Source organism: Erithacus rubecula (assembly GCF_903797595.1).
Source record: "Erithacus rubecula genome assembly, chromosome: 16".
NCBI classification, from domain to species: domain Eukaryota; kingdom Metazoa; phylum Chordata; class Aves; order Passeriformes; family Muscicapidae; genus Erithacus; species Erithacus rubecula.
This window is the reverse complement of record NC_136668.1, coordinates 10,422,303-10,566,481: the sequence shown is the minus strand read 5'-3', so window position 1 is coordinate 10,566,481 and position 144,179 is coordinate 10,422,303. Positions and strand designations below refer to the sequence as shown.

The 144,179-nt window shown below is 43.4% G+C and overlaps 1 protein-coding gene across 5 annotated transcripts; it reads left to right on the top strand.

Annotated features, from left to right (window-relative positions):
- Positions 1–72,235: 72,235 nt before the first annotated feature.
- Positions 72,236–143,503, top strand: RASGEF1C (RasGEF domain family member 1C). Of its 5 annotated transcripts, XR_013776158.1 has the most exons (15): positions 72,249–72,452; positions 112,028–112,210; positions 113,802–113,924; positions 116,368–116,505; positions 120,995–121,207; positions 123,244–123,318; positions 126,678–126,773; positions 127,836–127,938; positions 128,039–128,118; positions 128,749–128,844; positions 133,134–133,229; positions 133,379–133,502; positions 135,483–135,555; positions 135,951–139,372; positions 139,637–143,503. XR_013776158.1 is itself a non-coding variant. In XM_079320204.1 (14 exons), the coding sequence occupies exons 2-14, from the start codon at positions 112,034–112,036 to the stop codon at positions 135,973–135,975; spliced, it is 1,419 nt and encodes a 472-aa protein (XP_079176330.1). In that variant the 5' UTR covers positions 72,236–72,452; positions 112,028–112,033; the 3' UTR covers positions 135,976–143,503. The 5 variants fall into 5 exon arrangements, 4 of the variants coding, with proteins under 4 accessions (XP_079176330.1, XP_079176327.1, XP_079176328.1 ...); XM_079320204.1 differs by having other exon boundaries at positions 72,236–72,452; positions 135,951–143,503; XM_079320201.1 differs by lacking the exons at positions 72,249–72,452; positions 139,637–143,503 and adding an exon at positions 72,712–72,821 and having other exon boundaries at positions 135,951–136,547.
- The last annotated feature ends 676 nt before the right edge of the window (positions 143,504–144,179 follow it).

Sequence of the window (144,179 nt, the reverse complement as noted above, 5' to 3'; positions counted from 1 at the left end):
TTAAATTCAGAAACAAACGTTTTTGAGTGTGGGTTGAAGCATTGCAAAGCTCCAATCCCACGGGGACAGCCATGGTTCTGTCCCATTACTCCTCACTAACACCCACCACAGCAGCTGGCTTGGCTCTACTTAGTTATTTTTCCTCCAGACAAGGACTGTGACCTTTGATAGTGACAGAGGGAAACTCTCCCAGCAATATTAGTGCTTTAGAAATGAGAGAAAAGGAACCCAAGCCCTGAGTCTGTTACAACAGAAACAAAATCCTTAATCCACCAGGGCTGGATGGTTCAGGAATGCTGGCTGGAGCTTCCAGCAGAAAAGCAGGTGAGGGGGTTAAAGACAAAGCTGGTACTTGTTCCTCCATGGCATTATCTGTATGATTGCTTTTCATATCTTGTTTATTGTGGTTAGCAGAGCAGCTATAATATAGAGTGCTAGATGCAATAAATCTTGTCATTGCAAACAGCACACTTTTCATCAGAGCTCGAGGAATTGCAAGGTAAGCATTCAAAGGCAATCTATAGATTTAATTATATAGAAAGCCTAACCCGTGTGTAGGTCTTAATGCAGTCTTCACAGTTATAATTTATTTTATGTTCAGTTTTATTTGTATTACGTGTGTTATCCTGTTTTAGTTGTTATGAGGACATGGGGAATGGCATTGCCAGCACAGAGTCTTCTGTGGTTTTGTATCAGCACTGAACAGCCAAGGGTGCTGGTGATTTAAGGGATGAGAGTTTTTCAGCCTTTCTGACAGCTATGTCTATAAATTTACACTCCTGAGTTTTAAAATCTCCTCAGATGTTAATTGTAGCATCAAGAAATCCCATGGGTTGAGGAAATCATCTCTGATTTTTACTGAAAGAAGGCCTGTGAGCACAAAGCAAAGCACAAAGTGACAGGTCCTGATCTCCATCCACACTGGGCTCTTGGCATGGGCTGGTCCCAGCCTGTCCCACCCAAGGGACACCCTGCATGTCCCCTGCCTGGGGCAGGAGTGAGGAGCTAAAAACCCCCACCTGAGTCCTGGGTGCTGGAATTACAGCAGTTTCAACAACTTTCATTTTTTCCTGGCTCGTAGAACCCCCAGCTTGGTGGTGCTGATGTCTGGGCCCATGCAGGTTCCTTGGCCTGTGCTGTGGCATCTAAATGTGGGACTTTCCTCCCCCAGCACAAAGTTTGTGAAGGTGCAGGAGTGTGAGGGGTGATGTGGGAGGGTTCTGCTGAGACTGGTGCTCTTGGGAGATGCCAGTTCAGTGAATTCAATCTCCTGAGCTGCTCTGTGTTGGGTGAGGTGCTGGTTTCCCCAGTGGTGTTTCCCCAGCTGAGGGGAGCTGCTCTCCCTGGGAGCAGCAGAAATGGGACTGTAGGAAATGGAGAGATGGGTTTGGCATTGCCCATCGGCCCAGGCTGGGTGAGAACAATCAGCTCGGTGGCAAACAAAGAGCAGGCATGAGCCCTGGCTGGCAGAGCCTGCTCTGCCCTTCCCCTCAGGAGCAGGGCTGCCATCTCCTGCTGGATGGGAGGTGTCACTGAAGTGCTGGACACAGCACTGCTGCTTTTGGAGCACTCCACAGACCATGAGTCAGGAGAAAGTTGCCCAACCTCCCCTCAAGGGTGAGTGTTGCTCAGGCAGGTTTGTCCAGGAAGGAGCACCAAAACAATTCCTGCTGGAAAGAGGCAGAGCAGGCAGTGCTTTTGCTGCAAATTCTCCACACCTTTCTCATCAGCAGCCTGAGCAGGACTGAAAGGTGTTTGTGCCCATTTCACTGACTCACTGGTCACCCTGGACTTATGGTGGGGAAATGGGGTTCACAGCTCTGCATATGAAAACTGTAAAATTGCTACCAGTTTATTTCATTATCTTGGGCTGTAAAGTGTGACTCAGGAGCTGCTTCACAAGGGATTTTGCTATTGGTGGAATGGTGCCAGGCAGGAATGGAGGGGTCCCCACAGCACCAAAACCAAAATAGGACTAAGTTTTGGTTCTAGCTCTGTTTTTCACTCATGGCAGTGCCTGAAGTCCCCTGGCTCTGCAAACTGCTGAGTTTTTCCAGTGCTTCCATTCATCATCCTTTGTTGAACACAAAGATTTCCTATTTCAGAGTGAGGGCTGGAAGAGAAAGGATTGGTAACTGTAAGGGGCTCTGTTAAATGGTAAGAACAGTGTAAATATGACATAAAATCTAAAAAGAGCATTTTCTTCCATATCACTTTGCTGAAGTAAAACACATCTGACTAGAAAATGTAGTCTAAAATCAATAGCAGCTAAGCCTCAACAACAAAATACATGTACTTAATTAGCACAAAAGCACAAACTTATTTCCATTCATAAGCAAGATGCTGAGGTTTCACTCCTGCCTCATTGTCAGCAGTATCACTCTCCTTGTGCCCCCCTTGCCAAATCCCCTGAGCTCTGGGGACAGCAGCATTTTTGGTTTAACACAGTTAAGATGCTGTATGTGGTGAATTTAAAATATAATAATTGTCTGCAACTATGCCAGTGTAAAACTTTGAGTAGCTATTTTCAGCTGTGTGCTGGAGTGATGGGATAGGCAGAGCAGGCTCAGTCCCCTCCATGGCAGGAGCAGGGCGAGGTCACTGCCTGATCTCAGGGTGAGCAAGGGACCCTCTCAGTGGGAACTTCTGCAGCCCAGCTCTCTCCTTCCCTTGCTGTGCTTTAACTTCAGGGATTAGCTTTTTCAGCCATATTAGTGTACATTTGAGCAGTGGCACAATCCCAGAAAGAAGCTCTTTTGTTCATACACACAGCAGGAGCAGAGATGTATAATTTGTTTGTGTGGACTGGGGAAATCCTGTCCCATGTTGTTTTTAATGAGATGTTCTTAAAGCTGGGTTTTGTGCTGAAGACAAACCTGTGATCAGGGCTGATGACAGCAGCTGTGCACACAAGGATTTTGTCTTATTAATTCAACCCAGGCTTGTGATCATGAAGAAAAGTCCTTTCCCAAAACTCTCCCAGGGCCTGTCTGTACCCACCTCATAAACCTCTGCAACTCCTTTTACCTCTCCTGTTCTGGTGGGAAAAGCAAAGCATCTGCTATGACCTTCCACCTGTCCTGGATTTTGGCAGAGCAGGAAAATCTCTCCCCTGCAGCTGTGATACAGATCTGGGTGGTTTCTGCTGTGCAGGTTTGATAGCACTCTGAAGCTGGGGGTTGAGCTATACCCTGTTGCTTGCACAAACCTACATTCTTTAGGTCTGTAGAGGAAATCCCAGTCCTCATTCATCCATAGCTGCAGTGGTGCTGAGCTACTCTAATCTCACTGTTAATTTTCCAGGGGCTTCTCCTGGGTCTTAGTTCAGGATTAGACCCTGGGGACTGGCAGTGTCCCTGCTCCCCCTCTGAGCAGGCATTGGGTTGGTGACAAATGGGCACAATTGTGGCACGTGTCTTGCTTTCAGCATGCAGAGCTGGTTTGTAAATGGAGTGTTTTGCTAATGCAAGAGGAAATGGATGGATATTAATTGCTCTCTGGCACTTTGTCATTTTTCCTCTTGGTTATTGATGAAATAGCAGTGGCCTGAGGGAAGACAGCAGAAGAGACACAAACATTAGGAACTACCTGAAGTCAGAGGAAAAACCCTATATTGACTGGAAGCAGAAGTAGGCTGCATTTTAAACTGAACTTTTTCCAGTAGATTTACCAATATCCAAGTATTTCATCAATTCTTGGCCTCACCGTGCTGCTGCCTCATACCACTGCAGGAATAAAACTTCTGAAGGTCAAAGCATTCTTTCAATATTTCAAAGTGAGCCATTTTGACTATTCTTTCAATAAATTTTCATTCCTTTTATTATGAAAGTCACAAATTTTGGGGGGAAGAAACCCCCAAACTCTAAATCTCATTCAGCCCCAGATTGAGAGCAGCAATATAACTTTAGTTTAAATAGAGAAGAGTGTTGTGTTGGATTACTGAAAGTTTTGCAATTTCTCTTTTTTGTCTTTTTCTTTTAGCACATCTGCTTTCTTTTGGGGGATTGCAGACAAACAAAATAATAATAACCTTGCAATTATTTTCTCTGCTGTGTGTGTATTCCTGTGTTGCAGTGGAAATGGTGGGTTTATAGATGTTGGACCTAGCAGACCCTGGAGTGGACAGAGCTTAGATGAAAAATGCTGGCACTTTGGTGTGTGCTGAATCCAACCAAACATCATTATCATTATCTTGGGCCAGCTCTGGGGAGGGAAATCTTAATTACACATACTAAATTTTCATTTATCAACTCCTTCAATTTAGCATAATAACCAGAAGAGGCAATGTTCCTTTGCCAGCAGTGGCACTCTCTGCTACTCCTGGTTCAGAGGGGATCAATGAGCAGGCACAAATATTCAATGAAATTTATTAATTTCCTATAAACAGCAGGAGGAACCAAATTATTTTGCCCTTTATATATAGAGTTAGAGCTTCTTTAAAGATGCAGAGCTACAGCATCCTTTGGTTGGGGTGAAGTCCAGGGGAGAACAGAGTGCATTTGAATTGCTTTTGCTGTGACTGTGTGGAAAACCTGGACCAAAAAGGGAATATTAATGCTTTGCTCTGTCTGTCTGCATGCTGCATTGCTCAGTGATGCTGCCTAACTCTCAGCATGCTATTTCATTTATACATGCATTTCTGAAAATCCTCATTCTGTGCTTCAGCCTCTTTTCCATTTTTCATTTTTCCCTCCCAGTCCCCACATTCCTGGCAGTTGGAGTAGGTTGGGCTGTCCAAGAGCTGGTAGACAAAACACCACCATGTTCTCATCCTCTTAAACACAGGAAAGATAAAGGCTTGGAGAAAAGGCTTTGCTGTTCTGCATTAAGTAACATTTGAGTTTCACATCCCAAAAATGAGATTCTATCCTTCTCCCTGAAAGCAAGGCTGGGAAAAACTCTAAATAGACATAAACAGCCATTGAAATGCATCACTTTTTCTTTCTTTTTTTTTTTTTTTTTTTTTTTTTTTTTTTTTTTTTTTTTTTTCACTGCTTCCCTACCCCCCACCTCTGATGTAAGCTATTATTTGGCTGACACCTGGTGCCTGCCACCTACATCCTATGTGCCATTAACATCCTTTGTACCCACAGGGCCCCTTATCACAGGAGGGGTGGCTGCATTATGTGTCCCAGCTATAACTGTGTTCCTGGGCAAGGGGAAATTCAGATTCCCCAAAACCCAGACTATGAGGGATAAATGGGTTGCATGGGGCTGGTTTTACACAACCTCAAACTGAAAGTATTCATTGCAGCCAGGATTTTGTGCAGATGCTGAGACATGGGGTGTTTGTAGGTGATGAAGAAATGCTGGAAAATCTGGGGGATTTTTTTTTAATTATATACTTGTGTGGGAAAACTCTTGGAAAGAGTGGCTTGGCATGTGTGGTGTGATGCCATTAAAGAAAGCCAAGCTTAGCTGGGCTTCTGGCTAGGGGTGATGGCAGTTGCTTTTCAAACAGGGACAGACAAACACCAAAGTGACCACACAAGTGATGTCCTCTCCTTTTGGGGTGTCCTGAGGCAACCCCAGCTCAGCTTTCATGCCCCAAAGCAGCTGGAGTTTAGGATCTGCCCTGCTGTTTCTGCAAACAATCCAGAAAAGCAGTTCAGAGGGATCTCTCCCAGCCCCTGGAGTGGGACCACGAGTCTGGATGTCACTGTCACAGGTGAGAGGCACAGCACAGCCTCAGGAAGGGACCCTGTGCACAGCATCTGAGCAGCTCCTGCCTCCAGCATGTCCCTGACTTCAAAGGCAGGAGCTGAGAGGTTTCTCAGAGCCTCAGCTTTGTTGTTCATCTTCTCCAATGCTCATAAATTATCAACAAACAACCTCAGCTATCAAGTCAGTGAGGAGGACTGGGTAATTATGTTTGTGGTTCAAAATGAGGGTTGTCAATTTTAATTAGGGAAATCTGAGGACACAGGGAATTTTTAATGTTACTACCTGAACTCTCGAGTGCTGCACAGAAAATAATTGTAAATGAAAAATTAATCAGGGCTTGATAGGGAGTGCAAGGAGTGCTCCTTTTCCTCCTATTTTCTAGTTTTGCTTTCTTTGAATCAAATTTGGATTTCATGATACAACTTCCATGAAGTTTGATTTTAATTCCAATAATGAAAAGGTATAGACACATGCTTAAGGGTGATTTCAAGGGGAAATAGGTTTTTAGAACCCAACAATCACTAATATTTGAATATATTTCTCAGGTATGAGTTTCAGAACAAATCCACTACCTGAAGGGTGCCTCTCTTTGGGGTTCTGGTATCAGCAAGATACTTCTGAGCTGGTTCTTATGGCCCTGGCCCTTCCTGCAGGTTCCCCTTGCCCTGATGCTCTGCCCTGGTCAGGCAGGGTTTGGGCTTTGCACCCTTCCTGGGCAGGGCTCAGCAGTGTGCATGGAGGAATCTTAGGATTAAATATTGGTGCGTGTTGCTCCCACCATCCCTGTTCCTCCTAAAATCTGAGGAGTTTCATCCTTTAATGTCACCAGCAGCCAGAGGGGCTGTGTCTCTGACTGCAGTATGTAAAGAGCAGACAAATGTCAGCTGGTGGTGGGGAGTGTGTGCTGAGTTTAATCAGCAGGCCAGTGTCTTCTCCTAATTTATTTTCTTTCATTTAGACAGGATTTTCTGTATTGCACATGATGCTGTGAATATTTATGATGAGAATTCTTTTTCTCTTACTGCTGCTGTGATTAACTAATTTGGTACTTCCCAAGGATGAGCACAGTGAAGGTTAAACTGATCAGTACCAATCCTTACCTGGCGTCGTCCTTTGAGTATCAGCAGAATTTTAAGGTGTGATTTTGGCACTAAGGGTTGTTTTTCTCAGCCAGATAACCCTGTCTTTGCTACAACTGCGCTTGGTACCAGCAGAGCTGTGCCCTAAAGAGTCTCAAGACAGCAGAAAGATGTTTTAGAGGGCTTAGATCAGCCCAAAGGGTTTCCAGGTGCCTGCCACATAGGAGGTCACAAATTAAAGGAGGAAAGGAGGGGAGCTTGTGTTCACAAACCCCCTGGTGCTCAGACATCTCTGGGGCACTTGGATCCTCACTGTGATAATGAAAACTGGGAAGTGTCTGTGGTCTGGGAGAAAAACTTTTTGCCAGTCTGGATGACCCAAACATCACTGATGTATCACCCCAAATCATGCTCTGGAGGCAGCTGCCTTGCTGCCTTTCATTAATTTTGACTTCTCTTGCTGCAATTACTGATTTGCAACCAGGCTTGAGGAATATTTATATCAAGGAAAGCTGCAGCCATGTGAATTTGTTCTCATGCCACTGTACCCACAGTCAGCTCTTTAACTGTTAGATACTTCAGCATTTGGAGGAAAAATATAAACAACAGAAATACATTCCTAGGAGCCTCCACATTTGGGGTGATTTCTGCAAATTGAAGCTGATGATGTTTCAGGTTTTGCTGTGATTTGGGGCTGAGACATCAAAGTCTGGCAACAAAACAATTTGGTCCAAAGATTTTGAGACTTGGGGACATGATTAAGACACTGTTATTTGGTTCCTATTTATTATCCTTGCTCAATACAGCTCTGTATCTGAAGATCTGGCCTATTTATGGGTTTCTTATGTCATGAAGAGACAAGCTGGGGGATGCTGTCCTGTAAATTGTTTGGTGCCCTCAATTATTTCTGTCCAGGAGCCTTCTTTGTTCAGCTGCTTCCTGGGTGAGTGCCTGGCATTGTCTGGAGGGCAAAAAGTGCCATCGTTCATCTGCACCAGGGTGGAAAAGTTGTAAACTGTCTGGCTGAAATGGGATAGAGGGTGGTAATTAAAATGTGCTCTCAGAACACATAAGGAGGTTGCAGACAAGTATTTATCTTCTCCCAGGCCTTCAACAGAATCGTACAACATCAGAGCACATTTAAAACAGCAGATTAATTAAATGATACTACAGTCTTAATCTTGCCTGGCAAAATCATTGGTTTATTTCCTATAAACTGTGCTTTTAGAGAAAGGGAAGGACAAGAATATGCACAGTCAAAAACTTGCTTGTCAAAAATGCCTAAAAATGTAGAGAAGGGATAGAGCATTATGGCTGGGCTTTAGGACAATGATCCTGGTTCTGCTGATGGCAGCTTCTCCAGGTCCTTCCTGCTCCCTTCACTCTGCCCATGCAGTGACAAATCTGTTTTGCAAAGAGCAGAGCTGCAGCAGACAGCTGACACTGCCCTCAGCCCACCTGGACAGCCCTGCCTGTGCCTAGAGGCTGTGGGAGGGGTTGGTCTAAAATGGGCATTATGAGGAATAAATGGCAGGGGAGTGAGGCTGAGCCTACAGTAAAACGGAGGAGGGGACATGGTGCTGCAGTCACAGGCTGGTGCCACCCTGTCCTCCCCACAGTCATGCCAGGTACAACTCAAATTGTTAAACCAATGTGCAATCACTGCTCTCCTCAGCCCTCCAGACACAGGTGACAGAGGGATAACACAGCTTTATCAGCTAGGTTTGAGAAATGCTAATGAGCTCAAATTGAGCCTGGCTTTTCTCTCTGTGCCCAGAAATACTTCTGTTTCTCTGAGTGCTGTTCACTGGGCTGCTCTGCAGAACATCACCTTTGAGCAGGGAGCTCTGGTAAACAAGTGAAGGGTCTGATCCCATCTCCTGCAGTCTGATGTGGTTTATTTTTGGAGTCTCACATGAGTGTGGCAGTGGGGTCTGGAGCAGAGCCTGTGGATGTGCAAGGAGAGTGTGCTGGCCACAAGTGATGCCCAGATATGAGTACTCCAGAAAGAGCCAGCTCTCTGTGCCTGGGTGCAGTGCTCTGAGGGGTTTTGGTGCTTGTTACAAAGCTAATCTCAAAGATGACTGCAAAGAACCGCAAGCACCTTCCTCCCTGTCTGTTTGCATTTGTGGGATCTGACCTACTTCTTATTTGTAACACAAAAAAACCTCCCTTGCTTTCTGACTTGCAGTGAGCTTCTGCAGGAGTACTCAGTGCCTGAGAGTCCCAGCAGCTCCAGCAGAGCCCCAGTGTCTTGCAGTGTAATGAGCTTCACCTCAGAAAAGCCCCCAGGGGAAGGAAGGTGGTTTTATGGGAAGCTGAGTTAACTGCACATGTGCCAGGACATGTCCCCAGCCTGGCATCTCTGTCCTGCCTCTCCTTGCACCTGAGCTCAGAGCCAGCCCTCCCACGGTCAGGGCTGTCAGGGTGTGGGGGGTTGTTGCCTTTCTGCTCCTAAAACCAAAAGTGAAAACCCCCAGCAATAAATCCTGCAAAATCACACTTTGTGTGGCCACAGCCTCTCCCTGTTTCTGCAGGGACAGGGATGGTTAAACCCCCTTGGGGAGGGGGAGTTTTTCAGTCCCTGTGCAGCATTACTTGGCAAGGCAACATTGCCAAGAGAAGAGGAGAAAGTGGAAGGGCAGGAGCAGCTCCCATGGCTGTGCCTCAGTGCAGGGCAGCAGCACACACTGCTCCTCCTGATCTGCAGCATCCCATGGCTGTGTGTCCGTGTTTCTCCATGGGGAGAGCAGATTTTTTTTCTGAGCACGTACATTTTGTCTTCCCTGCTGCCCATCCTCCAGCACTCCCTGACTGCCCTCTCCCTGGGGCAGAAGCTGATATGAGCCAGGGAGGAGGCACACAGGATGCACTGTGGATTTTAGAACTAAGCTGAACAGCAAGGAAACATTAATATATGCTCTCTCCCCTCGTAAATATTTCTTCAAAAGACACTGCAGCTATCTGGGATGCTCCTACACAACAGCAAGTCATAAATGATGGTTTTCTTCAAGGAAAGTAGACTGGAAGTTCAGTTAAATACATCAAATTAACTGTCAAAATAATCTTTCAGGAGTTGATGAGCCCAAAGATTAAATGGCATGTTATTTCTTCTCTCTGCTTTTTTTATCTTAGCAAAAGGGATTTGCAGTATATTTCAGAACCCATACTTTAAATGAATTGCAAATAGTTTCTAGTAGACTTGGCCTATATGAAAATATTATTACCCAAAACAACCCCTCTGTCAGGAGGAATGTAGGTTAAAGAAAAACAGGAATGTAAATAATTGTAAAGTCTTTACAGTGAATTCTGCAGGGAGCATGTTTACTTTCTCTTGAATCCTCAAGACTGGCTTCCTATGCAATTAAAGTCCCTAGTTCTTCATTGCAAAACATACCAGCACTTTTTTGTGTGTGTGTCATCAGCAAATATTTGGGCTGAAACTGTTTAAACATAAGCTTTCAATAATCTCTATTTTACTTTTTCCCCCTGTTCACTGGCTGAGTCTTGGTTTGAATCTCCATAGACCAAAAATACATTAATTTATTGGAAGAGCTTAGGCATCTTGTTCGTTTTGCTGTTTAGCTATTACCAGGAAAGTAATTAAAGCTATTACCTCTGACTGATGTTCAGCCTCATGTAGTCAAACGGGGATACAGGATGTGCAGCAGGGTTGTTATTTTGAACCACAGTCTTCAGATACCTGAGCCCACTGCTGACATCACTCATATCACATACCAAATGGTGTGGCCCTAACAAAACCTCCTGCCACAGGCTGGGAGCAAAAATGGTAACAAATAGATGCAAAAAGGTGATAAAAGCCAGAAATGGCACAGGGTATGAGGAAGCACAGGGCGAAGAGAGACTGGGAGCAGTCAGTCCTGATTTCCAAGATAACAGCCTGGCTGAGGCACCATTCCCACATTGTTCCTGTGTGAGCACTGACAGGGAAGGATGGCATGTGCCCCACCCATGGCTTCAGTCTTAGTTGTGATGCTTATCTATGGGTTTATCTGGAGCTCTGAATTTCATCTCCCCTTCTAGGATGTTTTATAGGCAACAGCTACTGATTTCTTTAATTTATTGAAAGTCCTGTAGGGTAAGTAAGCAGGGAGAAGAAAAGAAATCTGAAGCTGTTGGAGGATTTCCCCATTTATTTTGCTCCTGGATGTTCACGTCCAAGTTTAGAAGTAACATTAATTACAGGCATCTAGAAAGGGCCATAATCATCTGTCATTCATGGTGACAGAATGACATCTCCTGTTTGGCTGTTTCAGCATTACCATTCCCAAGCTCAAGAGCCCAGGCTGTGATGATAACTGTTTCTGACAAGCTTGGGAGAGGAGTTGGGCATTTTGGATGTGTGAGTGCATGCAGAAGAGGTGGTGTGGCAGCACAGGTGTGTGCTAGGGCTTTCCACAGATGAAGAGCAAACAGGTATTTTCATTATGAGCACATTTTAGTTTGCATAAAGGGGGAAATAAACACAGAAGAAAGAAAGCACTGAGGATGGGGTACCTTAGGGCTTCTATTGCAGATTCACCACCATAGCCTATTAAGCCAGATGCTGTACCACCCAATGACATTAAACTCTTCCAAGCAGCCAACACACAAAGTCTGATAAGTTGTTAAAATTTGGCAGCTCAGTTGTGCATTTTATTCCTGCTCAATTTCCACATTTATCTGGGAGCACACATGAAAACAAAGGCTCTCTTTTCCATGGACCAGGGTCACAGGCTGCTCACTGGCTCAGTGACCTAGCTAGAAGGGACCTCTGTGGAGCTTAACTTCATCCTTTGCTTCTGGAAATCTCATGGATTTTCTTGCTTGCAGTATGAGTTCCAGGAGAAATGCTTGCTTGTAAAAATAAACAAACACTAGTAGCTATTAAGAGTTAGTCTGTTTATTCCTCCATCTATGGTGTTATGATTGCAGCTGTCATCAAAATCTTGCTTGTGAGTGCCTAAGTTGAGTAAATGGGACTGGAGAGCAGCAGGGTCAGGAATGCCAGACCCAAATAATGGGTTCAGCATGCTGAGCCTCCCCAGTTCAGGACTGGTAGGCACCCATGTGCAGATGAACAGATGGCCAGGATCACATCTCTGCAGAGCAGGGCCTCAGAATGGCAGGTCTTTTTTTGTCTGGGTGGGTATTTTCCCTCCTGTCAGATATCAATCTCTTGGAGAGCTGACATCTCACATATCCTTCCTGGTTTTGGCTTCTCTGTGTGTCTGTATAAAGTGGGTCTGCTGGCTCCTGCTCACTTCAGAGGGTGTAGGAATTAGGAGACCCTGCCTGCATTGCTACCTGTCCCACAAAATGTCCCTGCCTGCCCCACAAATTGTTCCTGTGTGCCCTGGTGGCCCGTGTGCTGCTGTGGCTCATCCCTGCAGTGCACTGCAGGTAGCTCACAAGCCTGGGGTTGGTCACGTAGCTCAAGTGTGTGAGGGATGCAGCATCTTCATCACTCTTGATTAATAATGTGTCAAGAGAGACAACAGTCACTTACCTGTGAAAATCACTAATGATGTGTTGTATTAATAACAGCACAAATGAAGAATAAAGAACAAAACAAACAAAAAGAAAATCACCATCCAACCCCAAATCCAAGTTAAATAATGTAAGGAGTGTCTCCTGTGATCATCTCACTGTAGATTAGATCAATAACAACCTCTGAATAAAGCCAGGAGAGTGGCTCTGAGCCCAGAGCTCTGCAGCTCTGGCAGTATTCTCAACCTTTATCTTGGTTTACTACAGAAATGTTTTCCCTCTGCATCACACATCCCTGGCTGGGTAATATACAGCCATTGTTGAAATAAATATTTCGTTAATTTTTTCTTGTTGGAGGAGAGATCAAGCAGTAATTCTTCGCTGCCACCTGGAAAGAATACACAAAGCCAGTTCTTCAAAATGTCAGACTCACACCAGACACTGAATACAGAGAGAAAATTAAATCTGTTCTCATTCTCCCTTTTGGGTGGATGCTTGACATCACAAAGTTTGCTGTGCAGAGTGTTTTTTTATACTTACAGAATAAAGTTTTTAACCTAAACTCCTGAGAAAGCTTGCAAGGATCTCTTCTGGATCTTGACATGGCATTTCTTACTAACATGATGGATGCCTTTGTTTGCTGTGTTTATTTTCCTCCCTCAACTGAACCAGTCTCATAGTGTTTATTGTGTAGTTCATTATTTATACCGCAGCATTCAGCTGCCCCCATCGGATCAGCTCCCTCTGTGCAAACACACAGTGGGAAAGTCCCTTTTCTAAAGAGCTTTAGCCATCGGTGCTAATTAGAAGACAAAGGTGCCTGCTGCTCTCCCGGACTTTGTTCTGGCTCACCAGAACAGGCAGTTTGTTTTCGCTGCTGTCCCAGGACACGATGGGATCGTACCTCCCGCGGGTCTTTAGCCCAGAGTCAGCGCCCCGAGGGTGCAGGTTCAGCCGATTCACCCATCCCCTCAACAGAGCGGGGTCTGCAACGCACTCCTCGCCTGTGCCATGACGAAGTTCTGGCATGTCTTTTTTTAACGTGAAATAAATATCCCAGCCGTGGGAGGTTGTCATTCAGGTGCCTTGCTGTTAGGCAACTAAAAAACCCTGGGTTTTCCTGACAGGAATGTGGCAGGAGGTGAGGCCATGGTAGCACCCTCCAAACACTCTACTTCGTTTCAAGAGCTCAACTTCTTCTCCCATCTTGCTTTATCTTCAGCATTTCCAGTCTCTGTTTGGGAAGATATGAAGAAATGGTTTCCCACGTTTCTGATTATTACACAAGGGGACTGCAACATACAATGAGAGTTAAAATGATTTATAATGTAGAATGCTCGAAAGGATACACAACACAGAGAATGAGAGAAGTGCTGGAACACAATCTTCTGGCAGTGCATGAAAGCCCAATAATGATCTTGGAAACTTATTGATTTAGGGATTAGCATGAAAGGCATCCAGTTAGGATGCTTTGTTCTGTTTTGGGTGGCATCACTGGAGACCTTGAGGAAGGTCAGCAGATCGCACTGACTCTCAGTCATTCCAGCTGGAAGTTGGGCAAGAAGCAAAGACCTCATGGAGGACCAGATGCTGTATCCACACTCACTGTTCCAGGATAAATAAAAGAAGAAAATGCTTTTCATTTGTTTGAGCAGCTGTTGTTCTACAGTGAATGTTCCTCTCCATCGTTTTCAAATGCAAATTGTCTAACTGTACATATTTCAAATGACAAAGATAAAGAATAATTTAAATATATAATTCTGCTGCCACTGAAATGGCATCAACCACAGTTTGATACTGCAGTCAGAAGGGTTGCAAGTGTAGTGATACAGAAAAAGCCAGTTGTGCTAGCCAGGCATGTCTCCTGACTGCATTACAAAAGGATTTTGAGAGAGGACAGAAAAGTAACACCATGAAATAAGACCTGGAGGATCTGAAATGGTTTTAGTTTTAAAGTACAGCTGCTGTGTCATTTGCATCCCCATCTCCCTCCCAGCTATTTCTGCAGTGGTGGCCATTAGATGTGGCCAGAAATGCAGACTTGGCAGCATAGATTGGGTGCAAAGAATCCTCTGTATCTTAGAGGAAGATAAAGCCATGTCAAGCAAGAAGCAGAAAGCTGATCCATTGCAGTGTAATTCTCTTCCGAGCCCTGCAGAGCCCCAGGGTGGGATGGGTGATGCTGAGATCCAGTCCCGTGGGCAGCCCTGGACAGGTCATTCCTCCCTGGCACAGCCCTGGACAGGACACCCCTCCCTGGCACAGCCCTGGACAGGACATCCCTGCCCTGGCACAGCCCTGGACAGGACACCCCTCCCTGGCACAGCCCTGGACAGGTCATTCCTCCCTGGCACAGCCCTGGACAGGACATCCCTGCCCTGGCACAGCCCTGGACAGGTCATTCCTCCCTGGCACAGCCCTGGACAGGACACCCCTGCCTGGCACAGCCCTGGACAGGACACCCCTCCCTGGCACAGCCCTGGCCTCACCCCAAGCTGCTCTGAGCTCAGGCTCCTGCACCTGGAGCACAAGGAGCTGCACATCCACCACTGCTCACCTGGGGACAGCCCTGTGGGGGCTCCTCTGCAACTGGAGCAGCTCAGTCACTGATTTTAAGGCAGTTTTCACAAAACACAAAGTCTGACTGCAAACTGTACAGCTCCTTAATTAATGACTTGCTGGCTTCCTTCCCAACTCACGGCTTCTCCATTTAGACTATTCCAGTCACATACACTCTCAAAGCAGCTTTGGCTTTTACAAAGGCCATCCAACAGATGAATAAATAACAATAAGCTCCAGCTGAATACATTTAGGAAACTTTTGAGAGGAACTAATTTATTTTACTTTATTATTTAGCAAGCCAATATATAAAATTATCACAACAGCAGATGAGCTGATGCACTATATTTCCTTATAGCTTTTGGTTGCTGCTATTGAAAGGTTCAAGTATATTTTTGCAATGAAGTTATGTAAGAAAGAGGTTTTTTAACAAGACAAGATAGTTTCAGGGTTTCCTGACTGCTGAAATAGCCCTGCATCATCAAGCCTTTGAAGTATCTAAGCTTCATCTTGAAAAGCTTACACCCTCGACTTGTTTTAAGGAAGACATCACTGAAAACCCTTCCATAAAGATTACAGCTGACACCCCCTGTCCTCAGGCACAGTCAAACATCCCACCACATGGGTGAAGTGTTCCCAGGGGATGGCTGTGCCCCCAGGAATGGAGTACCAGCTTAGATCTCCCTGCCCCCAGCTCTGGAAGCAGAGCCCGTTGCACTGACTCAGCTCCTGTAACATTAAAAAGGGAGCAGCACACACAGCAAGAGCAAAACCTCAAATTAAATACTACAAAAGCAAAATATTCTTTGCACATACAGTCTTTCACTTGAGAAGATAATAGTGTGTGCATTATCTGTGCTAGCTGTGCTATCCTTGAAGGGCACTGGTGTTCCAGGCAGTTTCTGGGCTTCTCCCTCCTGCCAGAGGCTGCAGCATCCTGCTGAGGTTTGTGTGATGGAAAAACTCATCACAGGCATGTGGGTAATCCTAGAATGCAGGGGGACTAAAATGTATCTCCAGTAGTTTGGCTGTCCATGCACCACACTGACTCTGCTCTGACCACACAGTGTGGACAGACTCCCTGGAGTCAGAGGAAACCAGACAGGGCAGCAGAAAGAGCAGCCAGATATATTCCCCTGGCTGTAAATAGCCACTACTACATAAAACATTTTGGTGGATATGGTGAGTTTGTATTCCTGAAAAATAGTTATAGTGGTAAGGGTGAAGACTGAAAGAACAGGGAAATCATTGGTTTTGGATCCCCAAGATGTCCCATAAAGGAAAGCAAACCTTCAGTAATTCCAAAAGTGGTGAAGGTTTTTTTCCATCTTTAGACTTTTTCTATTGAATTCTGACCTCTCTGCTAGACAAAAGAAACAGCTTGAAATACTTAGGCCCCATTCCTGAAAATGAGAATCAGCAAAAGTCCTCAGCACCTGAAAAATAGTGTAAGTCTTTGCAAGAGGCATAACTATATTTCTCTTGAAAAATCTTGTTTTGAAAGAAAAAAAAAACCTGAGCATGGGTAACTCTGAAAATTTTATGGTGGGTCCAGACAGTAAAGAATTATTAATGGAAATCTGTCTGTGGCATACCAGGAGATACTGAAAGTTGAGTGTGTCACACGCTTGAGCTGCTTTATTTGTACAGTCATTTATTCAGCAGTCATCCTGGTAGTTTTTCTACCCCTTCAACTTTGTGAAAATGTAGAACATGACACAGTTTCTTCACAAAGCTTTGTGTGGTTATATAGAAATTAAACTCATCATTACTTTAAAAGGCCACAATATGCAAGGAATATGTTGGTATGTTTAAGAATTGGAATGATATTCTGTTCCACTTTAGAACATTTATCAAGTCATTCATCAAGAGATGTGTCTAAAAAGTCAATAACCTGAAGCTGAGGGTTTGGTAAGCAAAGGCAAATATACAGTTCTTGGAAAGAAAATAAATTAAGAAGCCAAGAGCTTAGTAAAAGAAATCCATAATTGTGTATTTTCTTCTAATGGATTTAAGAAGGCACTTAAAGGGCTAAAACTGGCCAATGTGTAAAAAAGAAAGTACTCAGATATCGACAAGTCAATTTTCAGACAGGGTAGGTTACCTGACTTTGAGTACTAACAATGTCCCCAGGGTTCAAGAGGATAAAAATTGGAGAGAAGCATATTCAAAGTAAATAGAATATTGAGTGTACTAGGAAGAGCTACCACAAATTAATTTCTGGGGTTAATGGTAATGCAGAGCAGTGTGATATATGTCTGGGAGAATCTGTGGAAGAGGAGAATGCCTGGCAGGGAAGGGCAGTGGAGAAAAAATTCTCCTCCTCTGTTGCCATCAAATGCTTGTCCATCTTTCCACATCCTTTCTAGTTCCCAAAGGCACAAATGCCAAGCTGTGCCTGGCTGTCAAACTGCCTGAGTAACCAAGCAACTCCAAATATAAATATATTATATATTAAATGTCTTCCTTTCCCTCCCATGTATATATATAGGCAACAGTACCCTGCCTCGGATTCTTAAACTGGTTTCCCATTTCTATGATTCCCTCCCTGAACACAAGCTGGATTTTTAAATTTTTTTTTTTTTTTTTTTTTTTTTTTGTCGTCAGTGGCCAAAAAAATATTTTGCTACCTTTTGTGAACAACCTTCTGTGTATTTTACTTCTGGCCCTTATCACCATGAACCCCCCACAAGCCCTTCTTTCCACCCCAGCAAAGCCAGGCTGTAGCTGAGGTGGTGCCTCCTGTTCTGCAGCACAGCATATGCACTTGAAGTGATAATTCCCAAGACAATTTCGCTGTGCTTTGAGGAATTAGTTAAACCTCCAGCTCTACCTAGAGCTGAGGAGTTTGTGGGGGTGGGGATGCTGCATGAAAAGTAGGCAGCATGAGACAAATATAGAAGCTGTCAAGGGAAGCTTATTTCAAGCCTGTCCCCCCAAACCCACCAGTCTATTATTCCAACCATAAATTTGTCCTTCAATGTTTGTTTTTCTTGTCTTAAAGTCTGAAAGGCCTATTTCTAACATTGTGAAGCCTCAGCTGTCATATCTGCTTTCCTCTTATTGCAAGCTATGCACTGAAGCACCGTGCCCTTTCATATCAAATACATCATTAAAATAGAGCCTTTTTCCCATCAGAAGGAAGCTCTGGGTACAGCTATTCAAGCATTTTCTCGTGCAGCCGAGCCAATCTAAGACATCCCCACCTTCCTGACCTTTTTCTGCCCACATGCACAGTTTCCATCCCCTCACGTGTACCTTGGGGGGGTCCCCATGAATGTGATCCCTGTGGATTAAACCCAGTGCTCTGAAAACACATCTCAGCACATCACAGGGGGGCACTGACCCCTGCCATGGAGACGGGGAGAGTGTCCTTGGAACCACATCTTCAGACACAGCTAAAGGCTGTTTCTGCTGCTTACAGGCACTTCCCAAAACAAAGCCTGCAAGCAGTGAAAAACCTGACCTGAAACCTTTATACAATTCCCCAGCAGCCAGCTAGAGACTGGAACCCTTTATTTATCTTTAATGGCACTCTCTTTAGGCATTTCCCCAAACAAAATTAACACCCTTAAATCCTCAAATCAATTCATCTTCCACATTTTGCTATGATTGAACAGCATGCTGTTACTTATTTAATCCTCTTTGGAAACAGTGGAGTTGCTGTGAAAAGAGCCATATTTAATTTTAGGCATTTTAAATTCATTACAACCTTGTACTCGCAGATACATGTGAAGATTTATAGCTAAAACACAATCCTGGGTGAATCCCCAAAGCTGCACTGCAGTCTCGTATTCTTCTTGCAAACACAAACCTCCCAAAAGACTACAGCCCCCAGCATGCACCTAATCCAATGGAATTTCTGAAGCAGGGTGACAGCTTGCATGAAGAAACAATTAACCTGCCTTGGCAAAACAGAGGGGAGTGGGAAGAATCATGGCCACAGCTGCTACGTATTCCTGAAAATTCAGTGCAGCTGCCAGCTTGCAAGACAACCCTGCACTTTCAGCTAGTGAAAATTTGCAAGCTGTTTGATGTGCTGGTTGTCAGGAGGAAGTGAGATGCTAAAAATGACTGGTGGAGGGCTCAGTAAATGCTGTGACATCCCAGGAAGGTATTTAAATGCAAAAAAAAAACACCTCTGTGAGCAAATGCTAGTGGGGTGTGCTTGCTTTGGAGAAAATGCTTTAAGTTAAACTTGCAGAGAAGCAGAATAAAAACTGAAATGTGTCACAATGGGTGTTCGCATCCAAAGCGCACTAATGAGCTGTTCCACCTAATGAATGAACCCGTGTTGGATGTTTTGGGGACAATGCCAACAAGCTGCAGCTCTGTGACACACGTGCTGACCCCCCCAAAGGGGCTTTGTGCTGCTGCCAAGCCCAGGGCCAGCCTTGCCAGCCAGCTGCCAGCACAGGGCACAGCAGAGCAGCACCATGCCCAGCATTTCCACACTGGTGTGGGGCTGGGTGCTATTGAAATGTGTGTGAAAGTTCAGCTCTTTGCAAACCTGAGAGTTTGGGAAGATATGATGGTTTCAAAGGCAAAACAGTGAGAGACTCTAAGTCAGAAATACAATTTAATGGAAAAAAAAACCAAAAACACATGCAATAGTACAAAAGAAAAAACACTGACACCCCGCTAGTTAGCATGGTGGAAGCAGTCCAGATGAAGCGTTCTTCTTGAAGCAGTGATCCTGTAGAAATCCTGGCAGCTCTTGTCCTCTAGAAACCAGTGAGTAAGGGCAGTTTTGATGTTCCAAATCTCAGATTTTATCTAGGTAAGAAATGTTTGGCTCCTCCCCCTGGGTGGAGCATCTCCCAGTGGGATGATGTAATTTTATCAGTCATGCACTGGGACTCAATGGCCCATTAACAGCAGGTATCTCCTGGAGGGAGGATGGGTCATGGGAAAGATAATGAACATTGCCCCACCTGGTTTTAACAGCTGGCCCATTAACAGAGGATATCTCCACAGAGATAAGGATCACTGCCCCACCTGGTTTAACAGATGGTGATAGAATACAGACTTTTGGGCACATCTTTACATTGTAACCTAGGACAGAAGAGAAACAGCCTTGACAGTGCCCATCCCCTTAGCAGAGGAAGTGCTGGGTTAATTAGATTTGCATCACCAGTTGCATCTACTAAATCAATTCTCTTCAAGTCATTCCTGTTCTTTTCCCTGGGGTGAAGATGCTGGAAGAGAGGCAACTTAACTGGAGAAAATAAGTGCTCTTTATTATCACTTTTTTTGCTAAATCTTAAAAATAGAAGTACCCATTTGTTGCTGGGGTTTTTTTGTTTGTTTGTTTGATTTTTTGGTTTTTTTTCTCTAGTCCTGTCAAAGAGCTGAGGATTTGGGTACTTGTACAAGATGTACGTGTACATCTATAAAAATCTTCACCTCCTCTTCTTCTCCCCCACACATACGGACTCACTGCAGCACTTGAAATTCTTCAGTTGCTTGCTAAAAAAATACTCTGAAGAGTGATCAAAGGTTAATGAAAAGTTCAGCCAAGGAGCAGCCCCCAGCAGAGACAGCAGTTCTTTAAAGCTTTCAAACAGCTGACAAGAAACCATCAATAAGTATTTGTGGTCAGGGATAAAGAGAAACATCTTTTTGAACATATCCAAGCATGAAACCTCCATGGTAGTTACCTTATAATATTATCCCTACATGTCAACCATGTCATTTTTATGAAGGAGACTGATTTATATATGACAGCAGCAACTTTTTACAGCCCTCAGGGGCTGTGACTTCAATAGCTAAGATCCAAGAAGTAGTAGAACTGCAGTCTACTACTCCCATACCAAATGGCAGTAGGAGGAAGATGATTGTCGTGTTTTCAATCCTGTTACCAGACTTCAAGAAGTATTGCCTGCAAGTATAGTCAATTTGCTTTCAGGGCTCAATGAAAATGACTTTGTAGAACAGTGCTTTTTTTATTATTATTTTTAGTTTTGTTTTCTTCTGTTTTTCATGTTTTAAAATAGAACTGTCTTGAAAGTAAGTTTTTGCTTAGATGCCTGGGAAATTTTTAAGGACATTTATTTATGTTTTGCAAATGTTCATGTTATAAAATGAGTGTACTTGTGTTATTCACGTTCTTTGAGCACTGGGAGCTCCACTCACGTGCACTGGGGTACCTCAGTGTTCTCAATAGCAAGTCACAAGGAAGAATCATCACCTCAAGTGGGCTCTGGTTTGTGTTGTAAAACCATGGTCAGGGTGGGAGCTCATGATAGGGGGAAGATCTTGGAGAATGTGTTCAGGAGGAAAAGATTGATTCACATTCTCTGAGATTAATGATATGGTGGATGCTGATGGACTGGACAGAGACCTTAATATCTGTAAGGTATTTTAATGGAAGTTTATCATTATACCTATCCTGTTATTGATTGAAATGGTAGTGACAAGACACCCGGGTCCTACTGATTAATTTAGATGTGTTAATTGAATGAGTGTTTTAAACAGGGTTTGATGCACTTGTGCACTTTTTCCCTGACTTAATTTTCCTGTCGCCATGGTGCTGTGTATGTAAACATGCCTTCTTTAAAAATACCAAATATGAAAGCAGATTTAAAGCATTTTAGAATGTAAGTGCTGGGATCAGAAAAACGTGTGGTGTTTTGACATGAGCTGAAAATATATCCAAAGGCTCCTTTCCAGCTTGCTGACAAAATATATAAATTAGCCTGGCAAAGGTCTGGCTCCCACCAGAGCCCTGATCCAGCAGAGCAGCCAAAGCCACAGGTACATGGTGAATAATCATTTTTCTAGCAAAGATTGTACCTGTGGTTGCCACAATAAGGACTCCAGGGAAGGCAGCAGCTCGCTGTCCCTACATTTAGTGATAAATTAGGATTGCTCTGTGCCTGGCTGCTGCAGTGGTGGCTGAGAAACCCCCACACTGGCCTTGGCTATTCCACCAGGGGGAAGAGAAGGAACAGTGTCACCCCTCAGAGAGGAGCAGGGAAAGACAGCACTACCTAAGGAGGAGCCCTGAGCACCACATCTCATATGCAGCAGCACTTCCCTCTTAAGGAATCATTCAGTGTTTCTAATTTTAGGCCAGCTTTACCAGCACTGAGAACCCTGGCCCCAATTACACCAAAGTCACACAAATACCACAAGAAGGAAGTTAACATTAGGAGTGTAATTCCTTTTAGAGCATTACAGATTCTGTAGTTTACACTGCTAATTCCTACAGATGCTCTGGAAAAGGCCACTTAAAGTGTTTCTCAAGCATGCTAGGACTGCTGGTGGAAAGTTCAAATTCAAAGCATAAATATTATTGCTGAGCTATTGCACCTAAAATACAAAGGGATCATGTGGTCTTTATAAGTCATTTGAAAAATGAAATATTTCCCTAGAGAGATCAGCTTGTTTCTCCCAGGAATTCTCTGCTCCCAGACAGACATGTAGTATTGATGGGACACTCATTCACGTTCACATCTTGTCTGTTCTGATAGAAGCTGAAGGAAAATCTCCCAAGAGAATGTGTGTGGCTGCTCTAGTTCTTGTATTTCATCACTGCATTTCACCTGTGCTGTCCTGCAGCTCAGGCTGGTGCACTGCTGGCAATAAAATACCAAAGATCAAGCTGGAAATCAGGTCAGCCACAGTGTCTCAGTTTCAACTGTTCTAATTGCAGTATAGGACAGCCAGGCACAGAGACCCCAAGAGACTCACCTTTACCTTTGCAGTGAACCCCTGAACCCCCCTCTCCACTCTGCTGGATCTAAAGAGGGATTACATTTTGCTTCTCAGAGCTATTAATTGGTAAATTAATCCCTCACCTGGGTCACTCCATCCCCCTCTCAGCAGCTGGGGGTGGAGGGGGAACATCTTTCAGCTGATGAGGAGCCCTGATTCTTTATAGCTTCACTGGCCTTGCAGTTAAGGGGGTGCAGCTGCTCTAATGTGTGTCTGAGGGGGATTCCTCCCCTTTATTACTGCACTGTGCACTTTCTGGAACTCTCTTACAGCACATGTGGCTCTTCATACATGGGTAAGCAGCAGTTCTTGGGTTAATTTGGTTCTGAGAGCTTTCACTTAATGTTTCACTTCTGAGTTTTGAAGTGGGTGAGATCAAGTGGGTAGTTTTCCCACAGTGTGCTCCTATGCTCATGTGAGTTCTCTGTGACCATCTGCCAGGGAAGCATATTTGTGCCCCAGGAAAGGTAAAAATGAGATGAAGTTCCTCTGTTCTTCATGGACAGCCGAAAACCATGAGACTTGTGTCTGCTTTTTGTTATGATTGCACAGCATCTTCTGTAAAACTAAACACAGTTACTGTTTGTGGGTTACTTGGGCATGCAATAAAACTTAGTGACATATGGTCAAATTAATTCATGTATTACTGGAATTTTCTTTGTCATGCTTTTACTGGCTTCTTGCCCGCAATAATTGTATTTGAACTTTGATACAGTGCCTATAAAATAACGATCGCTTGGGAAGTGGGTGAAGTTATGAAAGTACTGAGCAGGTACCTGGTGATTTTCCAGAAGTGCTCAACTTGCACTGTACTGACAGCTCTGAAAATACAAAAAAGTTTAGCAGATGAAGAAAGATGTTTGATCCTGAGGTAGGGAAGTACTTGACCTTTTGTGCCTGCTGCACCCTCCTGTCACTCTGGGCTGTCTCTCACTGCTCTGGGATATGTGACACATTTACCAAGGACCTGTTAAAATCTAAAATAAGAAAAAGGGTTTTTGTGGCTTCTTTCCTAATATTCTGAACTTCTAAGCTATTCAGGTCTTTGGTTTATTTGTAAATTTTCTCTTGATGGACTCCATGGCAATTTGTGGTAGTTTTTACTTGTAAAAGAACAGACAATTATATAGGACCAGGACTCTGGGGGAATAAAAAAGATTTGGAGAAGTAATAAATCTTCACCTAGTTTGCTGTGACACGAAGTTTCTTGTGGGATTAGGGTGGGGTGCACGGAATTGGCAATGAAGTGTTTCTTGGCCTATAACTAGTGACTGAAGGGTGACCTGAATATTTGCTGTAACTCTCCTTGCCTTGTTGAGGACCTCTGGCTCACAGCACAGTTTCTCCAAGCCCCAGGACAAAGGGCTCAGGGTCTCATTGCACAGAAATTACTTTCTTCCCAGGGTCTCATCTACATATTTCAGGTGTGTGGCAGCCAGGCAGGGGCTGCCTGGGCTCTGTGTCCTGTAACCCTTGCAAAGGTTGGGGACTGTCACATAACTAACTTTAATGAAATTATATCAGAGAGTAAAAATGGAGGTCTTTGCCTAGAACCTCAAAGTTCCTTGTTTTGATGCTAGGAATGGACCTCACATGAGATGTTCAGGCAATTCCTCTACTTAGGACAGCAGAAATCTGTATTTGAGCAAAAAAGCAATATGTGATAAGCACTGAAATTACTGGCTGGCAAAACATGAATAAATCCATCAGAATCAGGTACTTTGTGAGAATTCTGGACCTTGGTTAGGCAAGTGCATGTCAAAATTCCAGCTGGCTGGCAAGGACTGTGGGAGCATCCAAAAAGTTGAAACAATGGCTTTATGTCAGCCCAGTCTTGAAACATTTGCTTTATATCAGCCTAATCTCTCTGGACAGTAAATGTCTGGTGTATTCTCTGCTCTCATAATCAGGTTGCTTTACCTTGATGAAACTGAGACAACAATCCTACCTTTGTTGCTGATGGTTACTTTCCATAAAAGATCATATATCTCCAGCAAAACCTATTATATTCTTCCATGTTACATTTCCAGTAATTTCACAGTTGTCTTTTGTACCACGTAAATGGAGCAGAAAGTAGTAAGTCCCAATCCTGGTAAAGTCAGTCCTGTTTCAGTATATTATGGTTGATTTGCAGTGTTTCTTGCTGTTACTATACATTCCTGTCAAGAAGGAGGAGGTGGATGCTGTACTGCCAACTACAGCCATTACACAGGTTTGGCACTGTAGTTTCCACTGATATCAAATGTTGCAGTTAGGGATGCAAAATGGCTTCCATTATAAACTTCTAACTGTGTTCTCATTGTTAGCCTTGGGATGAAAGTCATCTCCAAACAGAATGAAAGCAATAAGGAAACAAATTATTTGCCCTACCACATTCCTTTTATTGTGAAATTTGCTTCCTCTTCCCAGTTATTGCAACCTTTTCCTAGACATGGTGAACTGCAACAAGATACTCTGCAAGTAGCAGAACTAATATAGAACAGCTACTCACCAGTGATCAGGAGTTACTGAGCTGCTCTGTGAGGCCATCAGTATTGTCATATTCCAACTATGTTGTACCTCTGCTAGTGAGCCCTGGCAGATTCAGGCTGGCTCCACATCTGGGCTGTGACTGTCCTGGGGGCCCATAAGGCACCCAGCACAGCAGTGTTGATAGCACTGTATGGCAGCTACAGCAGCACATACAGGGTTAGGAACATGGAAGAGATGTGACTGAGCAGGGTGTACGTGAAAAACAGATCTCTGGCACAGATTAACTTCCCTGGGTCCTGGGCTTCTTGATAAGATCAGAGCTTACTATGAATGGAGCATTCCCATTCACTGTTCCCTTCATAAATAAGAAAGGAGCCAATTTTGATGCCCAGGGCTTCCAGGTCCCACTGGAATTTGCCCTGTTGAGCTGGTTGTGGGTAGTGGAAGAAGCAGTTGGATGCTTCCACACTGCTTGGTTGATGTGCCAGCTTTCATTCCTTTTCTAGGGTAGCTTCCTTCACATCAGGATGTTGCTGTCACTACAACAACCCAGAGATCAGTGCTGTCTTCCCAAAGTCAAGGATAGTTCAAAGGTAACTGGAGCAAGAAGGAGATAACTCTTTAGCAGGGGTTAGAGGGCAATGAGAGGATGAGTGTGGTCTCTGCAATAGCAGGGACCAGGGTCTGGGCCTGTTCCTATCCTCACTGACCTACTCTGACTCTGGGAAACTCAAGCTGCTTCAGTCCCCATTAGGAGGGGGAAACACTTCCTCCTCTTCACCAGTGTAGCAAGTATAATGGCCCTTATCTAAGGGATTTGCTTCAATACCATGATGCTTCTTATCCTCTTTCCCCTCAGCTCTGGCTGCACAGGCAGGCTTAAAGGAGGGAGGGGATCATCCTTTCTCCCCTTCTCCCTCTTAGTGCCCTTACCAAAGAGAAGGAGCACTTCCATGAAGGCAAGGAACTGCTGTACTGCTCTGAACGTGCTTGATCCAGAAGAGGCTTTGTTAGCTGACTCAGCTTCAGCAGCACTGAAATGAAATTAGCAGGTGTTAAGCCTGTTTTGAAATGCTGCATCACTATGACCCGATCAATAACAGCCTAACTCTTTTAAGCTGCCTCTTTGGCCTTCTATGATTAAAATTTTGCCAATACATCATGTTGTCCCCTTGGTTTCTCTTGTGCCAAAATGCAATTCACTTTATTGCATTAGCTTTGGTGGCTGGAGGATGCTTGCTGTTGAAGGCAGTCAGAAATCTCTTGTCCTGTTCCTGCAGAGAGCAGAGTGTGTGCAGCTCCTCATGGTGCTCCATGGTACCAGCCAGGGCTGCCTCACACCAAGGATGTGCAGAGCTGTGCCTTACCCATGGCAGCTTCTGACCACTGCTAGAAAATTACTTTATCTGGATTGTTTTGTTTGAGACTCCAGACTTTAAGCTTGTGGTACTTTCCTGACCTGTTAAAACTCATCCTGTTGGGAAATAATGTGCTCTGCTTGCCTCTTGTGCCTTCTATCTGGCTATGGAGGTACAGAGAAACCCAAATGCTCTGCTGATTCCTGTTGTGGTAAATAGCAAACTGCATTTTTTTTTATTTTGCTTTTAATGCTTAGAGTGCAAACTTCTTATGTGTTCCTCACGTAGTCAGTGTGATACAGATTTTGTGCATTTCTTGCAGCAGAAGCTGTTGGTAAAGCAGCTTTTGAGGAACCTTTCTCAGAAGATGAGAATGGTATCACTCCTCTTGTAACCTTCACCTTCCTGGGCTCCTACTTTCCTGCTTCAATTAGTTTATTTAGCCTATATGTTTCCAGGGCAGGGCATGGCTTGTTTCTTCCAAGCTGTGTTCAGCATAGCCCTGATCCTCTGATAAAGCAGCAATAAATCTCCTGGAGAGTTTCCTGACTTGACAATTGCTTGCTGAGTCTCATCTTCAGACATTCAGGAACCCAACAGACTCAGGTATCTTGAATGTAACCAGCAAGACAAGAATAAAAACCAGGTCAGCTTTTTGAGAACTAGTGTTTTGATACTCTGTCATCCACCAATTACAGAAAATGAGAACCAAATCTTCAGTGTCTAATGCACTGATATCTGCTGATAATCTGCCTGTTGCTTTTGATGACTGAGGGCTGACTCTCCAGGTGCTGTTCCTACTTGACTTCTGAGCTTGACTCCAGCACCTGATGTCAACAGAGATGGCATTCATCCATCTGCAGGAGGCCTGAATGTCACCAAAACTGAGTTTTAATATGGTGACTGAACTTAACTCATTACTGCTATCTGCTTATCCACACATACCTCTGAAAAATGCTATGAATCCCCTGGATGATTGAGTTATTGAAATGACACATCTTTTCTCCTTCCCAGCACAGCTGGTCAGTGCAGTGTTTGCACCCACAAACATGAGGAAGGTTCAGCTCTTGGCTCTGCCATACCCAGTGTGAGGGCTTGCTCTGTTAGACTCAAACTGACCTAATTCCATTAAAACCCCCAAGCTGTGCAAGTTCAGACAGCCTAGCTCTCTGCTCTGAGTTCCTGAGTACATCTCCTGAACACAGGAGAAAAACAGGCAGCTTATTCCTTGCTGACTTAAAGCACACACTATGATGAAACTAAAACTGCACTGCTTCTAGAAGTGTTTGTGAAGAGATTTTTTGGTTTTTTTTAGTAAAGAATTTCTTTGGCTTGCTGTGATTTCCTTAGTTTGTGCTATTTTCATGCAGATACAATGATTTGTTTTATAAGCAGTGTTTGCACGTGTCCTGTATTTTGATACAAATTGTCTAGCACCAGAGTTATCCTAAATGGTCATCACAGTAAACAAAGACCAGTCAGTGTGTGCTGGGTGAAAGGAGCAGATTTGCAGTAGAGCAGCTGACAGGAGAAGAGACAGTGTGAGACTGCAGCCCTGAATCATGTCACTGACTTCAGGCAATGCAGATCAGCAGGAGACAGGACTGCAGCAGATGGTCTGAGTTTGATTAATCAAATGTCCTGAATTAAAGCCTGATTGTTTTCCTTTTTTAAAAAAATAGGTTAAAAAATAAAAGCAAGCTGAATGCAAATGCATGCACTGTCTATTGCTGTTATTAACTTCAAATAACTGAAGGCTGAAGGAATCATTGTTTTCTTTACAGATCTCAGCACATGGAGCATTAGAGTGTTTAAAGAGATTTAAAACATTGTGGGGATCTAGCATAGGTACAGTAAATTCTGCATCCTCTGGAAAGGTTGAGCATGATGGGCTGGGAACCTGGTGAAGGACAGGCAGGGCTGTGTAAAATACAGAGCCCCACCAGTCTTGGGAGCTGCTCTGGGCCACAAAACCCTGTTCAACCCCAGACTTTCACCACACTGTGCTTGAATTCAATGTAGTTGAGGGGCTGAGCCTTCCAGTGTGAATTCCAAAGAAAGAAACCCCAGACCTCAGCTCTCCGTGGCTGAGATTGCATGTTTATTTTTTGCTTCTAAATAATGCACATTTCATTATAATTAATCATTCTAACCCAAGAAATGGGGAGAAATTACAGAAGTGGTGAAAAGAATATTCAGCTCTGATTTTCTGTCTCTAAAGAGCAAAAGCTACCCAACATTTTAGGAGTGCAGAATTGAATTAAAACTATAGATTGATCATAAGTCCTCTTGGCTCCAAGCCAAGAGTGGAGCTATTAATTTGACGCAAATTAATCTATGCAAATTTGCACACTGATTTAATGAAGAGACAGACATGCAATCATTTCATTACTTCTCAGATTTTCAATTAGATTGAATTCAGTAGCTGGCCACCATCATAGTCGCAGAGTTTTGCTAAAAGGTTATTTGATGAATATTTATGAATTTGTGACTGCTACAGCTGGGCTTAATAGCAAGTATCATACTTTCTGAGTACATGCAAATGATTCTTCAAATATCCTAATGCAGTGATTGATTTACCTTTTTTTTGTCTTGACTGCTCTATCTTTAATCCTGGTTATTACTCTGGTGTTCTGGTTGGAGACAAATGACTTGCTTAGGGGTAAGTGACTGTTTTAAATTATTACAAACACTGTCTTGTTTCATGGCCATTTCAGTGAGAGACGTGATGTTCTGAACAGCTGGAAACGTGACAAATCTCACTCAGAGTGCAAACAGATAAAAATTGAGACAACCCATAATACTGCCCTGGGCAAAAAAGGTGCCATTAGAGGGATGGATTCCCTTCTCATGGAGTTCTATAATGATATTCAGCTTGCAATCACACCTAAGGATGTGTTCAGCTGGAAGTCTGGGGCTTCCCCTCTCCAGTGAAGCCAGTACCTGCTTAAGCATTGTCCCAGTTTGAACTGGTGCTTCTGAACCTTATCCAGTTTTGCTGAAATTAAAGGAGCTGGGTAAAAAAATCTGTGACTGGGAATAGGAGCCAGTCCAACACGTCCTACTCCTGCTTTTCATTGTTTCAAGTTCTCAGTTGTTGTAAGGATCCAGATTAAAAAGTGAATGCACAATGCACTCATGTACTGCTGGACCATTTTTGAGCTAGCTGGTGTTTGGGGAGCAAACCAGGTGAGGAAGTTAAAGCTTTAATATACACACGTTACTCCCTCAAGAATTCAGAAATGTTCTTCTCTGGACTCATTTAAGGCCACAGATGATCTCAAGCCTGAAATCTGAAGGTTCAGCCACTCTAGTTCCTTCAAGCAGCTACTTTTATTTTTTATAGACTTTGGGTTGTTTTTTTTTTCTTTCCATCTTTCAACCTGTCTGTTCAGAAGATATTAGCTTGGAGTTGGACCAGATCTCTTCAGCAAAACCTATCCAAAATACTGGCTGCCCTGAGGTGGCTTTTACACCCCAAACTATAGACAGAATGTCAGAAAGTTAGAGTAGAAAATATTTCATTTGGTGACAAGTGAAACAGGGACATGAGGAAAAAGTGATCACATTTTGAGAACTCTGAATCTTCATTTTTCTGGTTTTCCATGTAGACTCTTACAAAAGCTCCAACAACAGTGTCAGAGCATCTTCCTGTAACCATAGGAGTGGTGTTTAGCATCTGGCATGAGGGACTCAGTGTGTCTCTGCATCTCTTCTCAGCTTTGCTACAAATGGGACTGGCTTTGGCTGTTCCTGAAGTCAGCCTGGAGAATACACAGCTGGTAGTTTGGATAGGAGACTGGGGGGTTGTGATGCTCTTTAGTTCCCAAAGAAAGCAATTCTGATGTCTGGGGTCAGCATCTTTCTGTCTGTCACAAACATCAAACTTTGCCTGGGACTTTAGCCCTTTAGTGATGCCATGCAAGTGAAAGCACAGGTAAATGTGACAAGAAAATGGCTGTAATTTGTGAGCTTTATAAAATGAGATCTTCAACTGTACAAGGCAACATGGAAATAAGCCCTATATTTTATCCATTCAGAACTGGAAAGAGCTGGCTAGCAAGAGTGAAAACATACAGATGTCTTAGTAAACTGTAATGGAGGTGACAATGGTAACTTCACAACTAAGCCAAAACTGGTGTCACTTGCACCTTCTGCCAGACTCCATGGTGTGCCAGTTAAACCAGTTCTGTTGCCCTTGGGTTGACACCCACGTATATTACAATTGCTCCCACTACAAAACGGGCTCATTTTACCTAAGCAAGAGTATTTTCTATATGAAGAGCCAGAATAGCAGGATTTATCTCAAAAAACAAGAAGTGGTGATAAGGAAGTGTTGACTAAAGGAGTCTGCACCTCCTTTTAGATTTCACTCTCTGCTGGAGCCAAGGTGTTAAGTTTATTCCTACTGTAATATACACCATGTTGTATCTTTCCACTGACCTTTGAAATATCCAGGGTATGAATTAAATCTTCTTTGTGTTGGAGGAGTTTAGCTGGGAAAATGGGAGAGCAGCAGACTTCAGAGTGTTAGGAGGTTACCAGGATAAGGAAGGCATGTTCCCATTCTGCTGAGAGGGAGTCCTATTCTCTTTTGAGGAGATTGGTCACTATTCACTAATAGCTCCCGAAATAAAGAATATTTATAAATTTTTGCAATCTCTTTACTCAACAAGGTCAAAAGGGTGCTGCTTTCATTGCAGCCTGTTTCCTGCACTACATAAACACCTGCAGGTTATGTCAGCTCTGTGAGGAAATGCTGCAGGATTTCAACACTGGCCTGGACTGCCTGGGGAGAAAGCTCATTCAGTATAAGCTTTGGGAAAGTTTATAACAAGTGTCATTGGCAGGGTTTGTCTATCAGTTATGTAAATTGGACTATGTAGAAAAGAGGATTATCAAACTGGCAAAGCAATACCATCACCAGGATGTGACCCAAGGCTAACCATTGCAGGGAGGCTGGGCTGAGGTGATGCTGCAAAATTTGACTCTATTAAGGGATTTCTGATTTCCACACCAATTGATTTGCATGATATCTGTGAGTGTCTAATCCTCTTCTGCTTATTTATGTTTTTTCCTGCTCTGGAGAATATCCTCCCTGAGCTTTTTCTTTAATGTAACAAAAGGATGTTTCATCACTAGCCAGAGATGTGGCCACACAACTTGGAGAGGTGTTGCTGCTTTTACAGCTCTATTATTTGACAGTGTGTGATGTTTCCACACTTAACTGGAGAGCTTGTCAAATGCCTCATTGCCCTCCTGAAAATCGCCTTTCTTCTGAGCAGTGGCAACAAATGACCATCACAGGGCCCTCAGAGCAAGAGGGAAACTGTAAAACTCAGTAGAAATTAATTTCCTGAAGCAACAGACTGAACCCCACATTTGCAGAATGCAATTTCAGCCCCTGGCAGAATTTCTGCCTCCCTGTGGGAGCGGTTGAAGTGTGTCCCCTGTGCTGACCTTGGAGATGATTTTCTTGGCTTTAGTGGCTCACTGAAAGTGCATGGCATGTCCATCTCAGCACAGTGAGGTGCCTCTTCCAAACCCTTCCTCCAGGACTGAGCAAACAACAAACACCACAATCCCATTTTCTCTTTAAAAAGCCTGGATGGACAAGAAACAGAACCACGCAGTCTAAGGGACTGGGAAAGTTTTGTCCCTGCCCTTGTTACTGGCCCAAGCTGGTGTTCCTGGCATGTCCTTGTCCTTTCCTTTGAACTGGCAGGAGACATTCTGGGAGCTGAGATTGATGTGAGAGAGGAACACAGGAGACCTGTGTGTCCTCATGGGTAAATTACCCCGGCTTTACGTGAGGTAACTCCCCTAATGCCATTTGTGGTCAGGCTCATTATTATTACCAGAACTACCTTTAGGAAGAAGGCACTTTTGCACTCCTGAGTAAAGGAAAACAGAGATAAGGAACATTAAAAAGACACTTTTCCTGCTCAGAGCACAGTGCTGAGGGGCAGTCTCTGGGGCACTATCCCTGTCTGTCCCCTCTGCCTGGGGGCAGGACAAGACCCCTCCCTGTCTTTGGATACTGCTGGGAACCAGGGAAAAAGCAGCCTTGAAGCCTTGTGTTTCTCAGGATGTTCAAGGACAAGAAATTATAACAGTGATTAAACACTTGCTGGGTGCATGAGAGACATGATATTTTGCAGAAAGCATGTTTTCAAAGAGGTGTTGCCTTCTTGGACCAATTAACCTTTTCTATTCTGTTTTGCATGAACTACCCTATATAAGTGCAGTGCTTTTTAAAATAAAGCTCTCTTTTACTTCTCCATTACATGAAGAACTATGTTGCATTATCCTTTTTGCCTCAAATTCAGCACCTCCCCTGTGGCAGCCCCTTGGGCAGGGTTTAATGCCCTGTCCTGCCCTTGTTCCCCACTGTGCTTTCAGCAGCCCTGGCTGAGCTCTGAGCAGGGCTGGCTGGGCCTGGAGAAGCTCTTCCCATGAGGCAAACATAACAAGGGAAATTCTTGTTTAAAAAAAAAAATCACCTTGTTTCCTGTGGTGTGTAGCCCATTGTGCATGGAGGGGCTTCTACTGCAGGGTCTAATCTTCTGCTGCTCCTGGAACTTGTCTGGATTTTGGGAGTGTTTCTCTCATGCCTTGGCAGCAGGTAGCACTGTGCTTTGTTGTGCTTCACTTGCACCCACGTAACCCTCTCCAGACTGCCCCTGAGTAGGGAGATGGCTCAATTTATTGTCTTGTAATATTAGGTCTCTCAGCCATACTGCAAATAAACCTCAGAGAAATCAATATATCCCACCCTTAGCACATTGATTTATACCACCTTTCCAATGATGGCTCTTGTAACAAATGCAAAAGGTCTTTTAAAGACTTATCTGAATGCAAATGTCTTCCATGTGCAAAACACAGCAGTGTGGGGTGGTGAGGAATGTGTGGTCCTGAAACAACTTGCACAGGGTCATGCAGGCTCATGCAGGGCTGACTTCTGTGCATGTGAGTGCATGTTTGAGAGATGCAGCCCACAGTCTGGGAACAAGCAGTAAAACAGTGGGATGCTGCCTCAGCATGTGGGCTATAATGGAACTAGGATGGTGACAATAAAAAAAAAAAATATATATAAAAGCAGCCACAAGTTTTGAACCTTGTAGCAGTTTGTGTCAAGAGAAGAGCAGAGCTGAACACAAAGAAGCAGCACTTGCCATGTTGTTCCTTTGAATTGTATTTTCGTGCCAGGCAGCTGAGTGCCTCAAATTTTTGTGTGTGAGAGCCTCAGTCAGATGGTCACAATGCCAAAATATTGGCCTTCTAGCTAACAGGGTTGCAGTGAAACTCCCTGTTCTGGGTCAGGCAAGGCAAGGGGAGAGGCTTCAGACATAGCTGGGATTGATTAGGGGCTGCAGAGGTGGGTCCTGTCAGTATCACAGCAATGTTCTCCATATTTGCTCAAACCCAAAAATCCTTCAGTGATCTGAAAGCCACCCAGATTGTGTTTCTGCCTGTTATTTCAACTTGCTGTATAGAAAATGTAATTTGTATTGTTACTTGGTGTGTGAAATCCAGGCATTTCTTAGTCACAGCAAGCCTTTGTGTTGAGCTGCATTTTGGGGAAATTCAGCAGCATCAGTCCCTGATGTTTCCTTTCATATGGCAAAGCACCCACCACATTCACCAGCTGAATTCACCACTCAGAAGAGTTGTAGGGGCTTCACAAGGTGCTGTTCTGTGCCCTGGAAGAGCAGCATCAGATTGTCTGTGTAAGAAGCCAGAGACAAACATTGGCAGCACAGCCTTGAGAAAATGCTGAATGCAGCTTTTTGCTGGCTAAAAAAGGACTTGGAGCTCTCTCCTGCTGCTGCTTTCCTGGGGTGTGAAGTGAAACAAGGCTTTGTATATAATTTGAAAGCAAACAGGATGGTGTCAAAGATTGCAGATTTTACTATTAATTATTTCTGCAGACTGGAATGACCCATGGGAGTCAGATATTTTAGCCAGCTCCTCTGAGCAGGCAGATAATACCATGAAGTGTTCTTATCTGATGGAAGTGGGCATCACCCCCTGAATGGTACACTGATACACTCCAGCAAAGGAGCTGGCAAAAATAAAAATAAATTCTATTAGATTTGAATCTGAGCAGCACATGAATTTCAATAGCTACTTTCATTTGGTTACTTGGAATATTAAGCACATAATTTTCCTGCTCCATTACTCCATTGTAAAACAATCACTAATGAAGATGGAATTAAGAGTTTGAAAGAAATGCTTTTAAATATTTTGCAGTTTTGACTCAAAGTGGTTTCTTGTCTAAGGATCTGATAGTTCATACAGCTGCAGGTATTGCTGATATGCACTATACAGTTGTTTTAAATGTGTCAGCATTTCAGACCTGTTGGGCTGTACATCTGCATTGCTGCAGCCTGTGAGCTCCCATTAGGGCAGCTTTCAGTATTTTACAAGCTTCATCTCCAGTAAAATTGCAGGTGCTTGGGGAAGAAGGCACAGAGGAGGATAATTTCTTCTGTGTTTATAAAGTATCTACCACAACAGGACTCCAATCCTAACTGAACTCTTTGGGTACTGCCACAGTACAAACAATCTTCTAAATGAGAAGTCTTCCAAATGCTGTTTAAGGGTCCTTTAGGAGGCTGTGTAGCATGTCTGAATCCTACTGCACTAGGTAGGATCCCTGGACCAGGGATTTACTGTTGATAATTTCATAGGATGAGTGTTTGGCTCACAGTAAGAGCTGAGCATCTGGCAGTGTTGTCTTCCTCTTGAAGTCCTCAGACTCAACCAGAGATGCAAAACCTAAACACAAACTTTATCATCCTTCAGCTCTAAGGCTGCATTGGTTTGTGTGACCTTGTTGGGTCCTCAGAAATGTGACCTGCTGTGGTCAGAGCATCTCCTTGGGTCCAGCAGGAGCAGAGGGTTGTGCTGGCTCAGGACCTCATTCAGACTCACCAATGCATTTTAATGCTGTTGCTTCAATATGTAGAAAACTTGTTTCTTGAAGGAAAAAAAAATCTTTAGGAAAGAGAATTTATAATAATTATTCATAATCCGGATTAAATTGGCCCCTTTCACTTGAATGACCCTCTGTACAAAGATTATTTCACTCACTGAACATCATGATTTCCCACAATACCCAGAAAAAGCACTGCTCAATCCAGGCACCTCTGCCTGCATGGCAGAACAGTGCTGCAGCAGTGGTACTTTGCATGGTCAGTGAGCTGTGTTTATGGTGCACAATTGATGTTCCAGCCACAGTCCCATATCATACATAAAACAACATGGATTTTCCCAGCAAGCAGCTCTGCTGTGCACAGATCTTCTGTGCAGCTGCCTCTGTCCTCCAGCTCAGATCTCAGTCCCAGCAACAGCTCAGAAAGTGCAATACTTTAAATAGAATGGTTGTATGTGCATCAGCCCAGACTGGTTGTATTCATAAGTTGCCACTGCTCTGGGCATGTACAAGGACAGGCATGGCACCAAAAGGTGGAACAAAAAGCCATAGAGACTTTTTCCAAGTACTTTGGCTGTAACTTGGACATTGGGAAATGTACTTCATAGTACAATGCATGACCTCTGCACTGAGACCCATTTGCATGATTTTTCTCTTCTGTATTCATTAACACCCCTCTCATTCTGGCTATTTTTCACATTTATTTTATTTCTAATTACAGTGATTTATTATTGAGTTTTAATTAACTTCTCTTGTCTGGATCCTACCTATATACTTAATTGAGCCTTGCAATCTGGGCTTCACAGGGTGGAAGTTGTACATGGAAATAGAAGCCACTACTGCCTTGTAGCCACTAGCTTTAAATTAATCTAAGACTAGATTCTGGAATGGAGCAGCTACTGAAGATGATCTCAGCTTTTGTGTTACAGAGGAAATGAATAACTTGTTCAAGGTCTTTTCTGAGCCCTGCTATCTCAGCCCCAAGTTCATGCTCAGTGGTTCTCACACTCCCATTCCATGAGTCGAGTGCACTGTGGATGCATCCTGCTGTCCTGGAAGGATGGCTTTGTGGATGCTGTCTTTCAGCAGCTCTGGTGAGACCTCAGCTGTGACTTTGGAGGGTGCTGGGACCTGCAGCAGAGACAGGGGCTCAGCAGGCTGCCAAAAATGCTGTGCTGTCAATTCCCTGTGAGCTGTGCTCCAGTCCCAGAGAGCCCCTTGCAGTGCAGCCCTGGCTGCAGGGACACAGTGCCACCAGACAACTCTGATGTGACATCAGACTTTCAGTTTAGTATGACAGCCCTTCAATTTTCTAATAAATTTGGGTCAATGTTGGTCTTTTGTGGGATAATTAAGGTTGATCCATTCTGCAGGGCAAGCAGGAAGAAAATTCATTACTGCATGAAGAGGTCAGAGAGGGCCAAGGTGGAGAATATCTGTGTTCCAGGCACTGCTGTTTAGTGCTGCATCCTAATTGATCAGTGAACTATGTAAATGCTGAACAGGTCAGGCTCTGCATTTTATAAAGTGTCAGAACTTTTGAGGCTTGGTTTGAAAAGTTGCCTTGCTGTGCTGCATGCTGTCGAGAGAATAGGAAAATGGGATCTTCAACAATTGTTCATTTTTAATTCATGGCAAGTTCATCTTATGATCTTTACACTGTGCTTGGCCTGCTGAGCGTAGTGATTGACTCTGTAAACAAAATACAACACAAATACAGCAAACATCCTCCATCCCTTCTCAGCTCTTCTCCCCTCATGCTGGGTGCTGTGCAAAGCAATGGCACAGCAGCAATGGTTTCCTGTGCAAACCACCAAGCTGCTTTGCAATAAGATCTGTTAGTTGGTCTTGGGGACAGGCAAATTCTGGGGCTAAAATCAAAGCCCATTGAGGCCACTGTTTCACATTGCCTTGGGTGTGGGCTTTCTTTCCTTGTTTTTTAAGAACAGAAACCTGATCCCAAGCACAGTCTCCATCTCACTTCTGCCTGGGCTCCAGGGTTCTGGGTAGAATGTTGCATGAACACACTGCCCTGCACAGTAGGGAACAGGAGCATCTCACAGCAGAGCTGGGTCCTTGTATGGCACTTCTAAGCTGGAATTCCAACACTGGGAGGAGGAGATTTGCTATAAATACAGGGCTTTGTTTGCAGAGCTTTGACTTGCAGGATTGTGCTCAAGTCCCATAGCCTGAGCACTCTGCTAGAACAAATTGCTCTGAGAGATCTCAATGTTTTCCATTTTACTATGATTGGAGGAATGCCAAGTTCTTTTCATTCACTTGTAGCAAAGAAACTTACCTGACCTCAGGGCTTTACAAAGTGCAATGAGTTAGAATCATCCAGGAATGAGAACTTTCTACGAAGCAAGCTGCATATTCATTTTTACAAGTGGTTCAGGAACAGAATTCCTACTTGTTTCATTAATCACTTTTGTGACAGGCCCTTCACCACTCCTTCCTATCAATGCTAAAGCTGGGAAACATTGTTTTTCACAATGAGAGAGGCAAGAAGTGGATCCCTAATTATGAATACTATTACAGAGAAGAAGCAAATCACTCAAGGCTGTTTTAAGTATCATGCAATGGAAATCATCACTCAGGCTCAGACAACACGCATCTGTTACTGATATTAGAATTGTTAATGTGAGTATGTCATGGTTTTCCTTTGTGATAAAACTGGGCAAATAAAACAAAAAAAAATAATTTCAGAGGGTGCTTGAAGTTCTGGTTCCTTCAGGCAGAATTCCTCTGGTGGGCTGCTCACTGTTTGAAAGAGCAGAGTGGAGAACTTTCATCCCAGTCTGGGACAGGTATGCTGTGAGTGATGCTCTTGTTATGAAGAACAAGGAATTTCTAATCCTGAGAGAAGGAGGTTGAGGCTCTCAGAGGAGAAACAGCTTGGCTTTTACTGCTTTGTGAAGTGAGAGCTGAAGAGAGAATGTGATTGTTGACTATAAATTCCAGAGGAATAGATAGCAGGAAGGAGAAGAACTCTTTTGTTGGCCAGTGTATTGTCAGTTGGCCCAGTGCTTTCCCATTGTATGAATGGATTATTGAGGATATTAATTTTTGAAGAATTTGGTTTTCTTCTAGTCTTGGGCCATAGCAGCTGTGGTGCTTCTATCTTGGCACTAGAGTGGAACATTTACAATCAAGTTGAGATAAATTTAGTTTCAGTGTGAGGAGGATTCCAAATACAGGAGCTGCTGGCATCTGGGAAAGGCTCACAGTATTCAGGCAAAGCACCTGAAATAGCCATAAATTGGCTTTTGATTGGTATCTGAAAGATTTCATGACATGGGAGCATGTGATAGCTGAATTGTGATGGCTCAAAATCCTCTGCAGTCCTAAGGGAATGTGAGCTGAAATAAAGAGAATGTGTAACATCAGTGAAGTGGGGGAAAATCTACATGAGGAACATCAGCAGACTTACTAGCCAATGGTTTCTATTTAATAATTGATAGTAATCCAAGTACTTCTTCCTCTGTCTTGCACTATTTTACAGTGTTTTCCTGTGTGTATTGAATGTCTGATTTACTAAGGAACTATATGCCTCAGAGTTGTGTAAGAACAATGTATTCATCAGCTTTCATATAAAGCAGCTGTAAGATCTCACTGAGGAGGGCTTTGCAAAGACAGGCTGGGTGATGAAGGGAAATGTAATAGAATTATACATAAGATTGGCACATCCATCTAATGTGCTACCTGGGCTGTGTCATAAGGTTGGTTGTTTAGTTCTCCCTCTGTGCTTGGAACTTACAAAGCATTTCAGAAATTCAGCATTAATATCTATGGTAAGATTTTAGGTCCCATTTAGGCCCTGCACAAAGCAGCCAGAGTCTCAAATGGAGAGCTGTGCTCAGCAATTTCTCCTTGGCTCTTCAGTACAACTGGTATGGGATGGCACAAACCAGGATAACTTTACATGAAAAAAAATTCTGGAATGAATTGCCAAATTTTTGTCAGGGGAACATCAGTTGGTTTCTGTAAATTAACCTCTCTGCCAGTGGACTCCATGAAAGTACCAGGAAAAGCCCTCATCCTTCCTCTGTACTGCAATATATCCTTGCTTTGTATTGGTAAGATGGAGATTTCCTCATCTGAAGCCTTAATAGTTCATTATGCTACAAAAGACCCCATGCACAGGTTTAACTGAAAGGAGGTTGCAGTGAGAGGGGGCTGGTCTCTTCTCCCATGGAACAAGTGATAGAATAAGAGGAAATAGCTTCAAGTTGTGCCAGAGGAGGTTTAGATTGGATATTAAGAAAAATTTCTTCACTGAAAGTGCGGTCAGGCATTGGAACAGGATGTCCAGGGAAGTGGTGAAATCCATGTCTCTGGAAGTGTTCAAGAAATGTGTAGATGTAGAGACATGGGGCAGTGCTGTCCTTGGCAGTGCTGGGTTAATGAATGGATTTGGTAATATCAGAGGTCTTTTCCAACCTTAATGATTCTATGATATTATAAAATTGCCTGTCTAGATTGCTCTTTGATATTCCACTGGAAGGGGTAGCCCATGATGGAGGGCTGATAAAAATAGGACGGAAAACCTCAGTGGGCCTCCAGGGAGTGTGTGGGCTCAGGAGAACAAGTTAAAACACTTCTCACATCCTGTCTGGGCCTGCACTCTGAACTTGGGCTGCTCTTCTTGACAGCTTGAGCAGGTTTGGATCAACCCAAATGGGAATGTATTCCCAGAAATTAGACAGCAACACTCTCCTGGTACACTACTCACCAGGATGGGTTGGGAGCCATTGCCAACAACTGGCTGCACACAGGATGATGTTTTACACTGTCCTCAGCTATCATCCCTCTCCTGCTGTAAATGCATCTGAAGGGCATGATTCCCATTTAGAGTACATTATAGAACCAGGTCAAACATGAGGAATTTGGTTTTTTACCTGCCTGCTAACCTGACAGACCACATAGCTTGATCTTTGTGAAATTATCTGACTAGACATGGCACTCTTCAAAAGAAAAGGATTGGGAACTATTTAGAAAAAGGAGAAGACAGGTTTATTAAAACAGTGATAAAAGTTGCTTACCCTAGATTTACAGCAAAAATTAAAGAGAAAACTGTTACTTATTTGACACTGAATGTGGGAATTATTGGGGAAGTGTTATTTATTTGACTGTGAATGTGGGAATTATTACTAATTACAAGAGTAATTTCTTGAAAATGATGTTGTAATGATTCTTTCTATTACGAGTGGTAATGGTGTCATTACTACATTACTCAAATCCATGGGGGAAGCTCTGTAGGGTGAGCAGTGACTGAATGTTCCACACTGAAATAACTATACTCAGTCTTAAATTTAGAATATGTGATTTATATCTAATGTTCTCTAGATTTCTGAAGGTTCCTCCTCCACAAAGATGCTTCTCTTATCCTCACTGTGGACTGGCTAGTTTGTTCTTTTTATACTAATTAGTTATTCAGGACATGTTTAATGACAGTATTCAGAAACTAAAGAGTTTTAGCATTCATACAATGGTGAAAATCAAGAAAAGAGCAGCTTATTTCTAATCTATAATGCTGTGTGAAGAAAAATTGTCAGTTCTATCCAGAGCTTTCCTGTTTTTGCTGCCCCTTTGAGATAGAATTTAAGCATCTCAGTGAAAACATCCTGTGGCAGTGTGAGAAATATAACATAGTTAGGTGAAACAAATATACTCCAGGTTTCCTTGATTCTGTAAGCCCTGGTGAAGTGGGCAGGGCATGTGAAGGATCAAGAAGGGCCCTTCTGATTAGAGTAAAAGAGTTAACAAGTTGTGGTTCCACACAGCCTCTCTCTGCTCAGTGCCAGTCTCACTGACCCAAGGGCACCTCCACAATTTCCTAAGAAAGGCAGGACAAGCCCTTCCCCTGGGAAATAATGTCAGTGCAGTTCTCCCAGAGGTGAGGAGCCTGCTTGATCTGGAATTTTAACCAGTCAGCTCTCTGGCAGCCAGATGGAGGCACATGGCTGTTGTGTACAGATACACCTTGGTGTGGCAGAGACCAGGAAACACCTCTGAAATGCAGGGAGCAAAGAAGGTGCTTTCCTCTCCTTGCTTTTTTACTGTGATGCTCCTGGTAGCAACTGGGGACTGAGCCACTGCTGTGCCCTGCCCTTGGCTTGGCTTTCAGTGGGAGGTTGTGCTGACCTAGGTGTTAAATGCCATTGTGTGAAGAGGTCTGAAGGAGAGATTTATTCTGGCTTCTCTGCACTGAAAAAAGGAAAGGAAGCCCCAAAGACAATTTTTGGTTAACTGGATGGAAATTAGGTAGTCATAGAAAAACACAACCCACTTAGAAGGTGAAGGAGCTGTGGGAGATGGACTCTCCTGCTTTGGAAGCTCTTGCAGGGCTTCTGCTCTGTTTCTCCACAAGAATAAACCTGAGCAGGGGCTGCTGGCTGGGGCTGGCCCAGTGTGGGCCCTGGGGGCTTCTCCCTGATCCCACTCTTCATTCAGTGAGGAACTTCCTTGCTGAGCCTGTCCCAGTTAACCATAGCTGGGGACTTGTCAGGATCCTCCTCTGGCAGAGAAATGTTAGTCTTTGCTCTTCAAACATATTCTCCTCTGTAAAAGTGTTCAGAATGTGTTTTCTTTTTAAGTGTAATTTTGAACACATTAATGATATTGGCAATTACTCAAAGGAAAACATGTAATCAATGAATGCTTGCTAGTCTGTGGGGTGATAAATTTTAGAAATACAGTCTGTGCTTGTCTGGAATTTATTGCTTCAGGCAAGGTGATGGCTGCAGCAGTGCCATTTCCAAAGACTGCACTGTGCATTTATTTTCTCATTAGCATCTAGTTTCTATTGTATATTTTGAACAAAGGTAACCTTGGAGTAGGAACACATTCCTTTCTGTCAGGAAGAACTTGTGATGCTGTTTCAAAGGTGCATGCATGATTGAGCAGCAATACATCACAAGAAGCTCTGCAAAGAAGATAATTCTCCATGGGCTGTAGTTGGAGAAAATAAAAGAAAAATCCATTTTTTTAGATTACCGTACTTTGTGGGGGGAGGGTTAATTTATGTGTGTTGTGACAAGCTCTATCAGATGGTGAGTAGACTGTTTGTCAACTCATAACTATCATTCTCCAAAATAGCAAAGATCCATTGATTTGCATTTTAGTAGGTTTGGATAAAAATCTATATTCATTTTTAAAGGAAGGAAGGAAGCTGTTGTCAGTGAAAATTCTTTAAAAAGCAGAAATTCAGAGGGTTTTTTGCAGTTCAGGAGACAAATTTGAAACAGTGACTCTAAACTTGAGCTGCAGCATCCACTTGGATAAACCCCTTGGTATATTGCTGTCATTTAATGCCCATGATGTGGACAGACTACACTGAGCTGGAAGTTCACAGGAGCTGCATTTCTGAGGATGAGAAGGAAAATGTGCTGGGGAAGTGAGGAAGGGCAGTCCTGTGGAAAAGCTCTGAGCTGTGCCCTGGAGGAAGAGGAGGTGGAGGGAGTATTAGACCCAGCACAAGAAAGTAACTAGGAGTTTCTGTAGCTTGGACCAGGGATAACAATCACTGCCCAGCACAGGAAAGACCCATTCACATCCCAAAGAACCACAGGGCATAGTTAGAACAGGAGAAACACTGGCAGCAGAGCCAGGTATTGACCAGGATGCTAATCCCAGTTCTCTCATTCTACAAAACAAGCTGAGACCTTGAACAACTCTGCTTAACCTTGTCTGCTCTGGCAGAAATGTGCCCCACATCTGAGGTGAGCCCTGATGCAGGGGAGTGGCTTTTGCTAAAATCCCACCATGGGATGTAAAACCCCTGGTGTTTGGGAAGTCCATCAGTGCAGGGGCAGCTACCTTGAATGATGCCAGGATTTTGACTTAATGTGCCTTTGGAGCAGCTCCCACTGCCACCAGCACAGTGAGTACACCCTCAGCTGTCCCAGGAAAGCAGAAGCACAGATCATGAGCTTCAGGCATTCCTTCAGGATGCTGTTGTGGATGGGATTTATCACAGCTGAGTCTCTGTGTGCTGAGTGTGGGGCTGAGCACAAACAAGCTGCAAAGACAGAGCAGTGCCTGGGGAATTCCAGAGATACTAAAGAGCTGCAGCAGCCAAAGCAGCTGGATTGTGCTCTTGGCCCTTGCTCTTGTGTATTTATGATGATGGGGATGGAACTGACACCCTGGAGTTTCTTGTTTTCAGGATTTTTCTGTGACAAGTTGGAATCTTTAGCTTTCCTAAGACACCAGGGTCCCAGGAACTTGCTTCAGGGCAAAATGGAGCTGGTCAGTCCTGTGCCAGGTTGATCCTAAAGGTGAAACCTCCATCAGAGGAGGGAGGGGTTTAAGGATAAACTCTTGGTGAGAGGCACTGTGTAATCACAACATGGAAACACAGTTCTTGGCTTCAGGAGCTTCATCTCTGCAGTCAGCTACAGCTGTGCTGGCTCAAAAGATCACATTAAATCTGTGCCTGATCCTATTCATAAAACTAGATGGGTTTTGAGCATAACAAACTTTAATGTGTTTGAAAGTGCCTTAAGTTGGTAGTGATGATGAAACACAAAGAATCATCCAAATTTCTTCTATTTACTCCTATAGTATAAACAGCTTTATTCAGTAGTTCCTGCATGGGGTATTCAAGATTTTTAACTGACAACAGAAATCCACATATGGCTCAGAAAAGTGTTGGCATCCTCTTGTGTGAAATTTGTTAAAATTGTATGATAGACATCTTGTTATTTAAAAAATCCTTTTCCTTTCAAACAAATTTATTCTGTGGTTTAAAAATTTTAAAAGCTATTTGGACATAGCCAAGGTTATAATTAGATTTATACTCGTGCAGAGTAGTCTCCTAGGACTATTTTGTCACTCTGTATCTGAAATTGAGGTTTGTCAGGGTGTCAAAATTTATTTTAAAAAATTGTCATCTGCTGTAAGTGACAACTGCAGTTGTACCAGGAATATTTCAGTATCAAAGGCAGGGATGATCTCAAATGGGGGAGATCTGCCATTTTTTACCATCTATCTTGTCAAGCTGGTTTTCTCACTTCTCTCCTGGAGGTGATGCTGATGGCCAAAATTGTCCTGCTGGTGATTTCTGCAGGATTAAGAAGGTTAAACCAGCATCAGGTCACTCACTGAAGGCTGATTCATAGCTGTTAACAAGCGTAATCAGTAATTATATTCTTTTTCCCAAAGTAATCACATCTTTAAGGGGAGCAGAAAATTATTTATTTAGGATATAAGAATCTTCACAAGCAGCCTAAACTTTATCTAGTTTGTTTGGTTTTTTTAATGGAAATTTAAATTCTCTCTCTTACACAGAAAAATGTGCCTTTGTTTGCATAATTTCATGGCTGATAGGTGCCTGGGCTCTCTCAAAAAAGCACAAATGTTTCATTCAGCTTACTCTAGGCTTGTAGCTGCCTTTCCCACCTATATTATAATTTTGTTAGTTCTCTCCTTGTTCTTTTACCTGCTGTTATCACACATCAGAAATCTGTGCTGACTGCTGGCTGAGCACATGTAATGGTTTTGAAAGCAAAATCAGTAAGAGATTCCAAGTCAAAAATACAATTTAATAGGGAAAAAAAAGAAAAATAAAATGCATGCAATAGTACAAAAGAAAAACCACTGAGAGTCAGAATACAACCGGACACCCCACTAGTTAGTGGTGGTAGCAGTCCAGATGAAGTGTTCTTCTTGAAGCAGTGATCCTGTAGAAATCCTGGCAGTGATCCTGGTAACTCTTGCCCTCTGGAAACCAATGTGTAAGGGCTGCTTTGGTGTTCCAAATCTCAGTTTTTATCTAGGTAGGAAATGCTTGGCTCCTCGCCCTGGGTGGAGCATCCCACAATGGGATGATGTAATTTTATCAGTCATGCAGTGGGACTCAATGGCCCATTAACAGAAGATATCTCCTGGAGGAAGGGTGGGTCATGGGAAAGATCAAGAACATTGCCCCATCTGATTTTAACAGCTGGCCCATTAACAGAGGATATCTCCACAGAGATAAGGATTACTGCCCCACCTGGTTTAACAGATGGTGATAGAATACAGACTTTTGGGCACATCTTTGCATTGTAACCTAGGACAGCACAAGGCTGTTCCAGGTCCTGGCTGAGCACGAGGCTGCTCCAGTGGGTTTTCTGGTGCAGAGAGAAGTGGAAAAGTTCTGCCCTTAGCCTCATGTGACTGCTTTGCTGTGGCAGGTGCTGTGTGCAGGGGCACCTGCGGGGGAGGATCAGATTACCTGTGCTTTGCCTCCTCTCCCTCCTGATTATTACAGGAAGCAGCAGCTTTTACACTATAAATGAGAGGGTTCTGCCAACAAGTTCCTCCTGATTCCATAGTGCAAGTCCTGCATATTAAGGAACCTGTTCCTCATTAGACACACACTATCATTTAGCACAATGAGGTATCATCAAAAGGCAGGTATCCCTTTGCTAACAGCTACACATTTGGGTAGTCAGAGTTCATCTCTGTCTTGCAGCTGGAGCTTTTGCTCAAGACTCACAGGAAACTTCTTGAATGGGGAATTTTCCAGTTGTCCAACCTGAGTGGTTTTGTGGAAAAGACCTGACTTCCCAGACCTCTGACAGAGCATATCCATGTCTGCATGGCACTGTTTCCTGCTTTCCTAGAAGCCCCAGGCCTTCCAAAATCCCATACAAATGGAATAAATGATAAAGGCTTTCAATTTCATTAAAAGACTGGGGGTCTTGGACAAAAATGATCCTGGAATTTTTTGTTGTTGTTTTTGGCTTTGTTTGTTAAAGTCTTGTTTTCTGGTAAGCTCTATTTATCACCTAATAGAAAAGGTGGAGGAAATGTGCCTTTGAGAACAAACCAATTAAATTACTTCCCCAGGGTCTCACATGTACTCCAGAAGCAGAATTGAACTTACAACTCCTGAGTATTAGAAGGGCCTTAACTGCAGAATGATCTCAGTCTTATGTGAACATAATCTCAGCTATATGCTGGCTGACTTAAACCTCTAAAAATAAAAACAAAGCTCTAGCTCAAAAATGAAATAAAATGCTAGAATCCCTTCAGCACTAGTGAATTATTAATATTAACCATTTAAAGAGAAATTTTGCTGTTGTAGAGGAATAGCCTTTTAAAAAGAGTTTTCAAAGGACAAATATTTATATTCAATAACCAGACTGCAGGGAATCATCTCTGAGAAAGCTGCTTTGAGTCTTTACCCAGAATTTGCTAAATGAATTTCATCTTTAGTGCTGTTAAAATGGAAGAGTTTGACTAGGGAAAGGATTGAAAATAATAATTTTTCTCCTTCCTGTTTTCTCTCTAGGCACTTGTTAAGAAATATTTGAATGCAGTGAAGTGTTAAGAGACTGAGAGCTTGTTAAAATAGCAGAGGGGCAGCTGTTGGAGGGGAGGCAAAGAAAAAAAGTAAGGAATCTGAAGAATCTTTCTTTCCAAGAAAGATTAAAAGCACTTCAGTTTAAGGAAAAAATAAATGTCCTTTCATATCTTCCTGTTACACACTTTAAAATCAAATGAGGCAGAAAATTTGTTTGGCTGCTTCTATGAGCATCAGTCTTTTATGTCTGCATTGGGACACTGGACCTGGTGTGCACATGCCCAGGCTAATTGCACTGGTAATGGTCTCATGCAGCAACTGGATCCAAAACTGGATGGATATTTGGCAATAATGGATGTACTCATAGTAACTGGGATTGGCTAAAACCAGGATAAAGTGCTCAAATATCTAGGTTGCAGTGGGTGATACATTCAATTTTGATAAGACATTTTGCATTAAAAAGGTTTCTCTGTCCTCAATAATTAATCAACTTCTCTATTTATTGCTCAATAGCCATCACTCAGCTCTGGTTAGGCATCTTCAGAGATGGCTTCTCCCAGGGCTTCTGCATTCCTGCAGCCTTCCCAACTGGTGAAACATCAGACCAGCTTTAACTGTGAGGGACAAACCCAGCAGCTGTAGAGCAGAGGAGTGTCTGTGTTGGTGTTTGCTGGCCTGGCTGGGGCTGAGCTCAGGCTGTGTCTGTGTGTAGGAGCAGCCAGCCAGGCTCTGCAGGGCACAGAACCAGGATGAGAGGGCAGCTGGTTAGAGCCTGCTGCTGACAGCACCAAGGTGGTGGCTGTGATCCCCACGTGGATTCACTGAGCACTTGGACTTGATGGTCCTTGAGGGTCCCTTCCAACTCAGAACATTCTGTGAAAAAGGTCTGTGATAAGAAAGCTGCAGTTGGATGATCACAGGACCTGTGGGGCTGAGCACAGGCAGAAGCTGCAATTTCTCACTGCAAGTCCTGTCAAATAAGAACCACTTCATGTTTGTCTACAAGACTGGAACAAAGGTGAGTGCGTGGGATGTCTCTGTTTGCCACAGATTAAAGGAAGGGGCAGGTTCTCCATGGATCCAACCCATTGGTGCCAAACAAGAAAGGACTGCTTGGCCTTGTCCTGCTCCCTTCTGTTCTCTCTACCTCTGCTGGCTTGGATCTGGTGCTTTTTGGAGCTGAATATTTTTGTTAATCCAACTGAAAATTAACCTCCATCTACCACCCCCCAAAAAAAAACCAAACACCAAAAACAAAAACCCACAAAAAAACCCAACCAACCAACCAAAAAACAAACAAACAAATAAAACAAACAAAAAAAAAGAAACAAAAAACCCCCAACAAGTGGTCTTTGGTTTGTTTTAGATATTTAGTTGGTTTGGTTTGGTTTGGTTTGGTTCGATTTTGGCAGAATTGCCCCAGAGCTGGCTCAGCACAGGTTCCATTAATTCAGAGCTGCAGGAAGGCATGGAGCAGGACCTCTGCCTTCAGAGCTGCTCTCCCAGCTGCTGGTTCCTACACTGGGAAGTAGAGTCAGCATGGAAGATTTGTTAAGTGAAGTGTCTTAATTTTTGTGTGATTATTCAAGTTAACAGGACAATCTGTGGAGCAGACATGCTGCCCTGGGAGCAGATCTGAGCTGACTCTGGAAAGGTGGCAGTACACCTTTGCTTTTGGAAAACTGTGCTGATGTGTGTGCAATGTTAGCTTGTTTCATGGTTTACAGGCACAGGTATTGAAACAATTCAATTAGATTGCATGTGATTAAAGACACTTTTTCTGTTAATCAGTGTGGATTTAGGAGGATAGGTTTAAGTGCTTGAAGGGGGAGCTAAAAATATGGAAGGGGATTTACTAATATTTGAAGTGCAGGCTGTCATTCATTCAGCTGTAAGGCTTTGGGATCCTGAGGAGCCCCTGTTTCATTTCCCAACAGCATACAGATGGGAAAGTCTGTTGACACATGCATCATATTCTGTGGGAGACTTAGTGAGAATGTTTGCCCTGGACTTTTAGTATTATTCATATATAGTTCTTATTTAGAATGGATTTTAAGCAAGAAATCTGCCTCCATTCTAGTTTGCATTTCAGGGTTTACTTGTACACATGCTTTACTTGTACAGGTTGAGCTAATGCTACTGAAACCCTGAGTGGGATGTGGGGATGGAGATGGACTGAGCTGAGCTCCTGTCCCACCCCAGCTGGTGTGAACACACAAATGCAGACCACCAAATTTACTGGGACAGCCCATTGCTCTGACCCTGCCACACCAGGGATTCAGAGGAGACATCTGGCAATGACTTTGCAACCAGACCCTCAAATTAAGGTACTCTGAACTCTGAAACTCTGCAAAAACCCCCAGAATTTCTTGGCTGACAGGCACCTTGCTAGGCAGAGATACAGATATCCAGGCAAGTAAAGAATATCCTGGCATGTATTCGTGTTACTGGCTTTGAAAATTATACTGGTATATTTTAGGGACTGAATTAAGCCATTTAAATCATCCAGCCTGACTTCTATAACATCTGAGCTTTTCCTTACTTTTTAATTGAGAAAAAAATATATAATTTAGCTATTAGAACCAGTCTGTCACATCCCCCAAGAGGGCTGTTCACCTACAAATTGTCCTTAGTCTCAGAAATGCATTTTGTTGTGCTGATGCCTTTCAGTCGAGTAGGCAAGTCCATAAAATTGGCTTTGATGTTCAGCCTAATGTGCTAAATTGGGTCTGGACATTGAAAACATTGCCCAAGAAGGGCACAGAGGTGACCTGTCTTTAAATTTGGCTTGTCTTCACCTTAAGAAGAAAAAAAAAAAAAAAAAAACAAACCTATAAAGCCAAACCAGATGAACATAAAGTCCCAAGCAAAGAAAAATCACACACAAAAATTATTGCCATCTAGTTTACACATGATCACAGCCAGTCCCTATATGGTTGCTATAGATTTGCTAACACAAGGGGATCAGAACTACTGCTACTACTTTTCTGGTTGAGCAACAAAATAATCCACATTGGGTATGAGAAGTAATTTTCTGCTACTACTTTTCTGGTTGAGCAATCAAATAATCCACACTGGTATATGAGCAAGTACTTTTCAGCACACAACTAAAAATGGCTTTATCAAAATCCTCAATTAAAACAAACCCTCCCCTAGCCTCAAATATGAAATCCTATTCATTGGCAAAACTCGTTAGCTTGTCAGTTTGTTAAGTATTCCCAGGACTAAACTCACACTGCCAAAAAGGAAAACACAAAATGCAGAGTTTTAACAAAGCCAGAAGAGGGATGGAAGCTTTTCTTTCTCCTGCTAATGTACTTCCAGGACTGTTTTGCATCCTTATAACTCTGGGGAGCAGAGTCTGCAGAGTACATGATTAAGCATTATCACTGTGGTTTCAGAGCCATCCTCTTACACCAAGTAATAACTCATTTTCCACCATTGTGCACACCAATATTGCTGTCAGGCCTGAGAGCCTGACCCTGGCACTGGCACTACAGGGGAAGGGAAGCCATAAACCAGCAATAACCACTGGGAGCACTTTTACACTTGGTAAAGCCAAACAGCCCATGACCAGAACTGCAGGCCTGCCACAGGCTTGGCAGGCTGGGCAAAATAAGCTCTTCTGTTACTCCAAGGCATTTTGGTTAATGGTTATAGTTTTCTGTGGGTTTATAAGGCGGTCTTACATTTTCCTGGAGGCAGCATTTTCATTTTTCAGGCAAATCATGACCAGTGTCGGATTCATCTGTTTAATGAGATCGCTCCAGGTAGAAGTTGCTCTCTGTTAATTAAAACATTCACTTGAGCTCAAACCTGAAGTACTGCTTGGAAGTAGGAGAGCAGCAGCTGCTGGGTGTGGATGTGAGAGGGAGGCTGAGGTTGGTGGGGAGGTGCAGCTTTGAGGCAGAAAAAACTACAAGAACCTTTATTCTTTAAATCCCTGCTCTTTCAGCCTCCCTGTTGGGCCACCTCACATGCAATGAAATGATGGCTGAGATGTCAATTGATAGAGCATTACAAGGGGCTCTTGCTGCTTGTAATCCCTAGACACAAAACTGGAGACCTAGTCCCCATTTCCCAAACAGGCAGGAATGTTTTCATTACTATGTTAATTCAATCTCTCCTAGAATAGTGATACTTTAATTGCTCCTCTGTTTTCCTCAGACATAATCCAATTCCCTTTGGCCTCCTAGTTTATCCACACATTAATTGGGTTATTGCCTTGTAAAACAGAAGGGCAAATATATAGCTTAAATTTTATGACAGACAGTTAATAAGCACGACTGAAATTTTTAAAGTGCCCTAATGCAATTACATGTTGGGCTCCCAGGAATTTCAGTAGGATCTGGGTGCTGTCCTGAATCACTCTTCTTGGAAATTCCCATCCCAGATATGTAAGGATCACTATTTCTTTACTATACATTGAAACATCAGAGATTCTCCTTTTCAACCTGAATTCTTGATCCTACAGTCTTTAATCCTGTAAATCTGCTTTTGATTTAATCTAGTAAAATTCCTTTTGATTTCCTTGATTAAGGATCGTGGGGTCAAAGCCTTTGAAGTACTGCTGAAGGCTTTGAAGTATAAAAGAGGCAGACCCAGGGCTTGGGGGACTGGTAAAGGGACACCCAGGTTGTCACATTCAGGACTGTCAAAGGTGACTCCACCCAATCTTGTGGCTGCAGGACTGATGTCCATCCCCTGAAATCTGAGGGAGCTGCTGGGAAACAGCCTTGTTCAGCAAACCCAGAAAGCTCTGAATCTTTCCCATCTCCCCACACCACCCTGCTGTCAAAAGGAGCTTACTCTGTCACAGCCAGCTCTGAGCTGGTTATCCAGCAAGCAGCTGACTCTGAACCCCTCCTGTCCTGTGAACTCCTATTTACAGTGTCAAGAAGCACTGGACCAGGACAGCAGCAGTGAAAATTATTAGAAAAAAAAAGAGACTGTCAAGGATGGCCTTAATTCATTTTGACTTGAATAGCTCAGTGGAACACAGGGCTGAGCACACTGTGAAGATCTCCTCCCCCTTGGTTGTTTCAAGCACCACTTGCAGCAGCAGGATCAGAAATAACCTTCACTCACAATCAAACACATTCTGTGATTCTTTCAACTGGCTGTTCTGGGAGGCAACAGGTTGCAGCAGAAGGGGAGATGGCTGCTGCACCCTCCCACGAGTTCCTGGTGACACCAGGCTTGGGAAACCATGAGCAAAGAGCCACCACTGTGACAAAACCTTCAGCAAGGAAAAGCCTGGGCTCTTTAGTGTCACTGACCTGCAGTTTGGATCAAACTCCTATTGCATAAAAAGCAATAGGGAGTGATCAAAGGGTGAATACTAATGATAAGAGCATTAATTAATGGAGTATCTACCATGCCCTACCCACACACCTGTGGAGTAGCAGATATTGATTTTCTTTGAGCTGGCAAGGGAAGAATAAGAATTGTCCAAACACACACTTTGGCTTCTCTAGTCCTGTAAAATATGGAGTGAATAAAACTGACAGGGATCATTTTGCTTGGATTGGTTTTTAGATAAAAACACTTTCCATCCAACCTTAGGTGTAGATGTTATAATGGCCAGAGGAAATTGGATATTTCATAGAGCATTACAGGAGTCAGTAAAAATCAGAACTAGAAATAAGTCAATAAGTTGCAAGTGATAGGAGAGAGCTGGAGGCAGGTGCTCCTCCAGTTCAAGCAGGGTCTGAAGACCCAGGGCTGAGCTGAGCTGGAACCTCTGAGACCTGAGTGCAAAGCATGATGTGTTTTGGCCAAAAATTCTTTTCTTTATTGGAATCTTTCTTGTTTAAAGTAATTTATGGATTTTGGAATCAGTGTCAAGTAACTTTCACTGACATGTGAACTGGGTTTTTCAGGAAGTGCCGTGCTCCTAACCTCAATGGCCAGAGGGATAGTGAACATCCTGGTTCACTTGGGTGTGTCATGGAGCTAGGCACAATGTTTGCTTTTGCTTCTGACTCTTCCATGAGGAAAGTCAGCCCCATTGCTGGCTGGGCTTCCAAGTGCCTGTTGATAAAAATTATTTATATCTGGGAAGTGTCCCATGCAAGAATATAGAGATATGCTATCCTAGGGGGGCTGATCAAAGTCTCTGGAGGGGCTGGATTCTCCATCAATTATAGACAAATTCACAATATTCTAAAGATACAGTTCTCCAAACAAGCTGAGAGCTTTATGTGGAGTGTTTCTAATCTGTTTCTGATCTGCTATGTTGGCTATGACTGTCATAAGTATTATCTTAAAATCTACAAACAAATATGGTGCTGTGTCTTCCATTTCCAGGATACACCTTTAATTTAAAGGGAAAAAGTCTGGGTAATTAAGGCAAGCAAAACACTGTAGCCAGGAATGTGCCATCCAGCTGTGACAGTGCTAAGTATGGATGATTCCTTTCTCCCTTCCCAAGAGATTAAAGGAGTTACAGCCTCGTTTCTGCTCAGCTCCAGCTCCCAAAGCTCACTTTGCCCATTTCCCACCGTGGCTGCTCTGGCTGGAGGCGTTCAGCTGTGTGTTTGTAGAGAGGGAAGGGTTCCCTGCCTGGGCTGGATCCACAGGCAGCAGCTGGGGAGCACCTGAGCCAGCCTGGCCAGCACAGCACCCAGCCAGTGGAGCCTGTCTGACCTTCCACGGGCACTGCTGCTCCTGCTGGACTCTTCTCCGTGGTTCTGCCCCTTCTCAGCTCAACCAGCCAGCTCTCAGCACCTAGTGGTGAGTTCTCCCCTGGGGGAACTTCCCTGGGTTTCATTTGGGAAATAATCAAAATGAAACATGGAGATTTCCCCTGCAGTGTGGCGGATTTGGAAAAGACAGAAATGATTGCTGCAGTGCTCTGTTAAATGCTCACTGCCACAGGGGAAGACATGCTGTGGCTGCTATATTTGGGGTAGATTAAAACTCCCTTGTAGTGTAGGGCAGAGTATTTTCATTTGGAGCTTGGAGTCCATCCAAAAGAGAAATGCAGAAATACAGAACAAGCTGTGATTCTGACAACTGCTCAATCCTGTCCTTCCATCCCTTCTCCCTGTGCAGAAAAACAACTCAAGTTCTGATCTCAAGCCCTTGGTCTTGCTTTTCTTTTTAGCTGAGCACTCATTTCAGGTAAATGCTGCCACTAACTTCTATTTCTTGAAAACACAGAAGCCCACAGATCCATTTTAGGGGATTTTTTTCTTTATTGCAGGCTTCAGAGTTTATGTGAGGGGACAGGATAGACTTGTTTGGTTTTTTTTAGTTATAAAAATATCTTAAATAATGTTTTTTATAGTCTCATAAACTTTATTTGTTGTTGGTCTTTTCTGATACCTTTCAGGATTTATTAGCTGTGTATATAGAAAACACCCTAAAATCTGATAATCTGTAATACTTTTACTCAGGCTGTTGAGTTGATTGCACCTTATGAGACTTGGTGACATCTTAAGCATTTCATTGAAACCACAACTATAAGATTATTATTGCTAGGTTATAGGCATTAAATATAACAATAACCACTGCAGTTTAAAGCTGTTGCATGAATTAGAAAGAGAATAAAATATATTGATTACACTGGAATTTATTGACAGTTCTTTAAGACTGTACTGTGCTCAGATGGGGTGGGAGAATGCTGATCTTGCTGATAGAAGCTCCCATCAGTTCTGCACCAACAGAATCAGGCCCAGAGAAAAAGTCTGAGATGAGAAAACCAAAATATCACTGAAGCTGCTGCTTATATCTCTCTTACTTATGTGGGATGTGGGCTCCAAATTCAAAGTAGAGGGAAGTACAGCACTGATTTCCTCAAACTGATTCCCAAATGACCCACAAGTCATGATGGCAGGTTGGGTGTTTTCCCCCAGTGAATTTCCTGGTTTGTTCTTTGAGATATGTTGTCTTGGCCCCATTCCCTGTAGAAGAGCTGCATGGGTTGAATTGTCTAAAATCTTTAAGATCAACAAGAAATTGCCCAGCACAGATAGGAACTTGAGTCCTGTCACTAAGTTTGAGCAGGCAGTGTAAGATCTCAGGGATAAATGAGAAGGCTTAAGGGAAATATCATGCTTCAAGAACTTCATTGCTTACATTCTGTAGAACTGATTTTGATTAATAGCTCTCTGATTCTGGAAGCATCATATCCAGATCAGAGAGAGCTCCACACACAAGCTACAGAGACCCCAGAGCTCACTTTAAGGGCCATGATCAAAAAATAATTTGTAGTTGGAAAAAATAAGATGGTGGAAATGGGAAAGGGGGCAAAGGTGCTAAAAGTACAGATATGGATTATATTTTAGCTCCATTTCAGTGAGGCTCAGCTGTGGTGCATGCTGTGTGTTCAGAGGTGTCAGTCTGTGTTGTTAACCTGGGACTTTGCATCTGGGGTGCTGAAAATCATCATGTGATACAGATTGAACCACTGCCTTGTGTGTCAGGACACAATTTCCCTGGCCCAGAAGGACCAGCCAAGGCTGAGAGGTCATTTGACTCCCAGGGATGCACAGACTTTAACTTTGGCATTTACAAGTGCTTTATCACTCTGAAAAATCAGCCTTGTCCCTGGCATGAGATCTGAATTCCCCCTTTGTGCCAGCTGGTGCAATTCAAGTCTCAGGACTGTTCCAACTGGAGAGATCTGTGAACGTGGCAGTAGCAGTTGAAGCTTTATCAGTTTTTCCAGGTGTGTAGGTAAAAAAAAAAATCATAGACTCTGTGACCTTGAACTGAACACGACCACTCTCTTTACAGCCTCAGCATAAACCTTATCAGGACCACGTGAAAAAAGCATTATCACCTTTTGGAACTGAGTGGGCTGTGATCCTGAGCTGTCCTGCAAGCCAAATCCAGCTCTGCTTTCCCTGGCCACGGCCAGCCCAACTCCCAAGAGATTAATGAGCCAAGTTCTGATCTCAGTTATATTTGTGGACTTATCCCATATCCATCCTTTATAAATCAGTCTTACCCTGCTAAGGAAAGCCAGCTGGGTTTTGGTCCCAATTAAGTCAATGGGAATGCTGCCATTGACTGCAGTGAGTTTGGTTCCCTTTGGGGTTGAGAGTTTCAGTCTCATTTAACTGTTTCCTATTGAAAAAGGCAGTATTGTCCCACAGCTGAAATAAATATTTGGCATCCTCTAAGCAAGGCAGCTCTCATGTAAAGGTGTATTGCATTTCCTATAAAAACTGGTGCAATATTTGGTTGGCCAAGATGCTTCCCTTTCATGTTGAATCAAGGGCTCTAATAAGCATGATGACAAAATATGAGGAATTCTATGTAATTATGGCAACGGCACCACCTGCCTCTAATTAAGCTGCCAAAACATTTGGTCTAAAACGGTGCAATGAATAAAAAAAAAAAAAATTATATCCAATATTTTGGCAATGCAACAAGAAGCTGGCTTTTCTCACATAATTAGTTTTAACAAAGTGTTGTTAATCTGATTTTTGATTAATAGACTTTTTAATCTTATAGCAGGCTGACAAGACTCTGATCTGCCTCTGGTTAAAGTTTTTCCCACCAAAAAGCCTAAGACTTGCAAGAGTTGAAGAGATGTATAAGAAACATTAGACTTCCTTATTATTTTCGTTGCTCTTCATGAGAGTCCCAAAGGTTACATTCTCAGAATTCACTGAACTTTTAAGCTTTTCATTAAATTGGAAGTCAGAGGAAAAGCTGTTGTTTTTTTCCCCTCTTCCTAATTCCTTGAACAGAGAAGTCACTGGTATGACTAATTGGGGGTAGAGGGAGAGCCCAGAAACCTGACAAGCTCTGCACATCTTAGAGCTGCTGGTCTGCTGGCAGAAAGTGTCAGCTTTGGGGACTGCTGTGATGCCCTGGGGTGCTTGGTGGCCAATGGTCTCTGCCCCTAGAAGTGCTTCTCGGATGGATTTAGTGACAATGAGGAGAGGAATATAATGTGTAACAACAGCAAAGCAGCCCAGCCGCTTTTCCAGGGCTTGTGTGGCCATTTGGGTTTCAGAGCTGTTAATGTAACCTGGCATGTTAAATCAGACATGATCAACTCTGTAAAAGAGCCAAGCATACCAACAGTACAGATGGGTGGCAGATAATGAAAGCAGCCGTGGCTGAGCAGTGCAAAACTGCTGATCAAACCATGTTAATATGTGGGTCTTGTAATTGTGAGAATCAGCATTTGAATATAGCAGGATGCAAACAGGTAACTGTATTCATTGTAGCCATCATCTGTAAAAACATTCTTTTAGCAACTTGCCTCTTCTCCTGGGTGCCTTAAATGCACAATTTTTCCAGTACTTTGTGCCACCTGTAACAATTGGTGACTCCATGAAGTGGGTGTCCCACTTTTTTTTTTTATGTCTATTGTCTCACCTTGTTGAGTTTCTTTCCCATAGTGTCTGAGCTGAATTATCTACTCCCACTCCAGCTGCAAAGTCTTGATGAGCTTTAAAATTCAAAGGAGTTTCAACAAAGTCCAATAACTTGATATCTCTGGGCTATTTGTAAATATGACTGTTAATTCAAAAGATTTGTTTCACTTTTCTCGTGCTGAAATAACAATGGCACTGTTCTTGTATCTGGTATATTGCCAGGCCAGTGCTGAGATTTCAGCATTTCAGATGCAGTTCCCTGCTCTGACAGCAGAGATTTGATGACATGAGTGATATTCCCTTTAGAGGTCAGACAGCCTTTTTGTCTGTGTTCTCACACACCCTTCAGAGCTGGGTGCAGAAGTCCATTTGTTATCTCCAGGCTTCCTTTGTGCAAGTACCAGGTTGGTTTAGTAGCAAACCTTAACAGATCTGCTAAATAAGAACTGAGTTGATGTGTGCTACCCTGACCCTCCTGGAACAAAACCACCTCCAGATTCCCCCTCCTGCCAGCACTGGAGATGTGGAGCATCCCCAGGAAATGCTTCCTGCACAGTAAGGGAACACAGTGAGGACCAAAGGTCTCATGGAATGCTGATGGAGTGTGAGGACCAAAACCCCAAAGACTCGTGGGTGTCCCACACGATCTGCTGAAGCAGCAGGAATTTGAGGTTACTCACTGTTCACTGGCACACTGGACAATAATAAAAGCCAGGATCTCCACTGATTCCCAAATCTTGACAATAGAGTGCCCTGCTCCTCCAAAACAGCAGCAACAACCCTTAGGTGGCCACCTCGCCTCTATTACACATTTGACTGGCAGATTAAATGCTTATGACTTTTTTTTTTTTCTTTTTCCCATCTCCACTCTCTATCTTATTTATCAAATAAGTTTCCAGACAGGTTTGGGAATACCCCATGTTTACTTTTAAATGCACTTGGTAACATTTGTGTTCTTAAAAGCTTATCCAAGAACTGAACAAATGAGCTCCTGAGCCAGTCTATTGAAGGAGGTGGCTAGGGTCAGTTTAATATTTGCCATGATTAAAGTACACACTGCTGAGTAAACACAGAGAGGAATTATATGTTATTTGACTAGCTGCTAATTACGGTGAGCTCTTCCTGACTGTGCTTCCTTTTTAAAAGATGAAAGTCAGATCCCTCAAAATTCTCTTATTTAGTTCCTTTGGAAAAAATGGTCTGGTAAATAAAACAAGTATTACTGCTTTAGTTTGTATCATGCTTCTTTTTCATGCTAATCCAAAGTTCCCCTGAGATAATTTGACAAGAAGGCCATTAATGCAAATTTAAGCATGACCTAGAAAGGACTTATTTTTCATGTACCACATTGATTCTCTGCTATTGTTATTTGTTCTTCTTTGTTTTAAACTGCCTGGTGTTTTGGAGTTGTCTTTCCTTCTTTTTATTTCCCTTTTTTTCCTCATGATTATAGTAGTACAACAATACATTGCTTTCAAATAGAATGCTGGAGTTGTATATGAAAGTGTTGCATGTAAGGAACAGAATTTATCTGGCAAACACTAGATATACTATGAGAAAACTGTTTTTGTAGGCAATTAACAAAAGTTGACTTTAACTTCTTTCATTTTACTGGAGAACTTGTATGTAAATTTGCATTATAGATACCTAAGGTTTCCTAGCAGGTGTGGTCTCAAAGCCCTTCATTGTCCAACCACACCTAATGACCAGCAGAATGAAGGAAATGCTAGCAAATCAAAACTATTGCAGATGTGAGGATTAAACGTTCTCTTTTCTTCAATTGTTTCAATAATTTCTAGGCATAACATAATTTTTTTTAATTCTGGCTCTGGCATTCATGTAAGTTATCTATGGCGAAGAAAGCAAGGAACAGTCCCAAGCACTCCAGGATCTCCCTGGTTTTGGGTTTGGTTATAACTTGTAAGGAATAAAACAGTCAAAGCTACCTGATTTCCTTTAGCCCTTTACAGGTCACTTCAGGGCTTTTACTATTTTTATAATGTAATGTACATGGAAAAAAAAAGTTTGTAAGGTTTCCCAAAGAGATCTCAAAGCTCTGTGCCATCATCTTTCACTAAGTCCTTGAGAAATACCCATTTGCTCACAACCAGGAAAAGTAGACCTAGCTTGTTTCCAGATAAAATGTGGATTGTTAGGCTGTCATAGCAGAAACCTGTCAGTCTGAGTCAGTAGGATTTTCCTGCCTTGGACTGGTAATGGCAGAAGGAAAATCTTTACTTTCTGTGTAGCTCCCAAGTGCACTGGGAGGGCAGCACTGTGCTGGCCCCAGGGCCCCAGCTCGCTCCCGGGTTAGTTAATAAATAAATAGTTAATATTTCTGCCTTCTGGGTCGATACATCTGCTTAATATTCGACTGGAGAGAATGCAAAACACTTCCTCATGTGGCACAATGGGGACAGCGTTCAGTCCTGCGGCAGAGGGAAGTTCATTGGCTCAGGGTTACAGGGTGATTGAAGCAGGGGCTGGAGGAGGAGTGGGTCCTGCTGGAGCTGGGGCCGTGCCTGCCTCGCCCTGCCCTGCCCTGCCCCACCCTGCCATGCTCCACCCCAATCTGCTCTGCCTCGCCCTGCCCTGCCCCACCCTGCCATGCTCCACCCCAATCTGCTCTGCCTCGCCCTGCCCTGCCCTGCCCCACCCTGCCATGCTCCACCCCAATCTGCTCTGCCTCGCCCTGCCCCACCCCACCCTGCCCTGCCCCACCCTGCCCCACCCTGCCCCGCCCTACCTTGCCCTGTCCCACCCTGCCCCACCCTGCCCCACCCTGCCCCGCCCTACCCTGCCCTATCCCTGCCCTGTCCCACCCTGCCCTATCCCTGCCCCACCCTGCCCCATCCCTGCCCTGTCCCACCCTGCCCTATCCCTGCCTCATCCTGCCCCACCCTGCCCCACCCTGCCCTGCCCCAGTGACCCTCGCTGACACCGCGCCAGCTTCTGCTGCCGGAGAGCGCGTCCAGTGTCCAGCCTGCCTGACCCCCTGTCTGAGCAACTTGTTCTGCCATTTGTCACTGCCAAATGTTTCTTTATTCTGCCTCAGTCACTCGGTTTGCCACTCATTTGACTCCCTGCATAATTAACTTTGCCAGCCAATTGACTGGCTGTGTAATTATCCCTGCCAGGCGCGTTGGTCTCTGCATGTTAATGGCGGTGTGCAATGGGCTGGGGGCAGGCTGCAGCTCGGTGGGGCTGGCAGCAGGTGCTGGCCCTCGCACCCTCAGCGCTGCCTGGCGCAGGCACCGAGCCCAAGGCTGCGGGGCTGGGCAGGCAGCAGGGCTGGGACAGCTGCAGACGTGCTGCCACTTGCTGCTTCTCTTCCCTGACCCGAATTTAACTCTGCTTCCCAGCAGTGCCCCCCTCCAGCCCTGCCCCTCCTCATTTAATTGCTCTCATTTCGTATCTCGGCCGTCTGCTTTCCCTGTGTGCTTTATCACTCTGGCCGTGCAGCCTTTGCTCCCCCAACAACCTGCAAGGCGCCTGCAAATTCTTTGTTCAGCTTCAACTGGGGGGCTGTTTGGGCAGGATGCCTTGGAAAAATTATCTGACTTAGAGTGACAAGTGTGAAGAGCAGTTGCAGACAGTTTATACATCCTCCTCAGGGAAAATAAACCTGTTAGTGTGCGCCATATGCTACAAAGAAGTGGCTCTTGGCCACGCAGCTGAAACACTGGAACCCTTCCTTGACTCTTTGTCTGCTTTCCTATTTGTCTTCAAAGCAGGAGCCCCTTACAGCTGACACTCCTTAAGTCCTGTTTATCAAATAGCTGTGGACTTTGTAAATAATGCAGATAAAAGTTTTGGGTGCTGTTGTGAGTAAATAGCATCATGTCTAGGTTAATTGCAGGATAATGTACTTCAGGAAACTATCTTGCCTGCCTGACTACCTTTCAGAGAGGGTTGCTTTTCTCTATTACTGCAGTTTGCCTTTAAGTCTCTCTAGCCTGTGCTTTGTTCTGCCCCTCCTGTCCAACATCAGTCTAGCCCCAGTATTACTTGATTAAATTTCATACAACTTCATTCCCTACTGGATGTGCTTTAGTTCTAAAAGAATGATTCAGCACCAAAACCAAACATTTCCAATATAATTTTCCCTGACAGTGTTTTCTAGTTCGCCTGGACGGATAAAAATCCATTGCTAGGATTTTGGCCTCTCTGCATCCTTTTGTAGTGATGGGTTATTTCATAGTCTAGTTATCCTCCTTGCTTAGAGGACCTGTAACAAAGTCTTGTAAAGAACTTTTTAAAATCCTCTCCCATTGCTCAATGTTTTACATCTGTATGTAGCCAACAATGTCGTGAAGGGCTTATTTTTCTGAAGTGTCAAAAAATATAAACTCCCAAATGCATTTCTGAGATACAAAGGCACAGGTCAGTACGGTGCAATCAATAATGGTGTTGTTATCTCTCCTAATTTTAGTTAAGCTCTCCAACATGAGCTTTCCAGGTGCTGGGGTTAGTCCAGCTCTAACCTGAGGTGCTTTAGCCCCTCTGCCCAGCCCTGTGCAGCCTTGCTCAGAGGTTTCTCACGGACCTGGACACGGTGCCCTGTGGGGTGAGCAATGTGAATGTTCTGCTCATGCCAAAGGGAGGAGAGCATTCCCCCTCCTCTCAGCTTGTCTTTCAGCCTCCAGCCTTTACATTCCCAGGCATGTTCCTTGGAGAGACTGAATTATTGTTGGTAGTGGTTTTGTTTTGCAAGAGGAGGAGTTCCTTGGCTGACTAATGCACCGGCAAATCATCAGTCCTGTCCTGATCTTCCCTTAACTTCCGCATAACAAAAGGAAAAGGAGCGATCCCATCTCAATTGTCCTGTGCTCTCACCGTGTTTCAGACAGGGGCAAGATAAAGGAACTCTGCTTGGAAGAGATCTGAAGTTCCCAATCTGGAGTCTTTCTTCTGAGATTTAGCAAGCTTTTTTTCTTTTTCAGGAAAATAATGAGTTCATGTGTGAAGTATGACTGCTGTTTATTACTATTTTTTCCTGAAGTGTCTCTGCTCTGCCTCTCCCAACAGCTTTGAGCTGCAATAAACCCACTCAGAACTGCACCAAGAGCCAGTTCTGACTGGTGCAGACAGTGAGGTTGCTGAAATTCGATTTTGGCACAGGAAGTGACATGACTGGAGCAAATTCCTCAGCTTGATATTTAAGAGCAAATAGAACATCACTGGTGGTTTGGCTGGGGCTGCTGTTGTTTTGGACTAGGCTTGGGTCAGTGGGAAACACAATGACAGAAGGGCTGTGCTAATGCAGCCTCACATTTCCTGCTTAGGGACAAGGAACAGCTTTGCATTTTCCCCAGGTCAGTCCCTGCCTGTATGGATGTACAAACTCAGGGCTCCAAGCACAAGGAACTCCAGCAGAAAGGGGAAAGAAACACAGTCCTTGCACAGAGCTCTGGCTAAAGATTAACCTTGCTGAGGGATTGAATGCTGGGAAAGAAAAATGTTCAAACTAACAGACTGAAAAAAATGAGCTGTATTTTTCCTCTCCACCAACTGATGGAGGGCAGTGTTGCCACCTGTTTGGGCCAACATTTTTAGATATTAAATAAACCTGGTCTCCTTCTGTGATGCAGTATTGAGAAGTTAATTCAGGTCTATTAGAAAAGTCCACAGCACAAAGTGAGTCAATAACTGCTTTGAGTATGTCCTTAAAGCTGTGCTTCACACCCACCCAGAACACAGAGATAACAGTGTTTACTATCACTCTGTAATTCTGGATGACTAAATCAAAAAGTAATGAAACGTGGCTGCCTGCTGTGTTCCTCTTTCCTCTTTCATTTACTCACCTTTCTGTAAAAGAGCCCGGGGTCTGTGATCCCTCCTCTGGGAAAAGCAGGAGTATGTTCCCCTCTGGAGAAAGCCTGGCTGCATCTGAGGAGATGTGGAGGCACAGAATGCTGCTCCTGGGGGATTTCAGCTTCTCTGGCGGAGTGATCTTTGCTCAGAACTTTAACAGAAGTTTAGCCTGCCCACCGAATTATCCTGCCACCCTCCAAACCCAGTGCAATATCACTCTCTCTACCAGTACTGGCCAGATTGTCAGAGCCAAGGAGGAAGAAGAGGCAGCAGTAGAGGAAGGAAACAGGGATGCTGCTGGAAGCCATTGGCCTTTGAAGACCTTTTTTAAAGTCTCTCTATTACAGTGAAGATGAGCTTGCTATAAACTCCCGAATGGACAGACAGAGCCTGATGTGCAAGAGAATGGCCCTGAGACAGTTTTCTATTATCTGGGAGATTTCTGTCTTAATAGAAGCTTTCAGAGCCAGCATGAGAGTTGAGCTCTAAAATTATGCCCCCACAGGAACATAGTGTGTTCTGATGGGAAAAGCAAATAAATTGTGTTTTGTGATATTGGACACACACACTATTATTCTGCTGGTTCTCAAGTCATGCAGACTCCATCACAGACATCGAGCCTAAATGTCTTCTGTGGAAAAAACCAAAATAATTTTCTGTTCTCACAGAGAAAATACTGATATGGGGCAATACCTGGTGAAGGTGGCTGCTGTGTTTCAACTCACAAAGGTCTTCAGAGTTTTCTTCTCTCTGCTGCTCAGCTCTTTCTACTCTTATGCACTCATTTTTCTTTCAATTTTTCTTTTGACAGTATCTACTTACTCAACCTGTAAGTGTGAAAATCAATTTTTACATAATTTGAACCAGTTAAAACTAATTAAAGCAAACTGTCACCTTTCAGGCTGGGCTGAAATGGAGAATAGTCTTTGCCCCAATGCACAAACTCCCCTTCAGTCCCCTGCAGGAGAAAACAGTAAAAAATCAGAATGGCAGCTTAGATGAAGTTCTGCTACCACACTGCTACTCTGTGCTGTGATTTCAGCCATCAGAACAGAGCTCTCTCCACATTCAAACCTGTGGTTTGTGAGAAAGATTTTGTACTTCCAATCTTGCCACTATTTTATTTACTTTACTACTTTCTTTACTTGCCACTTGTGGGTGGTGCCTCCTTTGGGAATGCTGGCCATAGCTTCCATTACTAGCTATACTATTTATCATAATTACAAATAATTTTATTTTCTGCCAATGGCAATCATATAGCAATGGATTATTTATCTCCTTTCAGCTTAAATACTATCTTTATATTTCAGCTCAGCTTCATAGCTCTTACATTTACAGTGCATTTTTTGAAAATTTTAATCAGATGTGTGCTCCAATAATTCCTACAACAATTTATTTTTCTAGCAAAACCCAGGATTCAATAAAGAGGCTGTTTTATGAGTTTTTAAAAGGAAAGAATCTCATGAGTAATTTTTGGTGTTACACTTCTTTAATCTGCAGTTAAGAGAATATAATTACTTTTCACCTTGTGTTCTGTTTGCTTTTTGCATTCCTCTTCTGTGCTTGGGGTATGAATCATGTTTTATTTCATAGTTGGAAAGCAGGCATGGGTGTGCTGCTGATTCCATGTCTGGGCTGTATTTTTGGTAGAGACACTCAGCTGCTACAAATCAACAAAGGAGTCACTGAAGCCAAGTTGGTTTAGATGAGCAAAGGATGTAACCTTTGATCTTCTGCAAGAAAAAGCCCTTGACCCTAGTCCTTTGAAAAATCTAATTTCAAACAAAAAAGTGCATGACTGTCAATCAAACACATTCTATTGTCTGGATGAGGGTTTGCCCTTGCAGACTTTTTTCCTCCTCCAAGGAATGCAGTCGACAGAATTCAGATAAAAAACCTGATAGCTACGAAAGACCCTTCAGCAAAATGTTTGTCCAGCAGTGTTAGAACTTGCCCCTGGATGATGAGTTGGATCCACCTTTGCTATTCCCTCACAACTCTCATGCAATTAGGCAGCTGATTCCAGCACTGGTTGGAAGTCACTGGGAATTTCCAGCCTGGATCTGCTCCTGCTGACAACCAGTTTGACACTGCAGGAGCAGAGTGAGTCTGGGCCCATCTCTCCCAGGTTACCTGCCTGGGGTTTTTTTCTCCTTTCCAAACCTCAGGCTGTGTCACTGATACAATAACTCTGGAGGCTCAGCTGAGCTTTCCCTTGAACCTGCTCTGTAATTAACTCTGGTTTAGGTCCTTATCAGTAGACTAACTTACTGCAGAAATATTCTGCATTTTCATAGCTTCCAAGCCACAGAGGAACTTGGCTACAGCCTTGGCATTGCTCAATATGTCAGCTGAAGTCTTAGAAGTTTTCCAGACCTTTTAATCTTTACTCCTCATGTAATATTGTTCCCTTCAAGTAGATGTCATTCCACCCACAGACACTTTGCCTTGTGGGGATCTAAAGCAAACTGGGTTGAGTAAAAATCCATTTCACACATGGAGAAAAACACAAGAAAGATAAGGCCTCTAAATACAAACCTCCATTTAGGAGGACAATAAAGCCCATGCTTAAATCCTTTCCTGTTGTAATTATTGGTGTTAGGAGACCTATAGAAACTACCACCCTATTTGTAATTGATGTTGTATGAATATATAATGAGGAGGAAGTGGTGTGTCCTGGAAGACTGCCTGGCAATGTAAGGAAAAAGGCAACAAGGAGATCCAAGCAATAGACAGGAGCAGGGGAAAGTTGACAAAACTTTTATCTACAGAGGGATTCACTGGCCAAAACAAATTACCTGTTGAAGAGCACTGTGATCTCTGTGGGTATTGTGGCATATCATCAGCCCTAAGCATGTATTTAAGTCTAATTGAAGAAATTAAAGTTTAGCATGTGCTTCAGTGCTCTGCTGAATCAGGGCCATAATGCTGCCACCAGGCATTTTAAGGCTGGACAGAGATGAGCTAAAGACTGTGTGATATCAGTGACATTCCTCAGCAGCTCCCCAACTGGGGACGTCGTGTCCAGCCAGGAGAACTGAAGCCCCTTTCTATGCTGTGATTTTCAACTCTGATTAAACCATCTCAATATACATTCCCGAGGCCACTGATGTAATAGATTCCTTCCAGAGAAAAAACTGGTACAGCAGTGCTGCCAGGAAATGGGAGCACTCACACTTGGTGCCTGTATTTACTGTAAATATCCTGACTGAAAGTCTTTTGTGTGATAGTTTGAGAAGCAGCTTGTTGTTGTCACCCTCTTCAACTGCACCATTGTCCAAGTCTGAAAAGAAATTGGGATCTCATCTGTGGAGGGAAAAAAAAATTCATCTTAGAAGAGGAGATGAAATACAGTAAAGACAAAAATAGCCTGAAAATGGTTTTCAGTGGGAAAGTAAGTTTCCTGGAGTTCTTGTCAAAATAATCTTCATCAACAAAGAGTTCTTAAATGCTGTGGGATTTTCAAGGGGTTTTTTTCTGTAACAGTAGATTCAATACATGAATACTCATTCCCAAAAGTGGTGCTCTGCCTGACCATATGGTCACAACATGACCCCCCAGTCCCTTGCTGCAAACAAATTCAGCAGCTTGGCAGCCTTCTGTCCAAGAGGCCAGCTCACCTTACCCTTAGTCAGTTCCCAGAAGCAGCAAAATTGAAGGGGAGTTTTGCAGCTGAGGAGGTTAAAACCCTCGAGTGTTTGTGCTGGGTACTCCACCATGCCTGTACCAAAGGTTTGAGAGCTCTTCTGCTGGAATCAACAATCCCCCAGCACTCCAAATGTGCAAGGTTTTATGCATTAAAGCAGCTTGACAAAAACCTAGACAAAAGAAGCAGACAGTTTTTTTGGCATATTAGTAGTGTTAAATGTCATTATAGTGTTATACATTAAAGAAACTGAGTTTGGACCAGAGTTGTCCCTTGCTGAAACCAGCCAGTGACTGCAGGGAAGGCCAACACTAACCAGAGAGGCACATCTGAGCCACAGAATCAGCACCCACAGCTGCTTTCCAGCTACTGCTCAAACTTCTGGTCTTTCCCACAGCCCTGACCACTGACCAGATCCTCATTAAGGTGTCAGAGCTAAAGATGAGGAATGTCAGGTAAAATGTGGGGCAAGGATGGGGCTTAGTCAGCAGCAGACTTTGACCCTGGGGCAGGTGGGGACATTGCTGCAGGGATGATCACTGCTGTGGTGGCTGTGGACAGCCACACAGCCCTGTGGCTGCTGATGGCTTCACCTGCTAAAAATTATCACAGCACTAACAAAAGAGCACAGCTAATTACCCAAATTGAGAGGGGAATGTCTTAGTGAAACCACACAGCTCGCTGGGTGTGCCTTCCAATTTATGGTAAATCCCTCAGTAGATCATCAATCTGCCACCACAGGTACCTTTCTAATTAAAGTGACAACATCCCACATACGTTTCTCAAAGTCCAGGGCTCTTTCTCCATTTGCAGGGCTGGTTTTGATCTCTAGGAGCTCCTCGTGTGATTTGGTTAAAGGCTGCCTTGGGGTGTGCCCCTTCTCCCCCAGCCACCACAGCAGCAGAGACCAGGGATGCTGTGACAGGGACTTGCTGAAGCCAAACTGCTGATAGAGTTTTGGGCAGTTCTGTCTTACTAGAATTAATCCCCCTGTTGAGTGAATAACATCTGGGTGTTGAAGTTAGCACAGAGTGCAACACTGAGCCATGAGAGTGAGAACTGAGAGGGTTTCTTAACTGAGGAAACCATGCTGGTGACTGTGTCAGAAGACACATTTTTCATTTCACAATAAAAGTATGCAATGAATCAGCTGTTGATGAAGAAAATATACCTCTTTGCCACCTTTTTTCTTTCTCTCTGAGAGTCACATCTGCATGTCAAGTGATGATGAGTGAGAACCCCAGCCTTCCTTCAGAGCCCTGCCCTTCCTTCTGCAGCCTGCTGGCAACAGAGGAAATTTGGCTGGGTTGTCTAGAGAGACAGCAGTGATGAAGATGCAGAACGTCTGAAGACCAGAGACTTCTCTCTGGAATTTTTCCATGGTGTTTTATAGATTCTACCACTGTCCTCCCTCACCTGTGGGAGAAGGTTATGATGTGACAGGGAACAATGCTGTCACACAGCTGGGTGAAGCTGCACCTTTATGTGCTAGTACCAAAAAGTCCTTTTGTAGGAAGGCAGAAATAAGGAGAGATTGGGAGACCAATTCAAAAGTATTCTGGGATTTTTGTTGTTTTGTGATGTTTCTTCACTCTCCCAGGTGTCTCATTAAAAATGAATTAAAATGAGACAATTAGCTGCTACAGAGAACTTACAATGCTGCTGCATCAAAGTACTTTGGTATACTCACTAAATAAGAGCCAAGTAATTGGTACCTATCACTACTGCCTGTCACAAAAACAATGGACATGGTGAGGGTCCTGGAGATATGTGGTCTTTATTGAAGAAATAAAATGAATGCTTAAAAATGCTAATTATAAACAACACATATAAATTAATATGATTAGCAGTAGCTTGACAGGCTTTTTCTTTATTTTCTCTTTTTTTTTTTTTTTTTTTTTTTTTTTTCCTTGCTTACTTCTACACAGTTTTGTTCTGGTTGGCTGTAGAATGATTTTCCTGGTGAACAAATAAGGAAAGGCTGAAATATTTTTTTTTCCACAACACTACGGTCGAAATGCCCTTGTGCTTCTTAAAAATGGAAGCACATCAGCTGGAACCCACATCCTGGCAGTGCCTGCAGGACAGCTGCAGCTTCTTCTGCCTGTTCTTTATAACCTTGCTGCTTCCCTGTTAGTTCTTGGGCAGAATTCAGGTCTTGACTACCATCAGGACCAAAATGAAGGCCAGGATTTCTCATGTCAAACATCCTGTGAGTGCAGCAGCAGTCCCTGTGTGGGGCACACACAGCCTGGCCAGGTCCCCCTCTGGCACAGGGGTGTTTGATCCCTAAGGCAGAGCCACCAGCCTGGGCTGAGGGATCTTGGCAACCCTCTGCTGTGAGCCAGGATTTATTGCTTTTCCACATCTGCAGAATGGTCTGGCTGCCTCTGCCTCCCCAGCTCTACTCTCCAGGATTTCACCCCAACAAAAGAAACAGAAAAAGCAGCAAGGCAGAGGAGTGGCAAGAAAGAATTTCTGATTAACTCAGTTTCACAGGCTCCATTTTTATTTGAGACTATACCAATTTCAGTTTTCATAACAAAGCATTTTTCTTTTGACAAGTGCTTATTTAATTTCATATAGTTGTCTAAATAGTTATCACACTGCTAATGTTTCCAGCCAGAAATTATTCCCCAGTGTGCCAGATCGAGACCTTCCAGTAATTTGGGTATGTAAATTTAGATTATTATTATTATTATGTTCACATGTAATACTACAGGTAACAAAATGAAAGAGCAGGTACAAATTATCTGCATAAAAATCTGCATAAAATATTCACATAGAGACACCTAATTTTTCTTGTTGGTAGGAATGTCTGAACATGTGAGATCTATTAATCAATCTCACTTGCACCCATACAGCTCATATTTATTGTGTGAATCCTAACACCACCTTCCAGTAGTTCATAAAATATGATCACTGTGATGAGCTGAGCAGAATTCAGAACTGTATGATTATTTGGTTACTACTCTGGGTCTAGAATGTCTTTTTTTTTTTTTTTTTTTCTTCATTTGCCAGCCAGCTCAACTATAGTGATCTAGGATTTAGCACTGATGACTGTTCAGCACTGCAGGATGCTTAATGCAATTAGCAAAGTTAATAAAATGTTGGACAGGTGCCTGGTACCAGGGGGGAAAGGACTTGTTCTTATTTGTTCAGGATCAAACAGTTATGTTACCTTGTTTCTTTTAAGAAAGCATTTATTCTAAAAATGGGATGAAATAAGGAATGCAACCAATGATTGACTCGTTACTGGTTGAATTTTAAAGTAAGTTTCCCTGTTTTTAGCTTCCAGGAAAATACAAGCACAATGCTTTCAGGAAACAACACCTACCTATTTGCAGAGGAGCACAGAAACAAAAAGTACACTGAAAAGGGCAAAGCCTGAAGAAGATTACCCTGGAATATCTGAGGAGCAAGCTGGAGCCAGATCTGAACCTTTAATAATGGGTGGAGGACAGGAAATATAAGAGAGGTCGAAGAGGAGTAAGTTCCTCCTCTCTTTGACAGAGTTGATCCTTGGAAATCACACTTATCAGCTCAACACCTGGAAAGAAGGCAGAGAAACTCACTCAGTGAGAGAAAATACTTATCTGTAGAACTGGGGGGAGCAGAAGGCTCCTGCTGAGAGGTTGGTCATGAAGCATAAGAAAAGCAAGGATAAGGTAAGTGTGAGAGTTTGCTTGTACCTTCACTGGAGAGCTCCTCTGTTTAAGGTGAATGTTCTCCTGCCCTTCAGGGAAAACTAAACTAGGTAGTTCTCTGAAGTAATTTCTGTGTTGGTTTTAAAGGAAGATTGGGAAGTCTAAATGAGAGCCTGTAATTATGATGGGCTGGTTTTTAAAACAAAACAAAAAAACATTTAAAGAAAAGAGCTTGAAAGAGAAATTGCAGAGTCAGTCTGTCAGGTTGCTTGTCCTCTGTTTCAAGTCATGTTGTTCCAGGTTGCATTGCTTTTGTGTTTCCACCACCTCTTCTATATTTATATCCTACTATGGCTGAAGTGCAACTGGAGGAAAAGATTGCTTTGTTTCTTTGTCTTCATCCTGCCTCCTAAGCCATCCACTGCAAAGGCATCTGATCTCAGGGAATACACACAGCTGCCTCTAAAGCTACACCTTCCCCATGTCTTCACCTCTGGGAACAGAAATGAGTGAAGAACAAAAAGCAGGCACCAAAAATAGTGTCTGGAACACCAACTTCTCTTAACATCTCTGTGACTGTGTTGGATTCTCTGTCTCCTGAGCAGCCATGGGTATATTACAGGGTGAGCAAAATCCCAAAGAGGCCCAGCTGAATGGAAACCAAGGATGCTCCATGTTCTGCCCAGCTTGTGAAAGCCTCTGTCTGTTTTGGTCCCTCAGAAATCTGCAGAGCAAAAGTTTGAAAACAAGGATAATTTTACTGTTCCTGCTGAGGCAAAGGCAGAGCTCCTCATGCTGAGACGAGGATTAACATTGATGTAGCTCCAGACTCTGTGTAGAGCCACCCCTTTATCCTTTCCATAGGTCCAAAATTATTCTCTGTTCACAGATGTCACCTTGGTACCATTGGTGAAATGGGACTGTGACTATCGTTTTGGGCTCAGGCAGAGAAGTTTGTAATTGCTTGAAAGAACTGTAGTCTCTTGCCTCCACTTAAATTGATAAGAGCTGGTGGTTATGACCATGGACTGGGCAAAAGGAGTGAGCAGTTTGGGGATGGGGGAGCTGACTTCCAATCTGCACTTTGTGTTAACAAGCAGGACTGCCCATCTTCATAGACACTGCCTGAGCTGACAGGAGAGAAGTACAAATGTGTCAGCTCTCTGCAGCTCCCCTCTGCAACCCTGGGCTAAAAGAATTCCCTAATCTTGCTTATCTGAAGTATTTACACACCTCATAGTGTCCAGGTGTCAGCAGGAATGGCATGGTTAGGTTTCAGCTTTGAGTCACCAGGTGAAAGCAGTGTGGTGTAGGGCCTGTAGTGACTAGAAATCATTACCTTGTGTTGGCTGCTTGTCCTTTGCAAGATGAATTTGTGGGCTTGATCCTTTTTCCCCACATAGATACATAAAACACCCACACATCTGGCTTGTGTTAGCATGTCCTCATTGGCAATTTCCCTAAAGCCAAGCTGGGGAGAACTGGGGTGTTTTAACCATCTGCAGCTCACCTGGCCCATTGAGTGCACAGGTACAGCAAAGGAGCTGCACAGGGGTGCTGGTCCTGCTCAGCTGGCCAGGACATCTTCTGCTGCTGAGCTCCTGTTTAAACGTCCTTCTTTCCCCAATGTGTGCAATAACCTTTCTGTCCTACAGCCACGTTGTTTCATCCTCCCTGGCTACGGGCAGCCCAGTTACAAAGCAAGCCCACGCTCTTTGACGGCATGCACTTTAAGAAATAAGCAAATAAGCGTTGTCACTTCTCTTCACCTGCAGTGAGCCAAAGGCTCCCATTAAATGTCAGGGTTCCGGAGCAGGGCCGTGGCCGTGCGGGGTCCCGGGCGCGGTGTGGGGGGCGGCCCCGGCTCAGCGCTGCGGGCGGGGGAGCGCACGGCAGCCGCGCGGGGGGATTCGATCGGCGCGGCTGCCAAAGCCAATTATCGGGGGGAGGACGATATAATTATATTAGGGAACATCTGTACTTCATTAAAAGCCCTCGCGGGGCGGATTCGCGCCGGCCACGTTACACACAGGCGCTTCCAGCCGCCGCTCGCCCCCCGCTCCGGCAGCTGCGCCGCTCCGGGGCCGCGCCCGGCTCCGGCTCCGCGCCGCCCTCCGCCCCGGGCGGCTGCACCTGCCCCCGCGGCCGGGCCCCCCCGCGCCGCCGGGAGCCCATCCCATCCTAACCCATCCCATTCCCATCCCGGCGCGGCGGGCAGGCGGCGCTCTGCGGCCGGGCTGTGCGGGGCTCCGGGGCGGCGCGCTCCGCTCTTCCTCCTCCTTCTCCTCATCCTCCTCCTCCGCGGCGGCGGCGCCGGGCAGATGCGGCGGAGCGCGGGGCGGCTGTGGCCCGCAGCGGGCTCCCGTCCCCCCGCCGCCCCCATGGACGGCAGCGGGGGCAGCAGCAGCAGCAGCAGCCGCGCGTAGCTCGGTGAGTGCCGCTCGGTCAGTGCCGCTCCGTCCCTGCCCGCGCCCTGCCCGCGCTGCCGCAGCCGCGGCTGCTGCGCCTCTGCCGCTCCTCCGTCTCCTTCTCTCCGACTGGAATCACCCCCGGCGCGGCGCCCCGCGGTGCTGGCGGGGCTGGACAGAGGGGGCCGGCTCTGCCACCTGCTCCCTGCGGCGGCTCCGGCTCTGGCCCCGGCTCCGGCTCCCCTCGGGGCTGCGGGAGCGCCGCAGCCGCCCGCTGCTCCCTCCCGCCGGGACGGGGCTTGGGCAGCGCTCCGCGCCAGCGTCCTGCCCGCCTCTCCATCGGGAGTCCCGGCCTCGGGATCCAGCTGGGCTCCCGAACATTTATTTCAGGGTAGGACTTTACCAATATAAATTTTGGAGTTTTTTTGTTTCAGTTAAATTTGATTTAAATTGATCCAGCAGTTGTGAGAAGCTGAGAGGAAAATGCCAGTTTGAGGATTGTTTTCTTTACCTTGCATTTAAAGATCTCTCCTTGTATGTTCTGTAATGATTTCTTTTTGTAAAATATTTTTGTTGTGCTTTATTAACTCTTGGAGTTTAACAGTCCTCCGAGGCAGACAGGCTTGTTAGAGGCTGAAATAATCAGCTCCAAGGCGCAGACAGTGCCCTTGGTCGTAACAGGTGCAGCGTGCATATTCTTATGAACAATGAAATGGTTTCAGCATTCAGGTTTATTTGTATGCACTGCATTTCTGTGACTCTGGAAAAATTGTCATGCTGTGTTATGTCAAAGATGTGCTTACGGCGTGAGCGTGTCCACAGTACCCAATTAGCAGGACGGGAGCAGCTGCACAGACCTCCTCAGTCCGTGCTGGCTTCAGTACCCGGGGTATTCCTGGGTGACATCGCACAGCCTCGGGTGTTGTGGTGGCTGTTTGAGGACCCACACTGGGCACTGCTCCCTCTGGCACATCACTGGCAGATGATGAGGAAAACGAGAAGTGCAGAGGAGGCACCATTTATGGTTTGATTGTATTCTCTAGACTTGATGCTCTCTGCCCATGTGTCGAGTAGGGTGGTGATGGCACATCATATGATGTTACTGAAACCTGAAATACTGGCAGTTGTATTCCACATGAGAACTTTCCTATGAATGTATTTTCCAGATAAAAAGATAGTTATTGCTTCAGTAGCTTCCTGGTCTCCTTATTTAAGGCAAACACTCAGAGTGATACCACAGTTGGGAATTGGCTTAATGGGAGTCACTAAGGAGTTAGAGCTGTAGATCAGGAGGAAATTAGACTGGGATTTAATTATTGTTCTCAAGCCAGTGTAGCTGGAAGTGTAGGTGTATTCCAGCAGTCCTCGCTCAGGTTAGACTCCTGCTGTGGGATAGATACCTGGGCTCTGTGGGGCAGCCAGTGGCACCTTGTGCCTGGAGCTGTCTGCCCTCCTGAGCACTGAAAGATGCCCCTTGCTGGTGCTCTGTTTCCCAGGACTCTTTTAATCTCATTGTTTTGTTAGGGATGGGAGAAGGAGTGGGCTGCCTTTGAGGGATGGGGGAGGATGACTGGCTAAAGGAGTGAGGGTGGGAAGTGCATTTCTTTGTTACACTCTGACTCTTTGTGTACTTCAACGAAGAAGTGGTAGAGCAAAGGAAGAGTCAAGGCTCTAACCAGGGGAAAGTGCCTGGTAATGAAGTCCTGGTTGATAGTAATGGTGGCACTGAACAAAGCAAAGGCACCAGAGATGTCTAAGAGGTCTGAATTTATAGTGAGAGATGCCCTACACTGCACAGGCTTGGAGTTATGCCTTGTAGCTTACCATCATAGGAGACAGTGTTTCTTCCTCCAGGAAAATGGTGAAAGAAGGTCATGGAGGTGCCCTGTCCCCTGGGGATTTCAATCCTCTGCAGAGGGTTTCCCCAATGGTGGGGTCTGCCAGGTCATGCTGATAAGCTGCAATAGCAATGAACTTTGTGTTGTTTTGTAGTGTCTGCAAACCTTGGGACAGACAGCAAAGTGTTTTGCAAAGGAAGTGGAGAAATATAACCAGGATTTCTTGTGGTGTCTTAACTTCCCTTGGACTTCTTATAGCCTCACCCAGCATTGTAATCCATCCCTCATGGCAGGTGAAGGTAGGGATATGTTCTGCCTCCTTGAGTCAGGGCATTTTGTGTAGTTCTAATTCAGCCAAACAAGGAAGATAAACACCTTGTTAATCCTCTGTGACTACTACAGTTCCCTCTGGTTTATTAAGGTAAAAGTGCTGTGTACTGCTAAAAGACAACACGCTTCTTGAAAAGCCATTACTTAAGGAAACGGTTCTTTTATACCATCAAGTCAATTTCATCTAATGACGTTTAGTTGAAAATATTGATAGCATTTTAAAATCTAGTTTGAGGACAGTAATCTTAAAGGATTCTTTAAAGAATCCTTAAAAATAATTAGCAGCCTTATTTAACTTCTTGGACAATTTATGCTGGTGAGAGAGTGATTTGTCCTTTTCATGTGGCTGGCAGAATGTGATGTTGCTGTGAGTAAGCTGGATAATGTTTACAGGTCTGCTACAGCAATGAAGCTCTGCATAGTGGCCCTTTGGTTGCCTGAGGCTTTTCTTGCTATACATGCTTGTTTAACAGGGTTTTGAAAATCATCTCTGGAAGCCAGCTATATGTTTATGCTGCAGCTGCTGTCTGGCCAGGGCTGTGTCCATTCTGCAGCTGTGGTTGTAGCTGGAAGTGCTCTGCTCTGCAGGAGTGTCTGACTGCTGGAGTTTGCTGCATCCAACACTGCAGCTCCCTGCTCTTGCCCTGCCAAGCTCACCTGCACCAGAGGAGCTGTGTCCTCACTCCACACACCTGATCCAGCAGGAAAGGCTCAAGATCACCTGGGTCAAGGTGGGGTTGGTGCAAGAGCAGACACTCCTGGACACTCTGGCCAGGTGATTTAGCAGACTGGTAGCCCTAAGCTGTTAGCTAGCCCATGAGTTTAGCAGGATGTAAATTGAGTTAGATGTTTCAGATAGTGAGGATGAGAGAGCAGCATGTGCTGAAAATGAACAAGGCTTTAAGGGGGTTCCTTTCCTTTTGCTCAGTATTGTTCCTATCTGATGCAGAGCTATGAGAAGATGCTTTCTAGGTGCTGCTGAAGGCATATGGAATTTGTGAGGACTGGGTGACAGTGCCTGTCCACTGAGAAAAGTCTCTTCTCTCACAGTAGACAATTAATAAATTACTATTCATTTGCAACTATAAATTCCTAGTCAGAAGTTCAAATCACTCTGGTAGATTTCTTAATAAACTTCATTTCTTCTGTTTTCTGATTTCCTTGCTCAAGGACTTCTCTGCCTGTGTAAGAACATCACTTTCAAATATCAGCATGCTGGTTATTTTAGAAAGGTTTTGTCTAAGCAAACTCACTCGGGACACTTTTCCCACCTGCAGAGATGCAGAAGGTTAGCAGGTGTATAGTGAAGGCTTTTCCTTTGCTGGCCAAATGTTTGCTCATGTCCTAAATATAACTTCTGGGAATTTGTGTTTGTTTTGGAGCTGGGGAACACTTTTCTCTTTTACTCTCTTTATAGATTCAGAGAATTTAAGCATATGATTAACATTAAATATGTGAATATTCTCCGTGGACTCATTTTTGGGATCAAAGGCAGAGTGCTCAGCCTGTTGAGAGGATGGAGCCCACAACCACTAAATGCAGGGAGCTGATCTGCTGCTATACTTGTCTAAAAGAAGTATATGATATAAATGCTTTGGATTTATGTCTGTCTGTGCCCCAAATCCCTCTGCTAACTGCTGTCTTGATGTTGCTTATCTACAAAGTGCTTACAAGCATTAACAAACCTTTGTGATGCTGCTGAAACGTGTTATCCCCCTTTTCCATAAGGAGATGCTGGGAGAGTTTGGTGATCTCCTGAGACCACTGTGGGTTATGGCCAAAGCTGGGCACTGAACATGGGGCTCAGAATTCCCAGCCCAGGAAGGGGCAGCAGCACAGCTCTCTGACAGTACTGGGTTCAACTTGCCATCTCTCACACTGTCAGAATGCTTCCCAGATTTCCATCCTGACACAGAAGCTTCTTATATCATCTGCTGGATCAGGCTGCAATACAAAATACAGCCTGTCTGCAGGAGTGAGCAGTGGCCTGTTAAGGGAAGGAATCTCAGAGTGAATTGTGTGTCCATGCTGGCTCTCAGCCTTGCTGGATGCTACAGGCAGAGCGTCAAGATTCCTCTATTCTGAGCTTAGAGAAAAGAGAATTTTTCCATCCTCTCTAAGTACAGTGATTCTTGATTTCTTGCTGATTTAAAAATTCTCAGAGTGCCTCTACCAAGCAGGGAGCCCGAGTCCATGCATATAAATATAGACACACTAGGTGTGTGTGCCTATGAGCTGGCAAATGAATCAGTTTCCAAATCTGAAGTTGGCGTGGTGTCACTTTGGCTCTGAGATTGTTTTTCTTCTTACTGGTTTTATTGTGTTTCACTTGCTTAAATAAGAAGAATTTTTTGAAAGGTAATGGGCGAACTGCAAACATGGAAGGGCAGGCTTTGCTCTGGTCTTTCTGTGCCTGTGCAGAGGTGAGATGCCAGTGCCTCCCTCCCTTGTCCCTGGACCACTGCAGGATTCCAGGACATTGGGAAACTGGTGGCCAGGCAGCCTCTTATGCTGGGCCCAGTAACAAGGCTTTGCTGTGTTTTTTGAATTTTTCCTTTAGGAAATGTAATCAAAATTTAGTGTCCTGTAACATAAGACTGGTGACAAATTTGCACCGATTCTCAAGTTTTCCACAAGATAGCCATCTGCTGTACCTGTACACACAAACATGTGAGGGACAGACAAGCCCTAATTGGGAATTTACTACCTTTATGTGCTGGGTGAATGAACCATCCTGAGCTTTTGCATGTATATAACAATATTCTTTTTTTTTTTTTTTTTTTTTCCTTTTATCTTCTGTAGGGAATCTGTGTTCTTCTGAACTAATGTTCCCTTCCATAAATGACCCAATCAGCCTTCATCACTGCTCGTTAGATCAGAAACTTATTACTTAATAGCAGTACTGTTCTTCCTTTTAGTCCCTTCTACAGTTAAGCTCATGGCATTTACAGACAGACTTGTTAGTCATTAATATTCTTTGTATTCTTCATCTTTGGCTTCAGAAGAGAAGGCCTTTCATCTTTTGCCTTGCTTTGTTTTTTAGAAGAAGCCCAGTTTGACTGGAGGAAAAAAAAAAAACCAAAAAAACATTTCTCTGCTGCTTTCTTACAAGCTTCCAAGCAGTCTCCCCTGCTGACTTTGTACTTTTGCAGTAGATAAACATTGACTTTGTTTTCACAGAATATAGCTGATTTTTTTTTTTCTAGTTTGCCTTTTTGGTTATGCCTCAGTAGCTTGACAGGACAGGATTAATTAGTCAATGACTGCTTCTTTTGATGAAATTCTCATTCGTTATTCGGTTTTTCCATCAGGTTTATTGTACCTGAAATCAAGTTTATGTAGAGAGAACCTAAGCAACTGTCTAAATTTAGCAAAGTTGTGAAGGGTTTCCCTGGTTTGGAGACTAAAACGTTACTGAGATTGATCTGTGAATTCTTGTTCTTTTCTTTAAAAGAAACCCAAATGCTGATACCCAGGAATGTGTTCTAAGTCAGTGCACTGGAGGTGATGTGTGTGGGTGATAGCAAATGGTGTTTCTCAGGTGGGGAAGGCCTTGTTAACATCACTACATTCTCACTATTTGTAAGTGGTCAAATCCTTTGCTAATCTGCAGTGCTAACTAAAAGGAAAATACAGAGAACAGCATTTGTTGTCTGTGATCACATGAAATCTCACACCTCATTTCTGAAGAGCAGGATCAAAAGATAAAAAACTTGGTGCCTGAGTTATGTGTTTTGTTCTTGAGGTTCATTAAATTCCTTTTTTGAGTGTGCCAGTAGTTCATATCCATTCTGCTCAGGTTTCCTCACTCCCAGCTCTGATGCGGTGCACATCACAGTGTGATCATTAAGTGTGATTACTGCATTTTTGACCTATTTAAAAGTGTCTGGCTGTGAAATTCCAAAGATTCTAATTTAAGCTATAAAACAGATTATTAATGTGCCGCCGCTTACACATTTCATGGCTCATTTCCTGATTACAGCAGTTTTGAACGTGTACGTGTCGGCTGTTCCAGTGCATGTGTATAAACACCCTACACCATGTCAGCCTGGTCACCTGGCTCAGGGATCACCTTCCACAGCTTCAAAGCAAATAGAAGAGAAAGCCACAAGTGCAGGAGGTTGCTGTCAAAGGCCTGATGCTTTCTGCAGGGCTGGAACTCGGGGTGTAGGAAAGGGGATCGTGCTGGGGTATGGAAGCTGGGCAAGGAATGTCTTCAGACAGTTCCCTGCTGTGACCTGTGGACTGGAGAAGGTGCCCTCTGAAAGCATCAGGGACCCATGGCTGTCCCTGGATTGCTGCCAGGAGACTTCAGCTGTACTGAAACTGGAACACAGACAAGATGCTGAGTGTAGTCAGTGGATCTTCAGAGAGAAAAGATAACTGTGGAGATTTTCTATCTTTTCCATTACTTCATTCAAAATCTGTCAACTTGTTCATGGAACTGAAACTCTGCAGAGCCTCTTTATCCAGGTGTGCAGAAAGATTTTGGGGTTGCAGTTATGATTCAGCCATCAGCATGAGCCAGCATGGAATAATTCACTGGGGTTACAGGTGCAACTGCAAACAGTGAGTCCAATAGAGACATTCAGGTAGAAAGATCAAGAGCAGGTGAAAGTGGTGTTGAAAATGTCCTGTGAGACACTTCCATGTGGTTACATTCAGTCCTCTCCTGGTGAGGACATAAAGAAAAGGCTGTCTTGCTGTGTTTCATAGGGTTAGTTACGTGCTGAAAACTGCACCTGGAGATTTCTCTCTGAGCTGGGAACATGTGTAAAGCTAGGTGTGTAACTGGCTGAGTTTGCTGCTTTGTTCCAGAAGGGCTGGTCCTGGTTCCTACATGAGCTGCCAGATATGGATATCTGCCTCTGTGTGAGATTAGCAGTGATTTTATACGTTTGGGGTGCAGGATGAAAGCAGGTCTGGAGCAGGTGTGATGCTCTGTATCAGGGGTGAGATTTGTGCTTCTGCTCCTGACATGTGCACATGCTAAACAGCATTTCAGTGTGTATTGCTTCAGAACTTTGTGAAGGCAGAGTTGCTGCCGTTTGCTACTCAGTTGCTGGAACTGATTTGGATCCTTTGGATCCTTCTGTCTATCTCCCAGCTGGAAGGTTGGTAGCAAGGCTGGCTGAGCCCTGGTGGAAGGTATCATTGCATAGTGTACACAGCTGGGAGAGCTCGTCGTTTGCAGTTGTCTTATTTCTTAATGTGGTGTAGTAAATTATAAATGTACACAAACACCTACGGAGTGTTTCATTCATGAGCTGCCAGACTGCAGTGTGCTGTTTGAAAGGGCTGGTTTGGGGTTTGTTTGTGTTTAGTGAGATAATTTCATTATCTGATACCAGGCATTTCCAAAAAGTAAATCGATCACATGAGGACTCTGTGTCCATTAGTGATTCTACTATTAAAGTTTGGCAGTTTTTTCATTCCATAAAAGACCTTCTGTACCACAGCCTTTTTATGCTCTATGGCAGTTATTAGCTGTTATTAGGTCATTTTAGGAAGATCATTATTTGCTAATGGGTGTGCTGTGGGGTTTGGAAGCATATGCCACAACATCCTGTAGGCCAACAGAAGCATTTGAAAGTATAGATTGTCAGGAAAATCTACAGGAGTGTTGTATAAACGGGTGGTTATGGGGAGTCCCTCTCGTGGCATTACTCACATGCCTCTCTTGTGGGCTGCAGCAGTGCTAACAGCCATCCCATTTGTGTATTAAAGCAAGGATCTTCTGAGGTGGAACCACAAATGACAGCAGAATTATGATTTAAGGGCGGTCAGTACTGATGGCAAGCCCAACATAACATACAAGCCTGGCTGCGGTTAGGAGAACGTGCCCATCTAATAAGCAGCTTAACTTGGTGTATTACTGTGAAATAGGAAGAACCATGGAATATGTGATGTGAATAGTAGGCTGTATTTCCCTGTCACTTCGTATTTATGCTCCTGGAGCTGCCCTGGTTTCACCAGGATTGCCTCTGAATTGCACCCAAGGGAATGAGAGGTGGATTTCCCCCTTTTCAGTACTTTTATTTTTAATCTGGAATCTGTAGTATAATTTCCTTGAAGTTTTCATATCAGATAAAATGTGTGCTAAATATCTTAGCAGTAGACTAATTGGTCCAAATGTTTTATTTTTCCAGTTCAGCTGCTGATCCAACTTCATCCAACTCTATTGAAGAGAATGGGCGTTGTTCCTTTTTCGCTAATAGCAGTTGAATTGGGCCATTAAGGGCCAATTCCAGGAGAGATATTAGCAAATACTAAGGCTTGATCCACAGCACTTTGCAGCCAATAAATCAGCAATTGCCGTCTACACAATAGCGGGTCTAGCAGGGTTTGAGTGTCTTTGAGATTGAGAGTATTGCTTAAGTTTCCTGAAATCACTTAAATTGAGATAAAGCCACTGACTTCTTCGTGTCTGTTGGAGTTGCTCAAAATTTATGTTCCTCATTGAGAATAGACTGTGGGTTGGGGAAAGTCGAAACTTTTTCCATTTAACTGTAAATAGCCTGCTAACTATTTGTATGCTAGAGGTGTTTAACCAGCCACCGAAACAGTATTTCCAAATTGCCTTAAATCACTTCCTGATCATTTCTGTTACACGTATCCAGGTTTTAGTCTTTGTAGGCTTTTACATGTGTGAGGTTTCTTTCTAAAATTGTTGTGTCTCCCTTCCCTCCCCTCAGGATTCTTCTTTACAACCACATCTCAGGGTTTCTTTGTGGAAAGAAAAGCCTGTTGGTAGCAGGCTTCGTGTTTGGGTGTTTCAGCAAAGACCACAAGAAACCAGAGATTCTGTCCTGCACACCTTCCATCTTGATGTTCTGACAAGCCCCATTTAAAAGCTCTTATGGCAAATGATTTTTATGGGCACGTGTGGAGAGGAATGTGCAAAGTGCCTGAGATGGTAGGGACTGGAAGAAGCCTGACAACTGCTTTGTGTAAGATGATCTGTGTTCGGAGGAACAAATGGTGCATTGAGATGACAAATGGAGCGGCAGAGGTGCAGCTGGGCTGTTCCATAGCGGGGATACTCCATGGAAGGAGTTTGTAGTCGATATAAACAATTTCCTGTTAGTTTTAAGCTTCCTGATGAATTAATGATATAATTCTCATTGATTTAATTAAAATCAAATTCCAGGGGCTTGATTTGCAGAGCTTTCTGGTAGTAGTTTTATAACTAGGTGGACAAATAAATGGCCTTTATTTTCTTGCCTGCTGGGTGGGGTGGTCTGGTGATAATTACTGCATTTATCAAAGCGTCCTTCTATATTGGACACAGGCTGATTTTTCCACTTGTGTTAGACAGAAACAGGGACGGTGAGATTCTGGACTTGCCCAGTGGCTGCTGTGTGACAGGTCAGAGCACAAGAGTGAGGTGCTGGCACCCCAAAAGCCAGGCTGGTCCCACGGGTTGAGCATCGCTCATCCTTTGGGCCACACCTTGCCCCTGCCCTTCCTCGGGAGGGTGAGCGAGGCACACAGACCCGGCACTGCTGCCACCAATTAAAGCTCAAGAGTTGAGGTTTCCATCCCATCCCAGCTCAGCTTTTCACCAGGTGAGAACACATGCTAGTGTCACATTGTTCTGATTAGTTTTGGTTTCTCTCACACCAATTTGAGTATGAATGTGTTGGCTTTTGTCAGGAGATTAGGAAGGAATTAAAGCTGCATTCTACTTAATTGTTCCTCAGCAGTTCAATCATGACAAAATTGCTCCACCCCAACTAGTAAAATAACATTTAAGAAGACTTAATTAGAGTAAATATCTGAATTTTATTTATATCTACCTTTTTACTTTTACTAATTACCGCACTGAGTATCAAGTTTAATAAGACCAGCTTGTAAAATGACTAACAATAAAAACACGAGAAGAAGACAATGCTTGGATTTTTTCCTGTAACAGGACTAGAGGAATTTGCACCCATGGATTAGATTTTCAAAGCCTCCAACCCTCCCCATTGGTATTATTTTCCTAAAAACAAAGATGCTGCCAGCACAAGTCACCGTGTCTCCGAGAGGGTCGTTTACCTTTCATAAAAAATAATAAAGGCCTGTATAAATACTCCCCATATGCTGCTGCTGGATTGTATTAGTGAAATATGTCAGTGTTTGTGGCATGTACAGCCCCATGTTTCATGGCACTGCTTGAAAAATGCAAGACATTCCTGTGAGTTATTTGGAAGACAGTGACGAGCCTGTTTGGCAAAGCAGTGTCCTCAGGAGAGCATTTGCAGGCTCCCAGCAGGGGCAGGAGTGTGTGACCAGCCCTGGGGGAGCCTCAGCCTGTGTGCTGCTGCAAGGATGGATGGCTCTGGGGCTTCCTAGTTTGCTGGGTTTTCCCAGTGTGACCTGTGGACCAAGTGCTTACAGGCACCAAGCAGATGCCCATGAGGATCTTTTCTGTATGGGCCCCAGAAATTTGAAAGCAGGGTGGTTGTTTTGGGTTTGTTTGTTTTTTTTTTTTTGACAGCTTGTGTGCTGTTGGGTCTCTACTATACCACGGCATTTCTTAGCCATGTCTTTATTAATCTTCTTGGATAACCTGTGTGTTGCCAAGACATGCTGCAGAGCTCAGCAGATACAGCAGAATCCAAGGCTGTGCTCAGCCTGTAAAGCAACTTCCACCTGCCAGTGCTGGCTGGAGCAGGTTGAACCCCTGTGTACCTCTGGTGCCCTGTACTGCTGGGTGCAGATGTTTGCACTGGGACCAGAGTTGGGGTTTTTGAGCCAGAAGAGCTGGGGTGCTCAGGGACAAGCTGGGTTTGGATTTAGGCAGCTGAGGAGAAGGTTAACCCAGCCACCCTTCCTGCTGGAGCTGATGTGCTCTGCCTTCCCCATCCAATACAACAGGGACAACTGATAGTAAAGAGTGAGCAAGAAGCAGCTTTTGCTTGCATCTTTTTATGATTTTTATCTAGTCCCTGAGCCTTCACTGTATTATCTCCTTAAATCTCTGTGCCTGACACTTTTGCTTTAGCACAGTTGAATGTATTACTGTCCTGGGTTGTAAAAGGAAAGCGTGTGCTTGCAAGCTTCCCTAGGCTTCCTGGGAGGGACTGGTGTAAATCTCTCAATGTGCAGCTGCCTGCTTCCATTTCCCTTTTCATGTACCTCTCTTTCTAGCAGTGAACTATTGCGAGGATACATTGCTATATGCAAATTTGAGATTAAACCTTTTGTGTTTCCTGCATTTTCTGTTTGAATTGCTCAAAGAGCAGTTGTAGGTTCCCAGCTGAGGGCTGGGAGTGTTGCTGCATTTGAGGCTCAGCATTCCTGGACAGTGAGTGACAGGATAATAAAACCTGTGGGTGGGTATTTGTACTGCAGGCAGCAGCAGCACAAAGTGGGGGCTCTTTTGGTTAATGAATATTGAACTTCTCCTGTCTAACAGCAAGTTGTGTCCTGTCTCCAAATGAGCATCTTTGCAAGAGGCTGAGCTGCAGGCAAGGGGGGCTGCTTGGAAACTCATTAATTCCTGTCTGGGTGATGAGTGTGCTCCAAACAGGGCTCTGCTGGTCACCCAACAGTTGGTACTGTGCAAGATGGCTTTTTCTTTTCTCAGTTGTTCAGTTCTAATTATTTTCTTCTCAAAAGTCTTCACTTAGGGTTGGATGCTTTTCTCTGGATGCTTTTCTCTAGCTGCCTACATTGCATTTTGTACATGACAATGTCATCAAATAATTGATGTAATAAATCTGTGCACTCGGCAGTCCCTGAATTCAGCTCTATTTGTGGCAGGAATTCCAAAAGGCAAATGCATCTCAGAAGCATTGTGACTGTTGCATGAAATGGTAATTGTAATGCATGGAAGATCAACAGCTGATTTATTTTTATTAGTGCAGATGAAAATTACTATGATGTTTCAAGTAGGGCGTAAAATAATATCTTTAATCTCATTCCAGGAGGAATATTAACTTCACATTTTGTATTTCTTTTCTCTCCCAAACCACTGAAAAATGCTTAGTATGTGACTTGAGTGTCTGTTCTATCATGTTTATGTATTCATGCTCATAATAGGAAAAGTGTATTTTGATTTGTCATGTTTTGTGTAGTATAGAAGTTCCAGTTCCTTTGATCAGTAAAGTCTCAGTTCTTAAGCAGGAATGTACATTTTTCCCAACAGACAAAAATGCATTAGGAAATACTTTTCCAAACAGGTCATTGCAGTTGAACTTCAATTTAAAATCCACCCTGAGTCAAACATTTGCTATCAGCAGGAACAGCTGGGCAGCCATGTCTTGTGGAAGGGAGAGTTTCTACTCTTGGTTTTTACAGGTGAGAACCAATTTGTTCCTGCAGACTTCATGGGTACAGAAGTTGCTCCCTGGAAGGCTGGCTGTAAATTGAGGTTCTGAGCAATGTCTTTGCGCTTGAGTCTCCTCTTCTGGAGTTTCCCCAGCTATCTTAGCATGAGCTGCAGGGAGGATAAGCCCTTTGCAGACTTCAGCTGTGTCCTGTCTGTGACAGGTTAATCTCCTGCCCACATCCATGTGTTGGTGTGGCTGGCAGCATGAAACCAGCCCTGGAAATGGAAAGTGGTTCTCCTTCTGCCATTTCAGGGCCTGGCTTCTTAAGAGAGGTGAGGGGAATGATGTGTCCCAGCTTTTCTAGCATCCCTACATGCTGTACAGCCCAGGTCCTTCTGTAAGTGTTAACTGATGTTTGGCCATGCCAAACATCCCTGAAGGAGTGAGGATTCTGCCCACATGACTCAGCACTCCTGCTCTGAACTACCAAAACAGAGGAGGGCAAGCAGAATTGGGAATAACTAAGGGTTTTTATCCCTATAAGTGAACAAAAACATGGTTATGGGCAAGCCAGGACTTCATACCTGCAAGTGAGGATGTGAATGTGTGTTTCTGTCACATTGTCCTGTCTCTGAGTGCTACTGTAAGAGCATTAGGTAGCAGTGGTGTTTCAGGGGGGTTAATTTCTAGTCTAAATAGCATTGTGGGGAAAATTGTAAAAGGCCTTGAAGAGAATATTAAAGAATTCAAGTATTGCTTAAAGTATTAACAGAAGATGCACATGTAGGTGTGTGCATGCATGTGTGTAATTGACAAAGCAAAGCCTTTGAATTGGAAATCATTGGTACAGAAATACAGTTAAGGGTTTAGAATGGACTTAGCTCAAACATCCATAGGGAGAATTCAGCAGTAAAAAGATGTATGGCAAGGCATTCCCTTCTTTATCAATATATTGATTATACTGAAAGTGGAGTGTGTGCAGAGATAGGTCTTCTGGTAGGAAAGGAAAATGTATTTTGGGAAACGGGAAAAATCACTGAAAATGCTGTAAAATATTCTTAATAATTCTTTCTAAAAGTCTCAAGAGGATCCTTGTGAGTTCTGCTCTGTGTTCCAGGTAGTTGAAGACTGTCCTCTCTCTGGGTAAAACTTTGCACTGGTGAAGAAATCGGTGTGGTCTGAGACTCCACAGGTGTAAGAGAAAAAAAGTAATGATATGAAAATATTTATAATGACAGGAATTTGTACACTGCTGAAGTTACTCCCTTGCTGTGAATAATTTTTCATAATGAAAGTCAGGAGTTGGGCATCCTGGTGAATTGACTTTGTTTGCAGTGAGAGTGCTCAGAGATGTTCCTGAGGAGGCTAGGTTGGTGCTTATTATTCCATAAAACAAATCAAATAGTCTTTCTCTATCAGTGGCACATGGTCTGCTAAGGGGCATAATCAGCTGGCCTGGGGGCTGAACACCTGGATTTGTGTGGTCCATCCCAAATGCCTCAGCTGCCTTGGAGTCCACTGTGTGCAGCACTGGTGAGCATCCCCTCAGCTGGGCTGAGCACTCTGTAGGTGTAAAGCTTTCTGTTGGTAAACTTTTAGGAGGAATTTGGAGGAAGTGGCTTTGGGAATGTTACAGGTAGAGCTGGGCAGAGACCTGATAACCCACACTGCTCTTGTGACTGCTCTGTCTGCCATTTACCATGTTAGTGATTCCCCTGCCCTCTCTCAGCAGCTGTAGGGTGTCTGAGGGACTGTGGTAGAAAGCTGACATGTCTGTGTGCTCCAGACTGAAGTGGGAGCAGGTATCCATTAGTGGTCTCCACCACTTCTGTTTGCTTAAGCTGTGCACTCACTCACTTGTTGTTGGTGTCCAAGGCCCCTGTGGATTTCTGCACAGTGCTAGGGATGCCTGCTCTGTCCATACCCTGCAGTGGGCACGCTGCACAAACATTGTTAACTCCATCCAAACCAGCTCACACTGTGGCTCATTGCTCACATGAAAGTGCACAGTGGCCCCCAGGTACTGACAGTGTGGGAGATGTGATTTCTGTGCAGTGCAGGGTATGCAGCCAGTTCATTGCTTTATACTGCAGAGCATAAACCTGCCCCAGGAGCCTTCTGGTCACAGGAGGCAGCTCATCCCTGTCTCCTGAGCTTTTGTATAACCAATAGGCTGAGCTACTTTGGGGTTTTTTACTACTAAGTGCTGAATCTTTGAATGTACCAGCTCCTGTAAGAGGTATTGGTATTTTTAAGGATTGCTGGGTTTCTGTGTGCAAATTCAAAACTGCTAGTATTCCTGGATGAAGATATTCTTGGAATACTTTAGTGTGAACCCTCCAGTGAGCAATCTTTTATTGCAGAATAATGGGCCTTTGTCCAATTTAACATAATGTACTTTGGAAGTGGAAGCCTGTAGTTTGTTGCACAGGAAATGCACTCATTTACCAAATCTCATTAATTAACTAGCATCTATTTAAGGGAAGTCTCTTCTCTCATGTAGTGTTTAAAACCTCATCTATCATAAAAAAGTAGCTCTTTCGTTTTTTTAGAATTCATCTTTAATTTTACAAATTATTCCTTCTGCATATTAAAGGTAATTTTTCTGCTGTTTCTTGTTATGAAAAAGGGACCTCAGCTTTGAGAATTACAGTTTAAGCTGCTCAGAGTTGTGTGGCAGCTCAGTGCTTGCTGCCAGAAGCTGGGACTGTGCTCAGGACACTGCGTCTCTGCCGTTCAACATAATATTCTACGTGATGTAAAACTAAAGTAGCTATTTTTTTTCTTCTGTGTGTAGCCCCCACCACTTCTGAAAAGTACAAGATTAATCTTCTGGCTGCCAATACACAGAGCTTTGCCCACAGCAGAGACATCCAGCAGTGCCTGCACTGCACCAACAGTGTCAGCCAAAGCTCGTGGCCTCTCCTCAGCGGGCTCTGAAATAACCACGCAGACCTTCCTCCTCAGCCACCTCCTCTTTGCTCCTTCCCTTGCTTCACTTTGTCATTTCCAGGTCACTCCCCTTGCCTTTGTCAGCATGTTTAGCACTGCTCTGTGTAGGCACTGCCCTCAGGAGCACTGTCATGCATACTAAATCCATGGCTGGGGCATGGCTGTGGAGTGGCCCATCCGCTGGGAGTGCCACAGCCCTGGGGAAGAACAGCAAGCTGCTGCCCTTCTGCAGGTCAGCTCTGTGCTCCTGTCCTCCCGGTGCCAGGGTGGCCCTTGTGCAGGTGGGTGCACTGCTTCTGCAACCCCTGCCTGCTCTGACTTATCTTCAGTGGTTCCTGAGCCAATCTATTTCAGTAATGCAATTATTCACATTGAGCTCAATCAATGAGCCACAGAGCAATCTACTGGTGGCTCCAATCAGTGGAATTACTCAGAGGGATCAAAATGAGCTGCGCTTTCTGAAAATGAAGCTGATGTTCACACAGAAATGAGTTTGAGGGAACCCTGTTCTTCATGCAGGGCATGCTGTGGCTCAGAATGCCTACTCATGGAAGTCCTCTCTTGCTGTAATGTAGGAGTAGGGATCTGTGCATGTTTGGGAGGGTGAGGATCCCATAGCAGAAGGGCCAGGGTGATAACCTTAGTGAGAGAATATAAATAAAGGGCTGCAGAGAATCCTGCAGTTTGCTGTCCCCCTGCCAGCAGCACCAGAGCAGAGGATAAAAGATTGTTTCAGTGGGGCCCAGCAGAGTGTCTATAGGACAGTGTGGCACAGCCCAGACTATGATCACCACCTGAGGTGGAAATTGTGAGCTGCTGTGTCTGGTACCTGCTGGCCTGAGCTTGCTGTCTCCATGCAGATGTTCCTTATACCTTCAGAACCAACCCTGAACATGCAGCATGTGGGCTGCTCCTCCTGCCTGTCTCACATGCACTCATCCTTCCAAATTACAGCAACACTTGGAAGATTTCAGGGAATGGGAGGGATTTGGTTGAAAGCTGGCACCCCCCTGTGCTTGGCAGGGCTTTGTCCAGCTCACAGCTGTAGGAGGGGAGGCAGTGTGCCCCTGTCTGAGCGTGCCTGTGTCTGTGCAGAGGAATCCTGCGGGCTGTCAGCCCCGTGCTGTGAATTTTATGTGCACATCTCTGCCTGCATGGCTGTGTGTTACTCTGCAAACCTGCCTGTGTCTGCTGACTAGACCCAAAATCCCACAGCTCTCTCTCCTCCCCCACATGTGTTGGATGCCACTTCCTTGCTGAAAGCATGGCTTGAAGGTTTTACCCTGCCCATGAACTGATGTCAAAAGGGAGTCTCTCTCCTCTTTTGGAGCTGTGAGTCTCCTCCCTCTGCCTTGCCTGGGGTTTGCAGGTTGTGGGACTGACAGGAACAGGCTCCCTGGGCTCATTCTGTGGGCAATATTCGCTTTTGATAAGAGGCAGGGAAGTCCTTGAGGGGGTTTTTACCTCTTGGTGTTTTCATTTGCTGTTAGATCAGCAGATTGAGCAGCCTCATCCCACTTTCTGCTAGCTGCTGTCTGTTGAAAGGAAAAATAGGCAGCAGTGGGAGAGCAGGATCTCTCCTTCACTCTCTGCATGGTCACACCACATTATGTTTGACATCCAAATGCTGTCTTAACTACTTCTTACCTTGGATGTGACTGCAAGTCAAAACTCCTGAGCTTTTCTATGATTATTTTTGAGTATCAAAAGGCAGCCACAAATAGCTGCTTGGCTCTATAAAGCTAAAATGTTGGGTGCATGTTGTGATTATTGTCAGACTCTTAATCTGGCTGGGGCTAGTGAGAAGCTGATGTGAATTCTTTCACTCTTTCAGAGACCTCAGTTCCCAAGTTGGAGATCAGGCCCAAATGTTCAGTGATCATTCCCAAAATGCCTCATCCCAAAGGGTGTAGCATTCCCTGCCCATCTCTGGGCCTTCAGGTCAAGTTCTTGAGTTCAGTTCCTGTCCCTGGTCATCCCATGCTATCCTGCAGAGGCAAGTAAGAGAAAATCTGAAGGCATTTTGAATTGCCAGAGCCATTTGTATATTGTGTATTTGAAATCTAGCTGGGGAGGAAGGTTTGTTCTACATTACATTACTGTTATTTTAAGGTATTGGTTTGGGTGTTTGGACAGTTTTCATGCTTTATTTGTAATCTTCTCAATAGATGCTTATGTGATACAGAAAACCTAGTCTGGATCCATGCTGCCCAGTAAAAATAAAGGCATACTTGAAAAACCTCCAATTGGATCCAGTTTTTTACTTCAGATCCCTGATTAGGGAGCCCAAAATGTGGATGACAAAGCCAAAGAACACAAGTAACCAATGTGTCCAAGACACCAGCCTGTCTCTGAGCACGTCTCTGGCACTGCTGATCCTCTTGATTTATAGGAGTAAGGGTGGTAACATTGTGATACGTGTTGGTAAACTGGTAAACTCTGCAGGCTTTAGGCATCAGTTCAGCAAAACACAGAATCATCTGAGCATCTCCATCTCTGCTGAATGGGACATTTATATGTTTACTGAATTTTGAGCATGAGATCTTTGTTGGCTGTTGCATTTTGAAGCACACATTTAAATGATTTACTGACCTGGGGCCTACATGCAGATGTGAATATTAAAAATTAAAATTAAAACATCCAGTCCAGATTGTGAATCTGGAATACATCTTTTCAAGGCAGTCTTGAGGATTTAAGCAAACATTTCCCACTATATTGAATGGAAGATACATGCCTTAACTCCTGTAGACTGCTTTGAAAAACATCAAGTGCTCCAGTGTGAAGCCCTAAATGCTGGATGTCTCTGCATTGCAGGTTCCTTCCAGGCTCTGAGGATTTTGTAACATTCCTGGTCACTGTTTTGCATCAGGATTCTCACTGTCCTTGTCACACTGTGTTGCCAGCCCCTGCAATTTTATCTTTAGCCTCCTGGTACTTAGTTTTATCTTTAAATAGTAATTCCTCATCCTGATCGGTACAGTTTCAGTTTCTCCTCTTATTTCTACTTAGCATGTGTTGCAGGGGGAGATGAACATTTACAGCCTTTAAATTCCTGAGGGAAGCACTTGAAGCACTTGACAGCATTAACCATAAGCACTCTTATGGTTAGGGAATAGAAATTTGATAGACTCGTGCATGTGTTTTTAAATCTCAAGGCTTTAACATCAGTCTCCTGACCTGTTGCATTGCTGGGGGAGCCTTTGGTGCCAGCCTGGCCCATGCAGCTTCCCAGCCTCCCACATGGGCATCAACCAGGCACTTGCACTGGAGACTGGGTCTGTCCTGCTGTGTTTTTACATCAACCTCAGCTGGATGACTCTCCTACCTGTCTTTCTGGAAAGCACTTACAGCTGTCCCAGCTTCTCACGTTTCTTGATGCTCTGCCTTCTTTATAGTGGTGCTCCAGGGATTCCAGATTGGTGCAGCAAGTGTCATTTCTGTGTGCTATTTGTAGAACTGCTTTGGTTTTTTGGAGGTAAAACTGTTTTCCTTCAACTCTGCCTTTTGTTCATAGGCACGGTGCTTGAGGCAGAGTGTTTCATTAAAGATTTATGTAAAGCAGGGGCTGGTCTCTGAAGCAGGAGGATAAAGCTGTGTTTCAGAATGCTAATGCAGAGCTGGAGCAGTTTGAGATGTGCATAATGCAGCACTGCTTGGCATGAGCTGGTGTCTCCTCCAGGAGAGGGGAACTTGCACCGTGTTGATCTTTGCCACCCTGTAACTTGGAGGGTCACTCACATTTCAGAGCAGGTGAGGAAAGAGAAACCTCCTGCTGGCAGCCCCTGCCAGGAGCCCAGAGAGTGCACAGGCTGGGAGGAGTGGAGGGGGTTTGGCTCTGGAGCTGGGGTGGCAGCAGCCACTGCACTGAGCTCCATTTGTTGGAAGGAAACCACAACCTTGTGATTTTGTTCTCTCTGCCTGACCCTCCCTTTTCCAGCTGGCATGAGCAGAGTGTGGAGGTGAAGCTCAGCTTGTTTCCTTCACTGAAATATCTGATAACTTCTGCAGTGGCTGAAATGTATGGAGAGTGGTCTTTGTTCTGTCCCTGGTTCCCCAGTGCTGTCGTGGTAGGGAATCCAGGGGGTCTGACAAACATTGAGACACTTGTGAAAATTTACAAGTGCACCCAGTGCACTCACTGGTGTCAGTGGCTTCACTGAGTACCTGGCAGTTCTTCTGGAAACCTGCCTTGAGCAGGGACTGTCCCAGCCCCATCCCCAGCAGCTTGTGCAGAGCCAAGCAGCCTCTGTCTGACAGCACTAACCAGATATCTCAGAGCATATGGAGCTTCCCCTGGGCTCCACAGCTGTGCACAGGAACCCACAGTACTCTTTCAGAACAGTGCTGTTTGCTGTTCATGGCAGGTGCAGCTCCTGTTCCCCACTTTGCAGGCAAAGCTCCTTCCTGTCAGGAGGCACCCAAAGCTCCCAGGGACTTGCCAGCCTTCAGCCATGCATTAATGTATTGCTGAGCTGTTTCTTTGGGTGGAAAGGCACAACAGGAAATGGGGCTTGTATACATGGAAATGTAATTATGTCTGTTGTGTAAACTAACTAGTAAAAGTAATTCTGGAACTCGTAATAGGACCAGATTTGAATACTTATTAAACTGCACTGGCAGTTGCAGTGTAAGTTGGAATAAACATCTTTATCCAATAGGAAAATGTTGTCCCGTCCTTCTTTATAGCCTTGGCAGCTGGAAATGACCATCCTGCAGGCCTTGTGTAGGAGGCTTTGGCAAATATAGTTCTGGATTGTCTCTGCACGTTGCAGGATAAAAGGCTGGAACAAGCTTGCCTGCACAGGCAGTGCCCTTCTGGCTAATCTCCTGAAGATAGGATCTGTACATCCCTTTGAAGTCATTCATGGAGAGCCATGATAATGTGGAAATCTCTTGGACTGTCTCCTTCTGCCAGCAGCTCCAGCCAGGCTCAGAGGCTGCATTGAATGTGTGAGAAGCAAATGCTGCTGGAGGACTCTGGGCATGCAGAGGGTGGTGGTGGTGAACAGCCTTGATGAGGGATGAATGGGGAGGGTTTGACTTGGAGCTGAAATTTCAGCCAGAGCAGCATTAACAGCTCAAGTGTGAAACAGCTCTAGGCTGGAGAGCCCAAAGGTGTGGCTGCAGATGGTCCTTGTGGTGTGAGCTCCCACCTTACATCAGCTGTTGCACTGCCTGACACTGACATGTCACACCCAGGGCTGATTGGTTTCACCAATTTCACATGTACCTGAGTTAATATAGCAGACTGTGACACCCTCATTTGCAGTTTGCTTTGAGGTAAGGCTGTCAAAAATTGCAGTCTAGTTCCAGTCCTCTTCAATCATCTGTGTGGAGGACCAGACCAGCCAAGTGTGTATTTTAACAAGGACACCTATAGAAACAGCTGGTGGTCTTTGTTCTGCTTTTGCCAGAGGCAGGTAATGCCAGCTGATAGCTTTTATAAGGGAAAGTTCTGAGAAACTTGAGTTGTTCTGGTGCAAATCAACTTGGTTGCAATGTAACTAGGGCTATAGATAGAGATTGGCCAATGTTATTAATCCAAAGCAAGGGATAGTTTTCTAGTTCTCCTGAACTGTGGAATGTGATTTGAAAAAAAAACCCCAAAACTATTTCTTCATTTTTGTGGTCTGCATTTTTAGGCAGTGCCTGTGATGCAGGACAGCTAAATGTCACCTGGCTTACCTGTTGTGTCTTCAGCAATGAATGCAGGCAGCCATCAGCTTTCAGTGACTTTCAGCATCTCTGCAAACAAGCACTGGAAATGGCTTTGCTGATGTACAGACAATGTCAGATCTGGAAATAGCAGGTTGGCAGTGTCAAGTTGTTGTTTCCCAGCAGCTTTGGAGGACAGGGTATACTTGAAATAAATCTATCAGGTAGGGTTTCAAATTGGCCAGGGCTGTAAGTAACAGTTTATTGAGATTATTTATGATATGGCACCTAGAAAATGAAATGGAGAAATGTCAAGTGCTTTCAGCAGCAGCCAGCACAGTTTAATGCCCCCTCCCCCTTGCTTGGAAGCTCTCTTGGCTTCGTGCCGGAAGCATATTATTGTAATAAAACACATTCACATTCTAGGTGGTAAATGGAATTTACCCAATAATTAAAACTAGAAATAAAGTAAATTCATTCATCATCTTCATTCCCAGCATAGCTGGCATTCTTACCACTATATATGGTATAAAAATGTGCACCTTGGGCTTTTTAGCTGTTCATGGTATAATGACCAAATCCATCTGCGAGAGTCCTGGGAATTGAAGCTGAGGTAAAGCCACACAAAAGCTACATCTGAGCAGTTCCCATAAAGGATGTTTCCACAGTCTCTTCTCCTGAAATTGGGCTTTGGCCCAGGCTGAAGCTCATCTTCCTTCCAGACTGCTGCTTCTTGCCATTGTACAAAGACAGAACAGCCTCAAGTTCCTCAGCTGAGTAACCATCTGTCTGCCCTCCCACACAGACACCTGAAGATGAGATAATGTTGAAAAGAAAACCAGTAATTTAAATAATTTTAAAGCCTCAAATGCATCTTTCTCAAATCTTAAAAATTTCCAATGTATTTTTTAATGTGTTAATAGGATAGATATAGTCTTATAGGTTAGGTTTGCTTGTTACATTATAATTATGCATTCTGTTTGATAGAGTTGTTTCATAATTGTGCAAAAGGTCTGTGCAAATGCACAAATGAGTTGGATTCATTCCTGAGGGCCAGCAGCCCTTCTGCAAATCTGGGGCCTGGGAAGAGTGACGTGAGCCCTACAGTCTGCTTTGCAAGTTATGTCTCTTTGTGCAGTCTTACTGAGTAAAGCCTTAGTAAGCAGTCAAATAATCCAGTACAAGCAGCACAACTGAGCACAGCAATTTCTTTTCAGAGGAATGCTTGCTAATATTAGGATAAACTTACACAAAATAGAAAAATTAAAGACAACTTTGAAATGAATCCTGAAATGCAGCTAGAGGGATCTTGGATTAAAAACCTCTTGTGTGCTGCTTTATGAACAAACAACTTCATCCATGATAGATTATGAGCCCTGAGCATACATAACAAGGTAATTAAGTGAAAGCACAGTCAATGGAATAATATTGCATTATCTTTTTGTTTCACATAAGTCCTGTATCTCCTTCCCACTGCCAGTTTGCTGTAAATTGCACCTTGTCATTAACAGGATTATTGATAACTCTGCCAAGCAGAGCTTCTGCAGAATTTAGTGTTTGCTAAAATGCCTCCTTCACCATTTAAAAGTGTTACTAATATGCTTTAAAAATAAATCTTGTACTGTTAGTGCTCTAGGGTACAGTCAACAGCAAGTAGAGCTCAGTGGACCACCAAAGCTGGAAGACAGGGATGCACTCCTGCCTGATGCATCCCTGCTGCGGGATGCAGTGTGTCCAGCTGGTGGAATTTTTTTTAAGTCTCTAAATGCTTAAAAGGGAATTTGCTCTTCCCCATGGGGCAAATTCAGGGGTGAATTCTACCCTGGATAGATTGTCTTGTGCCATGATCCATATTCACCAGAAAATGGTATTTTCCTTTGCTTTCACCCTCTCCTGCAGCTTCCTTGGAGGCAGCAGCTGTGGTGCAGATGGCCCCAGGCTGTGTGCTGGCTCTGTGGGTGGGTTGTGCTGGCCTTGGCCATAGGGACATGGTGATACACAGGTTCAAAGTCTGATGGCCTCTGGGTTGGCTGAAGGACGTGGGTTCAACACAAAGCTCTTCATCTTCTGCCAGCAAGGCTGTCAGCAGTGGGGCTGCATGTCACACTGTCACACTGTCACACTGTCACTCTGCTTGAGTGGAAGGGTGGATGACTGCAGGACATGGGCTCATTTGGGGATGAAAGACAGAATTGTGGTTGGAACTTTCTCCAAACCACTTTTCTTTGCAGAGTAGCATCACATCTCTGCTGCTTGGGTCTGGGTTTCAGCCAGTGGCTTCTACTCTTTCTCACCCTGTCCTGTGCAGGGTGTCCTTGTGGCACCTGTGGTGTGGCTGTGCAGGGAAAAGGGTCGGTGGCACTGGGTCTCCTCTGCCCTTGGACAGCTCCCCAAGTCCTCCCTGCCTGATGTGGTCCCACAGGTGCTGAGTGGGATTCCAGAGCAGAGCTAGTAAGCAAAGGTGCCATTGCCCATCACTGCAGTTTATTAGGAAGAGTTATGTTGCAGGATTATCCTGGACTGCTTTGCTCCTGCTGCAAAGTGCTTTATTACTGACAGGTCTGAAAGCTGCAGAGGATTTGTAGAAATGAAAATAAATTACTCTCCCATTTCTGGTGAGAGCCAGAGATCATCTGTCACTGCTTTTGGTGTCCCACCTCCAGCTTTAATCTAGGTTGTCTGATTGTTGATGCACCCAGTGTGCCCTGTCTCTGTGTATTCTCTACACAGAGACATTCTCTAGGGCACAGTCCAGTTCCGACTGAAATAAAACAAAATGACTTAATTGTTGGAGTTGGAGAAGGAACTGCTGCGTGCTCCTGCGGTCCCTTCTCCAGCTTGTGCACAGCAGTGATTGAGGCTTCCTGCTCAGTCATTTAGAAGATAGTTGTTCTCTCCAAGCAGCAGTTTGTCAGACTGTAATTTTAAAATGACATTGTGTTTTTCTAGGACTTGGCAGAACTTCTCTGAGACTTTTAAAATAGTACTCCAGAAAAGCTCATTCCTGGTGCAGTTAAAAATGAAAAGAAAGAGGAAGAGTGGTTTGAACTGTTTGAACTGTTTGTTTGGGAGCTGGGTTTTTGTTTTGATTTGTTTTGTTTTTTCCTAAAAGAATGGTGCCTGAAACTCTTGCTTTTGAAGATGTATTCCCACGCTGAGTCACATGCAGGGTTCCTGCAGAACAGCCTGGCTGGTGTTTTAGAGGTCGATTTTGTTGACTGTTTCAGTGATGTTGCTGGTGCACAGCAGAGGTGTCTCGCAGAGAAGGGCTGCAGGCATGCCCTGAGATAAATTGATTCAAAAGGTAGGCACTGCCTCCTGGCTGCTTTCATTTTCCTCCTGCCAGGTTCACTGTGCTGGTATGATTGCAGCACACACCAGGCTGGAGTTGCCATCTTTCACTGGGTGACAAGGACAAACATTTCTGCCTTCAGAGAGAATGAAGGTTTCTCTATAGTGTGTCACTGTGTCTGGGGAGCATGTAACTGCATGTCACCTGTGACAAACGCAGCATTAGAAATAAGTCTGCTGTGGGTTAAGAGCCTCTATCTGGAGGTTATGTGGCTGTTATGCTACTAAATGTCACTTTAACTTACAGAGTCTCACTCCAGCCTTATTTCTCAGTGCTGGGGTTGGTGAGAGCATGGTTTTGTTGCTGTTCTCATGAAGTGCATAACTCAGTGTGAGTAAAGACACCCATCTGAAACTATAACATACAACTGCATTAAGCCCCATTAGTTAAGAGTCAGACTGGTTACAGATGAGACTAAAATGGCCATTTCATTGCTGCATCTGTCTCTTCTCTGTGTGCATGTTTAATTCTTTGAACAAAGGGTGGGGAATTAAAAGACACCTCCGTGATACATTTGGTGCCATTTTGAGCCTGCCCAAGTCTAGGAGAGCAAATTGTATTTTCGTCATCTCTGTGAGTCATCACAAAAAGTGCCAGCTCAGGTTTGATTGCTGAGATTGCATTGTTGCTGAAGTGTGAGACGTGGAGTAGAAGGAGCACATCTTGGTATTTAGCTGCAAGACTGAGCTCAAGATGCTGACAGTTTGAAAAAGCTCAGTTTTGACTTTGTGTGCCAAACAAATTTACTGTCAGAAGAACACGTTGGCCACGCCATGATGTCATTCTCATAGTCACTTTACAGATGGTGCCCACAGCTCAGCAGAAGGCTTGGTGTGAATGCAAAAACCTCTTCAGGGTTCTTCTAAGTCTCCTGGTTGGAAGAAAGCCAGTACTGATGTGATACTGAAATGCAGGTAGTGAAGCTACTCATCCAGTAAAATTCCTGCCTGAACTCACTTGTAAATCAAAAGTGTCATTGAACTGCCTAGAGAAAGTGAAAGTTATCAAAGATTTGCAGATGTGAGAGAGAAGAAAAGAAATCTGAGGATTCTACAGAGGATGGAGACATGGTGCTGGACCAAACTCTTTCTTTGTAAGAGGGTCATTTGGAACTTGGAAGCTCCTGGAGGCTTTTGTAGAATTGAGCATTGAATGATGATGGACTGAGCTCCAGAATAACCTCTTGACTCTGGCTTCTCATGGTGTGTGGTGTGGCAGTGAAGCAGAATGAAGAGCTGGTGTAACATGAAAAGCTTCAAAAGCAGAGGATTTGGGAATTTTGACATTGAGTTCTCACAGAGAAGTCACTCAACTGGCAAAATGGACTACAGTCCTGAAAAATGGTGGTGGAATACACCATATGTGAGATGGAACTTTCTGTGCCCCTAGGTAATTGTGGTAGCCATCTAACTGCTCACTATGTTAATACAAATTTTAAACAAAAAAGCAATTATATATTTATGAATGGCAAGCACACACTAAAAAATGCCCTGGACAATCAAGAGGAATGTTGGTCATTAGTGTGGTACAAGATGTATAATAGGCTAAATCATTTAATTTCCCACACATTTCTGGATTTGGCCAGTGGGAAAGATTTCACTGAAACAATCACAAAACAGACTGAGATAATCTTGGCCAATATCCTCCTTTTTGACAAAACAGATTCTAATAATAAAATCCTACGTTTGATCACTTATCCCAGTGAAAGGCTTTTCTTGGTCCTTCCTTTTCACAGTGTTTAATAGGCTGTAGCACCACTGCCAACCAGCCCTGAGCAGGAAGGGGAGCTTTGTGCTGGCCTTGGCAGGAAGGTCAGGGCACAGATCTGGCCAGAGTGCAGTGGCATTTGCAAGGACCAGCTGGGAACTTTATTAAATGTGTGGGATGGAAGTGAATGGGAGCATTGGTGTGAAGGGGGGGATCTTCACAGATATTTAGCAGACAATTCTTGAATAAAATGCTTGTTACATTATGGAGGGCATTCAGATGTGGGTGAATTCCTTCTATTTCCCAGACAGACTCCCATGCCATGGGGACTCTTGGCCCCACTGAGATACACAGAGCTCTCCAGGTGAGCTGATGTGACTGCAGGTGTGCACTGCTGAGCAGATAAATAGCAATGCATCCCTGCTTTTGGACACTGCAGCTTTTGTGGAGTTTTATCTGCTAAAACTCTTTGAAGAACTTAAATATGCAGAACTCTGTCTAAAACTGAATTATGTCTTGTCCTGTTGATGTAGCACAGTGTGGTGTTTCCAAGTAATCTCTGAGTTGCTGGGCTGGGGATTTCTTTCACTGACTATTAAAAGACACCTAATTCTACCATGTTGTTTTAAAGATTGAATATTTCAATTTTGTGGATATTTGAAGCCAGCATCTTTGAAATCCCTAAGAAACCAGCCTGTTTCTCTGAGTCCCATCTTCTGAAAACACTGTAAATGTCATAAGGCAGTTTCACTGTATGGCTGCCCAGAACAGACACAGTGATGCTATTTTGCCTTCACTTGCCAGGCTGAGTGTTGGGTTTGGGTTTTCACATGCAAGGCAGCTATCAGCTTTACAGATAGCCATATTTTCATAAGCTGCATTTGGCTGTCACACCTTCTCCTGTAGTTTCTTGATATGCAAACAAGTCTCAGTTATATATGCTCCTGGCATATAAATTGATATCCCCGAAGAGTTCCTGATTATCCTTCCATTAACTTTTACTCTCCTCTGTCTCCCTTGGGGAGGTAACAAGTAGTCTTTCCTCCATCATGGGTTACCAGCTGGTTACTTCCCCACTTCCCTCCTAAATAGATTCTCTCACTAGGGAAGTACAGTCTGTGAAATTTCAGTGCCATCTAAAAGTACAGCAGACGCTGCTGAAATGGGAATTTGAAAATTGGAAATTCAAGGAAGCTATCCTGGATCTGAAAGTGCCCTGCCAAAGAACAGAATAACCATACATGTGTAACTGCAGAGTTGTAGTGGAGCCAGGAGCAGGTGCTTTGCTGTTTGTACATGTTGTTTCAGCTTCTCAGCTGTACTGCTGGAAACTTCAATGGAGGTTCATGTGAGGCTCTGCCATTCTTGCATTTTCTGGTCTAATTAGTGTTGTTTACAAACCAACTTCAGCCCCACTTCTTGGTTTCACTCAACACCACAACACTTCACAACATTCCTCACTTCCATGGTTTTTTTGTTTATGGAGTTCAGATTGTTTCTTAATCAGATTCCCATACCCTGTGTCCATCATAACTGCAGCTGGAGAAATCCTAGCAAAGATTTCAGCAATGAAATCTTCACTTGTGCTTGTCCATCCTCCTGCAAACTCATGTAACAGTAAATGTTTGTGTGAGTACAACCTGAGTTCTTTTCCCAAAGATTAGCTCCATGGAGGGTGTATTGTACTGGGAATCCACTCATACAGGTTTTTGCACATGCTGCTGGCTTGACCCCTAATCTCTGATTATTTCAATTCTAAGTGTTCTTGAAACAGTCCTTGAGGCCACTCTGTGCTATCACATATTCCTACTTGGATTGTATCCACTTGATGAAGAGCTGTGTGTATCTTCTAGTTACTGCCTTAAATTGAGCATAAAACAGGATTCTTGTCAATATTCTTTGTTTGCAGCAGGATGCTGGCTCAGCTTCTTCAAAATTATTCAAACTGAAATAATTATTTAGTTGAATAACCATTTCAAGACAAGTTGCACATTTTTGGTTTTGGTATTAGCACTCTTAGAAAATTTGCAAATACCAGAGGCTGGGTTTTTAAATGTGATCTCTAACCTTGTTGCTGTAAATATTGACGTGAGCCTTCAGTTGCATTTGGGGAGCAAAGGTGACTCCCTTACCCACATGAGCAGAAGCATACTTGTGGAATACTCACACTGATTTCAAGAGCTTTTTGAGGCCACAGAACAGAATTAAGATGGTAAGAATATGGTCCCAGCTATGAGGTGATGCCAGACTTAATTTGAGCATGTGATTCATCTAATTTCCCATGCAGAGGGGAAAGTCAAGGTTTTTCTTCAATTGCATGTATAAATCCACAGGCTTGAGAGATTACAGGTGACATTAGACTCTTCCTTTTGCAAATACTCCATGTTTGCATATCTGTAGATGCATAGTTTACCAGAAATTCCCCTGTGGAATTTAAAGTTCTGTTTCTGTCTGTGCAGGTCTGGAGCCTGAGACTATTAGGTAAGGGTGAGACATTTAGCCACAGGGTAACAACTCTGGTGTACATTCAAATTTTGTATCAGCCAGTTTGCTACATTATTAAAATAGTACAATTTCATAACAGTTGCTGCTTTTGAAACCTCACTGTTGCTCAAACAATATGCAAAATTAAGGAATGTATATAGTTTTTATATGTTGGGTGCTATCTGTAGGCACAAATTGGGATTTTTCACTGTCCCTGTACAGCATATCCTTTTCCAAGCATTCCAGAGGGGTGTCTATGTCCCCACCTGGGCTGCCTAAACCTTAGGCAAGCTGCTGCCCTGCAGTCTTGGGGGGGAAGAAAACCCATGTGTGTTGTTTGGGGCTTCTCAGAGTACCAAAATAATGAGTAATTAAAGCTCTGTGCCTTCTGACAGATCACATATATTTTTGATCTACAGGATTTGCACCCTTGACACCATCTTTTGAGGAGCACTTCCAAAAAGTATGGAATGAATGTAGATTATGTGGGAAATATCTCAGTAGTGTGCTCACACAGCTCGAGTCAGCACAGTCTCCCACTGTCAGCTGGACATGTCCTTTATGGAAATTGGCTTTGTAGCCCACATTTCAACTGCTGAAGAGTTATGAGGTCAACAAGTACAGTTCAGAATTTAGCTCATTTTGTGTATATCTTGGACCATGTTCACCCCTAGTTTTTATACCACAAAAATCAGTGGAATTATGCCAAGAAAAAAATTCATCTCCTAATATTTAGCATCAGCACCTCTGACAGGAGTGTATTTCACTGAGCTGCCTGCCATAGCTCTAGGAAGGGTTCAGGTCCTGGTTCCTGAGGGTTATAATTTCTGTGTGTGCACTGAGAATCACTAGCAAGAGCAGGTTTTGGATGGATATTAAATCTCATGCTTCAGGGTACGAACTCTTCTCCTAACTTGGGAGCAGAAAGAGCCTGCTGTAGTGGGCAAAGTGTTGTATTTCTGCCCCCTCAGTGCTCTTGCCTGTCTGAGATGCAGCCGGTGGTGGCCAGCATGAGAGGCAGGTGGGTGAGCTGGATGGACCGGGGCAGTTCCCATATTTCTGTGAGAGCTGATTGTTGATCCCAGAGCCAGGGCATCACATTGCTGGTGCTTTGATTGGAAGTTAAGAACTAATGTCTGCAGTCCTTCTTAATGACAGACTTCTAGCAGTGATCACAGAATTGCCTTGCAGAGTTAATTTCGGCTAATGAGCAATTAGTCAGCTCAGCAGTGACTCTCCCTTGCCCGTGTCCCCTGGGGAAAGGTTTGGTCAGGGCTGAGCATGGGGCTTCCCTGGGGTGTTGAGAGCCCCCAACATGTGGGTCCAGCACCCTAACCTGGGTTTCTTGGACTTCAGCTCAGATTTCCTCCTTCTGAAGCAGAGGGATTTATTTTCCAGCTACAGAATTGCAGTGTTATCCTAAATGTCAGCAGTCTCTTCTTCCTTTTTTTTTTTTTTTTTTTTTTTTTCCTTAAATACTTAATACAGCCAGAGAAAATCTGCCAGCTGAAGACTCCTTGCTGCCCAAACGAAGGCTGAATTAGTTTGGTTTGAGCCCCTTGCAGCGCGGTGTTCAGACCCGGGGCAGGCGGGGGCGCGGCGCTGCCGCGGGTCGCGGGTGGCGGCGCCGGGAGCGGGCACAGATGGTGCTCCAGAAGGGGAAATCCAGAAGCTCACGAGCTCATTTCTTTCGGGGAGACGTGTCCATATGTCACCCACAGAGGATGAGAGCCTGCTCATCAGTCCAGAGCACTCTGAGGCTGCTGGGATGGAATAACTTGAACCAGTGTCTAACTGGAGCCTGGGGCTGGCTCTGCTGATGGAGCCTCTGTGCTCCCTGCCAGGGAGGGAAATCCTGAGGCTCTGAGTGTTCAGTGTCTCTCCTGCCCAGGGCTGAGAGGGGACTTTGCATGGCTGAATCCATCACTGACAGGCTCAGCTCTGACCTCTCAGCTTTCCTGCCTGCTTCTGTGCACAGCTCCTGGAGGTGAGTTGAGCCTTGGGGGTGTGAGCACCATTAATCAGGTGCTGGATTGTCCATCCCCTCAGCCAGGACTGCACACCAGAGCACAGAGATGCTCCACACAAAGAATGCCTTGCAGCTGGGCTCAGGGGTGCCTCTTACCCTGGCTATTGGCACAAATGTCTCTCAAATTCTTTGCTCCTAATCTTGGTAACTGAGCATTGCTTGAATACAGTGTAATGAACAGCGGTGATAAATTGACATTGGTGATAGTCAGAGCTTAATGCTGCTCTCCAGAATATGTTCATGTTTTTTCAGATAAAAATGAGACCCTCTTCCATTTAATATTTTAGCAAATTTGGGGAAAAAATAGGTCAACAGAAATGTTGTCCCACTGAAACTGGAGCAGTGGTAAGGAAGTTACTTAAATTTCTGTATTTACATATTGAGGAGGAGGGGTGCACTTACATGAGTGTGTGTGTCTCTATATGACTGCATTTCTGTATGTAATACCCCAAATACACCATTATGCATTCATATTCACATGTGGAGTCTGTCTGAGGATGTATAAAAATATGATTTATAGATTTTTAAACCTCCCTGACAGATTCCAGGAGACCAATTTCTAAATGTATGCCAAGATTTTTGACTAAGAGACAGGTAGCAGTAGGTGCTAATAAAGGAAAGAACTGCAAGTAAAATGTTGTGACATCCACCTCTCTGAACAACCTGCAGAGCACTGGCAGAATCATCAAACCCAGCTGAGAGTAATCAGCAGGGACTGATAAAGCTGCTCTTGTAATTATTTGTTTGATATACAGCTTTCCTTCTTCCTTCTGCATAAATAGCAGAATTGCTTTGCTTAGTGTGGGAGGTTTTTTATTCCTGTCAGGGCTTGTTCTCACCAAGATGTCATGAGAGGAGGACTGAGATCTGCATTTTTGTTTTATTTACGGGCTTTCCATTGCAATTCTGACAGCATGCAGTAGAGACAGCATTCATTTATCTGGAGAGAGGTGGCCTTGCTCCTGCAAAGCTGTTGGTGTTGCGGGGGCCAGACTCTGCCATGCTGCTTTTAAGCCTCTCTGATTCCTCCAGGTTTGGCCTGGAAGATGCTGCTCCTGGGAGGAGGCGGCTGCTGAGGTCTGAAGGCAGTCAGGATGTCACGCTGGGTATTTGGATATTAAATACAATTTCCACAGTGGCTTTCTTGATTTTAGGTGTGAGTTTGATGATGCCACAGCCCAGGCTGCCCAACAAAACCACACAGCCCTGTAAGTTGACAAGTGTTAGTTATCCTTAAATAACTTCCTCTCCTCACACTTTCACTGCTGAAGCAAGAAAATCCAAGCACTGACTGATTTCCAGGCAGTCACAGTGGTGGCCCGTCAGCGATGACTGAACTGAGCCAAAAGGCTCCTGTTGATGTCAGTGGTTTCTGGGAATGCTGCCTGTGTGGTTTTGTTCCGGGATTTCCCTCTCTGTCCATGCCTGGTTGAACTCTGACTTCACTCAGGACAAAGTCCACAGTTTTGTGTTTAACAAAAGGTACAGTAATTCATTCCCATCTTAAGCACTCTCATTGTACTTTTCCCGTTTATGTTCTATTTAGCCTCTTTCTTTCCTTAAAATGGGAGAAAAAGGGTAATAGGTAATTTCTAAGTAGATAAAGAAAGGATAACTTTTACTTTAAAAAAAGAAATTCTGTGAACCAGAGTAGTTTTTCAATTGTCTAAGGGTTTTACCAGGATACCAGGAACTCAGGAGGAAGGGAAGGCGTAAGGGGAGAAAGAGGCACATTAGAGCAGAAAATAGATTTCTTAGCCTAAAGAGAGAAATCCAGACTGCTGCCTTTGGCATGCATTTGAATATTGTCAAGGGCATCTGGAATATGTTGATAGCCGTTCTTCTAATAATTCTAAAAATCTGCTAATGATGAGGCACAGATTTGCCAGCGGCCGTGTCTGCCACGTGCACACTCGTGTTGGGAAGGGGTCTGAGACATCAGAGGCTGTGCTGCTCTGCCAGCAGGGTCAGCACCAACTCCCTGTTACTCAGGAGAAATACTTCAGACTTGGACCAGATTAATGAAAAGAGAAATTGCTCTAAGACTAAGAAAAAAATCTTTACACCCATTGCAGTGCTGGGGGGGGGTTGTTCCTGAGCGATTACAGCTCATCCTTTCAATGACTTCTGATTCCAGGCAATGATGGCTTTTTAAGATAAAGTGTTCATGGCTCTGCTTGTTATTGAAGGGCTTTTATTATTGCTGATGTTACATGAAAAAGAAAGTTATTAAAAAAATGTGGCACTAACAAATTGAAGCCCCCAGGGAACTGTTGCCTGAATGGGATTTTGATTGGAGTTCAATTTAATTGGCCATAAATCTTCTCTTTTCTGATTTACATTCTACTTCAGACCAGTCTACCAAATTCATGATAATCAGGTTTTCATTTTTCTCTATTGAGCAAAATACTCTGACATGAGCATAAACAGAAATATTCCATCAGCAAGGTGACCTTGTTCTTGCTTGCACTGTGCTGGTAATTGATTTAATGCCTGCTTACCTATAAAATGGGTCTCTTTCTGAGGCATGTCCATCAGATTCTGAGGTAATTGGTTAGCATGGTTGTTTTTCTGACTGCAAGATATTTCTCATAAACCTCTTGTACAAGATCATTTTACCTCTAGGATCATTTTACTGACATGATGGAATGAATTCAGCAGGCAGACATACACTGGCTCTGCTGCAGCTTTGAATGCACATATGTGCATTTCTTGGGGAATTACAAAAGATTTTGTTCTAGCCTGGAGTGAATCTGTGGAGTTGCAGAGCCCAGTAATTTCTGTGTAGTTCAGTTTTGCAGAAGAAAAAGATGAAAGTTTTCTAGGCACCCTGAGGCTCCTGGCCCTGCTGAAGGGTGCTGTGTATCACAACACATCATAGAGCTGTCCTGGCCTGTCCTCTCTGCTGCTCAGCTCTCCTTCCCTTCCTTAACCCAAGGCTGCTTTCTGTGATTGCTGGTTTAGATTTGTGAGGAGGTTTTCCTTCTCTTCTCTAAGAAGGCTTCACTGGGTGAACTCTTTATGGAAGTGATACGTGTGGGCAGATGAGTAAGAGGTGAGAACCAGGTGGGATCAAAGGAAACAGAATTGTCATCTAATTCTGATTAGATAGCCAAAGCCATAAATTCACTTGCTGTTCTTGCAACCTCTTCATAGGAATCTCAGTGAAGTCCTCAGCTGCTGCAAGGAGTGGGTAGGAAAGGGGAGGGAACCTGCATTGAGATGTAATCATCATTATTGAGATTGGAGAATATTGCAGTGAAATGTTTTTCCCCACTGTTTTTATCCCTTGTGCTTCCTTTGTGTTTCTAACTCAGGTAGAGACTTCATTATATTGCTAATTTAACTATTTCCGGCAGTACTGGGATTGACAGGTTGAGTTTTCAGCAATCTCACAACTTCACTGGCTGTAAATTGAATGTTCTAGGGCCTGGTGAAAAGGTGATAAGAAAGTTACTTCTGCTACCAGTTTCCTAATTACATCATCATCAAATACATTGAGTTTGTCAATGCTAGGTACTCTTTCTAAAAATACATTTGTAACTATGGCCTTGGCAACTGGAAGCAATTACTTTGCAGGGGTTTTCCTTTTGTATTCTGAAACACCAGAATTCTTTTCTCTTCTTTCCTTTCCTTTCCTCCCTATAAAAGAAGCAGAGAAAAATCTGAATTGTAACTTGTTATGATTATATTCTGCTTTTTTTCTTTTTTTGTCAACAAAGATGAATAGCTGAAAAATTACTGAAAGTAATCTAAAGAAAAATGAGCATCTGCTACTGAATCGCTGCTGAGCTCAGCAGTGTTTAGAGATTGTGTGACAGTGCTGGGCAGGTACTCAGGCTGATGAGTGTGTCTTGTGCTATTCTGACAGGGATTGTGGGTTTGTTCTTCTTATAGTGATGGCTGGATAGTAGACCTGGTTACTAAAACTGATCAAGATGTTTTTCCAAAATGTTTTATTGTGAGCTATCTTCCTTTAGCTGTGGTTTTGATGATTGTTTGATCAGAAAAGACTTTTGCAGGATTGAGATGGGATGGGAGATGTCTCCTATCTTGATTCCCAACTGACTCTGGGTTAGTTAAAGTCTGTGCCTTGCCAAATTAATGCCTGACTAGGGTCTCCCATACCCTTGGTTTGTCCCCTGCCTGTGCTCCCTGCATGCTGACTTGCTAGAGTGGCACTGGAGCCTTCCTCATGGCACAGATGGATACCCCAGCCTGCACACCTTCCCTTACCACCCTCCCTAGCTCCTGAAATTCTGCTGGGAGATTGTCAGAAGCTTGTGCCTTTCATCCCTGAAGTGGGAAGGCTTTTATTTATTTGGTTAATCCGAAAGTTAAGTGGGTGGGAAGATAAGTCAGCAGCCCCATTCCTTTCGTCGCATGGTACCAACTCTTGTTTCCCCTGGAGAGAGGCAGAGCAGATGGAAGGCAGAGATGAAATGAAGATCAAAAGTAAACAGTGTGATTGGGTTTTTGATAAAGGATAAAACACTTATCACTTCAAAGGCTCTGAAAGCCACATTAAATGTTTCCTGAACGTTTCATGTCCACATAAGCATTACCTGCACTTGCCATGGGGACACCTGTAACAGAAAGTCTGGAGCTGGGGAATGCTGGTGGCTATTTGCCCTCGAGGCTGTGCTGCAGGTCACCTGCCTGGCCCAGGGAGGCAGAGCTGGCAGCCTGCATCCATCCTCAGGCACCTTGAACCTCTCTTGCCCCAGATCAGCAACATGTGCATGCTTAGCACTCCTTTAAGCCTCCTCAGTCTTACAGGTCTGGGCACTAGTTTTCCAGAGATTTTAAGGCACTTGCAGATGTAGATAGGTGCAGAGTTTTTGGGTAACTTTTCTCCCAAGCATTGGTGAACTCAGTGAATCAAGTCCTGAAATATTTTGTGTAAGCAGCATCATTTGTAGTGAGAAGTGTCAGTCATTTTTCATCCCTGTGTTGAAATACTGGGTGGTGCTGGCCAGTGGAGAAAGTTTAAAAGGTGTATGCTGCCATTTTTTTTTAAATGGTGATGCTGATTGCTCTGGCCACTGCTGATGGATATAACATTTTGGTAAAATTAATACAAAATGTTACCAGCCCAGCAGCATTTGGTGTTCCTTTTTCCAGGTAGTGCTGAGTCCAATCTGCCTTTGTTTCCAATTTATCACCCTGTTTTTCTGTAGGCAAGGAAGGAGGCACATGTCCTGCCTTCTGCCACATGGGAGGTTCTGTGTAACAGAGACCAGTCCCAGAAACAATCTGCCCCTGGATTGTCTTTTTGGCTTTTTTTAGCCAGTGCATAAACATTTTCCTATCTGCTGGTCTCAGCCCTTCAGAACACAGAGGTAGTTTAAATGCTGTGTGTGTGCAGCCACCTGTATCATCAGTCATTTTGCATGTTGGGGTGGAAGTTTGCCCTTCATTAACATCTCACCATCTCACTTCCTCCAGAGCATCATTTATCAAATGGCATCAGATTTGCTTCTGTAATGAGAGGAACAGCAAAACATTGTGTGTTGAATTGAATGAAAGCTCATAGAAGCACCTGCTGAATGCTCACATGCTTAAATTTCATTGACTTCAGGTTAAGTCCATGGGGTTTTCAAATTAGATTTTGTGTAGTTTTTACCACATTCAAGCTGTTATGAGGAAAAATGGAAAAAATTTTTTATGCCAAGATGGACTTCTTTACAAATATCTAATAATCTAGACTCAATTTTTATTTGCCAGGGTTTGCATTAAAAAGCTCAGAAATGAGGCAATGCTTGAATGGAACTGTGTGTGTTAGAGTCACAGAGAAGCTAATCAGAAGCTTGCACTCATTAGTCCAAGCTCCCACTTGAAGCAGGGCTTGCTCAGTCTTGTCTAGTTGAGTTCTGACAACCTCCCAGGAAGGAAATTGAACGTTCCTTCCAGATCCCTCTTCCAATTTCACACAATGCTCAGGGGATGATTTTCTCTTCAGCTGGAATTTCTCTGTTCAGCCTGGGAGTGCTGCCTCTCATCCTGTCTCTGTGCTCTTCAGAGAAGGGTCTGCCTCTGACTGTGCAGCCTTTTCCATCATCCAAAGAGTTCAATAAGATAAATCTCCTTGTTTGTTTTTCCTCTCAGTGCTTTCCTTGTTTCTGTATTCTGTGAGTGATTGACAGCAGAACCTTGTCTCTGTATTTGGGCTCTTTCAAAGAAAGATCTTGTTTCTATTTAGTACTCTTGAAAAGAGAACTCTGGAAATGTATGAACAGAAAAAGAAATTAGGTGGTGTGAGCAGAGAAGTCCCTGTCCCGAATTCAGTCTGCCAAATGCTAATATTAGTTATTTTTGAGCCTAGTAGTGCAAGAGGCTTTTATCCTTTGTACAGCTGGCCTCATCCTGCTGTGAATGTAACATAAAAGGGAGCAAAAGGCATCTGTTAAAGCCTTCAAGTCTTCTTTGGTGGCAAGTAAGGTGGCAATCATGCACCAGCTCAGGTATGACACAGGCCTTGCCTGAAAACTTGAGGTTAGACCAGGAACTTCATAATAAAAAAGTCAAATTTAATTTCTTGACAATACTCAAGACAGATGTCTCAGTGACAGTTGTACAGCTGGTTTACTTCCTTTTTTAAAAATGTAACTTTTTCTTAAAAAGCATTACCATGTATTTACCATATATTTAATAATATGCAAAAGTTCAGGCAATATCCTGTTTAGATGATTTCTATTTGATAATAAAAATGGCACTGACAGTGAGAGATTGCACCGAATAAATCATTACTTGTGAGTTCTGTTTTATGCTGCAGCCAGGATGTGTCCTCTAAGTTCACAGCTGTTTTAACTTTTTCTCATCTAGACAGCTGTATGTCCATGAGATTTATTTCTTGATCTATGTGGACATGAAATCCTTCTTGGGATTATTGCCATAGAAACAAGCCATAACATAGAGCGTGTTAGAAGTAACAAATGGGATTTGGCAGTCCTTCCCATTTACTACACAGAGTCTGAGCTATGTAGTACAAAAAGCAGAAATTACTTGCTCTCAGAGCTTTATTAACAGACACATTTGCACATCTGCACATTCATTAGAACTAGATCCCTCAACTTCCATCCTGGCTGGGATGGCATTTACATATTCTGGTCTTTAAGCTAGAATCCAGCATCTAGTTTATTTTCCAGTCATGGTAGGAATTGGTCAGGTTTGACATTTTGGCTCCTTTCTGTTGGTTGCAAATCCCAGAGGCAGCCCCTTGTGAGCCTCCCAGGAGGAGATAAGTGATGGAACTGCTGGCTGCAGGGAGCAGTCCCTCCTTTGAAGGATGAAGTCACCCAAGTTTTGCTTGTAAAGCCTGATCTCCCACGGATCTGGGACTCAGCTCCCAGCCTCTCCCAGGGCTCAACACCCTGCCTGGCACACAGGAATGATTCCTTTCTCCTTGGTGGCCCAGGGTAACTCTGGGCTGGGGGAGTAGCTGGGTTGTACCAGGCAGGGAAGGGTTTTTTTGCACCACAAGCTGTACCTGGAGCTGAGGCTGAGCTGACTGTCTGGGTCACAGCACAGCTGCTGATATATATTAGGGAGAAAGGTAAACTCCAAACCCTAAGCCAAAGCCATGGGTCAGCTTTTGAAATTGTAAGGGATAGTAAAGAGGCAGAAAAGCAGAGGGAACAGGATACAGAAAAGGGCAGAGGAATATATTTAAACCCAAGGTGTGTCTGCTGACTGTGTGCCTGAGCCCTGGCAGTGCTGTCACCGTGGCCCTTCTGCCATGGGAGATCAGTGCTGGCTCAGCAGGGCACAGGGTGCAGATCTTGCTTGGTTCTGGTGCTCTTCTCTTATCTCCTTTCTATCCTCCCTTTTCTTAGGTAACATCAAACATGGAAACAAATAGTCAGGTCACAGAGGGGTCCCTTGCTCTGGATGATGCATTTGCAGACCTGGAAGGGAGCACACGCTGTTATTTTCCCATCCATGTCTTATAATGCTGCCTCTAGCTGAGAGAGAAGCAACTTCCAGGGGGGATTTCAGAGGCAGCTGCAGATGCTTTAAAGCTCTCAGGGCAAAATCTCTCATCCTTCTGCAGCAATTCAGAAACAAGACAACTTTGCTCAACAGGAGGAACATTCAAAGCTGATTGTAAACCACAAAATCAAGATGAAACCTAAAATGCAGCCTGAAAAACCCAGATAACTGAAATATTGTGATTTGAATCTGGTCTATGTGCTCAGTATGCCTGGCCTCCTTTTCAGAAGTGCTGAGGACTGAGCAGCTCTAGTGAAGGCGATGAGTGCTCAGGATTTCTTTGAAACATCTATTTAGTACCTAACTATAGATCTAGGACTGACTAACTTCAGGTTCCAAATATAGTTCAAGGGTCTGCCTTCTCACTCTTCCTCATTTGTCTTTTCCTTGCCATTTAATCTCTTCATCAGCTCCCACATTCTCTGTTTCCTCCAGCTCCCTTAACTTTCCCATCCTCCCCCATTTGATTTCTGCTCCTGCTTCTATCTCCTCACTCACTCTGACACCTCTGCTACCTGGTGGGAGCCACAGGGCATTCTCCAAAGTCCATCCCAAGCAAACTCTAGGAGGCTCCTCTTTTCTCTCCCTCACCCCCTAAATTCTCCCTGCCTCATTGTCAGGAGGGCAGAGGTTCAAACAAGCTGCTCCGTCCTGTTGAGGAAGCTGCTGAGGTTTAAGTCCCAAGTATCTCTCCTCTCCTCTGTGGGGCTGACCAGAGAAAAGGGAATCATCACAGACACTCTTGACTGGGGGGAGCCCAAAGTAGCTGCCATCACTTTCTGGCCCAAAAGCATTAATCAAAATGTCCCATTTTCTGTGTTCTGCCCATTGCAGGCATGATCTGCCAGTGCCAGCAATGAAGGAGATGTGAAGGTTATCAAGAAGGGATCATGTTAATTTTGTGAGCAGGAAGTTCTTGTTATGGCTGTATTGTTCAAATCAGCCTGAAGACAGATGAGGCTGTGGCTCTGATGGATCTTGTCCCTGTCTCTGTTGCAGGAAGGCATGCCCCAAACACTGAGTTCTACCAGTATGTTTACCCCATGTGGCTTCAGCCCTCATCTACATACTTCAAAAGAAGGTGAACAAGGAGGACTGATCTTCCAGGATGGAAACCTTACCTCAGCATCTCTGGATGCCCTAATCCAGCATCTGATACCTACCACTGATTACTACCCTGAAGTAAGCAATTCACAGTGTAATAAACGGTTTAATTTTGATGAATTGGGGCAGCATTTTATGCAAAAGTGCAAATGTGTTAAATTTTGAATTAAGAGGGCTCATTTAAAACCTGCATACAATTAAAGCTTGGTAAATTGATGCATTGCTTTAAATGCTGTTTCACTGCTCTATAATTGTTCCCATGAAAAAGCAGATCCCAAAGATAATACTGCCTTTAAATAAGAGAACAAGGTATGGGGGAAGCTGTTGTGGTGATGAATTAGTGATGTAACAGTTGGAGCACTTCAAAAATAGCAGTGCTTCCCAGAGAGGTTTAGAGGAAAACTGAAGCAAAAACACTCCCAAGTCAGAACTGGCATTAAATTAGGTGAATTTCAGTGGCTGCTGAAATTTGGTTTCTTTGTGTGTACAGAGCATTCCCTTGGTGACAACAGAGATGCTTCTTCTGATGGGCTTATAATTCACCTGGTGTTGTATTCACAGCTTTGCAGTCACTGGACAGCACAACCCAGATCCTAATCCTTGCTCCATCAGTAGAAATTAGGTTTTTTCCTCACCAAGACTGTGAGGATCTAAACTGGAAGCAGGTTTATGGTCCTGCAAGCTATTGACTTCACTGGATTTTGCACATCCTCAGTGGAATTCATAGAGAGTTTGACTGGAGGACTTTTAAGTGCTAATATATCTCCATGGCTTGTATTTCAAAGCACAGAGGAGCATTGACTTGTGGGTACTTGAGGGGACTGGGAAAGTTATCAATGCAGAGCAGACAGCATGTTTTAAATTACCCAGAGCTCAGTGTCTGATCAGCTAAAAATAAGTAATAAAGCAGCATCTCAATTAGGGGGTAAAAAGGAACAGAAAGGCAATAAAAATAGGTAATGGACAGATCAGGCTGCAAGATTTTCATTAGGCAATATGTGATATGCAATATTATACCTGCTGCTTGGGAGCATGGCTAGGGCTGGGGGAAAGGAGATAATTCAGGTGCAAGGACACAAGGAGGGGTCAGGACGCAAATAACTGAGACCTCATGCATGTATTTTAAATTCACTGCTGGAATAATTTAAATAATCCAAGGATTTATCCAGCAGACCTGCTTCCCACAGATTCACAGATGTGGAACAGCATATGATGTGACTTGGCTGATAGAAATGAAATTTGGGGAATTAATAGAATAAATGAAATATTGCTTAAAACAGGTGAGATCAGCAGGAGAATAGCAAGATGTGGCAGATGTGGGGGTGCCTGCAGCTCCCAGCCCAGTACAACACAGAGATTCCTGCCCATTCAGCTTCACTGTCTCCAGCATCCTGGCTGTGCTGTCTCCTGGACCTGGGCTTGCTCCTGCACACTGTCTTCACTGGATGTTTACCCAGGGTTTAGGCAACCAAGGGCTGGAAGTGGATGCTGTGGAGGAAGGAGATGCTGCTGTGTAATAAGTTCTATATTCAGGATCAAGATTTGTTATCTTTTGAATAATAAGTTATTGCCAAGTAGAAATGAAAAAGCTGTGAAGTTTAGGGTTTTACAGTCAATATTACCCACTGTGTGACTGCTTACAGTAGGTCTACTTGTCTTCCTCCTACAGAAAGCCTATATCTTTACATTCCTGCTGAGTTCCAGACTCTTCATCGAGCCCCATGAGCTTCTGTCCCGAGTTTGTCACAAGTGCATCGAGCAGCAGCGGCTGGATGACCCCGTGCTGGACAAGGTCAGTTTATCTTTACAGCAGAAAGATGGGAGGTATTTTCCATGGGTGGAGGATTCTGGGGCTCTGGTGTGTGCCACTTGCCTCTCTGTAGATTGAATGGAGCTTTCTCATAAAGGATTTGCCACTGAAATACTGACATTGAGGTATCCTGGTACTCATGTCTGAGGGCAATGCTTCAGGCAATAGTCACTTCAAATCTCCATCTAATTTTCCCTTTCCCCCTGTCTCAGTCTTCTCAGGTGACTTTCCTTCTTAACTTCTTTAAGGCTCTGGTGAAGCCTGCAGGATGCAAGGAGGTAGGAGATAACCCTCACACACTGTCAGGTGCACATGTCCACACACCACTCTCTCTCCCATTTTACTTGATGTCTCTGCCCCTTTGCTTTCTTGCTCCTGGTACAGTAATATTTCCTCTTGGTCTTCCCTGTCACTTTGAGCACCATGTAACAGGGAGCAGCTGCCCACCACCCTCCTTCCCTCTGTACTGCAGAGCAGCACCAATGGAGCACTGGAAATGGGGCCCAGGTGAACAGAATGAGAAAATCCAAGCTGTTCCTGCCTCAGCACTGCTCCTGCTTTGCCCCAGGGACTGTGCAGATTGGTACAGTGTATAGCAACACATGTGCATCCTCTGGCAGTGCCACAGTGCAGTGGGGATGGATCCCACTGGATGCTGCTCAGTGCTGGATTCTGCCCAAGCTCTGTTTGCTGCACTCATGAACACTTGTTCAGTACATTATCTGGAACAGGAGATGCACCTTCAGAACAGTAGATTTGTTGCAAATTTCCAGAAACGCCAAAATTCTGAAATGCTTTTCAGGATCAGACTTTCCAGGTTTGAAACTGAATTTGGCATCAAATACTGAGTCACCAACATCTGACCATGTGCTTGTTTTCTGCACATGGTTCCCTGAGTAACAGGAGCTCTGCCCTCACTGTGCAGAGCCATTCTCCAGAATGTTCAGCAATCCCAGGCTTGGGGTTGACCCATAGAGTCAGTGTTAATAGAAATATTTGTACAGGGTGAACCATGCAAAACAAGTTTTCTAAGGTGTGAGATTCTGTTCTCCAATTCTATAATACAAGTTTAGGAGGATTAAATGTGAGCATTGAAAAGTTTTGCTGAAATGATAAACACTGTCTTATTATGAAGACCTCTTATCCACCTAAAGTGCATCTGGGTTTTGTAGCAACACAGAGTTGGTGGGATTCATCTGATTTTGTGTTCCCCAAACTGGGGCTGATTTTGAAACTTTGTACAAAGCAACCTCCCATCCCATGTCCTGTGACTTGCACAAAGTCCTCTCCATCAATTTGCAATGCAGTTTACACAGCTGGAGCAAATGTCTCCCCAGACCTTTGTAGTTTCCAATAAAGCTTTCCCTTTAGCAGCCACCTGCTGGTCTTTGAGCCTGAGCTTAATGCTAGCTGACAGCAGTTATTTTTAGAGATGTGGTTCATTGAAACCTGTTGTTGGTGGAAAGCTGAAATATGCATTTTAACCACCTTGGTTGAAAAACAAAGAGCTGGGGAGCTTAAGAGTATAATTTTTCCTGATTACAGGGTACACTTTAGCTGCAGTGCGTGGGGATGCAGAAGAAGGCTGTTTGTTTAGGTCTGTGTTTTCTGTAAATAAAAATGCAGCTTGTTGTTTAACACCATTTCCTTTTCACATAATGGAGGATGAAAGCTTTGGGAGCAGCTGCACTGGCTGCCTTTTGAGATAACACTAATGCACCAGTTGTGCCATTCCCTGCATTTCCCTCCTTGCTCCATCCCCATTATTTCCACTGCTGCATCCTCAGACAGATCTCCAGCAGAAGTGGGCATCCAGCTGTATGCTATGGGAGTGTCCTTGTCCCATCATGACCTTGAGCTCATGTGGGAAGAGAGCAGCACTACCAGCAGCCCAGGTAAAGTTACAAAAGTGCTGCTGTTTTGTTCATCTTTCCTTTATTGTACATCTGCCATTGGTCACTGAGCAGTTTTTTTCATACAGCCAGAAAGCAAAAGAGCAAAAAAACCTCTTTGTTGGTCAAGAAAGTCATTGCAGTTTTTCAGAGAAGGATGAAAATAAGTAAGTACAAAAGGAAAGAAGAAATGCTTCCAATCAGCAAAAAGGCCAGATATTTTTAAAAAAGGTATTAAGGTTGCACCAACAAAATGTCCACCCAACCATAAACAGGCCAATTGCATGTGCAGAATACTTAAATCTGCATGTAAAACAGGCAGTTGTGCATGCACCCGAGTTCTGGTACATTTTGCATGCCAAAATGTGTTATTTGTGCACCACACTCTTCGTATGCATGTGTGCAGGTTTTGCAGGTGCAACACAAATGCCTTCTTTGAAAAGCTGGCCCCACGTTCAGTGACACACAGTGGGAGACTTTCATGAGTAAACATCTTTCAATCCATGTCCATCATTCAATGGTTTGCATTTCAGGCTCGAATCAGAAAATTTGGACCCAAAATCCTGCAGTTGTTGACAGAGTGGACAGAGACATTCCCGTATGACTTCCAGGAGGAGCGGATGATTGGCCACCTGAAGGACATGATTCACAGGATAGCCCCGTGTGATGAGGTGAGGGTGCTTCACTAGGGGTCTTCTGCTGATATGTTAAGTTCATTTTCCCACTTGGTTCCTCCTTTTTCCTCTTTTATCTGCATTCTATTCCATTCCTCTTGCTGGATACTCTCAGAGTTTTGTTCTCCGATAATGTAAAAACCTGTAGTATCTTCCCTGAAAGCCACTTCTCTCTTCAGGTGCTCCTGGAGCAGTGAGCATTGGAATTTATCTCCTGCACATCAAATTGTAGGATAACAACATTCCCATTTTATAGAAGGAATATATGAGGGCATAGCATAGGCTGAATGTGCTGGTGACAATTCAAATAGCAGCAGAGCTGTGATCTCCCACGTTAGAATCACAGAATCACTGATTGCTTTGGGTTGGAAGGGACCTTAAAGACCATCTTGTTCCACATCCCTGCCATGGGACTCCTTCCTCTAGACCAGGCTGCTCCAAGCCTTGTCCAGCCTGGCCTTGAACACTTCCAAGGGTGGGGCATCCACAGCTTCTCTGGATCCAAGTTCTTCTATTTAAAGAAAATACTAATATTAGGGGACATGTAGCTTGTCTGGGAGCATGGAAGTGGCAGAAGACAGCAGTGTGTGGCCTGCTGAGACTCAGGCTAGATGTCTGTATGGTCCTGGTGTTCAAATATGTGAGCTCTGTGTGTGGCACAGTGGGTCACAGTGAATGGAGCCTCTGAGAAACCTGCTTGCAAATTCAGGTGGGTGAACTCCATACATTAATTAGGAAACATTAAAAAGACCACAAAGTTCATGAAAATAATAAGCAAACGGTACACTGAGAGTCTCTAATTACTTCTAGGTTAACCATGGGATGTGGAAAAATTCAGTTCCACTGGCTACATGAAGGCCTGGCCTGAAGCCACAGAGAGGTGCAGTCCAGTAGAACAACAAGAACATACCCATGAGGATGAGAGAGAGAGGAGTGGAGAGAGGACAGGAGGGATTAGCAGGGCTGCAGCACAAGAAAAATGAAACTGGGCTTTCTTATGCACATGAAATATGTCATAAATGGGAACAGCTGCTCTAGGACTGGGCTGGCATCATGTCTGGCACTTTCAGGAGGCTGGAGCTGGCATGGATGGACTGGCTGGGAAGCCCATGGGAGAAAAGGGCAAGGACAGGGAAGCTGTGAGATACAGTGATAGAGGTGAAGGCAACAAAAAACCTCAGAGCCAAATGGCTTTAGTTCCATTGACCAGAGTAGTAGAATTCCCTCAAGAGAAAGAGGCAATGGACTTGCTCCTGGCCAGCCATGGTAAAAGATGCCTTGCAGCCCTTCTGCATCAGAGGTGAAGGAAATCCATACAGACCTACCAGAACTGTGTCCTCTGGACAGAAGGAACCAGAGGGCAGAGAGCTGGGACTTAGCATGTGCTCTTTAACAGCTGTGTTTGCCCTGGTGAAGAATCATAAATGCTATAAATCAACTTTCTGCATGAAAAGCAGTGGTTTATTTGCCTAACCTGAGCAAGCCCTGCACACCTTCGCTCTGCAGCATGCACAGCTGTGTACAAATGCTTGTGGGTGCCCTGGGGGGCATCAGACTACATTAGTTTCAAATCACTGTTTTTCAGATATTACTAGGCACTGTAATTGCAAGTGATTATGCCTGAGAAAAATCAATAATTAATTTAAGAAACAGCTCATGTCCTCGGAATGCAAATTTCCTTTTTTTAAGGGACAGCACAGAAAAGTGATGGTGGCTGTTAGTTTTTTGGAAGAAACTTGTTCCTCATTGTGAACCACAGAAATTAAAGACTGAAAGATTTGTGATGTCATCCAGCCCATGTAGGTCAGTGCAGGATTTTCCCCTGCAGTGTTTGCTCCTGTCCTTTGTAGAGTCCACTTTCTAAAGGCTGTGATGTGCTTATAAAGGTGTCCATGCTGAGAAGCGTTTCTTAGCAAGTGCTGTGATTTGCATTTAGAGTTAGAAATTTTAATTAAAATTTGAGCTCCTAAGCCACCTGCTGAGGCCTGCTGTCTTCAGAAGAACTTTCCTAGTTAAGAAAGAAACATTTTCTTTAAATATTAAACAGTAGTGTGCTTCTTTTGACTGTTAATGTGGCAGTGAAGTGAAATTGGTTGATAAAGTCCAGCATGCAGCCCCTGTACAGTGGGGGGTCACTTTGTGGCAAGATAATTACCAGCACGTTGAAGGTAATGAACAATGTTGTTTTCAGTTAGTGGAAGTAGTTTAAAAAGGCAGGAAAGGCTTTTAAAAGGGCAAAAGCAGGAATTTTTTTTTTTCTTAATTTCTCTCCCAATGTGCACAAAAAAGCTTTCTAGGCAAGGGTGCACCCAGCTGATTTCCAGTGAGTCTCTTCAAGAGCTCTGATTTCTGTGTTTGTGTCCTTTAACTGTCTCTCTTTTTCATTTTTTTCTTTTATTCTTTATTAGGTGGTTGGCTTACCTAAGTCTTTGCTCACTGTCCATATGTATTTTTTGTGCCATATTCCCTACAAAACAAGGTGAAATTAGATTTCTTGATAAGATTTATTGAAAGACTGGCTAATATGCATGCCTTTCAAGCAATTTTATGTGGCCTTTTGGCTGTTCTTTCAAACTATGAAGAATACTGCATAGAGGTGGCTGGTCCAAGATTTTTCATCCAAACTCATTTTAGAAAGAGAAGCTGGGTTTCCAGCCAAGTCTTATAGCCAGATGTTTTATATTCATTAGAAGACTTGTTTTTCAATGCTGTCCCTCCACCCCAAAAAACTAAGCTTCCCATTTACAAAATAAGTTTACAAAATGCTAAGTATGTAACTATTTAAGTTTTCACTAAAAAACCACACTGCATTCTCAGAATTTCATAAGCTGTGTTGAGATTTGTAGACACACCTGGATGTAAAACAGGGAAATATTTAGGTGGTGGTCAGTAGTTTGGGTCCAGAACAGTCTTTGTAAATCAAAAGTGTGACCAGCTGTTGACATAAGGATTTACATGAAGAAGGTCTTTCTTGGAGCTAATATACATCAGTAACAGATAAAAACTGAAAGAGGGAAGTTTTATTTTCCTCAGTCAGTTTTTACTCTACCTTTGAGATTTGATTCCAAATACATTGTGTGTTGTCATTCTCAAAGACATGTCCCCTCCTGCCTTCTGGGTATTTGCTTCATTTCAGACTTAACAGCTCTATTTTACAAAAAAAAACAAAACCAAAAGAAAACAAAAAAAAAAAACCTGACTATATCCTGCTTATCTGTTACACATTCTAGCCCAGCTCAAGAGAGCATCTTCCTTAGGGGAAAGGAGAGCAATGTGAATCCAAGAGAGCAAGGTGAAACCTTTTGTTAGAAAAGCTGCATCAAAGTTACAAAGTATTGTGGCAAAAGTTGAAGCACTTGGGATGTTCTAAAGGTCTCTAGGCTTTCCTACCCTGTAATGAAGACAGAGTAAATGTGTGAAGTTGTCCTTCACTGTGAAGTAGGAGGAGGTGCCATCTCCAGTGTGCAGATTGGATTCTGTGCAGGTGAGAAGAGCACTGACTCTGGTTTCTGGTTCCTTGAACACTTAAAGCATGAATGCTGTCAATGCCTAACACAGAAGCCAATCCACAGCCTACAAAACTCTGAAGGGGCTGGATCTCAGTCATGGGATTACTTTCCAAAGTCTCCCTTGAGCAGCATCAGCTTGGGACATGACTCAGGTGTGTGCTGTTCTTTGTGGTGAGGCACAGTCTAGCCAAGGACATTTTCAATTAACCTTGTCCTTAGAACCCACCAGTTCTGTTATCTCAGTTTTGTGATGTCTGCATCTGTCAGTCATGAAGAGTTGAAGTAATTTTTTTCTGCCCATCCTCCATGGCCAGAGACTCCACTTATTGTCTGTGAAGAGTTGCTCCAGCTCTGAGAGCAACCTGGGCAAGTTGGTAATGATGATCCTGCTGAGCACATGGCTGGGCTTGGAGTACAATATGAGCTTCCTTCAGTTGCAATTAACATTTGGATGTGAAATACTCAAAACTACACAATGCTCCAGCCACTCCAGCTGGGTAGCAAGCAGCTGCGAGCTCCTTCTGCATTCAGGTCAAAAGGATGGACAAAATAGCATTAGAAACATTTCTTATTCCTGATAAATTAGAGTTGACAAGGCAGCATTAACAGGTAGAGTTCTCAGCCAAAACATAACTGACATAAAAGATAGGTACCTGAGGGTGCTGTGCTCCAGAAAGCTGCAGTAACTCATGTTGTAGCATTGCCTCTCCTTTGAATCTGATGTTGGCAGGAATCTGGAGTATCAGTGCCAGCCCAACCCACCACTCATGCCTGCCTCTTCTCTTGACTGCAGTCTCTGTGTCCAGAGCACAGAACTGTAATTAAGCCAACTGGTTATTCTGAAATAGGCTTGTTGGATGTAAAATGGTAACCTGTTGCTGGCTTAGGAGTATTTCGCTGTAAGGAAAATTCAGCACAAAAAACATTCCTATGTCAAGTTTTCTGGGTGGCTTATGTTTCTCTCTCTGTCTCTTCAGGCTTACTGGAAAAAGATGAATCAGCTTTTGCAAGCCCTTAATCAGAAGCTTGCAACCCTCAGCCATGGGCAAGAAGGGATTGTCAAGATCAGTACTGCTGTCTCTGATAAGCTGGTTGCCTTTAAAACTAAACCTCCATCAATTCAGAGAGAAATCCTGAGTGTCTGCAGTGACCCTTACACCCTGGCTCAGCAGCTGACACATGTGGAGCTGGTAAGTGGGAATGGTTCCCAACTTCTGCAGCCAGAGATGTTATTTTAAGCCATCAGCTGCTAAGTATTCCAGACATAACCAAAAAATGTCAGCACTGCTGCAGCACCTCCCGTGCTGGATCAGCACTGCAGCAGGAGGCAGGGTTTGACAGGTTAAGAGATGCTTGGGAAGCAAATTATATATCAGAGTGTCCCTGTGCAGCCTGGAGCAGGTCACTGTACTTCAGCTTGCCTATTTGTGAAATGAGAATCCTATCCCAGCAAAGTCAAGCCCCAGGAATGTCACTTCTGTAAGGTGCTCAGAGTCCCACAAGCTCTGCAGGTGCTATTGAAATGGATGGCCATTAACCCTTTTATAAATTTGGAAGAAATTTTAGCAATTCAAAGCCATTTCTCCAGATACACAAAGCATGTGAGTTGTCTGATGTGGCTTTCATTCTTCCCTTTGGGATTTTGTGTCTGGACATATAAGGCTGTGCAGATACCACCCCCACAAATTCCTGCTGTTCCCCCTGTGCTGGGCTGCAGGCTGTTCTAAACAGGCTCTTGTGTGAAGAATTGCAGTGCTGAAGCCTTGGATGTGCACACCCTTCTCCCAGGGTCAGGTCCTCCCCACAGGCCTCCTGGATGTGCACAGAATGTAAATCATTGCTGCCATCTGCAGATCTCTTGTTGCTCTGGTGCCCTGCTGCCTGTCCTCCTGTGGACTCTGCTCATCCTTCAGGAGAAGGATGGAAAAACAAAACGTGAAACACACTTGGATTGGAGTGAGTATTAGGAAATCAGCCTTTGGATTTCTGAAGATAGTTTATACTCTATTTGTCAAGAAGTGCAATAGGTAGTTTTCAGAACATGCAGCTTTTGCTCTCTTTGCTTTATATAGCTTAAGCCAGAGAGTAGAAGTACTTTTGCATGGAGTTTTTTCTTGCTTTTGTTTTTTTCTCTCTTCCACAGTACAACTGTCTTCCAAGGGGAAATTCCCTGTAACTGAGGCAGCACTGCCTTTTTAAAACAGTTGCAGCTACAGATTTTAATTCCACTGTACTGTAATCAATTCTCTATCCCTTCTCTTTCATTGCTATGTCAGATACATAAAGTGCTCTGCAATTAAACTGTCTGATGCTTATTTGTTAGTAAGGATTATTAGATATTTATTTAAAACAGTTATTGATTAGTAAGAGCCCTATACAGTTATCAGTGTTAAGGTGAGAGGCCCAGAGCAAAAGCATAGGACTAGACATAAAATTTTCCCTTGAGCAGAATTACCATTTATTTTATTGTTGCTTGAGCATTCTAAGTTTGGGCTGTAGGAATTCCAAAATACCTCGTCTGAAATACCTTTGTGGCCTACAACCTACTGAAAATATTTGTTTTCCTGATAAACATGTTTAAGGAGAGTGAGAAGCCTAGCAGGAAGGTCAGTGTGTGGTTGGAGCTGCCATGTTTTTTACAGGAGTGCTGGAGATAGCCTCTCTTTTACTAAGAGAGATTTGGACACTTTATTTATTCTTGTTTCACTTAGTACCTGGGACACTCTCCAGTGCAAGCAAAGCCTCTAATGTGTCATGTGCATCCTCAGTGACCCAGGGCAGCAGCTGAGGGTTGGTGGGCAGGGAGCCAGGGCAGAGCCCAGAGTGGGCAGCTGAGCACTGCATTGCTGTGGACAGCAGATGACAGAGTTACTGCCATTGTAACAGCTGGGAAAAAGGCTTTTGGTGATGCTGCACCACAGCAGGTCTGAGGGAACACCAAACAGAGCTGATGTCTGCTGGCTCCCAGATGAAACCCTGTGCATCCAGCACAGGGGAGGGGACACTTACTGTGGCTTTCAGTAATGAGACGTATTTATTCTAATTTTCATCTTTCTGCTGACATAGTTCTAATTGTTATTATGAATTTTAATGTCTGGTTAGTTGGCTGTCTACCAGTTCAGTGACACCACTCAGAGCTGACAGAAAATGACAATGTTTTATCAAGAGAAACAGAAGATATTCTGGGATGCTTTCTTATTTTTTCCTCTCTTCCCACTCTCAACAGGAAAGACTAAGTCACATTGGACCTGAGGAGTTTGTGCAGGCGTTTGTACACAAGGACCCTCTGGATGGCACCAAGGTATGGCTTCTCTACGTACAAAGTGTCTCCTGTCATCACAGTTTGTCCCATTGTGATGAGGTCCCCAAGAGCAGGACCTGAGTCACAAGCTGGCACGGGCCAGGCCAGCTGGTGACCTGTGTTGTCATGGCAAGGTTGGGAACCTGCTGGCAGAGCTGACACTGGCAGGTCACTGCCATTCCTCCCTGGTGATAAACTGGCCCCCACCCTGATGTGCTTCTGGGCTTGTTCCTCCAGCCTCCTTTGACTGGGACAGATGGTTGTGGCTGTACACAGCCAGGGAATGTCTGCTGCTCTGCTGAAGGACTCAAGGCTGGGGATGTGATGTCATGGCCTCAGTGTGTGCCCAGACACCACAGCAATGAGTCAGTGTGTCATGAATCAACTCTTCTCTCCACACACAATAGCTTGTAACCCAAAGCACCACAGGGAACAGAGTGCCTGGTCAGGGCTTCATCCAAAGGCTGTGAAAGCCACTTGGAGTCTTTCTACTGATTCCACTGAGGTTTGAATTTACATTTCAGTGAGTGCCTCAATAAGGAAAGAGGCTTCCTAGCTGGAGAGGGAGAGTCAGAGCTTTCACATGCTGTCTGAAGAGAAAGAGTGCAAAATTCTTCCCCTGAACTACATATGCATTCTCACTGAGATTGTACATCAATGGCTGAATTTCCTCATTGGATGCCAAAGGTATCAAGAAGACCTGTGTTTGTAGAGCTGCACAAAGAGCACCAAAATAGCTTGTAATGGGAAAAGGATGGATGGATTGGATGGATGGATGGATGGATGGATGGATGGATGGATGGATGGATGGATGGATGGATGGAACAAACATTAGGCCCTTTCCTTCTCTTCTTGGACTCACGGAGATTCTGCAGTATGTTTCAGGATGAGGGAAATAGGCAGAGATGGAGTTCCAGGTATTCTGAGCATTTATCATGTTCTTTAGGAAGGAAACCCAAGGCAGCAAATGTGTGTCAGAAACAGAAGATACCAAACCAGCCACAGTGACATTTCAGCCACCTGGGCTTCAAGTCAGCAAGGCTGATCACAGTGGGGGTGTGAGTCTGGAGCTTTGCTTCATGCTCTATGTGGTTGATTTAGAAAAGTTTCTCTGCCAAGATATTGCCTAGGGTGAGAGCATTGCATACAGAATTGCAAAATAGTTTAGGTTGGAAAAGATCTACAAGATCATTGACTGTAACCCTTAACCCAGAACTTCCAAGGCCACTACTAAACCATGGTCCCAGGTGCCACATCCATACATTTTTGGAATGTTTCCAGGGATGGTGATTCCACCACTTTCCTGGGCAGCCTGTTCTAATGCCTGACTACTCTTTCAGTGAAGAAGTTTTTCCTAATATCCAATCTAAACCTCTTCTGGCACAACTTGAGGGCATTTCCTTTTGTCCTGCTGCTTGCTACTTGGGAGAAGAGACTGACTCTCCCCTACCCTACAGCCTCTTTCCATGGAGCTGTGGAAAGCAAGTAGGTTCCCCTTTGTCTCCAAGCTGAGCTCCCTCAGCTGCTGCTCATCAGATCTGTGCTCCAGACCCTTCCCCAGCTCCTCTGCCCTTCTTGAGGCACATCTTTGGACAAAGTAGTACATGGAATCATGTTCCCTGACCCACGAAGAGTATCCCTGTCAAACTCAGGGTCTGAATTCGCTCCAGCTGGAGATCATATTAAACATCTTTCTTGCATGAGGGCTTCAAAAGGCTCCACTTATGAATGTTTATCAAGCATTCTGAGCTGCAGATGGAAGATGCTTGGGAGGTGCTAAATATTGCTGCCATTTATAAAGCTTAACCTTTAAAAAGCAGTCTGCCTCAACTTTACTGTTGCACATTTTTCACAAGTTTTGTGTTATTAGCTGTGGCTCTTACACCCTGGCACAGGACAACAGTTCTGAGATAGAAATACTATTTTCAGAACAAAACCTGGGGTTTGTGTACTTTTTGCTGTAATAGGAAACAAGAAACAGAGCACATGAAAAGCAGCCCCTGTGGTTAGAACTGGGGCTGGTTTGGGTTTCCTTTGGGTTTTTGATATTTACATGCTGCTTGCTAACATTTACTTTTGAGATGTTTTAAAAACACACTTTTATTGTGTTTGTAGCCTATTCATAAAGTGGCTCAGAATTTCAGTCCTGTTAGGCTTTGCTCCTCCATACCATGGTATTGTGATTTCTGTTTCCAAACACGTCTGTATACAGAATCACAGGTGAATATTTTCTTACTTTGAATTACCTTGGCAATCATATCAAGCCACATTTCTGAAGGGGCTTTTAGTCACTGGTTTACCTTACATAATATGGGTGATCCCATTGACATTAATGGATCTTTGCTTATCCATGATGATTTTCCTCTTAGTGGCATGTGTTTATGGTACCTCAGGGAAATGATCATTGTAATAAAACAAAAATCAGTATTCTCTGGTACCCTCTAGTGGATGTTATTAAATGTTCAGATCAGTTCAAATCTCTTGAGCTTTAGAGCTTGATGGACTGTCTAAGAATTTAAAGCTGGGAAAACCACTTGAATTCTTACCATCCCAAGCAACATATTCAGGCTGTGTGAATTGATTTATCACTCTTCTGAAGTAAAATTTTCTGTTGATGACAAAGGAAATGTAAGAGTTCAGCCAAGTATCTGCTCATGTAGCCTGAATCAGTTACGGGAATTTATGCTAAGTTTTATATAAATAAGTGAAAAATATGTTTCTTGTAATGGCTCTTATCAGTGAAGTGCCTCTGGCATGTGACCTGTTCAAGCACAGCCATCTGGGCAGAGCTGGTTGCTAAGAACCTGTTTTCCTGAAAACTCACTAAGGAAAATGTGAGGTTTTTTTCATAAAAAATCAACCAGAACTGTGTTTTCTCTTGTTTATCTCTTGTACACTTCACTAAATTCTGGTCCCTTTGGTCCAGAAAAGGGCTGTGGGTTATTTTATTCACTGAGGTGGAGGAAATGCTGGAATCAAAGTCACAAACTGAGCCTGCTGTGGAAGACTGTGCCTGTCTTATTTTGTCTGCATGTCCTTGTTGATGTCAGAACCCTGCAATGGCTCAGCTGTTTATATCCCAGTGAGCAAGGGTCAGTGCAGACTCTCAGTGAACACTTGCTGCAGGCAAAATGGGGCTGTTTTCTGGACACCAGTGTGAACTGTGCAGTGTGACACACCCAGCTAGACACCCATCTGCCACTCACAGGATTTTTAAAAGGAGCCCTTAAATGCACAGTCTTCCACGAGCATGAGAGAGATGTGGCTAGTAATTACCTTTGTGCAGCATTTATCTTAGTGATCAGGTCACTGACCGGAACACAGTTATTAATATGTTTCTGTGCTTTTTTTCCCCCCAGACTTGTTTCAGTGAACAGAAGAAGACAAGTAACCTTGAGGCCTATGTGAAATGGTTCAATAGACTCTGCTATCTCGTAGCAACAGAAATTTGCATGGTAAGTTACAATATATGCCATGTTTCACCACCTACCTGAAGCACCACTCTGAGATTTTATATTAATAAGCAATCCTGGGGATTTATTTCTTATGGCCCAGCTAAGCATCTGATGGTAAGTTTTAGTAATGTTGCACTTGCAGAAGCAACCTGATAAATGACAAACATATTGCAAAACAGAGGCAGCAGCACACAGGGGAATGCACTGTTCTCTTGATGCAGTAGAAGCACAGTGTGGAATAATGAACCCTGCAGGGAAAAAGAGGGGAAAAAAATGCCTTGAGTTATCCTGTGAGATTTCTGCAGCAAAGATTCTAGTGGAGCCATATTTGTTATCTGTCATCCTAAAGATCTGCTCTGTGTGTGAATTCCCACTGCATGGCTCTCTGTCCTGCTGCCCATTAGTGCAGCTGTGGTTGCTGTTTCTTCACTTGGTAGTGGTTTTAGTTTGTTTAACTTGGTCCCATCAAAATTAAATTAATGTATTCCTCCTTGAAAAGGGTATGGAAAGAAGGAATAATAATAGTTTTAAGAGCCTGATTACCTGTGACACATAAGAATTACCACTTGAAGATCATCTTTAGAAAAGATAGAGTAATTCCAGTCCAATTAAAATGTGTATTTTAAATGCATCATTTGGCCTGGCCATGCTGCTAAAGGGACAGAAGAGGGGAAAGGGATTAAAACAAGCTCTTTCTGGGACAAAGATGCTGCTGCTATAGGGGTGTGAAATCCTGCCCTTAGGGAAGTCTCTGCTGATGAGCCCAGAGAGGCCAGCAGGGAGCTGAGGCTCTGCTTCAGGGCTGTTTTTTCCAGCACTGAGACAGTCACTGGAGCTGGGAATTGCTGTGAATTTCTTCTGTGTCACTGCAATGAAAACTTTGATTTCAGAGGCTGCCAGTCACCAGCATCCACTGGATTGCTGGAACAGAATTAGGGCCAGTGACTGAAAACAGATGGCCCAAGCTGTGCATGAAGCCACACTATGCATGGAACAAATGCTTAGGATGACCTCCAGTTCTGCATATGCTCATTACAGATACTCATTTATTTTAATTTACAGCCTGCAAAAAAGAAGCAGCGAGCACAAGTCATCGAATTCTTCATTGACGTTGCCCGAGAGTGCTTCAACATAGGGAATTTTAATTCACTGATGGCAATCATTTGTAAGTACAGCTTCTAACCAGGTCTTCCATCAGCTGTCACAGATTAAAAGGAAACCCCAGCTCTTATCAATGGCTCTGTTTTTTTCTCTCTCACTCATAGCTGGAATGAATATGAGCCCAGTTTCCAGGCTAAAGAAGACTTGGTCAAAAGTGAAAACAGCCAAATTTTTCATTCTCGAGGTAAAAAAAAAAAAAAAAAAAAAAAAATCCTGATCCGCTGATTTAAGTATATTCAGGATATTTTTGTTTGGGAATTTCACATTGTTATCCAGGTGTGAGATGTCTGGAGACACATTTCACAGGCAGAGGGCCTGATTCTAAGCTGAAATATCCCAGGTGCAGTGAGGAGGGTGTAAAGCTGATGACATGTAGATGGAATTCAGAGTACTCAAATAAATAAGAGGAATTAAAAAAACCCCAAAGTACCTATATGCACACCACAGTGCTTCACTGATGCATATTTTGTTTAGCCATGGACATGATGCTGAATGTAAAGCTCCCAATCCAGACCTTGGAGGTTGAGTGAAGACCCAAGGCTGTATTTTGTATTGAGGATTCCAGGATTTGGCACACATAGAATATGCAGTGCTAATCTTCACATTAAAGCTCAGTAAGCTGTCAGTAGGAAAATCAAAGGTATGAACAGCCATGGGCTGTAGACCTCTCACTGTACCCTTGGTGCATGGGGGGTTCTGCAGGCATGTGGATTTTAAAGATGTACATTTTGAAGTTTGCTACAACTGGGTGTAAAATTATCTCTAGAGTGCTCAGTCTACTTTCTAACCACCGTGTGCTGTTTTGTTCATGTAGCACCAGATGGACCCTACTGGCAACTTCTACAACTACCGCACAGCGCTGCGGGGCGCTGCCCACAGGTCCCTCACTGCTCACAGCAACAGGGAGAAGGTGAGTGGGGCACTCCCAGCCACCTCCACACGGGTGGGGGCATTCCTGTGCCTCCAACACGTGGTGCAGATGCTCTCCTCCCTTCCATGTGTCACCAGTAACTGGAAATGTGAAATATATTTTAAAAAGTGATTGAAACAGGCTGGATAGGACCAAAGCGAATCTTTGTGTCAGACTTTGGGAGGGTTAGAGAGGGCAGGACACGCAGCATGGAGGGCTTTGTTACAAGTGTCTACATCTCTGGAAAATTCACGTTGTTTAGGTTGATAAACCTGATGGAACAGGTATTCCAGACTGAAACAAGTTATTTTGGTGATGGAGCTGTGCTTTGTTAGCACAGTGCCCCAGGCTCTGGCACAGAAGCCCCTATTGTGTGATGTGTGAGATGGGATGGAGAGCAAAGGGCACAGCAATGGAGACCAGGTGGATCTCCATTTACATTAGAGAAAGATGATTTACCACAAGCCCTGCAAGGGAGTCTAGTCTGAATCCATTGCAGCAAATTTGGGGTTCTGTCTTTGTGAATTTTCATTTCATTTTGTTGTTACCATCTCAGTGAGCAAGAATTGAAGTGTTTTATCAGTGCTCATGGCAGATGTGGAGCTTTCTGACATGTCACTGATGCTGCAAAAATCAGATTGACAAGATGTTAAGATTCTCCTGTTTTGTGGCCCAACATGTTTCTCATTAATTTTCTTATTCCTCCATTCAATTCTATATTTTTTTGGTGTCTGAAAGAGGGTTTGTGTTTTACACTGCAATTGCCCATAGTTATAAATGGGTAATCTCTGCACTAAGCATGGCAAAGCTAAAGTAGATACTGCATGAACAAGCACAATATGGAATTTAGCATTCATTCACGAGAGGAGCCAGGCCAGATGCTAATCTCACACCCCTGTAAATTTGATGTAAATCTGCTGAAGCTAATGGAATCTCACAGCATTTATAGTGAAATGAGATCAGCATCTGGTGGCAGGCTGACTCAGCTGCAATGGGAGTACACTGAGTTGTTCTGAAAAGCACTTCTGTATGCAAAGGAGAGATGATTTGGATGTTTGTGACTGGAAAAGCAATTCTTTCAACTCTCACACGCTGCAGTGAGGACCTGTCAGTCTGACATGCTTTTGCAGTTTAGTTCTGCAACCATCATAGATATTCAAACCAGTTGCTTTATTGTTTGACTTAATTTCCTGTGAAGCTAGCAATCTCTGTCATATCTCTACCCCCAGCTGGTTAATACTGATGGCAGAGAGGTTATTAGACTGAAAGGAATCTATTTAACACCAGAAAAACACCATATTCTGTTTTCCTTGTGTAGACAACATTAGTTCAGAAAAATGCTCCAGGATATGATTTGGTAGCTTATCATACTGGGTGTTTTACACTGTCATAAACAGCAAATCATGTAATGTTTTCTGTAGGATTAAGGAATTCTTTTTCTAAGCAAGATTATAATTTATTTGTTTTAATGAACTCGAATACATCCAAAAGAACATGATCACTTCTTTTTGATAGATGTTATATTGTTTCTTGGCAAACTCATAGCAAAGCTCACTCTGAAGGAAATTTTTATCTTCAAACTGAATTGTGCTTGCAGAGGGGTGTAGTGGTTAGTAGGTAAGTCTGGTTTTGTCTGTGCAGTCAAATGACCTGTGACAGTTCCAAAATGAAGTCATTCTACTGGGAAACTGCATTGTACTCATGGCATGGCTCTGGTTTTGAAATGTTGGGAGTATATACAGGACAGTGCTGTGTGTTGTTTCTGTCTGATACTGTGGAGCAAGAACATGTTGGATCTCATTAACTTTCTTCTTTCTGCAGAAGTCAATTGTCCTTCAGCATGTGGGTGGGTTGGATGGCATGGAAGGGGGATAGAAATGGAGAGAAATAAGAGTTTCTGGCACTAACCCAGGTTTTATGCTAGCAAAGTGGCTGGAGTGAAGCCAGTATTAGAGTATAATTGTAACCACTTTTGTTGTTTTTCCTACAGAAATTTGGAAAGCAAAACATACAGAGTAATATATTTTAATTGGGGAAATAAATGGTGACAAAAATCCAGCAATTCCATGGAAATGTGTAGAGAATTGGTATCCCTGGGTATGTGTTTAGTGCCTTTTGGATGAGATGAGAATGAGCTGTGCCATGTTCTGAGCTGACTGGGGGCTCTGTAGCTGTGTTAGCCTGGCATCCAGCCCACATTTGTGTACCTTTCATCTCAGCAAGGCTTTTCCTTCATGTTTAGTACCACTAATGGTGCTGACCTTGCTCCCAGGCAATGGAGCAGGACAGAACAAGCTCACATCTGCCTGCAAAAAAATATGTAGAGAGAATCTGGCAGTGATTTCTAGCTGGGGATCAGTGTCTGGCTCCAGCTATCTGTATCTTTCCACCTTTTGAGACCACACTGGTTACAGTCATCATCATTTTTAGTAGAAAATAAACCACATAGATTGAGTTGTATTCTTTACTGCAGGTTGGTTTATCTAGTTTGGGTAATGTGAAAATAAATTCTGAAACACACTTAGCTCAGTTTGACTAGGAATTGTTCCACCTGACCCTAATAGGAGGGCTCAGCATTTTGGGAGGATAAGGCTGTGCTTTGTTTTCATTCCTGAATTTTATCAGCGGGATGTATCAGGATCAGTATCCAGTGGCTCTTGGAGTGTCAGTCCAGGCTTTTTTATGGCTGTTTGCAGTGACATTCCAGAGTTTATTTGTGGCTGTCCCATAAGAAAACTAGCAGAGATGCAGATCTTTAGAAGTTTACTGGATGTGGTAATTTAGCTAGAACAGAAATTGGCTTCGATTTTCACAACTCACACTGGCAGTAGCTTGTGGACTCCTTGCCTCAATGTTTCAACTTCTATGGCTTGTTCACACTCATTGGAGCATCACAACATTGTAGCATCCATATAGACTGGAAAATAACAGCTGCCAATCCTGTTCTGAGTCCATTTCATATCCTGCTACAGCTGATGTACAGCATGAGATAGAATAACATAAAATACTTTACTAAAGGATTACTTTCTTGGCTGTTCTTGCTTGCCATGAGGGCTCTTTAGCTTTGGTGCTGTTTAATAAGCTCCAATTCAGTTAATACACAACCAGACCAGTGGAAACATTTGGACACTGCCATGCACTGTGTTTTATGTTCATGGTGGTTTAGTTTGTACTTTGTGGTTTAAAAGACAGATATTTCTGCCACAGGAAAATTCTCACAGGGGCAGCTGACCTTCAGCTCAACTCCCCCAAGCAGCCTTTTGCTGTCACAGTGCCACTGCTGGAGAGGTGGGCAGACTGAGGTTTGACTGTCAGCTCTCATGGACTCCTTTGTTTTATCTCTCTTTTCCCTTTGAGCTGTGAGACAAAGGACCCTTAGGGAGTCTGCTTCTCTCTGGATCTCTGCTGAGATTGAGGATGCACTTCAGGATGTTACTGCTTTCTGCTGTAGAACATCTGGCATAAAATTTATTTATCCCTGCTTGTAATTCCATCAATTTCAAAAGTCCTACCCAGACTTCTTTCATAGCAAACTATGACCCAACTCTGATGGGTTAGGGAAGGCTTGGATCATTGCTATATGCCACTCTGCCCTGGATGATAGCCAGGGCTAATTTTGAGAACTACAGTGGTCTCTCTGGCTACTGTTAGCAGTTTCCTGTCAACCAACTTAATATTTTCAATCCTGTTGTCTTCAGGTTAATTTGGAGAAGCAGGTTGTACTAATCAAGCACCAGGAAGGAAATTACATACCTCAAGAGGTAGCCATGCATAGAGCTGTTGAAAATGAAACAGCTCCTGATTAACTGTTTGTAGACAAGTCCTTGGTTTTCAAATTTTATGCTGTCTTTCCTTGTCCAGGGACAATATGGATTCTTTGGTTCCCATCTGTTTAAATTGCTCAATTTGTGTGTTCAACATCTCTGCTTATAAGGACACAACAGGAAAAGGAAGAGTTCTGCACAGTTATTTTGCTCTTTGCTGTCTGATGTTGTCATCAGACAGTGATGCTGATAATAAACTGGGCTCTTAGCATTTTCTTAGTCATGTTATTGTGCTCAGTGAACACTGTGTTCAGTTCACTTTCATCAGTATACCTTCTGAAGGTGGCTGAAGGTCTCTCTAGACACTACTGCCCTTTTGCCTGCCTGTTGCTGTACTCTTTTTAAGTGCACTGCACACTCAAAAGTTAATACTTCTGTATTCTCATCTCTCCCAATTGAGTTGTTCTTTCATGCAGAGAAAATACTGAACTGAAAAGATAATGGTTATGTCATTTCTCTCCACAGATTGTGATCCCCTTCTTCAGCCTATTGATCAAAGACATTTATTTTTTGAATGAGGGATGTGCTAATCGCCTTCCAAATGGACACGTCAACTTTGAAGTAAGACCTGAAAAACATTTTTACCTATCCCATTCCAATAGCCAAGGGACTATCTGAGACTATTGGCCTGCAATTTTCAGTGCAGACCATCAAACACTGAATAGTAGGTAATCTTACTATATCTGAGTGGAATGATCTTATGTTTACAGAAATTTCTGGAACTGGCTAAGCAAGTAGGAGAATTTATAACATGGAAGCAAGTGGAGTGTCCATTTGAGCAAGACCCTAACATCATCCACTACTTGCACACTGCTCCCATTTTTACTGAAGATGGTAAGACTTTGTACAATCACTCATCACTGAAAATGTTTCTCTTCATCACTACTAACACCCTGATCCATGCTTTGGTGATTTCTCTCACTGACCAGTCCCAGCTGTTTCCTAGCTTTCCTGCCAAACAGCTTGTTTATCCTCAGTCTACCAATGTGTTTTTGCAAATACAACCTTCTAGCACATGAAGCTGCTGCCTGATGGCTTTTCTCCTCTCTGTAGTTCTCTGTAAGGCACTGTCTAGGAAGCTGCCATTGTGGCCCTATTTTTGTAATGACAAAAAGAGGCCACACAAGCATGTCATGGGCTGCTGTGAATGTCAGCTGTCCCTTACCCACTCATTCTGTGATTGATGGAGCCAGAGCTAATCTCTTTCACAAACCAGTGCTGTCATCTCTTCAGTAAACACAGCCCAGGGTGATGGAGTCCAGCCGAACTCCTCCTCCACAGCAATGACACACGTTATGTACAGAAAAGAATTTTTTAAGAAAACCTTTTCTATTCATTTCAGCTGTAGCTATGAAAACCTTATTCTGAAATTATTCCTCTGATTGTCTTTTTATAATTTTCTGTCCTTGTCAGTCTGGTATCCAGCATGTCAGACTGTCACTTCATATTGGTTTGTGTCAGCTGTGTCTCTCTACATTGTCACGCACAGAATTGTCTATAGAAACATTCCCGTAAGCTATTCTGGTGGTGGGTTTATTTTTTCTTCATTCTCTAGGCAGTTTTCTGTACTAATCCAAGGTAATCAGACCAGGCAGCTTTTATTTCACAGACTACTACAGAAAGCAAAATACTGCTTCTAAAATCCTGCTTAAATCTTAAGAATGACTGCCAAAATAGAATAATTAATGTGATTAAAGTAATATGTATCAAAAGGAGATAAGATGAAGGTATTTCTTCTTGTTTTAGGCTCTAAAGTAAAAGTACAGTTTTCAGGCTATTGGACTAAAAAAGAGTGACCTCAACCCACTAATTGTTTGCAGATTTTCTCCCTCATGTCCTCCCCTATATTCATACTGCTTTTGTGAAATGCCCTTTGCAGAAGCCACAGAAAGACTCACCCATTACCCAGGGGCAGTGCAGAATAGAAAGAACTGCCCTGAATGAAAGGTGTGAGGGTATCTGAGAGAAATTCAGCAGTGGCATGGGAAATGCAGCTGCACTGTGCTTGTCACACGTGGAGGAATGGTGGCCAGCACTGGAATATTGAAACACAATGCATTTGTAGCATAGACTTGAATGCTGAGATGGTTCCAGCATTAAAACATGAAACAGTCAAATGAGGAAATGTGTGTGAGCACAAATTACAGCCTGTGATTCAGTGAAGACAGTGAGATATTAATGCAGCTTTCGCAGAGGAGGCTCTACAATCTAGACTCATTTTGGTGTCATAAAATGCATCCTACAGTGTGAAGATTTCCGGGGGGAAAAAAGGACAGATTTATTTTCTTGCACGTCATTCCTTCTCTGGTTTCTGTAACTCAGTCTTACCTTGAGGGTATTGTGTATCCATTTAAGATACCATGTCCCCATAAGCTTTAAAAAGATTGAGGAACATAAAGTTTTGTTCTGTGATGAGAATATCCTTAGTTTTTAGAAGCTTATGTTTAGGTGCCAGCTCTCACTGTCTCTCTTTTGGAAGTTCATATAACTTTTGAGTAGCAGTGCTCTGATGGAGGGAATGGGCCCAGATCTCTGTATGCAAAACCAGAGATGATTCAATTGCTTAATATTTTAATGAGGTCACACTAACATATTTTAACTCTGGGTTCCTTTACTGTTCCACCAAAATGAACGTAACAGCTTTCCAAGATAGACATGTGAGCTAAATATCAGTGTCCCACTGATTACCAGCTACATGAGGCACCATGGAGTTTTAAAATTTCTCTTTCAGTGTGATACAAAAGGACATACAAGAAGGCAGAGGGATGGGGGTTACTGATGCTGTTGGAAGTAACATGTATTTACTGTTTCCAGGTTTGTATCTGGCTTCCTATGAAAGTGAAAGTCCAGAAAACCAGACAGAAAAAGACAGGTGGAAATCCTTAAGGTAACTTCTCATTTTATCAGCTCATTTCTAAAGTATCTCCAAATGACTGCTCTGATACCAAAGCTTGTGAAGTGCAGCTATTTAAGCTGTCACCTCTGAGGGAGGTCTCTTTCATTTAAAACTAATTTGCAGAGCTGAGGCTCCACTGATAAAAGCTCATTTTAATCTCAAATTATCCTCCCTGTAAAGAATACTCTCAGTTTGCTGTACTCATGCAAAAGCCTGACACAGATGAAGAATGCCCCAGGTCAACTGGATCTCCCAACAGTTTGCAGCTCTTCTAAGAGATGTGTAATGGTTTGATATAAGTGAAAATAGGAAGATAGCGATTAAAACAACCCAAGCCTTTAAATTTGCTTTTTTTAAAAAATTGTCCTTATGTTTTACATTTACAGATCCACTATTTTAGGAAAGACTTGAAGATTGAGAGATTATTACAGTAGGTCAAGGAAAAGAAATCGGCAAACATTTTGCACTACTGATTCCAAAGATGCCTGTTTGGGATTTAGACAATTTCTTTTGAGTTTTTTTGTTGGATTTTTTTTTTTTTTTTGACTGTCTAACATGATGGATGAACTGGATTCATCCACTGAAATCAACAGAACTGTGTGCACAATGATGCTTTTCTAACTATGAGACAGAGAGAGGACAGACAAACAGACTATTTGTGGCTGTGCCCAAACTGCATCAGGATCGCTGTAATTTTGCCTCTGAAGGAAAATGCAAGAAAGCCAGGAGCAGAGAGAATCACGGTACTGCAACAGAGAATGGAAAAGTATAAAAAAGGAAAGCAAAAATACACAAGAGTATTTCAGAAGCAGGTGCTTCAGACAGCAGTTCTTTAAATCTCCGAGGATTGTAAAATTAACTCAAAGACAGACAACAGCAATCTGGTTAATTGCTGAATGAAGAAAAAAAACTTTATCTTGCATTAGCAGTCCCCCAGCCTTGTTGAACAAAGCACTGACTGCTGAGTTTGAGCTTGCAGGGATGAGGACTGACAGCACTCCCACAGGTCAGCAGGGGCTGTGTGCTGAGCCCGGGGTTTGTTTGGACAGAGCCTGGAGTGTGACTCGCTTAGTTAATCCTCCACTGCTCCTGTTGCTTTCCTTACTGTGAATCTGAGGAGGGCACAGAGGGTTGACAGTGCTGCTTAAAGACACCCCCACCACCTCTGAGGTTGAATGAAGAAGCAAATGACTCTGGACTCAGCTTACCTCTATTTAATGTATGTAGTGTATTCCCTAAATCTGCTGATGCCAGTTGCATCTTTTAAGGGGTTTTATCACACTCAAATTAAAAAGGTACTGCATTACCATTTCTATCAGGTTCCAATTAACATAGTATTGTTTCTTTTGTAACATGATACTTAGGAGGATAGGGGGTAATTGCTCTGAACTTGGGAACTACGTGGTATGCTTTAAAAGGACAAAGGGTTCCAGACTGGAATGAACACATAAAGAATTTGTCATTCATGAGCAGATAACCATTTTTGTCTTTTTTACTTTTAGGATGTAAAATTCACCATTTCCTTACAGATAACATGACACAGGGACTATGTCTCGTGTTTAAGGTTGTACAATAATCAAGGTGCTACTGTGAGAGATACATTAAATGATAATGAACTATATTAGATTCAAAACTAAACCCTAACAGTAGACTTATTGTCTGTGTGTTGAAGGAATGTCCCTAACTGCCCCAGAAAATATCTCAAAAAGCTTAAATGAAACCTAAATGTCACATCATACCGAACTTTGCATTTTTGTTATTGACTTGGTGCTACCTTTTCAGATGTTCCTACTACAGAAAGATGTAACCCTTTCATTGAAATCAGTAATAGTTTTATTTCAGCACAGAGTGATTCCAAGTGGCTGTAGTGTTTTGAAAAATTAGGGTAATCACAAAACCTGGCTGTGTTGGCCTGTTCAGCCAGAAAACTGGAACTGTTCCTGCCCTCTGCCAGGCCTCTGAGTGCCTGAGTGAGCTGTTGACCTGGAGACATTGGCAGGCTGGTCTTTGAGGGCAACAACCTGAGAATGCTGTGTGGTGCACTCCAGGTTTGATGTGTCTGCAGAGCAGTTCTCTGTTGGGCTATGGCCTGTGGGAGCCCAGTCTGGCTCACTGAATCCACTTGCTGAGCAGGATGGATTCTTCTGGATTTGCAAACAGGGCTTGAAGCAGAACTTCAGATCTCCTTTTCATGTAGATCTATCAACATATTAATTCAGATGGGGGGACATAAAACTCTAATGTGTTTATTCAAGCTTTGTATGGAAGAATTAAGTGTAAGGATGGTAGAGCATCATTGCAGCCACAGAATGATGACTGTTCTGCTGATACTGTGAATCTGCTGTTTGTTAATTTTTGTACATGAGCTGAGAGCTATACAGAGAAACTATACATATATAGCTGTTCCTTCAGGCAGAACCATTTCCAAAATGAAGCCATTAAAAGCCTGTTAAATTTCAGATGAATCCAGAGCAATAACCATAAACGTAACTACAACAATGCTAATGTTTAAGTGTGTTTGCTAAATGGCCATTTTTGTTACTATCTGCATATTTTTAACAGGAACAGTGTGACTTCACAGTGGAAATATGGGGGTTTGCTTATCTGAAACCCAGTGTAGGTGGATGGGCCCTTTCTTAAAACCTGCTTTTTAAAATGGAAATCCTCACTCCTTTTCTAATGAGCCACTAGAGGTTGGTACAGATGAGATTATAAGACAGTGACAATTAATCAAAATGTGATTTTTCATTATATTTCCTTGTATTTTGGGGCACCTTCCATGAATTTGGACAATTTTGGAAGTACAAGTTCAATTAGATATCCTAAAGCTCATCACTGTTGCAAACTAAACCAATTTTGTAGTCCAAAACTTTCAAACCTCAGTGCTTAAATTGAAGCATAAAGGTCAGATTTAGGTGGGTATTAAGGGCTTAGTGGAACTATCAGAAGCACTAAATTATTCTTTAGCCTTTATATAGCCACACATTTTAAAGGTCTTTTTTCAGAGGTGTTAAACATCCTCATCTCTTGGGGAGTAGCACTTTATAGAGGCATGTGGCACATTAATCTGTAGTATTTTATCTCCAGAGACACTCTCTGCTCTTTGCAAAATGACTTGGAGATGAGAGTGCAAAACAACTTAAAATGAGAAGACAGGGCTTTTGAAAAACGGACTTCTGGAGCCATAGCTTGTCTTCACATAATTTTAAACATTGTAAGCCTTAAATTGCAGCTGTTGGTTGCATTTCTAATCCTTCTTGGCCTAACCAGGGTGAACAGCTCCTACCTGGCAGGAGCAGGATTAGAGCCTTGCTTCACCAACAAGCACCAGTGCAACTGAAAACAAAGAATGAAACTTGGGCAGTAGATTTCTTCTGAAAATATATTAATATTACGTGAAAGTGAGAACACAGACATGTCCAGTAATCCATTTTTCTTGCAATAAAAGCATAAAGGACTGCTGCCATGCTGAAAATAAAGGATCACTTCCCAACAAGCACTAAACCACTGTAAGGCATGCAGTCATTAGACCAACATCTAGACAAGTTGCTTGTAGTGATGTTGTGGCCTAATTCTGCTTCCTTGAGTGGATTCACTCCCTGGCAGCTGCTTGAACTAATGCTACACAGAGAACAGAGCAAAACTAGACCTGTATGTCAGCAGTGTTGGTATCAAACCCCTAAGCTGGTAAAGATGTGAATATGACAGTCTTGCAGAAGCATTAACTTAGTTTCTGGTATACAGCAGTATTTTAAAAGACCCAAATACATGAAATCACTTCTGCACCTCCTCCATTGTAATCAGAATGGTAACAAAAGTCCAATTTTTCCATTTCTTGAGTGTGCCATCCTGCAATACAGGGCTAGGTATAAAGCTCAGTGCAAAGCAAGTAGGGAATTGTGTGCCTACAGCTTGTGTGAAGTCAGTAGATGAACTTGTTCAATGCCTTTCAAAAGACTTAATCATACAATGTTGCCCTCAATTTCACATCAGCGTCAGTCACATTACAGTCACAATGAATTAAAGGTGCATGGATGTAGGGCAGCTGGGCATGACTAAATTTTCAGGGCAGAAACTCCAAATGAGTCAAGCACTCTATGCAGAGAGTACTCTGATTAGACTGTTATTATTCCCTCTCTTAGGCAATGAATACAATCCTGTTGTACATCTCTGGAAGCTCCCCATGTGAATAGAGCAAACTGTGATCTCAGCTTCTGCTGAGGTGTCACTTTAAAAAGTTTGGACAGCTGCTAAAGCACTTAAAACAAAAAATAATTTAAATGTAGAGATATTTTTCTCAGCTCGAGAATATTTTATGATGTGGTCAGTGGTAACAAGATAATCACTCAGTTAAAATTAAACCTGCCCCTTCCTGATATCTTGGTTATTTCATCATGTTTTATTGCAATAGTATATGCACCTTTTCTTAAAGCACATGAGCACTGGATTGCAAATGACTGTAAATCCAGTTTAGAACAGAACTCAGATCACTGGATATGTAATTGGAATCATCAACTGAAAAGACCTGTTAGTAGAAAAGATAGGTGTGCATATCAATGTAAAAATGTTACACAGTTAACTGTCTCTGGCCTAGCAATGACTGTGTTCCATGGAATGAGACTGATTCCAAGCACAGAAATGTACCAGAGGAAAATCCCCAATTAATTTTGATGGGCTTTGGAGCAGTTCTGCAATTATTAACTGTAGTACAATTTTTAGTTATTCACAGGTATTAAACTGTATTGCCAGCTGGTATAGTCTCTGTGCCAGGTAGAACTTTCAGATAAGACGTGAACTTAATAGGGTGAAAGTCTAGACTTAGCAAAAGTTTTCTTTGACATTGTTGAAGTTTCAGCAGCAAATTCAAGGACTAAATCTCATCCAATGAATTAATTCATGCCTGAGAGCAAAATTTGACTTTCTGGGTTTAAGAACCTTTTTTCTCTTTTTATACTGGTAGAAATTAGTCATACTGTCTCAAATTACTCCCTCATTGGAAATTAAACCCCCTTTGATTGTGAATTGATTATTTCCATTGTTGTAGTTGCAGAATGGGTTGGGGAGTGACAAGGAAACAAGGAAAAGCCCCTTTGTTACTGCTCAGAGACTCAACTGTGGGCCAAAGCTGTCTTTTCTTTTGTCCTTTCTAGCATTACCTGCCGAGTGGAATTCCCTCTGTAGGTGGTGCAGGGCACTCCTGAAGTGTGGCTGGGGAACAGCACACATTGTACCCAGCTCAGGATGGCAGCACAGGCACAGGGATGCTCCTGGACAAAGCTGAGCCTGCACTCTGCTTTGGGATGCTGGGACACATCCCTTTGGAGAGAGACAAAGTTCTTGGAAGTTCACCTGAGGCAAAGCCTACTATACTTCCTTATCCACCCAACAGAATGATTAGAAGAAAATTCTTTGAATCAAAAGAGGTTTTCTCTAATGGACTTAAAACAGTTAAGAATTTGTTACTTAGTTGACAGAGATTTTAAGATCTATGAAAAATCAGTATTTTTAAAATTATTATAAATACTTCCATTTTTCACTGCATGGCAGCAGAGGGAACAAAATATCTTCTGTTAATATCAATGGCAGCTGGGCAGGCAAAGGCAGGAGAGAATACTATGAAATACTGGTGCAGAAAATGTTACCAATAATTTTGTTTTAATATTACCTAGAGCATGTCCCTTTCCCTGAAACCACTGCTCCCTGCTCTGTAGAACAGCTGAACCAATTACTTTTTTAGATGGAACAGATATGAAGTTTAATCTGGTTTTTATTAATTTCCTTTGCAATTCTTTCTGCATATTTTCAGATATGCAAAAAAATACTTAGTACACTAAAGCTAATGCTCATCCTGCATTATTACATTATGCAAGTGCAGCTAGGGAGCAAATAGCTTGTATGGCTGGTATTTCATACACTCTGCATGGGAGAAAAAAACCTCAGAAACCCTGAAACTCAGGCTGTAGCCTCAGCTTAGATAATTAGAATAACTCCTGCCTAGCTCTCCTGCCCTGCTCCATGGCCAGAGCTGTAAATTCAGAGTGGCTTGGACTGCTCACTCCTCCCTTGATGCCTTTCCCTCCACAGAAGTGGTATTTTGCTCCATAAACAGCTCTTGTGAAATGCCAAAGGAACATTTTTCTAGCTTTCTGCCATACAAAGGCTCTGTATTCATATTCCAGATCTGTCATAACAGAATAGGAATCTTTCTCTCTTTTCATCCCCATGGCTTTAAAACTGCCAACCCAGATTAATATTGCAGTGTAGCAATGTTCCCAGGCCTCCTAGAATGCAGAAGACTTAGGAGTTCAGAGCTCAGGAATCCTACAAGTTAAATGTTTGTAAAGGAACCTTCCTTCTAAAAGGTACAAAGCCCCATCTGATGGAATTCTGAACAGAAAATTTCATATTCCAGCTATCTTTTAGAGAAACATAACTTCCTCAGTGAACTATTACTGGTCAGTACTAAATCACTGCTTTCATTATGTTGAATTATGCTTTTAAAATTCCAGTGTTTTTGAAATGAACATATGATGGTTTTTTGATGATTGGTCTGTGGGCAAACAGAATAGAGAAAATGGGGGCTGTATTTTAGACTGTTGACATCACCTGTATTTCTTTAGCAGCCCAAGTTGGGTTATCACTTACTGTCTGTCCTTGCCTTGAACCAGAAGGAATTGTTCCAGTACAATAGTCAAAATTATTAAAACTTAGTGAAAGATGCACACACAGAGCTATTAAATTCAAGTGTTTCAAAGTCTGATTATTACCAATGTACAAGTACTTCCCTTAGGGGTCTGTAAAAAAACCATTACTAGTACACAACATAGACGGAAAATAAATTATCCTCTGGATTTCAGAACTCTTAGCAAGCATTCATCGACTTATAAAGGTGAAAGATTGTATTTTAAGTCTTCTTTTCACTTTTAGCAACAGTGACTATCAATTATCTTAAACCTAAATTCCGAGAACATAGTATTCTAAAACTATTAGAATAATACTATTTAGTCACAGACCTAAAAGCACAGAGTAAAAATGGGTAAGCAGAATTGTCTTTATTTTCAGACTGAGAAATTCAAAAGTTGCATTACAGGCCCAGGGTTACCTGGGAAGAACATCCTTTCAAAAAATTACCCCAAAATAATATCAAAATTTTAGTTCTACATTCCTTCTGGTGTTACTCCTTTTTACAACTGTGCTTGGATAAATAGGAACTAAATTACTAGTTTGAGTTTTAAAAAGAATCAAGCTAAGAAATAAATATGGCTTAAAAGAGTGGTATGTATTAATCATGTGAGTGATAGCAATGAGGAGCTGTGCTTTTCCTGTATCTTTTTCATTCAATTAAAAAATTCATGTTGTGATTAGCATTTTCAGGTCAAATTGAAATCCCTCTACCATAGAATCATAAAATTGTAGAATCATTTAGGTTGAAAAGGACCTTTAAGATGATCGAGTCCAACTTTTAACTCATCCATTATACTCAAACCATGTAGCTTTGTTAGAAATTCCCAGAACAAACACCAACACTTTATTAATTCTACAGGCAGGAAACAGTAAAGTTACTTGAAAGTGGCTGTTATGATTTTGTGACTGTACATAGATCTTGCAAAATGTTATTGGTGATATGCATCCTGTAGCCCACATAAACACTGCGAGAATAGCATGGTCATTGTTACGCTTTATAGCTGTTGTAGAAAATGTCTTAACCTGCATTCATGATGATAGTGCCCATCCTACTCCCATGCCTTTTTATACACTTGTGGTAAGATTGTTATGAAATCCTTTTTGTCAGTCATGTTCCAGCTAACTTACCTATGTATAGAATTTATATATTAAACCCCCCCCCCTAATTTATACTGTGTTTTAACAGTTTGCCTGAACTGTCTATGGTTTCTAAATTTTGTAATGTGAGTGTCAAATAAGAATAATATTAAAAAAAAAAAAAAGGCTCGGCTTTTTTTTGGTGTGGATTTTTTTCTTTGGTTTTATACATAGTAAAGATCTCAACTACTGCAAATGTACAGGATATGTTGTGAAGAAACTCACATTGCTTTGAAATTCAAAAATTACAGAGATGTCCCTGATGCTACACAACAGTTCATGAATATGCGTGTAGAAAGAAATCTGTGGTTTCTGCTCTTTCTCATTTCCACTTTACTGCTTCTCTCTTCATCCTTATATATTCAGAACATTGCCCTGCAAGGAAAGGAGACAGATTCACAGTTCCCATAATTAAATATTTTCCCAAATAGAAGTTGTAGAATGGAAACTTCATAATAATAGGAGCAAAAAGCTGAGAGTGAGAATTTTTAATTTGTTTCTATAACAATCTGTGGTACAACTGATGTTAAAATGTGTTCTTTTAATATTTGTATTGCTGATGGCAATACAAACAAACTGAGAGGGGCTACTGAGATGAGGGTCCCATTTCAGTAACAATGTAAGAGACATGGTTGGTTCAAGCAGCTTAAAATTCTGTTAAAGAAGAAAGAGGCTCAGGGGTGAAACTTGTGTAGACAGAAGTGGTGGAGTTCCCTTGATGTAACATTTGGCACCTGCACCAGGACACTTCTGAGAGTGTATAACTGGTGTGTAACTGCTGTTCAGCACAGCTG

Coding starts and splice junctions, on each gene's coding strand:
- RASGEF1C (XM_079320204.1), top strand. CDS start 112,034: ATGCCCCAAACACTGAGTTCTACCAGTATGTTTACCCCATGTGGCTTC. Junction 127,939..128,038: donor TTCACTGATGGCAATCATTT/GTAAGTACAGCT, acceptor TCTCACTCATAG/CTGGAATGAATATGAGCCCA. Junction 128,119..128,748: donor CCAAATTTTTCATTCTCGAG/GTAAAAAAAAAA, acceptor TTGTTCATGTAG/CACCAGATGGACCCTACTGG.